Raw genomic sequence first — 144,179 nt, forward strand, 5'->3', positions numbered from 1 at the left:
TTGTTCTAGGAGTGTTCTGCTTTTAGGTCATCATGATTAGGTCTTTAATCCATTTTACTTTTGTGTATTGTGTAAGAAAGTGGTCTAGTTTTCCTAGTACCATTTATTGAAGAAACCTTTTTTTCCATTGTAGTCTTACCTTTGTCATAATTAATTGACCACATAAGTGTGGGTTTATATCTGAACTTTCTATTCTGTTCCATAGATCTATGTGTCTGTTTTTGTGCCAGTGTCATACTGTCTGGGTTACTAGTTTTGTAGTATATTTTGGTATCTGGGAAAGTTTTGTTCTTTCAAGACTGATTTTGCTATTTGGGTTTTAATGTGGTCCCATATATTTCTTAATATTATTGTAGTCCTGTGAAAAATGCTGTTGTCATTTTGATAGAGATTTCATTGATCTGTAGATTGCTTTGGGTAGTATGGACATTTTAGCGATATTATTCCAATCCAGGAGTATGGGATATCTTTCCATTTGTTTGTGTTATCTTCAATTTCTCTCATCAGTGTTTTAGTTTTCAGAATACAGATCTTTCATCTCTTTAGTTTATTCCAAGGTATTTTTTTTAATATGGTTTAAATGGATTGTTTTAATTTCTCTCTTGTCATTAACATATAGAAAGATGACAGATTTCTGTATGTTTGTATCCTGCACCTTTACTGAATTCACATATTTCTAGTAGTTTTTTAGGGGAGCCTGTAGGTTTTCTGTGTTTTGTATCATGTCACCTGTAAATAGTTTTTCTTTCTTAACCAATTTAGATGCCTTTTATTTCTTGTTGATTGTTGTGGCTAGACTCATTTGAATAAATGTGGGAAGAGTGGATGGACATCCTTAAGACAGCCATACTTTTCTTGAGAAATCTGTATCTTACTCTGAGTATGGCACAATATGTAGATGATTAGATTTTATTTTTCATATTGGCTACTCAAAAGCTTAAATTTGTGGTCACCAGTATAGCAGTGTATTTACCATAATATTGTTTTCCTGTTAATGCTGGGTTCAATGTGTATTCCTATTCTTGTTCCACTTCAACTGAGACTTTTTTGTCACGTTATATATTCTAACAGATCACTAATATCCTCTTTGAAACAAAACAGAATCGAAAGGCAGGCAAGTTGAGAGTTAGAAAGAAAGGTTGAATAACAGGCATCAAAAAGGCAGAAAATAGGTTACAAAAATGGGGGCTATAATTAAAGGCAATTATGGTGTTTTCTACTTACTTTCCAGGCTCCAAACATGGATCTATATCGAATAGCAAAAGAATGAAAGCATTGGTCCTTCTCGGTAAATAAAATTAATTCACATCAGCCATTCAAAAAGCCAAATTAGAATAAATAATAAATGAAGTTTGGTCTTGGCATATTGGTCCTGGCTAAGAGACATGCACCTCATTGTTGGGGTGCTTTATTTCTGATCTCCTGTAAGATCAGGGAAAAGTTATCATACAATCAGAACCTTCATGGATTCACTTTCATTGAGTTTCATTATATACTTAGAACTTGTCCAATAATCATCACAATAACTAGTCATATGAAATCCTCTTGAGTGTAATGTTATGAAAAATGTTTTCAATAATTTTATATTCTATCAGAGGTCACAAATTAGTGATCCCTCCAAGCAAATATTTTAAAAGTCTTTTCTGGTATTTGCCAACATGTTATAATTAGAAAAAATTTACACTCATATGGGCATACATACTTCCTCATTTTAGTTTCCCATACCTACAAAATGAATTGAGAGCTGATTAGCAACTACTCCTTTTAGTTGAGAGTGGTCCACAGTTCCTAGGACTCTCTATGGTCTTAAACCTGATGCATTTATTTATAGTACATTACCTGACAGGTTCCTATAGGTTTTTACATTATTTATTTATTTATTTATTTATTTATTTTTAGATTTTATTATTATTATTTTTTAAGATTTTATTTATTTGACAGAGCGAGATCACAAATAGGCGGAGAGGCAAGGAGAGAGAGAGAGAGAGAGGAGCAGGCTCCCTGCCGAGCAGAAAGCCTGATGTGGGACTCGATCCCAGGACCCTGAGATCATGACCTGAGCTGAAGGCAGAGGCTTAACCCACTGAGCCACCCAGGTGCCCCTACATTATTTTTTTTAAACCATAGGTATAATGCCAATTGGAAAAATTTTTTAGTTTTTTTTATATAGTTGATACATGTTACATTATTTTGAGGTGTACAATATAGTGACTCAACAACTCTATATGTTATGTTGTGCTCACCATAAGTATAGCTACCATCTGTCAGCATACAGCATTATACACAGTACCACTGACTATATTCCCTATGCTTTACCTTTTATTTTAAATTGTGATGACAACATAGAGTTTACCTTGTAAAGGAGATGCTCCTTTCCTGGTCAAAAAAACAAAACCATATAACATCTTGTATTAACTACTCAGAAGCTCAATACCAAATATGCAGTCAGCTATATATGCTAGCATGTATATAGATGTATATTCTTCCTAAATTCCCATCTTTCATTGTTCATATACTTTAAAATTCGTTTTATGGAAAAAATACTTTAAATCCTGTTTTCAAAATGAGTATACATTTTAAAAAGAGAAAGCATTACCTACACTCTACGTAAGAATGATTAAAATAAAAAGAAAACAATGAAATATTATACATTAAAAGAATATTTTATTGGGGGATTATATTGTCTTTAGCTAAGAATACATAATACTCATGAGGAAAAACAGAATTTAAGCTCAGCTACTATTCATAAAATGAATGTCAACATTTTTTTTTTACAAGACAGCTAAAAAGTCAAGAGCATAATTTCCAGTAATGTACTTTAATATAACACCAAATTTTCAAGTAAGAATTCAGCAGCCTTGCAGTTAGCTTTTTACATGAAACCAGAGATTAGACTGAGCTATTTTAATATGAATGGCTTAATAGACTGCCACATGGCTAAAGAATCTAAGTAATTAAAAACAATACATAGAATGGCAGCATTAGTAAATACAAACTTACTACATCCAAAAAACATTCTGACATACTACCCTTAGGTGACTGTGTTTAAATATATAAATTTCTAAATTTTATTGCATTTATTACAAGTGAATTTCTTCTAGTTTTCTCTTTTGTATTTGTTTCAAAATCAGGGTAAAGATCATATTACACTAGACATTACCAAATTAATAGTGTTTTCATAATGGCTTTTGTAAAACTGACTCATACTTTTATGCATAAATATAATTAATGTATTTTAAATGTAATTAGCTAAAGTGTCACTTTATTTCATGTTTACAACAATCTTTGCTCAGATTAACCAATTCTTTCAAAAAATCAAAAACAAGGCATGATGATACAAATCATATACCATAGTACACCATTTCCTTATGTCATAAAATATTCATTTCATGGGGTCTTTTCTAAAAGGCTCTTTAACTTTGATTGAATTTATGGTTAATTTTATGTAAATTGAGAAACTTAAAATATGTAAGATGCTTTTAAATGAAGTCTAGAACATCCAAAATAGTGCTACTATGTTTTAACTTCACTAAATTTTAGATCTGTGACCATATACTTCTTTTTTTCTTTTTATATCATAAATTATGTAACAATAACAACAAAAACTAACCACATTGAAAAATGTTCCCCTCGTCATTGATGAAATATAATAGGACTACTATTAAGTTCTTTGATTGGACTACAATGAATCTCTAAAGTAATTAAGCAATGTAGCACTTGAATTCTCAAGAATGGTAATCTTAAAGGAAGCGTACAATAACATTTAGACTTTATGTGGATATATAGCAAAGTCAGTAAAGAATTTTACCTGAATGAATAAACTTTTTTGCTTGTGGTTAGGTCCATTTTTCATTTGGAAATTATAGATATTTATAAAAAAATAACTGCAATTTTGTTGATCATAAATAAAGTATTGCTTCTATACTGTGGGGCATGAGGGTGTTCTACCTTGATTCAAAATTTAGATATAGACTTTTAAGAGCTGTTTCTGTAGACACTATAGAATTCAGGAACCCTCATCTTTAACTGGTCAGTATGAAAAAGTGCATGGTTATAAACTTGATAGATTCTCTCGTGGTTTGTTAGGGTAAGATTTCCCAAAAGAGTTAGAGCTAACAGAGGATCATGCCCAAAGAATAAAAAATAACACCTCTACCCGCTACCCCCAAAACATTTTGTGTGTGTTATATACATTTTAAAATGTATATACAGTTAAAGATACAGACTTTGTAAGTGCTGCATATCTCAAATAGAGAAAATATATTCTTATGAATGAATACTACTTTTCATCTGCTAATCAGAAATTAAATATTTCATAAATAGAAAGGAACACATTTTTATACCTAAGATACACTAATTCATGTATGCTTTTATTAAATGAAAGTTAATTACTCCATATAACAAAAGTCTTTTACTTTTAAAACAGAAAAAAAGTTAACATACAACTTAAACATTAATAACAGCAGTTTTTGACAATATTTGTCTTTAAGGAGAACAATAAAACCAAGATTATGTTCTATACAGTCAAAATAGACTGATTAAACCATAAAAGAATTGTGATTCATGCATTGCACATATTACACTGTTTAAAAGTTATTTTAGTTTAATGAAGTCACACCTAGATAGTTTAAATTAGGCAATCAGTTCTTTGCTTTTATTTGTGATCAAAATGATTTAAACTGTGTTATAAGTCAAATGATAAAGGCAGCTGTAATGAGTACCTGAGGAAGACTTATGAAATTAGAGATAATTCCTCCCGTTTTTTTAAAACAGGCAAAAAGACACAGGGTTTTCATATAATTATAAATTCTTAAACTCTTATGAGGTCAGATTCCAAACATTCTTCCCTTGAGAAAAAAATCTGTTTTACTTTGAAATCTGATCCTCACTGGCTGGTTGGAGTAATGTGTTGGGAACCACAACAAAGCCCAGAGGTAAAGAGTGCTGTAGTAGATGATCTAGGTCTGCAGTGGAAGCAAGACAGAAAGTGGTAGTATTCACACTGAGTATTTGTTGACCTTGTTTTTATACGCTTTCTCTTAATCTTGAACTATTTCATAAAATTTTCTGTCACAGCAGGTTCAAATATACAGTATAAGCAATGACAAAATTCCTCTCTAGTAATTTCTCTAAATTTAATAAAATACGGTGTAAGTGATTATTAGGCATGATACATTTAGAGTTTATTCCTGTGATAACACATAGTAGCTACATGGATATAAGAAAAAAAAAATCCACAGGTCATATCTGTGTGAATGTTCCTATGAAAGCCTTGGTTATATCATTATAGTGATTTATTCTTGTAATTTCCTCTAGAAAGTAAGTTACTACTATTGCGCAAATTCCTCATGGCCTGATCATTCTCTGAGAAACGGCAAATTCTTAATTTATAAATAAGTTTAACATTAGTTATACCTTTTTTCAAAGGAAAGATATTTTCCTTGAAAATCACTGGCTAAAATAAATTTCATCATCTAATGGGCTATGTATGATAAATTCTACAGTTACTTTATTTCCAAATATCTCTAAAACGTGGAGATTTATATCTATTATTGTTCAGTATTGTTTCTCTTTAGCAAATTAAGTATCTAAGAAATAATATTCTTGTAATAGCATATATATATTTTAGAGTTCTGGTTAACTATAAGAACTGAAGGATAACGTATAATCTATTAAAGAGATCCATTTTCAGCATATATGTGGATTAATTTGTCACAATAGGACAATCAACTGATCACAAGTATTGAATCTGGTAGATACCATGAAAGCATGTTTTTACATGGGGATATATTGTCTTTCAAATGAAATTACTGCCATCATTAAGTATTAAACTTACAAGTCAAACTTCAGGAATGAATTTAAGATATAAGAGAATTTTCATTTCCGTGTTCCTAAAATGCTAAGTAAATGTTCCCTATTTTGGTAAAAACAGCTTAAATATTAGGAAGGAAACCCAATGATAGTATCAACTTTTTTCTTTCTTTCTAAAAGTTGGTCTCTGATTAAAAACATGAATAGAATAACAAGTTAAAGATTGACAGGTTATCCAAAAACTGGTATTTTGGGCATTCTATCTCATAATTGTGAACCAACTATGTTTTCTTAATACAGAAGCATGAAAGAACTTACCATAGCTTCTAAAATCTGGAATTTAGCATTGTAAAGCAGGCGTATTAGGCATGCAAAACACCTAGCATGCTATAAGTAATAAAAAAATCCTCAAAGGATGATGCATATTGTGCTATAGAAAGGAGGCCTTCCAAACACAATGTGATTCACAGTAAGGCTTAAGTTGTGTTTTTATTTTCCTTAAGAATTTTTATTGCAGACCTTATTGTGTTAGTGAATACTCTGGATGACTGAATCATTGGGGAAAAAGTCTAAATGAAACATGTGCACGATCTTTTAGGTCCTATTTTCTTCACTAGACATACCCAATATACACAATCTATTTCTTTGGGCCCAGAATACAAGAAGGATTTAACCGTACACTAATTATTTATGTAATACAGTTTTGTGTGAGATAAAAACTTGTAGCAAATTATGCCACAGGGAATGTTATTTGCACAGTTTTTCTCTCAGATATTTTTTCAGTGCAGCATTGTGAGGGGTGGCAATGATGATATCACAATCTTTTTTAAAAAGTGCAAATTCTTTTTATTATGGGGATAACTGCCAATCAGTACACACTTAAAACAAAAGGTACTTAATGCATTAAGAAAGAGGCAGCTTCTGATCTGATGCATAAGTTGCTCTTTCTTTACTGTATTTTTCAGACCACTTGCGAGTCAGTTCTAGATAAAGACTTGGTTTATGAGGCCGGTAATCCAGGTACACGGTATTACTCGTTCTTTTGGGAATGGCTTTTTCAATCTGAGTTCCTTCATGCCACTCATTGAAAGAGGTGATAGAAATCACACTGGGGTGAGCATGGAGTGCAGCCCCCAGAGCAGTTTCATAGTACTTCCCGCTGATTCGGTTTCGAGTGTTTTGAGCATTCCATGGGCGGATGCTGGTATCTATATATCCTGGGCCCACACTTGGGATAAACAGTAGGTTGAACTGATCACAGAAAAATTTTAGCCTCGCCCAGTTCTCATACGATGAGCCATAAGTAAAGCCATTTGTGGCAAAATATGTGTAAATTCCATCAAAACCTCCTTGAAGAATATCATATCTATGTTTGCTTTCTACTAGAAGTGCAATAAACAGTCCATCATAAGGAGAATTGCGGATGCTCCGAGACCCTGTGATGGTTAACAAATTGGCCCATTTTTCAGGCTTTGTGATATAGGAATCATAGATATAAAACATAGGAAGAGCACTGCCAGTCTTAGTCTTGTACCTATAAAAGGCCGGATGATTTCCATATCTAGAATACAAAAATATGTAAAAGTGAAGTGAATATCTGTAACTCATTTTCCACAGACAATAACTGTTTCTATATTGAAGATGAAGGTAATCAGCACAGCATATTGTTCACTTTCTTTGGGGGATCAGTCATATTAAGGATAATCATTAAAAATGCATTTTCAATTTTGTAGATAAGTAATGTCTTGATGTATCCAGTATCTCATTTTTTCTAACAAGAAATTATCTTATATTGAGGTTTACAAATGATGACCAACACCATAAAAAGCCCATTTTCTATATGAATATGTCAACTGCTATTCCTGCTGACAAGTTTCCTTTTATGAGTATTGTATCTGTCACAGGTTCTTATCAGTAAAATCCTTGAACAAAATGAAGCTGTATTAATTTTTTCCTTATAATCAGAATAAATAAAAATGAAAATATTGGATGTGGGTCCATAGATATAAAGCAGTTAACATTTCATAATTTGAACCTTCTTTTAAAAAGATAATCTGTATTCGTGATTTATAGAATACCAATTTAAAATGTCAGACAGCAAATCATAAATAGCTTAATAAACATATAAACAGTAAATAATCTATACAGAAAGTGAATTATAAGGAATTTCAGAAATGTTCCTCAAAATGAGTATTTACTACAAAATTTAATTTTAATATATGAGACCATAAGTCATTCAAATCTCAAATATAATTTAAATGTACTCGCTATCATTGGATCACAAAACAGTAATTATAAACACATAAGAAACTCACTTGTCTATAATATATTTGACATTTTTGTACATGTTTTGATCATCTCGATTGCTGTATGGTTCAATGTGAAAAGTGACCTAAAACAAAACAAAAAAAGAGATTAGAAAAAATTATCTATGATGTAAAAATAAAAATGAAAGTGTACTTCATATTTTTAATAATTTAAGATGAATACTTATTGGATATAAACATTATTAACAGGGAATTCTAGCAGAGAAAGCTCACAGTAACATTGTTACTGTGAAAAAAATATGCCTATTAGTTTATATTCTCACAACCCCCTAACATAGTTACTAAGTGAGGCAGACTGCTGGAGGCAAAATAAGCAATCAGAATTCAGAACTCAAAAGTTTGAAGGCCATGCAATACTTCTTCCTGTATGTTTATTTTTTATAAAATAGGGATATATTCTACATCCAGACATGTTTCTGTGAAAAGAACATGGTCCAGAAAAATCTGGATTCTTTTCCCAGGTGTGACCAATCACAATTTTTTTTTAAAAAGATTTATTTAAGAGAGAATGAGCATGTACCAGTGTGGGGAGGGGCAGAGAAAGAGAATCTCAAACAGACTCCTTGCCAAACCAGGAGGCTGCTTGGGGGCTAGATCCCACCAACCATGATCATGAGATCATGACCTGAGCAGAAACTGAGAGTCGGATAGCAAAGTCCTCTACCATTAAAACACCAGTTCACAAAATAATCTACATTTAATGTGTACTATTACTCGAAGAATTTATCACAAAATTACTGGAAAAATATCCACTAGTACTATGAATGCTTGTTATTGATATGGTTTATACATCTCTACCATGATTGCAGAAAGCAGTAACCAAAGTATTTACTAACTACTGTGCAAAGAAGATTCATTTTTAGTTTAAAAAAAAGTTATCTATAAATCAAGAAAAACTAATTATGGCTAGTAAAACCATTTTGTATGATACTAACTAATAGTGTAGATTGTCAGATGTGTAAATCAAATAGGAGATTTTTCACTTTTATTACTAACTTTAACTGAATTACCAGTAGCTATTAAACGTCTTTATGACAATCTAATAAACAACTTGATGTTACTCTAATTTTAGGGTTTAGTCTCTTTGAAACATGTATGGAATTAGAAACTTCTATGCTACTGCAATATAAAATGCCTTTGTTTTGGGGCCACTGGGTGGCACAGCTGACTCGACTGAACATCCCACTCCTGGTTTTAGCTCAGTTGTGATCTCAACACGGTGGCATCAGGCTTGGGCTGCTGCTCAGCACAGTCTGCTTGGGATTCTCTCTCGCTCTCCCTGTGCCCCTCCCTCTCATGCTCTCTCTCTAAAACAAATCAATCTTTGAAATGCTTTTGTTGTCAATTACCCAATTAAAGTAAAATGAATAAATAACAAGAATACTATGAATAATGAATAATAAAATGGATTTTACTAGCCACAGAATTTTAAAGTCAGAGCATTTAGTGAAAATATTCCCTACTTTGTATATTATTGAAATCTCATTTTATTTTTTTTTAAAGATTTTATTTATTTATTTGACAGAGAGGGAAATCACAAGTAGGCAGAGACGCAGACAGAGAGAGAGGGAAGCAGGCTCCCTGCTGAGCAGAGAGCCCGATGCGGGGCTCAATCCCAGGACTCTGAGATCATGACCTGAGCCGAATATTTTCATTTAGTGAAAATATTCCCTACTTTGTATATTATTGAAATCTCATTTTATTTTTTTTTAAAGATTTTATTTATTTATTTGACAGAGAGGTAAATCACAAGTAGGCAGAGACGCAGACAGAGAGGGGGAAGCAGGCTCCCTGCTGAGCAAAGAGCCCATGCAATGCGGGGCTCAATCCCAGGACTCTGAGATCATGACCTGAGCAGAGGCTTTAACCACCCAGGTGCCCCGAAATCTCATTTTTTTTTTTTTTTAAAGATTTTATTTATTTGACAGAGGAGAGAGATCACAGTAGGAGAGAGGAAGGGAAGAGATCACAGAGAGAGGGGAAGGGAAGCAGGCCCCCTGCCGAGCAGAGAGCCCGATGCGGGACTCGATCCCAGGACCCTGAGATCATGACCTGAGCCGAAGGCAGCGGCTTAACCCACTGAGCCACCCAGGCACCCCCGAAATCTCATTTTTTTAAAAGGGAGTTTTATCAGTAACAAAATAAGGTCAAATTCAATTCTGTATATTTAAGATTGTTAGGACAGTCACCGTTTTCAGTAACTCTAGTATTTGCTTCTTAACATCAAGTGAAAACAGAATGGCAAGGGTATAGGTATTTTCATGCTCTTATATAATGTTACCTTGGGTAATTCTCCCTTTAGAGGGGATGTTTTATTTTCTAAGCTTCCATTTTATATATATAAAGGGTGCCGTATGTCAAAATATAAATGGCATCCTTTCCTTCTTTTGTAAAGTACAGATAAGAAAAAGGCATTTTTTTTTTATTTGTTTATTTGACAGAGAGATCACAAGTAGGCAGAGAGAGAGGGAGAAGCAGGCTCTCCGCCAAGGAGAGAGCCCGATGTGGGGCTTGATCCCAGGATCCTGGGATCATGACCTGGGCCGAAGGCAGAGGCTTAACCCACTGAGCCACCCAGGCACCCCAAGAAAAAGCCATTATTGATAAATATACAATATCTTCATTTTCTCTCCTATTTAAAACTTAATTATATATTTTGTAAGTTTAATTATGATATAGTCTAGTTAATGTTTCTCTTAGACCCACATTAAAGTAACTTCATAAGAGTCATAAATGTTCCCCCATTTCATACTTCTACACTTTTGACCTTTCCAGCTCTTCTCCATCCTGAGTATACTTTCTAAAATGAACATCTGATGATCCTGGAGAGTGGGTTCAGCAACATGCTGGCATAAAATGTTCCTTCTTTAATCCACTCCCAAAATCAAAAGATTAGACATTTAAACATGAACAAAACCATCCCCATGGATGTTTTTAGACCTATCACCTTAATCCAGGGAAATTGGCAGGAGTCTCACCCACCAGAGCAGCCACTAAGGGACCTTGAATGGCCTGGGCAACCAGAGGAACCAGCCAAAATGCCTGTACCTCTCTTAAACAAAAAGGGTGAGTAGAGACTGGAATAGCATTAGAGAGAGAAACTTCCTGAGTCTAGCCTTCCCTAAAGCAGACTCCAGCATACCACTGTAATGGGGAAAAAAATAGGAGTTTGGCCGCCTAAGAGATTGTAAGATAAATTTACCTGGCACTACCCATCTGCAAAATGAAACACTGAAGAGCTCTGATTTATCTGGAACCATGACCATGGTTGGCCAATGGCCATGACCTCTCCTAGGAGCACAGGAAAAGGAAAGCAGTGAGTGCCTAGTTATGGCAACTGAAGAAAACCTTTCTCTCCCTCAGCACATAGAGTACTGTGGTGGGAGATCTATAACTGGAGGTTGGGAGGATACTGGGAAAGCAAGGGGTAAGAATTTCAAACGGTGGAAAAGGAATTGTGCTTAGCAGGGGGTACTACTCCCAGGATCATCCTACTGGGTCTGTGAGCGCACCCACAGTGCTAAACCCATACCTTCCCTCATGCTGTTAGTTCCTTGTGCAGGATGCCATGTGCCACTGTGAGAGCAGTCTCTGGTGGACAGAGAGCATGCTCAGAAACCACGCCATGCTAAAAAACAAAAGAAAGGCTTCTGACTTGGTAAATTATAAGAACCAGAGGAGACACAAAAGCTTTAAAAAACAAAACTACCCCAAAGAAGGGACAAGACTGGAGTAGATGCACCTTCATAAAAACAGAGGAAAAGGTAACAATACTATGGGACATAATACCCTATCTGCTGAAGCAATAAGCAGAATAAAGAGGTATGTACTACTTCCAAAGTACTGGTAAATATCTATAAAGGTTATGAAATATCAAGGAAATATGGCTTCACTAAAAAAGAATTTAAAACAGCTATAATGAGGAAACTCAGTAAGTTACAAGAAAATTCAGAAAGTTCAATCAAATCAGGAATTTAAAATACAAACAAAATGAGTTCTTTCCAAATTCTGGGGCTGAAATTCAGTAAATGAGATCAAGAATATAACAGAGAACATATAAAGACCACATGAAAGAATAATTGACATGGAGGATAAGAACTTTGACATAACATGGTAGAAGAAACTTAGAATTTAAATAATGAAGAAAGCCTACATGAATGGTGATTATCCATAAAAAAACCCAAATATCAGGGGCGCCTGGGTGGCTCAGTGGGTTAAGCCGCTGCCTTCGGCTCAGGTCATGATCTCAGGGTCCTGAGATCGAGTCCCACATCAGGCTCTCTGCTCAGCAGGGAGCCTGCTTCCTCCTCTCTCTCTCTGCCTGCCTCTCTGCCTACTTGTGATCTCTCTCTGTCAAATAAATAAATAAAATATTAAAAAAAAAAACAAATATCAGAATAATCAGGATTTCAGAAGAAGAGAGACAGAAAAGGGGGCAGAGAGTTTATTTTAAAAAGAATAAAACCGGAGTGCCTGGGTGGCTCAGTGGGTTAAAGCCTCTGCTTTCGGCTCAGGTCATGAACCCAGGGTCCTGGGATGGCGCCCCACATCGGGCTGTCTGCTCAGCAGGGAGCCTGCTTCCCCCTCTCTCTCTGCCTGCCTCTCTGCCCTACTTGTGATCTCTCTCTGTCAAATAAATAAATAAAATCTTAAAAAAAAAAAAAAGAATAAAACCAAAAACAAGGCTGAGAATTTCCCTAACCAGAGGAAAGACCTGTCTACTGAACTCATAGAGCACCTGTTGAAAAACAATAAATAAATAAAATAGGGGTGCCTAATTAAGCGTTTGCCTGACTCAGGTCATGATCTCAGGATCCTGGGATCAAGCCCCAGATCAGGATCCCTGCTCAGATAGAAGCCTGCTTCTTCCTCTCCTACTCCCTCTGTGTTTCCTCTCTCACTATGTCTCTCTGTGTCAAATAAATAAATACAGAAAGAATCTTTAAAAAAAAAATTATTAAAGAAAGAAGTGGGGGGCTGGGTGGCTCAGTGGGTTAGGCCTCTGCCTTTGGCTCAGGTCATGGTCTCAGGGTCCTGTGATCAAGCCCCAAATCAGGCTCTCTGCTCAGCAGGGAGCCTGCTTCCCCCCTGTCCCTATGCCTACCTCTCTGCCTACTTGTGATCTCTTTGCATCAAATAAATAATAAATAAAATCTTTAAAAAATTATTTATTAAAGCACAAGCAGAGAGAGCAGGAGAGGGAGAAGCAGGCTCCCAGTTGAGCAAGAAGCCCAACATGGGACTATCCTAGGACCCTGGGATCAGGACCTGAGCTGAAGGCAGATGCTTAACCAGCTGGGCCACCCACGCACCCCATAGATTACCCTTTTATCTCAAAACAAAATGACCTTTTTAAGACATAAATTATCATAAATCCGTAATAAAGAGTTTTAAAGGCATCCAGGTTAAAAAAGAAAAAAAAAAAAATGTAACCTCCCCAGAAATTCCCATTACACTATCAGACTACAAGACAAAAACCTACAGCAGATTGACCAAGAAGGGGGAAACAGAGCATACCACCAGGAAGAATAACAATTTACAAAGTCTCCTGCCTAGAAAGTGAGGGGAAAAAGAAATAATGGAAATACAAAATGAGAAAGCAATTAAGATGGCATTATTAAGTCTTTACATATTAGTAACTACTCTAAATGGAAGTGGAATGAATTCTCCAATCAAAAGGCACACCGCCTGGCTGGGCAAAAAGAAAGACCCAACTACTGGGTGCCAATGGGAGATATACTTCAGTTTTAAAGCTACATATGAGACCTGCAGGGATGGGAAAGATACTCTATGCAAGTGGAAACTGCAATAGGACATCAAATTTCAGAATATAAATTCAAAGAGGGCTGAAAAATTAAGTATTCAAATGAAAATCTTTAATTTTTATGGGAATGTTTTCATGTGCTGTGGCAATGATGCAGTATTTCAGTGTTTCTTCTGGTAACAGTTTCCCCCCAAATATCACCAGATGTAATTTATTATATCAATTAATGCTAAACTTCCTCTCTACAAAATTGTGTCTCTGTGTCAAATATTTTTCTTTGGAGTTTTACTTGATAATTTTGTTGAAATAAATATAACTCTAATATAAAACAAAAGACAAAAACCAACCAACCAACCAACCAAAGAAACAGTTCCAATTCAAAATAGCGACAGAAGAAGATCCTTCAACTTACCTCACACAGCACACTGAATCTATACCTATCTATGGAACGATTTCCTCCGGAAAAAAAACCCTAAAACTTGGCAGAGTGAGCTCTTCACGTCTGGTAAACAAGAGGCAAAGCAGATCAAAGTGGGTAGGAAAGACTGAGACAATCTCACCACAAACCCCCACCAAAGACCCATAATCAGAGGGGGAGTCAGCAGTTGGAGTCTCTCCCTGAGAAACAAATTGCTTGATCCCACACTGGGCACCCTAACATTTAAGACTGGCACCTGAAATATGAGACCCGCAGAACATCTGGCTTTGAAGACCTACAGGGTTTACACCTATTAGATTGACTGGGGATATAGGAAACTGAAAAATGACTCTTAAAAGGCTCATGTGCAGACTCATGTGCATGGAAGCCATCCATTGCAGGTGCCAGGTTTCATGTGAAAGAGACTTACTTGCTAATGTTAGAGCATTGGTCTGAAAGGCAGGGGCCTAGAGGAAGAGTCTCTGGGGAAGAAAGCAGGTGGGTACCATCTTCCTAATCTCTCTCGGTTATGCTCTAGAGCACCAGTATCTCCTAGAGAAGAAATTTTATCTATACCTGGTATCCCGGTTTTTGTGCCAGGTGACCCAGTTTTTGTAGCTGCCTTTCAGAAAACATCCTTGATTAGCTGGCTCTCTCTAGAGAATGAGAGCTTGTGTTCCTGGGTCTCACAGAACTGGAACAATCAAAGAGGTAGTTTGACAGACTAACACTACTATGGCAGAGTACAGCTTACAGACCAAAACCCACTCCCAATCTAAGAGAGAGGCTCCGACCTGAGGCTTCTAGTTTGGCACATTTATAGATATCCACAGAATTGCTCTCACTGAACAGAAGCCAGTGGATGCAATATTTTACATTCTCCATCTACCTTGCTGGAGCTTGCCATTATCTTTAAGAAAGGAACTTATTATATTCTTGGCTGATGCCTTGATTTTTCATAGCTGCTTCTGGAGGATACCTCTATATCACTTGGCTCTGGTATCCAGTGGAGTTTATGCTCATAAATCCCAAAGGTCTGTAACCAACAGAGAAAGAGTTCTTAAATAGCTACCAAGCTACCACCCTAGGGCACAACAAGAGGTAAAGTGAACTAGGAGCTCAGTCTTTTGTGAAAGAGGCCTATTGGTTTATATGAGAGCTGCATTCTGAGGCAGGCTTCTAATTAAATACACATTTGAGATGCTTGGGTGGCTCAGTCAGTTATGCATCTGCCTTTGGCTCAGGCATGATTCCAGAGTCCTGGGATTGAGTCCTGTGTCAGGCTCCTTGCTCAGCAGGGAGCGTGTTTCTCCATCTACCTGCCACTCTCCCTGCTTATGCTCTAACAAATAAATAAAATCTAAAACAAAATAAAACAAAAAACAGTAACCAACCAAACTGGTGCCCTAATTTTCATAACTGCCATGCAGACAACACCTCTGGCTCTCATGGCCAGTGAGTCTTATCTACAGTCTGGTGGGACCACAAACATATCTGCATTCTTAAAGTTACTGCCCAAGGGTCTGGCCTCTAATCAGCCTGAATCTAGGTGCTGATTGAGACCCTCCCCCAGTGTGGGTAACTAACTGGTTATTGGGACACACCAACTACAGGGATCTGTTAGAAATAATATAGGATGCTTGGACAAACACAAAAATTGAGAGATGACCAAAAGCTAGGACAGGGTTGAATGTTAATGTTCTTCTCCTGCACAAAGCTAGCCACTGAAGACTGGTTAGCCACTAAAGACTGGGAGAGGTGGTTGTTGCATCTAATGTGTAGAAACCAATACAGAATCAAGTGACATAGTAAACAGAGATCGTAACTTACCTGATAAGAAGTTGAAAGTAATGATCATGACTATGTCCCTCAAACTCTGAAGAATGGATTTAAAGAGTGAGAACTTCAACAAAGGGGTAGGAAATATAAGAAAGTGCCAAACAGAAGTCAGTAGTAAAGAATAAAATAGCTGAACTGGAAAATACATTAGATGGGTTTGATAGAAAGAAAAGAGAGGCTCAAACACAGGTCATAGAAACTTACCAATCAGAGCAGCAAAAACCAAACCAAACAAACAAACAAAAAAAAAACCCAAACAAAGAAACCAGGAATAAACAGTAAAGCTAGAGTAAGAGACTTATAGAATAACATTAAGCAAACTAACATTTGCATGGTATAGGTCCCAGAAGGAAAAGAGAGAGAGAAGAGGGCAGAAAACTCACCTGAAGAAATAATAACTGAAAATTACCCTAACCTGAGGGAGGAAAACACCTCCAGATCCAGGAAACTCAGAGAATTCCTAAAAAGATGAACCCAGAAAGACTCACAATTAGAGATTATTAAATGTATTAAAATGTAATTAAAGTGTCAAAAGTTAAGGATGAGGAGAGAATCTTAAAAACAGCAAGAGAAAAACACTTGTTTTTCCTCCATACAAGGGAACACCATACAAGGGAACCTCCATAAGACTAACAGCAAATTTTTCAGCAAAAACTAAGCTAACCAGAAGAAAGTGTCACTAGCAAGAACACTGATCCTGGGCAAAGTTATTCAGAATTCAGAAGAGATAAAGAATTTCCACACAAGCAAAAGCCAAAGGAGTTCATCACCACAAACCTGCCTTACAAGAAATGTTAAAGGGGCTGTTTTAATTAGGAAAGAAAGGGTGCTTAATAACAACTTGTAAAAGTAAAAATTTCACTGGTAAATAGGGTAGTGAATTAATCACAAAGCTAGCATGAAGGTTAACAAATAAAAAAGTAAAAATAACTACAATAATTAAAGTATATATACAACAAAAAGATGTAAATTGTGACACCAAAAACATAAAAGAGGTGTAAGGAAAGTAAAATTGTATAGCTTTAGAATGCATTCAAACTTAACGACTTAAAACAAACTATTACAAACATAACTTGTTAAATGTAAACGTCATGGTAATCACAAAGCAAAAACCTACAGTGGATAAGTGCACACACAAAATAATGAGAAATGAACCTAGGCACACCACTAGAAAGCCATCAAACCAAAAAGGAAGAGAACAAAAGAAGACCAAAGAAACAGGAACCCCCAAACAGCCAGAAAACAATAAAACAGCAAGAAATATGTAACTATTAAATTACTTTAAATGTAAATGGACTAAATTCTCTAATCAAAAGGCAGACTAAATGGATTAAAATAAACAAAAACAAGACCCATCCATATGGTACCTATACAAGAGTATTCAGATATAAGAACATGGGTATTAAGGAGGGCATGCATTGCATGCAGTACTGGGTGTGATGCATAAACAATGAATCTTGGAACACTGAAAAAGTAAAGTGAAGGAAAAACTATAGATTCTAAAAAAAAAAAAAAAAAATGCAGTCTGAAAGTTAATGGATGGAAAAAGTTATTCCATACAAATGCAAATAGAAATCAAGAGAAAGCTGGAGTAGCTATATGTATGTCCCACAAAATAGGCCTTGAAAACAAAGATTATCAAAGATAAAAAAGGGGGTTATATAATGATAAAAGGGTCAATCCAATAAGAAAATATAGCATTTGTAAATATTTATGCACTTAAAACTGGAGCATCTAAATATATAAAGCAAATGTTAAAACACCTAAAGGGAGGAAAAGCAATATAATAATAGTAGAGGACTTAAATACCCACATAAGTCAATGGATAAATCATTCAGAGAGTAAAAGGAATTATAGGCCTTAACATGTTAGAACAGATGAACTTAACAGATATTTACAGAAAATTTCATTCAAAGCAACAAACTGCACTTTTTTTTTTTTTTAAGGGTTTTATTTATTCATTTGAGACAGAAACAGAGAGAGAGTATAAGCACGGCGAAAGGCAGAAGCAGAGGGAGAAGCAGACACCCCGGTGAGCAAGAAGCCTGACGTGAGGCTCAATCCCAGGACCTGGAGATTATGACCTGAGCTGAAGGCAGAGGCTCAACCATCTGAGGTACCCAGGCATCCTTCTTAAAGTGCACAGTCATTCTCCACGATAGGTCATATATTAGGCCACAAAACAAGTCTTAACAAATATAGTTAGATTAAAATCATATACCATGTCAGAAAAGATGCTTGGATGAAACCAGAATATAATTATAAGAAAACTGGGAAATTTATGAACATGTGGAGATTAAACAACATGATACTGAACAACCAATATATCAAAGAAGAAATTAAAAGAAATTTAAAAATTTCTCAGCCACAGCAACTTCTTTCAAGTCACATCTCCAAAGGCAAGGGAAACAAAAACAGAAATGAACTTTTGGGACTTCATCAGATAAAAAGCTTCTGTACAACAAAGGGAAGTCAACAAAACTAAGAGGGAACCCATGGCATGGGCAAAGATATTTGCAAATGACATTACAAATAAAGGGCTGATATTTGTAAATCAAATATCTATAGCAGTCTGAGAAATCCAAAATCTATAAAGAACTTCTCAAAGTCAACACCCAAAAAACAAATAATCAAGGGGTGCCAGGGTGGCTCTGTGGGTTAAGCCTCTGCCTTCAGCTCATGTAATGATCTCAGGGTCCTGGGATCGAACCCCCCATCAGGTGCTCTGCTCAGCAGGGAGCTGCTTCCCTCCTGCCCTCTGCCTGCTTCTCTTCCTACTTGTGATCTCTGTCAAATAAATAAATACAATCTTAAAAAAAGAAAATACAAAACAGAACAAAATAATCAACTCAAAAAACGGCCAGAAGACATGAACAGACACTTGTCCAAAGAAGACATACAAATGGCTAACAGACATATAAAAAAATGTTCAACATCACTAGCCATTAGGGAAATACATATCAAAATCACAATGAAATACCACCTCCCATCAGTCAGAATAGCTAAAATGAACAAAACAGGAACAACAATGTAGGCAACGATGTGGGAACCCTCTTACATGTTGGTGGGAATGCAAGCTGGTATAGCCACTCTGGAAAACAGTATGGAGGTTCCTCAAGATGTTAAAAATAGAGCTACCCTATGACCCAGCAATTGTACTATTAGGTATTTACCCTAACGATACAGATGTAGTGAAAAGAAGAGGTCATTCACCCCAATGTTCATAACAGCAACGTCCACAATAGGCAAACTGTGGAAAGAGTTGAGATGCCTTTCAACAGACAGATGTATAAATAAGATGTGGTCCACATATACAATGGAATATTACACAGACATCAGAAAGGATGAATACCCATTATTTGCACTGACATTGATGGAACTGGATGGGGATTATGTTAAGTGAAGTTAAGTCAAGCAGAGAAAAACAATTATCATATGGTTTCACTCATATGTGGAACACAAGCAATAGCATGGAGGACCATAGGGGAAGGGAGGGAAATCTGAAGTGGGTGCAATCAGAGAGGGACACGAACCATGACAGACTATGGAGAAACAAACCAAGGGTTTCAGAGGGGAGGGTGGTGGAGGGATGTGGTAACAGGGTGATGGGTATTAAGGAGGGCAAATATTGTAATGAGTACTGGGAGTTACATGAACCTAATGAGTCACTGAACACTATATCAAAAACTAATAATATATATTATACAGTGGCTAACTGAACATAAAAAAATGAGACAATGAAAATAGAAATAAAAAATACAAAAACTTAAGAGAGGAGTTCATAGTAATAAATGCCTACCTTCAGAAATAAGAACAACCTAACTTTATGTGTAAAGGAACTAGGGGGGAAAAAGTTCAGAGCTATAAATGAAAATATATATATAACAAAGTTTGGAGTTTTATATAGGAAATGACAATAGAAAAAAATAGAAAAAGTGACAATAGAAAAGCAAACAATAGCTGTTTCTTTGAAAATATAAACAAAATTGAGAAACCTTTAAACCTTTAGATTCCCCATGGGGGAAAAAAAATCAGAAATGAAAGAGATGTTACAAATAAACCACAGAAATAAAAAGGATCATAAAAACTACAATGAACAATTATATGCTGACAAACTGAACAACCTAGAAAAATGGATAAGTTTCTAGAAACATACAACCTCCTCAGACTGCATCATGATGAAAGAGAGAATCTGAACAAATCAGTAACTGGAATGAGATTGAGTCAGTAATCGAAAACTTCCAATAAACAAAGTCCAGGACAGAATGCGTCATTGGTGAATTCCACCAAGTATCCAAGGAATTTACAGAAATTTCTACTCTTCCAAAATATAGAAGAAGGGAGAACTCTTCCAAACTAATTTTACAAGGTTAGCATTACCCTGATATCCAAACCAGACAAGGATGCCACAAGAAAAGAAAATTACAGGCCAACATCCATGATGAACACAAATGCAAAAATCATCAACAAAAGATTACTAAGCTGCATTATTTACAAAAGTCAAGATAACAGAACAATCTAAATGTCCAGTGAAGGATGAATAAGTAAAGAAGTAGCAGTATGTAAGTGTGTACACACACACACACACACAAAACGGAATATTATTCAGCCATAATAAAAGAATTAAGAAGTAAAACTTTGCTCTTTGTGACAACATGGATAAACCTTCAGGTAATTATGCTAAGTAAAATAAGTCAGAAAAAGAAAGGCTGTTTGATCTCAAATGTGGAGCAAACCAAGCTCACAGATACAAAGGCGAAGGGTGGGAGTTGAGGGATATGAGCAAAGGTATTCAAAATGTACAAATTTCCAATTATAAAAAAATGTCAGTCATGGGGATGTAATGTACAACATGGTGACTACAGTTCCTAATACTATACTGTACATCTGAAATTTGCTAAGAGAGTAGTTCTTTAAAGTTTTTAATCACAAGAAAACTTTATTATTACATATGGTGGCAGATGTTAACTAAACTTATTGTGGTAATCATTCCACAATATATATAAATTTAAAATCTTTATATTATGCATCTGAAACTAATGCAATGTCACATGTCAATTACACCCAATTTAAAAAAAGAGGAAATCAAAGAATATCTCAAATCAAAATGGAAACACACCATATAAAAACCAATAGAGGGGGGCACCTGGGTGGCTCAGTGGGTTACGCCTCTGCCTTTGGCTCAGATCATGATCTCAGGGTCCTGGGATCAAGTCCCGCATTGGGCTCTCTGCTCGGCAGGGAGCCTGGCTTCCTCCTCTCTCTCTCTCTCTGCCTACTTGTGATCTCTCTGTCAAAAAAATAAATAAATAAAATCTAAAAAAAAAAAAACAATGGAGGGGTACCTGGGTGGCTCAGTAGGTTAAGCCTCTGCCTTCAGCTCAGGTCATGATCTCAAGGTCTTGGGATCAAGCCCTGCATCAGGCTCTCTGTTCAGTGGGGAGCCTGCTTTCCGCCCCCCCTGCCTGCCTCTCTGCCAACTTGTGATCTCTCTCTGTCAAATAAATAAATAAAATATTAAAAAACAACACAAAACAAAACAAACAAAAACCAATGGAATGCTCCAAAACTAGTTCTGACACAAAAGTTTATAGTGATGAATGCACATATTAAGAAATAAGAAAATCATAAACAGCCATAACTTTATACCTCAAGGAACTAGAAAAAGAACAAACTAAGCCCAGAATTAGCATAAGGAGGGAAAGAATAAAGATCAGAGCAAAGGTAAATGGAAACCAGAAAAGCAATAGAAAAGATCAATGAAACTAAGATCCTGCTTTTTTTTTTTAAAGATTAACAAAATTTACAACTCTTAAGTGGGACAGAGTATGAGACAGAAAATTCAAAATGAAATTACAACAGACACTACCAAATAAATAGGATCATAAGATACTACTATGAATAATTAAATGCTAACAAATTAGATAACCTAAAAGAAATGGATAATTTCCTAGAGATATAGAAATAGGAAGTCTGAACAGTAACAAGTAAGGTGATTTGAATCATTATCAAAAACTTCCTGACAACTGAAATCCCATGACCACAGATGTTTCATTTAACTGGGCAATTCTGTCAAATATTTAAAGAAGAATTAGTACGAGTACTTTCCAATTTTTCCTAAAAACAACAAGAGGAGGGAACACTTCTAAACTAATTCTATGAGGCCAGAATTATTCTGATGCCAAAGCTAGATAATGATGCTATAGAGATGAATGGAAAACTATAGATCCTATGAAAAGAGAGGCAAAAGAACATATCTAATGATAATAAAGGCAAAATACAACAGAGCCATAGCTAACATTATACTCAGGGAAACAGGAACAAGACAAGTATGCTCACCTTACCACTCTTATTCAAAATAGCCATGCAAGTCTTAGCTAGAGCAGTCAGGAGAGAAATAAGTAAAATTGTCATTATTTGCAGATGATGGGACCTTATATAATGCTAATCCCAAAGACTCAAAGTATAGGATCTAATCAGTGAATTCAGTAAAGTGCACAAATTAAAACCAATACACAGAAATCAGTTGCATTCTATACACTAACATACATCTGAAAAGGAAAAAAAAAAAAACAAAACCCGTCTCATTCACAAATGTACCAAAACAATATAAATACAGAGGAATAAACTTAACCAAGGGAGTAAAAGATCTGTATAATAAAAACTACAAAATTTTGCTAAAAGAAATTGAAGACAACATAACCAAATGGAAAAACATCTTCTGTTCATAGCTGCAAGAAATAATATTGTTAAAATGTTCATGCTACCCAAAGAAGTCTGTAGATTCAATGCAACCCCTATCCAAATCCAATATAATTTTTCACAGAAACAGAAAAAACAATTCTCAAATTTGTTTGGAACCACGGAAGATCCCTAATAGATAAAACAACATGGGAAAGGACAATAAAACTAGAGGTATCACACTTCCTAATTTCAAACTATACTACAAAGCTATGGTAATTAAACTTCGGTACTGACATAAGATGGACATATGGACCCATGGGACAAATAAAGAGCCCAGAAATAAGCCTCTGTATATAAGGTCAACTAGTATTTGATAAGGGGGTCAGGAACAACCTGTGAGGAAAGGATAGTCTCTTCCAACAAATCATGCTGGGAAAACTGTATAACCACATGTAGAAAAAGAAAATTGGACCACTAACTTATACAGCTTACAAAAATTGCCTTGAGAGAGACGTGAAGACTTAAACCTAAGAGCTGAAATGGCAAAACTCTTAGGAGAAAAACATGGGTAAGAACCTCCTTGACACTGGTCTGACATGATATTTTGTATATGACACCAAAAGTACAAATGACAAAAGAAAAAAAAAAATCAGTAAGCGGGACTAAGTAAAACTTAAAATCTCCTACACTGAAAAAGATAAAAAATAAATGAAAAGAAAGCTACGGAATGGTAGGAAATACTTGCAAACCATGTATTGGATAAGGAGTTAATATGCAAAATTTATAAAGAATTCATACAAGTCAATTAAAAAATATGATTAAAAAATGTAGAGAGGAAGAATAGACATTTTTTCCAAATAAGATATCCAAATGGCTAACAGGTACATGAAAAGGTGTTCAGTATCATTAATCATCAGGGAAATGCAAATAAATATTACATACTATATATGGTATAGTATATATGTAATATATCCTGGCTCCCTGAATATTGAAAAATCTAGGAAGATATTCTTCAGAACTTAACAGTGGATATCTCTATATAGTGGAAACTCCAATGACTTTTACATTATTTTTCATACTTTTCTAAATTTTTTGAAGTTTTTACAAGCGTGTACTACTATTATAATAAAAGAAGAAAGTGAAAAAAAAAATAAGATAGCCATGATAACAGATGTGAAGTGCTAGCATCAAAAAAAAAAAAAGTGTTGGGACGCCTGGCTGGCTCAGTGGGTTAAGCTGCTGCCTTCGGCTCAGGTCATGATCTCAGGGTCCTGGGATCGAGTCCCGCATCGGGCTCTCTGCTCAGCAGGGAGCCTGCTTCCCTCTCTCTCTCTCTCTCTCTGCCTGCCTCTCAATCTACTTGTAATCTCTCTCTGTGAAATAAATTAAAAAAAAAAAAAAGTGTTGATTAGGCTATGGAGAAAAAGAAACCTTCTTATGTACTCTTAGTGGGAATGTAAACTGATGCAGCTACTGTAGAAAGCAGTATGAAGGTTTTCAAACAATTCAAGATAGCAGTATTATAATACAGAACTCTCACTTCAGAGTATTTATACAAAGGAAATGAACTCATTATCCCCAGAAGATACCTTCACTGTCCTGTTCCTTCTAGCATTATTTACAATAGACTATATATGGAAACAATGTAAGTGTCCAATGGGATGAACGGATAAGGAAAATGTGGTATATATACACAATGGAATTCTATTCAGTCATGAGAATAAAAGAAATCCTGCTGTGTGAAAACATGGGTGGACCTTGAGGTCATTAAGATAAGTGAGATAGGTCAGAAACAGACAATTTAGGATATCTCTTATATGTAGAATCTAAAAGAAAATGAGTGCAAAAACAAGACAAAACAGAACAAAACCTGTGATTTTTAGTTGTAACAACCTGAGAATTCAGAATAAATAGTGTCTAAGTGAAAAGATACTCTGATTCCCATTTTCATTAAGATTTGTTAACACACTACCTTAAAAAACAGGAATAAACATGAAGAAAAGTGCACAGTATAAGAGTTATTAGACATGAAAATTTTTGCTTAAGGACAAGAACAGTAGAACAGATAATGCAAAAAGCTAAATCAGTATCATAAAGACAAGGTTATTAATAAACATTCCTTTTACACTTCATTCTAAATGATTCCTGAATTATATAATCGAATCTCATATAAAGTGCTTTATTTTGGGGCTATTATGTTTCATTGATCTCTTTCTGTATACTAATGGTAATACCATACTCTTAATACCTGACATTTGACAGTACATTCATTATTTGGAAAAACAAGTTTTCCCTTCATTAATTAACATTTTTAAAGCCTTTTCTTTTTTTTTTAAGATTTTGTTTTAAATAAATAAAATCTTTAAAAAAAATTTTTAAAAGGGCACCTGGGTGGCTCAGTTGGTTAAGATTCTGTCTTCTGCTCAGGTCATGGTCCTGAGGTCCTGGGATCAGGTCCCATATCAAGACCCTGCTCAGCAAGGAGTCTGTATATCCCTCTCTCTCTGCTACTCTCTCTCTCAAATAAGAAAATATTTTTTTTAAAAAAGTGTTTTTTAGAGAGAGAGTGCCTTGTGGTCAAGCACGAGCAGGGGAGGGGCAAAGGGACAGGAAAAGGGAAAGGCAGACTCCTGCTGAGCCCAGAGTCCAACTGGGGGCTAATCTCAGGATGACCCTGAGATCATGACCTGAGCTGAAGTCAGATGCTTAATGGACTGAGCGACACAGGCACCCCAAAGTCTTATTTTTTTCAATTTATTTATAAACTTTAGAATTAGGTGGTTAAATTCTGTATTTAAAATCCCATCAGAATTTTTCATTGGGATTACATTAGATTTATAAATTATATTAAAATATAAAATACAGGGGAAGCCTGGGTGACTCAGTTGGTTAAACATCTGCTTTCAGTTCAGGTCATGATCTTGCCAGGGAGCCCTAAATCGGGCTTCCTGCTCAGGGGGAGCCTGCTTCTCCCTCTCCCTTTGCCACTCCCCACCACTCATGCTCCTGCACGCTCTCTTTCAAATGAGTGGATAAATAGTAGGAAAAAAAAAAATATATATATATATATATATTTTATATATATATATATATATATATATTATATATATATATATATATATATTTTTTTTTTTTTTAATACAAATGAACAAAAGAATGGCTACTTGGCAATTCTGAATCTTCACGTTAAATTCATGTTTCTCTGTTTATGCAAGTCCTTTATATCCTTTCATAAAATGCCAAAGATTTTTTCATAAGTCCTATTTTCAGTGTATATTTTTTCCATTTTTTCTCCCTGTTAATATAGGAATCCTATTGACTCATATATTCTTTGATTTCAACCACCTTACTGGACTCATTACAAACAAGTTTTTAGATACTTTTCATGAGTTTGATAGGTATTTTCCATTTGCAAAGAATAGTAATTTTACTTAGAACATTTTCTATTTTTGTATTTTTTAGTTAAAATGATTTGTTCAGAAACTCTGAAACAGGAGTACCTGAGTGGCTCAGTCAGTTAAGAGTCTGCCTTTGGCTGGGGTCATGATCCTGGGACCCTTTGGGGATCCAGCCCGGCACTGGGCTCCTTGCTCAGTGGGGAGTCTGCTTCTACCCCTGCCTTTCTCCCTGCTTGTGCTCTGTCAAATAAATATATAAAATTTAAAAAAAAAAAAAAAGAATCTCTGTAACAGTATTAAGTAATACTGATGACAGAAGACATTCTTTACTGATTTTGGTTTAATGAGCATGATACCACTGTTTTTCCATTAAGGATGGTGTTTGAGGGACACCTGGGTGACTCAGTGGGTTTAGCATTTGCCTTTGGCTCAGGTCATGATCTCAGGGTCCTGGGATCTAGCCAGAGGGCTCCCTGATCAGCTTCTCCCTCTGCAACCAATGCCCCGCTTATACTCTCTCTCTCTCGAATAAATAAATCTTAAAAAAAAAAAAAAAGATAGTGTTTGATATAGGTTAGTAAAAGACCTCATCTATCAAGTTAAAGAACTCAAAACAGATTTATTAATGAGTTTTTATTTCCTTGAAATTTCAGTACCTGTTATTTTATCTCCAGCAAATAATTAAATTTAATTTACTTAACAATATAGTGCTAACTGTGTGCCAGACACTGAGTACTTTTCATGTATTACCTCATATAATGTTTATAAACACTTTGTAAAGTATATTTTCTTACTTCTTCCACTTGAGAAATGAGAAAACTGAGGCACAAGAGTCATAAAGTTCTTATAAGTGGTTGAGCCAGGACTGAATACAGAGATTTGTATTCAGATTTTATACTCTTGAAACCATTCTTAGGTTCTTATGAATGAACATTTATCTAAGTTTACTTTAGAAATTTTGTACATATTTTCATTAGTAAGATCAGTCTATAATTTTTTTTTAAAGGATTAATTACTTATTTGAGAGAGAGGGAGTGTGCACAAGTGGGGGATAAGGGTAGACATACCCCCTGCCCCCAGAACAGGGAGCCTGACTTGGGGCTTGATCCCAGGACTCAGAGATCATGAACCGTGCTGACAGCAGATGCTTAACCGACTGAGCCACCCAGGTGCCCAGTCTATAAATCTTCTTCATGCTATACTTGTTTGATTGGTTTATCCAATAGGTAAAACAAGAGAATATGGCAAAAGTGATAGTCACATCTAAGATTAGGTCAAGAAAACACTGCAGCGTCTCCACTGGACTCTCTCGAATCATTCACTATGGGGAAAGTAGCTGCCATGTCTTAAGGAGACTCAGGTAGCTCTATGCAGAGGCTTAAAAGAACCAAAACTCCCATTCCAATAGCTGAAAGGAACTGAGGGCCTATGAACTGGTACATGAGTAAGCTTGGAAGGATCCTACAGCCTTTAGATAACTGTAGTTCCAGTAAACAGATTTGACTATAACCTCTTGGGAAAGTCTGACCAGACCCACCAGGTTAAGACACTTTCAGACAATGGATGAGATAATACAGGTTTGTTGCTTTAAACTGCAGAATTTTAGGATAATTTGTTATACAACAATAAATAATGAATAAACTTGCCATTGTATTTCAGTACCATAAGAATCTGCTGTTTCTTCAAAGGTTGACTAGAAGTGCCAGGTGAAATTTGATGCTCTGGAAAGACATGTTCAATAAACTTAAAAATTTTTTTTCTAGGATACAAGTCAATTCAGATTATTTTGAACTTCTTTCTGTTCATATATTTATTTTTTTGTATTTTTTTGTATTTTCTAAGAAAATGGCCCATTTCTTATAGATTTTAAATATGGTGATATAAAATCTAAACTCTCTTCTGCATGGTATATATCTATTATTTTTTTTTCCTTTTTTAATCTCACCAGTGACTTTGCTATTTTGTAAGTGAAAAAATGATAGATTTACACAGGCTATTGATTTGAAGGTTTTGTATTCTATTTAATAGCTTACTTCATCCTTATTAATTTCTCCTTCCCCTTTTAGCTTATTATCACTATCCCACTATAGTATTAATAATGCAGTAATTTTGTCAGTGATTTTTTTTTAAAGATTTTATTTATTTATTTGACAGAGAGAGATCACAAGTAGGTAGAGAGGCAGGCAGAGAGAGAGAGAGGGAAGCAGGCTCCCTGCTGAGCAGAGAGCCCGATACGGGACTCGATCCCAGGACCCTGAGATCATGACCTGAGCTGAAGGCAGCAGCTTAACCACTGAGCCACCCAGGCTCCCTAGTTTTTATCATCTTAAATTTCACTCTTTATTTTTCTTTTTAAGTGTTATTTTAATTAGAATCCTACAATTTTTTAAAAATTTTTTAAAATTTGATGTCTTTTAGATGTTTCATATGGCCTTAAATATTTAGTTATACTGAATATGGCCAAGGAATGCAGAATCTATGGTTATATTATAGTTCTTGTGAATTTATTATGATTAATGTTGCCACCCTCTACATAACCAGTTTTTGAAAAGTGTGAATAAAAACAATGCTTATTCTCTTGCTATTTAGTATAAAATTTTCCTTTGGAGTGCTACTGCAATCCTTTTAATCATCATTTCTATTTGTTTCCATGATCCATTAATTTCCAAAAGAAATAAAATCTTACTGTGAAAATATTTCCCCCATTTATAACACATTTTAATATATGGGTAGAATATAGTTGGTCTGGAACACCTGGGTGGCTCAGTCAGTTAAGCATCTGCTCAGGTCATGATCCCAGGGTCCTGGGATTAAGTTCTTATATCAGGCTCCTTCCTCAGCAGGAAGCCTACTTCTCCCTCTGCCTGCTGCTCCCCCTGCTTGCATACTCTCTCCCTTTACCTGACAAATAAAGAAAATTTAAAAAAATAAATAAATAAATAAAAGGATATACTTGGTCTTACAGATGTTTTCAGAATTTCACCAGTATCTTTCTTTTATGTACATAAATAGGTGTGTTTTACGTGTATGTGTTGGGGCGGAGGTGTATGTGTTAAATACAGCTTGAGTAAATATCAGATTTTGACAAATTTTTAGAGTGGCAGTTTCTTTTTCAATTACTTTATAGATACTTAAATTCACACGGTTAACAACTCTTGTTTTCAATACATACTTGATATCTAAGGTATTTAAAAATCTAATCACTATATATCTTCATAAAAGAACACTTCAATTATTTTCCACTAAGCAAACAATAAGTAAATGAGTGTAATATATGTATATAAAATAGTAAGAGATCTTTAATAAATTATAATGCACACAAGTTTGGAATTCATGACAGAAATTTTTTATGGAAAAATAGAGTATTAGAAAAGATTCTCATTCACATTTGCAAATATTTTAATAAAAGTATCTATTCCAAAAACTAATATCCTCATGTCCAAAAGAATTAACTTATAAGTAGCTTGATAATGAAATTAAATATCTTCAGAGGGTCCAGTTCAAGATGGTGACATAGGAGTATCCTTAACTCACCTCCTCCCATGGATATACCGAATCTACAACTATGTGCAAAACAATTTCCTCTGTAAGAAATCCAAAAAGTAGCTGAATTACTTCTGTACTTTAGGCTAACAAGGAAAAGAAAAAAAAAAGTTGAAATGGATAGGACAGGCTGAGACACAATCTAACCATAAACCCCACTATCAATGCAGCAGTCCACAATCATGATGGACACAGAAGCAAAAACCTTCAACAAAATATTAATAAACTGAATTCAATACATTAAAAAGATCATACACCATGATTAAATGGGATTTATTCCAGGAACACAAGAATGGTTTAACATCAGCAAATCAGTCAATGTGAAACACAACATTAAGAATAAAAAGCTTATCATCTCAATAGATTAAAAAAAAGCATTCAACAAGATTCAATATCCATTTATGATAAAATTATCAACAAAGTGGGTCTGGAGTAAATGTATCTCAAAATAGTAAAGGCTATATATAACAAGCCTCCAGCTAACATCACAGCCAAAGGAGAAATACTGAATGTATTTTCCTGTAAGATCACAAACAAGACAAGGATGCCTATTCTCACCACTTTTTTTAGCATACTGTTCAAATTCCCAGCCAGAGCAACAACACAAGGAAAAGAAACAAAAGGAATGCAAATTAGAAAGGAAGAACCAAAACTGTCATTATTTGCAGATGATATAAAAAGTCTAAAACTTCATCAAAAAGCCATTAGAATATAGAATTTACTATTTATACAATACAAATGCAAAATTTAGTAAAGTCGCAGAATACAACAAAACCAGTATATAAAAATGTTGGTATTTCTATTCACTAATAATGAGCTAAAAGAGAAATTAAGAAAACCCCACTTATAACTGCATCAAAAACAATAAAATACCAAAGAATAAATTTTACTAAGAAGGGACAGATCTTGGGGCGCCTGGGTTGTTCAGTGGGTTAAGCCTCTACCTTTGGCTCAGGTCATGATCCCAGAGTTCTGGGATGGAGCCCTGCATTGGGCTCTCTGCTCAGCAGGAAGCCTGCTTCCCCAACCTCTCTCTGCCTGCCTCTCTGCCTACTTGTGATCTCTCTCTCTCTCTACTTGTGATCTCTCTCTCTGTCAAATAAATAAAATTGGAAAAAAAAAAAAAGGAACAAATCTTGACACTGACAAGTATAAGACATTAATGAAAACAAAGTGAAGAAAACACAAATGGAAAGATACTCCATGCTCATAAACTAAAAGAACTAATATTGTTAAAATATCCATACTACACAAAGCAACATACAGATTCAATACAATCCCTATGACTATTCCAGTGACATTTTCAACAGAAATGGAAAAAATGTTCCTAAAACTTGTATGGAACCATGAGAACCAAAGGAATCTTGAGAAAGAAAAAAGAAACCTGGAAGTATCAAGGTCCCTAACTTCAAATTGTATAACAAAGGTACAGTAATCAAAACAGTATGGTACTTGCAAAAACACAAAAAAACAAAACCAGAACCAGATCAATGGAACATACAGAATAGAAAGCCTCACTGCCCCCAACCAAAAAAGCAAAACAAAACAAAACAAAAAACAACTCCTGCAGATATCAATTAATCCTCAACGACAGAGCCAAGAATATACACAATGGGGAAAGGCCAGTCTCTTCAACAAATTGTGTTTCGAAAACTGGACAGCTACATGCAAAAAAATGAAACTGAACCACTAAATTATACCATATAAAAAATTAACTTAAATGGATTAAAATCTTAAACATAAGTCTAGAAAGTATAAAACTTTTGGAATACAACATTGGTGATAAACTCCTTGACAAAGGTATTAGTGATGATTTTTTGGATTTGACACCAAAAGGCAAAGTCTACAAAAGCAAAAATAAACAAGTGGGACTACATCAAACTAAAATGATTCTGCACAACAATGTGAAAGGCAACCTAGGAAATAGGAGAAAATATCTGCATATCATATATCTGATATGGAGTTAATATCCAAAATCAATTTTAAAAAGCATACGATCTAATTTAAAAAGGGGCAGAAGTTCAGAATATTTTTTCTAAGAAGATATCTGGATGGCCAACAGGTACCTGAAGATGTGCTCATCCTCACTGATTATCAGGGAAATGCAAATCAAACCACAATGAGATACACCTCACACCTACTAGTAAAGCTATTATCAAAAAGACAAGAAATAACCAGTATTGGGAGCAACCGGGTTGCTCAGTCAGTTGCACATCCAGCTCTTGGTTTCTGTCCAGTCATGATCTCAGGATCAGGGGATCAAGTCCCCCAAAAGGATCTATGCTCCACGTGGAGTTGAGATGCTCCTTCTCGATCTCTGACCCTAGCCCCACCCATGGACACACAGGCCCTCCCTTTCTCCCCCAAATAAAACAATCCTTAAGAAATAACAAGTGTTGGAGAGGATGGGGAGAAAAGAGAACCCTTGTGCACTGTTGGTGGGAATATAAATTGATGCAGCCACTATGGAAAACACTATGGAAGTACTTTAAAGAACTAAAAATAAAACTACATAGGGGGAGACAAACCATGAGACTGTGGACTCTGAAAAACAAACTGAAGGTTTTGGAGGAGACAGGCGTGGGAGTTTGGGTGAGCCTCATGGTGGGTATTACAGAGGGCACGTATTGCATGGATCACTGGGTGTGGTGCATAAGCAATGATTTTTGGAACACTGAAAAACAAAACAAAACAAAAACAAACAAAAAACTACAAATAATCCAGCAGTTCCCCTTTGGTTATTTAACCAAAGGAAATAAAACAAGTTAAAAAAAATACTGATGTTTACTTCACAATTACAAGCATACCTCAGACATTACAGGTTTGGTTCCAGACCACACAATAAAGTGAATATTGCAAAAAAGTGAGTCAAATGAATTTTTTGGCTTCCCAGTGCATAACAAAGTTCATCTTACACTATGCTATAGTCTGTTAAGTTTGTAATAGCATTATGTCTAAAACACTATGTATCGTAATTAAAAGACACTTTATTTCTAAAAAATGCTAGCCATCATTGATCTTTCAGCAAGTCATAATCACTCATCACAGATCGCCTTAACATACATAACGAAAATGTTTGAAATATTTTAAGAATTACTAAAATGTGACACAGAACATGAAGCAAATGCTGTTGGAAAAATGCTGGTATATTTGCTATATGAAGGTTTGTCACAAAACTTCAATTTTTTAAAAATGTAGTATCTGCAAAGCACAAAATCTAAATGCAACAAAATGAGGTGTGCCTCATTCACAATAGCCAAGAACTGGAAATAACCTAAAATGTCCATTAATGGATGGAAAAATAAAATGGGGCCTATACACAAGGCAAATATTATTGTGCCACAAAAAGAAGGAAATCTCGCCATTTGCTACAACATAGATGGACCTTGAGGACCATCTATGGTCCTATACTATGTGAAATAAGCCAGGCAAAGACAAATATCCTATGACCTCACTTACATGTGGGATTGAAAAAAAAAAAATACAAAACCTCATGGTTGTCTGAGGTAGGAGTGGGTAGGGGGTGAAATGCGTGAAGATGGTTAAAAGGTACAACTTCCAGTCATAAAATTAAAAAATAAAAACCAAAAACTAGGTATATAATGTACAGCATAGTAACTACAGTTAATATTGTATGATGCATTTGAAAGCCACTAAGAGAACAGATCTTAAAAATTCTTAACATAGGAAAATATTTGTAATTGTATAATGAATATTAACTAGGCTTATTGTATGATCACTTCACAAAATAAACACACCAAATCATTATGTTGAACACCTGAAACTAATGTAATATGTCTATGATATCTCAAAAAAATAAAATGAAATACCTTCAAATTATATTTATGAGCTTTATCCAAAATAGTTGGTACCAAGTCATCAGTATTTTCTCCATTCTCATCATTTGTACCAGGTGGGTACCAAGACAGGGCTAGTACACCTAAAAGAAAACACCAAAAAGAAAAATAAATACAGAAGTGGGAGTAATTGGAGATATTCTTAAAAAAAGAAAAAAAAAATTAAGGAGGCAGAATAAAGACCAAATTGTTAACAGCAAAAAAAGAAAGACATCCTCATAAGTTGTTGTTTAGTTACTTTACTAGATAGGATCTATGGTTATTTGATTACTTTATATTGTTATATTTATGAATTCTTTATCAAGTATGAATATATTTAAGTTAATAGATTTTACTTTCCAGATTAGGTTTATAGAAAAATTGCACAGAAAGTACAGTTTCCATATATGCTCCTCTTACATACCTGCTCCCCACATACAGTTCTTGTTATTAATATCTTGCATTTATACAAGATACACACACACGTGTATATATATATACACACACACACACATAATTTGTTACATGTGATGAACAAATACTGGCACATCAATATTATGTATATACATATATGCATACATATATATATACATTTATACATATATATATATATATATATATATATATATGTATTTGTTACATGTGATGAACCAATATTGATGCATCATTATTAACCAAAGCCCACAATTTAGATGAGGGCTTACTCTTTCTGATGTACAGCTCTATGGCTTCTGACAAAAGCATATGTGCCCACCATTAAGTATCATGCAGAATAGTTTTACAGACCTCAGAACCCACTGAAATCCACCTATTTATCCCTCTCCTCTCTTACTCCTCCCACAACCCCCTGGATAATAATTGATCTTTTCAGTATCTCTATTGTTTTGTCTTTCCACAATGCTACATAGGTGGAATCCTACCACTAACTTTTTCAGACTGGCTTGTTACACTTAGCAATACATAATAAAGGTTCATTTATACCTTTTTGTATATTTATAGATCATTCTTTTTTACTGCTGCATGAGAACTCATTGCATAGATGTATGACAATTTATCCATTCACTTACTGGAACATACCATGGATGCTCCTAATTTGGGGCAATTATGAAGATTCAAGAAAAAAAAAATAGTTTCTCCTTGTAGTACTTACTTTTGAAATGATACATCACAAAATAAGTTTTAGAAACATAAGCCCCACAGGGGGGAAAAAATTACTTTGAAGGAATATTTGAAATCAACCATCAAAGCCTCACTTATATATGAAGAAATGAGAGACCATTAGAAAAAGCTGCTTATTTCTATATCAACCAACACACTTTTTAAGGCACGGACAAAATACAATGGTACAAAAACAGAAGCATGTGGAAATATAGGAACTGCAAGGTTAGAAACTGGCAGAGAACTAAATTATAATATTTAAACTTTATAGTCAACCTGCCATATACAGAATAGCCCAATCTAGAGAAACAAAGCAGAACTTTCATTAAAGTTTACAGGAAAAAAGATGTCCATGTCCTCTATCCACTCTGAAAATAAGATAGCAATAAGAACATAAGAAGTAGAAAAATCATCTATAATGCATAAAGTGCTTTAGAGAAGCTTATGATTAGCCATGAAGGGAGTCTATTATATAGAGAAAAATGCCGGTAAGAAAAGTAGAAACAGTTGATCAAACATCTAAGCTGCCTAAGAGTCTAGCTTGTAAAAAGAACAGTACCAATGGAGAGTCACAGTAAAAAACAAAACAAAAAACAAAAAACAAAACAAAACAAAAAAAAACCCTCAATATAACTTATGTAAAAATCCTACAAAAAAAATAAATTGAGACAAAATAGTAAAGAAAGGACATATAAAAGAAAGATTATGCCATGAAGCCTAGTAAAATTGTAAGCATAGCATTCTTCCATGAAATTCAAAACAAAAGATTCCTGTTCCTAGCAATAGATTAGGTTACACACACCAACATTTCCATGAAAAAAAATATTAAATAAAATATGGGTTACAAAAAACTTCTTAGCCAAAGAGCTGAAAAGTAAGGGATTACCTGTCCAAACTGAGGCAAAAACATGAAATGAGCAAGGAATTCAGTCTTCCCAAAACATAATTGGCAGAAGTAAACCAAATATCAAAACCAGTGGATAAAGCCCCAGGTTAACAGCACTTGGGAAATTCTCTGGCTTTAAAGTGAGTAGTGTTTTCTACTGTATTGAACAACACAGATAAAGAACATTTTTATTATCACACTAAGTTCTACTGGACAGTATTGCTAAACTGCTGATTCTCATAATACCCTAATCATTTCATTTTTATCTACTGATTTTCTTCCTCCTTATTCTCACTGAAGTTATACTCTAAGCCTTGAGGAAAATGCTCTTTGTTCTTCATTATTACTTTCAGCTTTTTATTATATCAAATTATCATTTCCAAATGTCTAATTCTATCTCCATACTGTGCTCCACAATCTAATTTTTCCTTGTACAGTATCTTTTGGACTATATCACTCCTGAGTTCTGAATAAGTAATGGTCTGGGAAATAAGTCAGTGATGGTCCTCCTCAGGAAGAGGACTGGACCACTTACAATGGTTATGAATCATCACAACAACCAGAGGTTTCTCTAACACAAACTAAGTATCATTTATAAATAAGATTACTGCATATTGCTACTATCTCACTTGTGTAGTGAAAAGGGATATTCTTTGAGGTCTTTTCTCAGAATATTAGCATTTCATTTTATTATTTTTAAAAATATTTATTTATTTACTTTAGAGAGCACAAGACAGTGTGCAAAAGTTAGAGGGAAGGGCAGAGGGAGTGAATCTTCAAGTAGACTCCTCACTAAGCTCAGAGCCCAACAAGGGACTCGATCTCATGACTCATGAGAGTACTACCTGAACTGAAACCAAGATCAAGCATGTAAATGACTGAGCCATCTAGGCATCCCTAACATTTTATTAAATGCAGATGTCGCATCAATCATGTTGTTTCTCCACAGCACACATCATAGGGCCTTCAATATAAGTGATACTCACTTTTGTGTGTGTGTGTGTGTGTGTGTGTGTGTGGTTACATGATAAATCTAAACAGGACAATAGTTAAGAACATAAGATATGAAATCAGACAGACCTAGAGACTCAAGTTTCCATTTTATTATTTGATAGTTGGTTATCTTTAATTTAAATTTCCATTTGTAAATTGGGCATAAGTTCAGTTCATTCCCTAAAAGTGTGTTTTAAAAAGTATAGAGAATGACTTACATAGAATAAGACCCCCAAAAGTAATTACAAAGATGATAATAAAAAGATAATGGCAAATAAATTAGGATACATTTAACTCCACAGAACTTATGATAGCTTCCCCTATATTCAGGTACGTAACTTACTGTTTCCTTTAAACATACCAAACATTACTTCAAACTAAAGATTTAGCAGAAAGGCAAGCCCAGTTCCAGATATAAACAATATTATCACTACACAAGATAACCCATGTTCAACAAAAAATATAAGGCATATAAAAAAGCAAGAAAAAAAGTAAAAAAAAAAACTGTCAAGAGGCAAAACAGGCAACAGAAGCAGACTCTGATATGAATCAGATGCTGAAATAATTATACAAGGAATATAAAATCACTGTGCTTAAAACACTAAAGGATCTAATGGTAAAAGATAGCCATTATATGTCGATCATCAGGTGGGATATTTCAGCAGAGATGAAAACTCTAAGAATCAAAGAGTTCAGGGAAGATAAAGTAGGGTGACCACAAGCTCACCTCCTCTCATGGACACACCTGTGAGATAATAGCTACATTTATGTAACTAGCTCTGAAAATGATCTGAAGACTGACAGAAAAGACCTTCTGCAGTTAATCATACCCAGGGAGTCACATCAAAAAGGTAGGAGTGGTGGAATCACAGTTGGGAATCAAAACACTGGGTAAGATTAACCACAACCAGTACTCAGACTAGCAAAGAGAAGGAGAGGATTAAACCTCACACCAGGCAAACAGAACACGGAAATGCCCTGGGAAGATGAGTCGTCATAACATCTGGCCTTGAAAATCAATGGGGCTTAACTTCAGGAGCTTTTAGTATCAGCAAAATTTAACTCCACTTATTTTGAAAATCAGCTAGGCTTAACTTCAGGAGAGTCAGACAATGATAGGAAACAGTCCTGCCTTTAAAAAGACAGAATAATAAAAAAAACTCAACCAGAACCGAAGCATAATAGTAGCAGTTTGAAAAGTGCCTGGGGTATACATGAAGGAGAGTTACTTAATAATCTCAGAACATATGTTTGAGGGGTAGGCATCATCAAAAGTACTGGTGGGTGCCATTTCTTTTCCCCTCCCCAGTGCTAGATAGCCAGACACTTGCAGGAGCCAGCAAAACACTACCTATCTTGCTATCACTATTTACCTGTAGACCTGCTGATCCAACCCTCCTGCATTGGAAAGCATCCCACCAAAGTGGTTCCTACCCCCCCACCAAGAACCTGCAAGTAGCTCCACTAGGAACTAGCACCACTCAAAAATGGTGCCTACCCTGGGGAGAGGGAAGATAATCCCATACACCAGAATGCCCACAGTTCCTGCATCAAAGACTCTTCACTGGCTGAGCAAAAAGTAAGGTTTGCTATTTGGTATACCACAGCTATGGCAGGCTAAGTTCAGAGAGCCTGACTGCTGATTCCACCCACCTATGAGACTGCTGAGGCCTCAAACAGACTTCTCAATTGTACAAATTCTGCCTTGTTTGCCCAAAGTAGGCAAAGCAGGCCACTGCAGTTGGCTGGGCTGAAGGCAAACGCAGTTCAGTCACAACATTAGGGCACACGTAGCATGCAGAGGAGACACCCCAGGAGTACCTGTTTCTGGTGACCAAGGGGGTACTGACAGGGTACCACAGGACTTCTACAGAAAGCACAATTTTAAAGACCAAGAGACATAGCTGACCTCCCTAATATATGGACACAGAGAGTTAGACAAAACGAGAAGATGGAGAAATATGTTCCAAGTGAAAGAATAAGACAAATCACATCAAAAGAGCTCAATGAAACTAAGATAAGCAAATATGCCTGACAGAGAATTCAATTCAAAGTAATGGGCATAAGGATAATAACTGGATTTTACAATAGAGCAGATGAACTCAGAACTTCCAACAAAGAAATGTGTAAAAAAGAACCAGTAAGGGATGTTAGCTGGGCATCTGCCTTTGGCTCAGGTCAGGATCACAGGGTCCTAGGATTGAGTCCCACATCAGGCTTCTTGCTTCGTGGGGAGCCTGCTTCTTCCTTCCCACTCTCTCTGCTTGTGTGCACTCTTTCTCTGTCAAGTAAGTAAGTAAATAAATAAAATCTTAAAAAAAAAAAAAACAGAGATAAAGAACTCAACAGCAGAGATTAAAAAAAAAATACATTAGAGGGAATCAACAGATTAGAGGATGCAGAATAGATCAGTAATCTGGAAGACAGGACAATGGAAAGCAAACTAAGCTGAACAAAAAAGAGAAAAGAGATTAATAAAACAGTAAGAATAGGTTAAGGAAACTCATTACCAAGTGAAATAACATTCACTTTGTAGAAGTAATAGTAACAGGAAAGAGAGAAGGGAGGAGAATATTTGAGAAAAATAAAGCTGAACACTTCCATAATGTGGGGAAGGAAACAGATACCACATCCAAAAAGTCCACACAGCCCCCAAGAAGATAAACCCAAGGTCCACACCAAGACACATAAGTAAAAGGCAAAGAGTAATGACAGATAATTTTAACATCAACAAAAGAAAACAGTTACATACAAAGGAAACTTCATAAGGCTATCAGTTGATTGCTCAGCAGAAACTGTGCTGGCCAGAAACAAGTGGCATGATATATTTAAATGGATGAAAGGGAAAAACATACTCGCAACCAAGAAGATCCAAAAAGGTTATTCAGAATAGAACAAGAGGTAGTTTTCCAAACGAAAGTTAAAGGAGTACATCACCACTAAACCAGACTTACATGATAAATAGAATTATTCAAATCAGAAGAAGAGAACATAATTTCATGTAGGATAATTATAAAGAAAAACATTTTACAGGTAAAAGCACACATACAGTAAAGGTATTAGATGGGGACGCCTGGGTGGCTCAGTGGGTTAAGCCTCTATCTTCGGCTCAGGTCATGATCTCAGGGTCCTGGCCCTGCATCGGGCTCTCTGCTCAGTGGGGAGCCTGCTTTTCCCTCTCTCTCTGCCTGCCTCTCTGCCTACTTGTAATCTCTGTCAAATAAATAAATAAAATCTTAAAAAAAAAAAAGGTAATAGATGGATCACTTATAAAGCCAGTATGGAGGTTAAGACACAGAACAGGGGCACCTGGGTGGCTCAGTTGGTTAAGCGACTGCCTTCGGCTCAGGTCATGATCCCGGAGTCCCAGGATCGAGTCCCGCATCGGGCTCCCAGCTCCATGGGGAGTCTGCTTGTCCCTCTGACCTTCTCCGCTCTCATGCTCACTCTCTCTCTCACTCTCTCTCTCAAATAAATAAATAAAAATCTTTAAAAAATATAAAAAAAAAGACACAGAAGCAGTAAAGTCAATGATATTTATAAAAATCATTCAATACATATACAAAATAAAAATATATATGACAAAATATATATAAAACAAAGGGGGAGTAAAACTTTAGTGCTTTCAGTGTGTTTGAATTTAACCAACCATTAATATAGACTGATATGCATGTTATATACAAACTAATGGAAACCAAATCAAAAACCTGTAACATACACACACACAATCCAAGACTAACACTATGAAGGGCCATCAAACTAAATTAAGAAAGGATACAGAGAAAAACTAAAACAACAACAAAATATTAACAAAATGGTAATAATTATATGCCTATCAATAATTTAAATGTCAACTGGACTAAATAAAAAACAGGGCTACTGAATGGATAACAGAACAAGACCCATCGATATTCTGCCCACAACAGATTCACTTCAGACCTAAATATATGCACACACTGAAAGTGAAGGAGAGCGGGAAAAACATACATCATGAAAAAAAAAAAAAAAGAGAGAGAGAGAGAAGAATAAAAGAAAGCTGTGGTAGCAATATTACTGTAAGACAAAAAATCCTTAAAACAAAGACTGTAGCAAGAGACAAAGAAGGGAATTATATAATGATAAAGAGATCAACTTAACAAGAAGATATAATGACTATAAATATCTATGCATCCAAAATAGAAGCACCTAAATATATAAGGCAAACATTAATAGACAGAAATGGAGAAACTGACAGCCTTACAATAATAGTAGAGATCTTTAACATTTCACTTATATCAATGGATAGATAATCAAGACAGAAAATCAATGAGGAAAAAGTAGCTCTGAATGACACATTATAGCAGATGGGAATTAACAGATATAAAGAACATGCATTCTATACAAAACAAGAATATGTTCTTTTCAAATGCACATGAAACATTCTCCAAGACATATCACACAAAACAAGTCTCAATAAATTTAAAACATTAAAATCACATACAGCATCTTTTGATCATAATAGTATGAAACTAGAAATCAATTACCAGAGAAAAATCTGGAAAAAACATAAACACATGGAAGCTAAACAACATGCTACAAAACAGTGAATGAGTCAACAATGAAATCAAAGGGGAAATCAAAAAGTACACAGAGAAAAGTGAAAATGAAAATATACCAGTACAAAATATTCGGGATACAACAAAAGCAGTTCTGAGAAGTTTATGACAATACAGGCCTATCTCAAGAAACAAACAAAAAAATCTCAAATAAATAACCAAACACACACCTAACAGAGCTAGAAAAAGAACAAACATAGGCAAAAAAACAGCAGAAGGAAGGAAATTATAAGTTTAGAGCAGAAATAGGTAAAATAGAGACTAAAGGAAAAACTGAAAAAAGAACAAAGAAACCAGAAACTTGTTCTTTTAACAGACAAACAAAATTGATAAACTTTTAGCCAGACTCACCAAGAAAGAGAGGACTCAAAGAAATGAAATCAGAAATGAGGGAGAAATAACCACCAACCCCACAGAGCTGTGAAGATTTATAAGAGAATATAATGAAAAATTACATACCAACAAACTGGGACAAGGAGTGCATAGGTGGCTCAGTCAGTTAAGCACCCAACTTGATTTTGGCAGAAGTCATGATCTCAGGATCAAGAGATCAAACCTACATTGGGTTCTTCTCTGGGCATGGAGCCTGCTTAACCTTCTTCCTCTATCTCTGCCCCTCCCACCATTAGCACTCTACTTTAAAAAAAAAAAAAAAAAAAAAAAAATGTCCATACCCAATGGATTCACATGTGAATTCTACCAAACATTTAAAGAAGAGTTAATACTTATTTTTCTCAAAGTATTCCCCAAAACAGAAGATGTAAAACTTCCAGATTCATTCTATGAGGCCAGCATTATCTTGATACCAAAACTGGAAAAAGACAATACACAGAAATAAAACTGGAGGCCAATATCTCTGATGACCATAGATGCAAAATCCTCAACAAAATACCAGCAAACAGAATTCAGCAATGTATTAAAAGGATCATTCACCACAATCAAGTAGGATTTATTCTAGGGATGCAAGGGTGTTTCAATATGCACAAAACAATCAATGTGATACATCACACTAAGAGAAAGGATTAAAATCATATGGTCAGCTCAATGCATGCAGAAATAGCAACTGACAATAATATACTCATTCACGATAAACTCTCAACAAAGTGGGTTTAGAGGTAATATAACCTAATAATGGCTACATATTAAAACCCGCAGTTAATATCCCCACTGAATGGTGAAAAACTGAAGTCTTTCCTTTATCAAGAATGAAATAGGGGGCGCCTGGGTGGCTCAGTGAGTTAAGCCGCTGCTTTCAGTTCAGGTCATGATCTCAGGGTCCTGGGATCGAGTCCCACATCGGGCTCTCTGCTCAGCAGGGAGCCTGCTTCCTCCTCTCTCTGCCTGCCTCTCTGCCTACTTGTGATCTCTCTGTCAAATAAATAAATAAAATCTTTAAAAAAAAAAGAATGAAATAGGGACGCCTGGGTGGCTCAGTTGGTTAAGCGGCTGCCTTCAGCTCAGGTCATGATCCCAGAGTCCTGGGATCGAGTCCCACATCGGGCTCTTTGCTCGGCAGGGAGTCTGCTTCTCCCTCTGCCTCTAGCCTGCCACTCTGTCTGCCTGTGCTTGCACTCTGTATCTCTCTCTCTCTAACAAAAAAGAATGAAATAAAGATGTCCACCCTCACAATTTTTATTCAGAATACTACTGAAGTCCTAGGTGCAATAACCAGAGAAGAAATAAAAGGTATTAAAATTGGCAAGGAAGAAGTAAAACAGTCACTATTTGCGTATGATGCAAAAATATGCATAAATAAAATATGAATTTGCATATGATTATATGATGTGATTACTAAGAATAAATAATTCAGTAAAGTTGCAAGATAGAAGAATAATATATAGAAACCCGTTGCATTATCTATATATTGATGACAATGTAGCAGAAAGAGAAATTAAGAAAATAATTTTGTTTCCAATAACACCAAAAATAATTTAAAAATCTAAGAATAAACTTAACTAAGGAGGTGAAACACCTGTACTCTGAAACTATAAAATACGGATGAAAAAAATTAAAGAGGACACAAATAAATGGACAGGTATTCCATGTTCATGGTTTGGAAGAATTAATATTGTTGAAATGTCCAGGATCATCTAGGTGGCTCAGTCAGTTAAGTGTCTGTCTTCAGCTTGGGTCATGATCTCAGGGTCCTGGGATCGAGCCATGCATCAGGCTCCCTATTCAGTGGGGAGCCTGCTTCTCCCTCTCCCCTCCCTTGCTTGTGTTTTCTCTCTTGCTACATCTCTCTCTGTCAAATAAATAAAATCTTTTAAAAAAAAAGAAAAAGAAAGTGAAAAGTCCATATTAACTAAAGCAATCTACAGACTTAATGCAAACTATTATCAAAATACCAACAGCATTTTCACAGAACTGAACCAAGTAATCCTAAAATTTGTATAGAACCATAAGGCCTCAAAGAGCCAAAGCAATCTTGTGAAAGTAGAATTAAGTTGAAGGTATCACAATCCCAGATTTCAAAGTATACTACACAAAGCTGTGGTAATCGAAACAGTATGGTATTGGCCAAAAATGGACACATAAATCAATGGAATTGAATAGAGAGCCCAGAACTAAACCCCTGTTTATATGGTCAATTAGTCTATAACAAAGGTGGCAAGGACATATAATTGTAAAAATAAAGACTCTTCAATAAATGGTGCTGGTAAAGCTAGACAGCTACATGTAAAGTAATGAAATTGGACACTTTCTCACATTATACAAAAAAATAAACTCAAAAGGATTAAAGACCTATATGTGAGACCTGCAACTATATCTCTCCCTAAAAGAAAATAGCAATCTCTTTGACATTGTCCCTAGCAAAATTTTTCTAGTAACGTTTCCCTTTGCAAGAGAAACAAAAGCAAAAATAAACTACTGGGACTATATCAAAATAAAAAGCTTTTGCACAGCCTAGGAAACCATAAACAAAACGAAAAGGCAACCTACTGAACAGAAGGTATCTGTAAATCACAAACACAACACCAGCACCACCAAAAACAAAACAAAACCTGAAAAAATAATTTTTTTTAAAACTGCACAGAAGACTTGAATATTTTTTCCAAAGAAGACACACAGATGACCATTAGACACATGAAAAGATGTTCAACTCACTAATCATCAGGGAAATGCCAGTCAAGACACCTTACATCTGACAGTATGGCTAGAATCAAAACAACAAGATATAAGTCTTGGCAAGGATGTGGGAAAAAAGGAACCCTTGTGCACACTGATGAGACTGTAAATTGGTACAGACACTGTGGAAAAAAGTATGGAGGTTCCTTAAAAAATTAAAAATAGAGATACCATATGGTCAGGGTGCCTGGGTGGTTCAGTCTGTTAAGCCTCTGCCTTCAGCTCAGGTCACAATCTCAGGGTCCTTAGACTGATCCCCACATTAGGCTCCCTACTCAGTCAGGAGTCTGTTCTTCCTTCTAAATCTTAAAAAATATCCAGAAATGACCCAGAAATCCTACTACTGGGTATTTATGCACAGAAAACAAAAACACTAATTTAAGAAGATATATGCACCCCTATGTTTATTGCAGCATTATTTACAATAGCCAAAATACAGAGGCAGACCAAGTGTCCATGAGCAGATAAACTGCTAAAAAGATATGGTGTGTGTATATATGTATAACACAAAATGGAATATTACCCAGTCATAAAAAGAATGAGATCTCATCATTTGCAACCATATGGATGGACCTAGAGCATATAAAGTAAAATAAGTCAGGCAGTCAAATACCATGGGACTTCAGTTATATGTGGAACCTAAAAAAATAAAAGAACAACAAACAAAGCAGAAACAGACCCATAAATACAGGTGGTTGCCTGATGGGAGGAAGGTAGGGGAATAGGTGAAATGGATGAGAGGTATTAAGAAGTGCAAACTTAAAGGAGTAAGTCATAGAGATAGAAGATATAGCATAGGGAATGTCAATAATATTCTAATAACATTTCATAGTGACAGATGGTGACCACACTCATGCTAGCACTAAGTAATATATAGGATACACTGAACCAATGTTTTGTACATCTTAAACAAATACAACACTGTATATTAATTATACCTCAATACAAAGAATCAAGTAGAAATACTGGAAATGAAAAATGTTAAAAGATGAAGAATACCTTCAACAGACTCATGAACAGACTGAACAGAGCTGAGGAAAAGAGGTATCTTCAAGCAAGTCACAAAAAATTACAAAAATTAAAATAGAATAAGATTAAAACAAAGTATTCAACATCCAACAGCTCTAGGATAAACATCAATATTCTATCATACATGTAATTAAAAACTCAGAAGAGATAGAAGGAATATGTGTCAAAATAATTGCAGGAGGGAGGAGTCAAGATGGCAGAGAAGTAGCAGGCTGAGACAACATCAGGTAGCAGGAGATCTGCTAGACAGCTTATCAAACCATTCCAAACACCTACAAATCCAACAGGAGATCAAAGAGAAGAAGAGCAACAATTCTAGAAACAGAAAATCAACCACTTTCTGAAAGGTAGGACTGGCAGAGAAGTGAATCCAAAGTGACAGGAAGATAGATGTCAGGGGAGGGGCCGGCTCCCCGCAAGCAGCAGAGAAACGGAGCACAAAATCAGGACTTTTAAAAGTCTGCTCCACTGAGGGACAACGCTCGAGAGGCTAAACCAGGGGGAAGCCCAGGCGAGAACAATGTGGCCCCTGGTACTGTGGGTTCACAGGAGGATTGGGGGTATCTGAGTGTCACAGAGCTCGCAGGTATTAGATCAGAGAAGCCAGCTACAGAGACAGAGCCAAGGAGTGAGCTCTCAAGTCGGGGTTACCTTGAACCCTAATCCATGGCACAGGACACTGCTCTGTGAGGGGAGTCCCCACAATGAGGGGAGACCCTACCTGTAAGAGCTCAGGCATCTGCAGGGTTTGGAGACTCTAGGCATAGCTATGTGCCAGAGACAGAGATGCTTGGTCACAGGCTGGGTGAGCTCGGAGTACAGCCAGAGGCCAGGGAGATGGGAGTGATTGAGCACTTTTCTCTGAGCACGGCCAGGGTCAGGGAGACAAGAGTGACAGAATGCTTTTCTCTGAGGATGAACTGAGGAGTGTGGCCCCGAGCTCTCGGCTCCTCTGGGCCAGAGACTGACTGGGAGGCTGCCATTTTCATTCCCGTCCTCCAGAACTCTACGGAAAGTATTCAGGCAACAAAAGCTCCAGAAAGCGAACCTGAGCAGATTACTTAGCCTGGTGCCTGGTAAGGGCAATGCAATTCCACCTGGGGCAAAGACACTTGAGATTCACTACAACAGGCTCCTTCCCCAGAAGATCAACAAGAAATCCAGCCAAGACCAAGTTCACTTACGAAGGATAACAGTGAAATTCCAGAGGAGGAGAAAGCAAAGCATGGAATTCATGGCTTTCTCCACATGAATCGTTAGTCTTGCAAAGTAAATTAATTTTATTTATTTATTTATTTTCTTCTGCTAATTTTTTTAACTTCTACCCTTTCCTCTTTTAGCATTTTTTAACTAGTTTATCTTAATACCTTTCATTAAAAAAATCTTTTTTGAACTTTCATTATTATAGTCACATTTTATCATTCATTGTATCTAGCTTTATTTTTGTATACACATAGGGTTTTTTCCTATAAAAAATTTGGGGTACAACTTCTTCTAATAGATCAAAATACACCCTAAATCTAGCACCAGGCTTGTTCAAGTCTCCAGCCCGGGCAAATTCTCTCTACTTCCTTTTTCTTTATTCTCCCAACCAACTTACTTTATCAACTCCTTTTTTAGAAATTTAAAACAAAACAAACAAAAAACACTTTTCATCTTTATACTGATATTCCATCCCTCCATTGTGTTTACCCTTATATATGTTTTTCATTCTTTAAAAATTTGGGAGGTAGTTTCTCCTAAGAGACGAAAATACTCCCCAAATTAAGTGGGTGACCCTGTTCTAGTCACCAGTCTGATATATATATATATTTTTTCTTTTTTTGTATTTTTTCTTTATTTTGTTTTCTTTTTAAAATTTTTTTTCCTGAAATTTTAACCCCTTTCTCCCCACCCCACGATTTGGGATCTCTTCTGATTTGGTTAAAGCACATTTCTCTGGGGTCTTTGCCATCCTTTTAGTATTTTATTTGCTCCTTCATATATTCTTAGCTGGACAAAATGACAAGGCAGAAAAATTTGCCACACAAAAAAGAACAAGAGGAAGTACCGAAGGCTAAGGACCTAATCAATATAGACATTGGTAATATGTCAGATATAGAGTTGAAAATAACGATTCTCAAGGTTCTAGCCAGGCTCGAAAAAGCATGGAAGAAACTAGAGAAACCTTGCTCAGAGAAATAAAAGTCCTTTCTGGAGAAATAAAATAACTAAAATCTAACCAAGTTGAAATAAAAAAAGCTATTAATGAATTGCAATAAAAAATGGAGATTCTTACTGCTGGAATAAATGAGGCAGATGAAAGAATTAGTGATAGGGAATACCAAATGACAGAGAATAAAGAAGGTGAGCAAAAGAGAGACAAACAACTACTGCACCACGAGGGGAGAATTTGAGAGATAAGTGATACCGTAAGATGAAACAACATTAGAATAATTGGGATTCTAGAAAAAGAAGAAAGAGAGAGGGGAGCAGAAGATATATTGGAGCAAATTATTGTAGAGAATTTCCCTAATATGGCAAAGGGAACAAGCATCAAAATCCAGGAGGGGCAGAGTACCCCCCCTCATAATCAATAGGAATAGTTCCATACCCCGACATCTAATAGTAAAATTTACAAGTCTTAGCAACAAAGAGAAAATCCTGAAAGCAGCCCAGGACAAAAAGTCTATAACATACAATGGTAAAAATATTAGATGGGCAGCAGACTTATCTACAGAGACCCGGCAGGCCAGAAAGAACGGGCATGATATATTCAGAGCACTAAACGAGAAGAACATGCAGCCAAGAATACTATATCCAGCCAGGCTATCATTGAAAATAGAAGGAGAGATTAAAAGCTTCCAGGACAAACAAAACCTGAAAGAATTTGCAAACACCAAACGAGCTCTACAGGACATATTGAAAGGGGTCCTCCAAGCAAAGAGAGAGCCTAAAAGTAGTAGATCAGAACAGAGGCAATATACAGTAACAGTCACCTTACAGGCAATACAATGGCACTAAATTAATATCTCTCAATAGTTACCCTGATGCAAATGGGCTAAATACCCCAATCAAACGACACAGGGTATCAGAATGGATGAAAAAAACAAAACCCATCAATATGCTGCCAGTAAGAAACTCATTTTAGACCCAAAGACACCTCCAGTTTTAAGTGAGGGGGTGGAAAACAATTTACCATGCTAATGGACATCAAAAGAAAGCTGGGATGGCAATCCTTATATCAGATCAATTAGATTTTAAGCCAAAGACTATAATAAGAGATGAGAAAGGACACTATATCATACTCAAAGAATCTGCCCAACAAGAAGATCTAACAATTTTAAATGTCTATGCTCCTAACATGGGAGCAGCCAACTATATAAACCAATTAATAACAAAATCAAAGAAACACATCAACAATAATACAATAATAGTAGGGGACTTTAACACTCCCCTCACTGAGATGGACATATCATCCAAGCAAAAGATCAACAAGGAAATAAAGGCCTTAAATGACACACTGGACCAGATGGACATCACAGATATATTCAGAACACTCCATCCCAAAGCAACAGAATACACATTCTTCTCTAGTGCACATGGAACATTCTCCAGAATAGATCACATCCTGCGTCCTAAATGAGGTCTCAACCGGTATCAAAAGACTAGGTCCATTCCCTGCATATTTTCAGACCACAATGCTCTGAAGCTAGACTCAATCACAAGAGGAAATTTGGAAAGAACCCAAATACATGGAGACTAAACAGCAGCCTTTTCAAGAATGAATGGGTCAACCAGGACATTAGAGAAGAATTAAAAAAATTGATGGAAGCAAATGATAATGAAAACACAATGGTTCAAAATCTGTGGGACAAAGCAAAGGCAGTCCGAAAGGAAAATATATAGCGATACAAGCCTTTCTCAAGAAACAAGAAAGGTCTCAAATACACAACCTAACCCTACACCTAAAGGAGTTGCAGAAAGAACGACAAAGAAAGCCTAAGCCCAGCAGAAGAAGAGAAATCATAAAGATCAGAGCAGAAATCAATGAAATAGAAGCCAAAGAAACAATAGAACAAATCAACGAAATTAGGAGATGGTTCTTTGAAAGAATTAATAAGATTGATAAATCCCTGGCCAGACTTATCAAAAAGAAAAGAGAAAGGACCCAAATAAATAAAGTCATGAATGAAAGAAGAGAGACCACAAGCAACACCAAAGAAATACAAACAATTATAAGAACATTTTATGAGCAACTCTATGACAACAAATTTGACAATCTGAAAGAAATGGATGCATTCCTAGAGACATGTAAACGACCACAACTGAACCAGGAAGAAATAGAAAAGACCCATAGCCAGTAAGGAGATTGAAACAGTCATCAAAAATCTCCAAACAAACAAAAGCCCAGGGCCAGACAGCTTCCGAGGAGAATTCTACCAAACATTTAAAGAAGAACTAATTCCTATTCTCCTGAAACTGTTCCAAAAAATAAAAATAGAAGGAAAACTTCCAAACTCATTTTATGAGGCTAGCATTACTTGATCCCAAAACCAGACAAGGATCCCATCAAAAAAGAGAATTACAGACCAATATCCTTGATGAACACAGATGCAAAAATTCTCACCAAAATACTAGCCAATAGGATCCAAAAGGATTATTCACCATGACCAAGTGGGATTTATTCCAGGGCTGCAAGGTTGGTTCAACATCCACAAATCAATCAATGTGATACAATACATTAATAAAAGAAAAAACAAGAACCATATGATACTCTCAATAGATGCTGAAAAAGCATTTGACAAAGTACAGCATCCTTTCTTGATCAAAACTCTTCAAAGTGTAGGGACAGAGCATACATACCTCAATATTATCAAAACCATCTATGAAAAACCCACTGCAAATATCATTCTCAATGGAGAAAAACTGAAATCTTTCCCGCTAAGGTCGGGAACATGGCATGGATGTCCATTATCACCACTGCTATTCAACATAGTACTAGAAGTCCTAGCCTCAGCAATCAGACAACAAAAAGAAATTAAAGGCATCTAAATTGGCAAAGAAGAAGTCAAACTATCACTCTTGGCAGATGATATAATACTATATGTGGAAAACACAAAAGACACCACTCCAAATCTGCTAGAACTTGTAGAGGAAATCAGTAAAATGTCAGGATATAAAATCAATGCAATAAAATCAGTTGCATTTCTTTACACCAACAACAAGACAGAAGAAAGAGAAATTAAGGAGTCAATCCCATTTATAATTGCACCCCAAACCATAAGATACCCAGGAATAAACCTAACCAAAGAGGCAAAGAATCAATACTCAGAAAACTATAAAGTAGTCATGAAAGAAATTGAGGAAGACATAAAGAAATGGAAAAATGGGGGCACCTGGGTAACTCAGTGGGTTAAAGCCTCTGCCTCCTCTCAGGTCAGGATGCCAGAATCCTGGGATCGAGGTCCGCATTGGGCTCTCTGCTAAGCAGGGAGCCTGCTTTCCCTTCTCTCTCTGCCTGCCTCTCTGCCTACTTGTGATCTCTATCTGTCAAAATAAATAAATAACATCTTTAAAAAAAATAAAAAATAAAAGGAAATGGAAAAATGTTCCATGCTCATGGCTTGCAAGAACAAATACTATGAAAATGTCTATGCTACCTAGAGCAATCTACACATTTAATGCAATCCTTATCAAAATTCCATTCATTTTTTTCAAAGAAATGGAACAAATAATCCTAAAAATGTATATGGAACCAGAAAAGACCTTGGATAGCCATAGGAATATTGAAAAAGAAAGCCAAAGTTGGTGGTATCATAATTCTGGACTTTAAGCTCTATTACAAAGCTGTCATCATCAAGACAGCAGGTACTGGCACAAAAACAGACACATAGATCAATGGAACAGAATAGAGAGCCCAGAAATAGACCCTCAACTCTATGATCAACTAATCTTCGACCAAGCAGGAAAGAATGTCCAATGGAAAAAAGACAGCCTCTTCAACAAATGGTGTTGGGAAAATTGGACAGCCACTTGCAGAAAAATGAAATTGGACCATTTCCTTATACCACACACGAAAATAGACTCAAAATGGATGAAGGACCTCAATGTGAGAAAGGAACCCATCAAAATCCTTGAGGAGAACACCTCTTCGACCTTAGCTGCAGTAACTTCTTCCTAGGAACATGGCCAAAGACAAGGGAAGCAAGGGCAAAATTGATGCTTTTGCACAGCAAAGGAAACAGTTAACAAACCAAAAGACAACTGACAGAATGGGAGAATATATTTGCAAATGACATATCAGATAAAGGGCTAGTATCCAAAATCTATAAAGAACTTATCAAACTCAACACCCAAAGAACAAATAATCCAATCAAGAAAAGGGCAGAGGACATGAACAGACATTTCTGCAAAGAAGACATCCAGGTGGCCAACAGACACATGAAAAAGTGCTCCACATCACTCGGCATCAGGGAAATACAAATCAAAACCACAATGAGATATCACCCTACACCAGTCAGAATGGCTAAAATTAACAAGTCAGGAAATGACAGATGCTGGCGAGGATGTGGAGAAAGGGGAACCCTCCTACACTGTTGGTGGGAATGCAAGCTGGTGCAACTACTCTGGAAAACAGCATGGAGGTTCCTCAAAAAGTTGAAAATAGAGCTACCCTATGGTGCAGCAACTGCACTACTGGGTATTTACCCTAAAGATACAAACGTAGTGATCTGAAGGGGTATGTGCACCTGAATGTTTATAGCAGCAATGTCCACAATAGCCAAAAGATGGAAAGAGCCTAGATGAATGGATAAAGAAGATGTGGTATATATATACCTTGGAATACTATTCAGCCTTCAAAAGAAATGAAATCTTGCCATTTGTGATGCCATGGATGGAACTAGAGGGTATTATGCTTAGTGAAATAAGTCAATTGGAGAAAGACAACTATCATATGATCTCCCTGATATGAGGAAGTGGAGATGCAATGTGGGGAGTTTGGGGGGTAGGAAAAGAATAAATGAAACAAGATATGATTGGGAGTGAGACAAACCATAAGAGACTCTCAATCTCACAAAACACCTGAGGGGGGCCAGAGGGAGGGGAGGAAGGGAGAGGGTGGTGTGGTTATGGTCATTGGGGAGAGTATGCGCTTTCGTGAGTGCTGTTAAGTGTGTAAACCTGGCGATTCACAGACCTGTACCCCTGGGGCTAATAATACATTATATGTTAAAAAAAAAATTTTTCTAAGAATTATCTAAAGTTGATGACAGATACAAAACAACAAATTCAAGAAGCTCAGAGCATGCCAAGAAAGATAAATACCAAAATTAACACATACACATGTTTAAACTGATAAAAATCAAAAACAGAGAAAACAGTTTAAAATCAGTGCAAAATGACAGAAACATACAGGAAAGTAAAGTTATGGGATGCCTGGGTGGCTCAGTGGGTTAAATCCTCTGCCTTCGGCTCAGGTCATGATCCCAGGGTCCTGGGATCAAGTCCCGCATTGGGATCTCTGCTCAGCAGGGAGCCTGCTTCCTCCTCTCTCTCTGCCTGCCTCTTTGCCTACTTGTGATCTCTGTCTGTAAAATAAATAAATAAATAAAATCTTTAAAACAAAAATGTAAAGTTATGAAAAGATTTGTAAAAGTTACAGTACACTTCCCATCATAAACCATGATAGAAGATAATGGGGTAACATTTTTAAATTCCCAAAAGGAAACTAAAACCTCCAAAATCTGCCCACTGAGAATTCTACTATAGCAGAGGAAGCATCATTTAAAACAAAGAATATAAAGAATATTTGAAAGAATTCATTGCAAGCAGACCAGCATTACGGAACATTGAAAATGTAATAAAAAGAAAATTAATTTTTGTCTTTTCAATACTTTATAAGACGAATGATTGTTTAAAGCTGTCATCAACAAACTATGGCCCATAAGTCAAACCTTTCCTTTTATGTCTTCTATACATTTGTTTATATATAGCTACTTTTACACTATAATGGCCTGAACAATACTATCAAGAACTTTAACCCACATTTATAAGATAATCCCAGAGCAGCATAAAAAACCACCTTTTTCCAGATTATGAAACCAAGTGTTGATTTCTTGAAAGGGTAAAAAATTTTAATTAAATATATTGACCAAGAAAAAAAAATCTATCATAAAAAGAAACTATCAAAAGCATGGATAAAGAGGTAAAACATACAGAATATACAGACCCAATTTCTTTCAAAGCTTAATAAAGGGATAACACAAACAACTCTTCATACATAAAACTGAAAAATATGATATTGATCAGTTCTTTAAAAAATAGAAAAGGACCAAACTCATTCAAGAAGAAATAGATAACCTGAATAGTCCTATTAATGAGCTTGAATTTATAATTAAACAATGAAAGCACCAGGCCAAGATGGTTTAAATGGTGATTTCTATCAAATGCGTAATAGGTAATACTACCATCTCTACCCAACCTTTTCCAGAAAAAAAGTAGTAAGTTTTCTTAGCTAGTTTTATGAGGACAAACAGCTCCACTTTATTTTTATATTTTTAATTTTTAAGATTTTATTTATTTATTAGGAGAAGAGAGAAAAGAGAGCACTTGTACACATGAGCAAGGAAAAGGGCCTTGATAAATGGAGAATCTCAAGCAGACTCTGCACTAACCATGGACCCTACTGTGGGGCTTGACCTCACAACCCCATGATCAGGACCTGAACTGAAATCAAGAGTTGAATGCCTAACTAACTGAGTTACCTACTGCCCTGCCACACTACTTTAATAACAGAAAAACAAATATATTTCACGGAAAAATAAACTATAGAATGATGCACCAGCTGAACATGAACACAATCTTTTTAAAAAATTAGCAAACAGGATTTTATACTATATAAACAAGTCAGCAACAAATGGAGTTTATTCCAAGAATGAATAAAATTCAACACTTGAAAATAAATCCTCCTAAGTCACTATATTAAGGCCAAAAGGATTAAATAACCAATAGATTAAAGAAGAAATCATAAGCTAAGTGTTTTCTAAATGCTTAGAAATGAATAAAACAAAAACATGACATATAAAATCTGGGATATGAACAAGGTGGTGCTATGGGGATAAACTGACAGCTATAAATACTTATATTTAAAAGATGAGAATGGGGCTCCTGGGTGGCTCAGTGGTTAAGCCTCTACATCGGCTAGGGTCATGATCTCAGGGTCCTGGGATCGAGTCCCACATCAGACTCTGCTCCGTGAGGAGCCTGCTTCCCCCTTCTCTCTGCCTGCCTCTCTGCCTACTTGTGATCCCTCTCTGTCAAATAAATAAATAAAATCTTAAAAAATAAATAAATAAAAGATGAGAATGATCTCAAAACCACCACATACCTTTACAACTTAAAGAACTAGAATTATAAACAAAACAAAACAAAAACCAAAAACCAAAAACCAAAACCCAAAAAACTAATCCTAAGACTTGTAGAAGGAAGGAAACAAAGATTAGAGGTGAGATAAATGAAGGAGGAAATTAAAATACAGAAAAGCAGTGTAAACAAAAGTTGGTTCTTTGATGAAATCATCAAAATAAACAAACCTTTAGCAAGATGAGCTGAGAAAACAGGAGAAAAGATACAAATTACTAAAATCAGAAACAAAAATCTAAAAACAGAAATAACAATTATCAGAGAGTACTATGAACAAATATATGGCAAAAAAAATTGGATAGCCACATTACAATGTACAAATTTCTAGAAGCCCAAAAGCTACCAAGACTCAACCATCAAGAAATAAACAGCATACACTTATATCTTATACTTATATATATTAGTAAGGAAAGTGAATCAATAATCAAAAATCTCCCAACAAAGAAAAAAGCCCTGGACCCAGTGGCTTCATAGGTGAATTCTATGAAATACCTAAAGAAGAAGTAAATTCCTCTCAAACTATTCCAAAAAATTAAAGAGGAGGGAGTACTTTCTAATTCATTTTATGAGGTCAGCATTACCTTACTACAAAAGCAAAGACAAAAGAAAACTAGACTACTATCCCAAATGAACACTGATGTAAAAATTCCTCAACAAAATACAGATACCAGATGTAATATGGTTCAACTTGAGATTTTTCAACTTTATGACAGTGTGAAAGTGACAGGTATTCAGTAGAAACCATATTTTGTATTTTTATCTTTTCCTGGCCTAGCAATCCATGGTACAATGCGTCCTCTTGATGATGGGCAGCAGCAGGAAACACAGCTCCTGGTCAACCATGAGATCATGAAGGTGAACAACCAAAACACTTAGAATCATTTTGTACCCATACAACTACTTTGTTTTTCACTTTCAATATAGTATTCAGTAAATTACATGAGGTTTTTAACACTTAAATATAAAAGAGGCTTCATTTTAGATGGTTTTACCCAGCTGCTGGCAGTAGGGTCCTAAACAGGCTAGATAAAGCTATGATATCTGTTAAGTTAGGCACATCAAATGTATTTTTGACTTCTGATATTTTTAACTAACTATGGGTTAGTCAGGACACCAACCCATAACATAAGAAAGAACTGTTATTACTAAAACAAATTCAGCAGTATAATAAAAGGATTATACCAGGAATGCAAGGATTCATTGCATTTCACAATATGTGGAAATCAATAAATGTAATGTAACACATTAACAGCATGAAGGGGGAAAAATTGTCTCAATTGATGCAGAAAAAGCATATGACAAAATTCAACTCTTCCATGATAAAAATACTCAAACACAAAGAATAGAAGGGCACTACCACAACAAAAGCTATATATTAAAAACACCACCATCACCAACAACAAAAAACCACAGTGAATAGCCAACAACAACAACAACAAAACCCACAGTGAATAGCCAACAGTGAGATTCAAAGTTTTTCCTAGAGAATCAAGACCAAGACAGGATGGCTACTTTTACCACTTCCATTTAACATAGCACTGAAACTACTGAGCTATCAAAAAAGGGGGGAGGAGGGGGAACCTTGCCATTTGCAATGATGTAGATGAAGCTAGACTGTATTAAGCTAAGTGAAATAAATGTGTCAGAAAAAGACAAATACCATATAATTTCACTCCCATGTGGAATTTTAAGAAACGAAACAGATGAACATATGGGAAGGGGGGAAAACTTAATTTTAGAGAATTATAGAGATTCATTTTTTTTTTAAAGATTTTATTTATTTATCAGAGAGAGAGGGAGAGAGAGCGAGCACAGGCAGACAGAATGGCAGGCAGAGGCAGAGGGAGAAGCAGGCTCCCCGCCGAGCAAGGAGCCCGATGCGGGACTCGATCCCAGGACGCTGGGATCATGACCTGAGCTGAAGGCAGCTGCTTAACCAACTGAGCCACCCAGGCGTCCCTAGAGATTCTTAATTATAGAGAAAAAATAGGGTTGATGGAGGAAGCGAGGCAGGGGATGGACTAAATGGTTGATATGTATTAAGGTCGTCACATGTTGTGATGAACATGGGATGTTGTATGTAAGTGATAAATTGCGAAATTCTTCTCCTGAATACAATATTACAGTATATGTCAAATAACTAGAACTTAAACAAAAATTTGGAGGAAAAGAAAAGCATAACATAAAAACAAAAACAAAAAACAAAACACATAGTGCTGAAGGATCTAGCCAGAACAATAAGGAAGGGAAAAGACACCCAAGGTGTAAAGAAAGTAGTAAAATTATCTGTGTGCAAGTGAAATGATTTTATATATGGAAGACTCTCAAGCCCCCCCTCAAAATAAATAAATAAATAAATAGATAAATAAATAAATGAATAAATAAAATGAATAAATAACTTCAGTAAAGTAGCAGGATACAAAGAGAACATGGAAAAATCAGTTGCATTTCTATACTACCAATGAATGTTCTGAAAAGGATATTGCAAAAATAATTCCAATATGATAGCATCAAAAGGAATAAAATACTTGGGAATTAACCAAGGATTTGACAGGCTTGTACAATGGAAAGTACAAAACACTGCTAAAAGAAATTAAGGTCAAAAAGAAAAGACACAGAAAAAAAAACCATTAGGGTATCAGTGGATTTCTTTGAAGAATTCTACATGCCAGTGGAGTGGAATGACATATTCAAAGAACTGAAGGACAAAAATGGCCAGCTAAGAATACTTTATCCAAGAGTTAACCCTCAGATAGGAAGGACAAGTAAAAGCCTTCTCAAACACACAAAATGTGAAAGAGCTCACTATTACTAGATCTGTCTTGCAAGAAATACTGAAAGAAGTTCTTTAAGCTGAAATGAAAACAGGCTTATCAGACTCATAAAAACATATGAAAGTACACAACACAGTGGTAAAAGTGAAAATAATACAGTCACACATAGAAAACTCTAACTCTATATTAGTAATGATGTATTTATTAACTAAACTATAGTACAAAGGTTAACAGAAAGTTGGGAAAATAACTACAGCTATTATAAATTATACAACAAAATGTAGATAAACTCTAATGTCAGTTGTATAAAAAGAAGAAGTAAAATGGTGAAGACTTTATAGGCAATCAAAGATAAGCTGTTCTCAGCCTAAAATGGATGTTTTTATACAGTGTTTTACGTAAGCCCAATAGTAGCCACAAGACCAAAACCTAGAGCAGATCTACAAAAGACCAAAAAAAAAAAAAAAGGTTGGGGGTGGGGGGTTGCTGACTGACATACCATCATGGAAAATAACAAATTTATAAAGGTTGCAGAAACAGGGTAAAATAAAACCAGAAAGCAATTAATAAGATGACATTAGTAAGTCCTTACATATTAATAATTGCCCTAAATATAAATGAATTGAATTCACCAATCAAAAAACACACAGTGGCAAAGTGAATAAAGAACAAGATCCAGCTATGTGGTACCAATAAAAGATCCATTTCAGGTTTAAGAATGCACAGAACACTCAAAGTGAAGGAATAAAAACAAAATATATGCAAATAGAAACCAAAAGGAAGTAGGGATAGCTATCCTTACATCAAAAAAATAGCTAGAAAATCTACAAATACATAACTCTTTAACAGCTAATAAGTGAAACAACAGATTAAAAAGGGAATCAGTATCTTCAAATGAAAACGGAAACACAACATACCAAAACAAATGGGATGCTACACAACATTTCTAGAAGTTTATAGCAATAAATGCATATATTAAGAAATGAGAAAGACTACAAATAAACATAACTTTAAACATAATTTACACCTCAAAGAAGTAAAAGAACAAAGAAAGCTCAGAGTTAGCAGAAGGAGGGAAATAATAAATATCAGAGTTGGGGGGGGAAAATGTGTAAGAGACCAGAAAAACAATAGAAAAAGTCAACGCAAAGTTGGTTTTTTTGAAAGATAAATTTGATAACACTTTATCAAGAGTACTAAGTAAGAGAGAAAACTCAAACAAATAAAATCAAATGGATGAGAGGAAATTATAATTGGCTATAGAAATAGGCTAAGAGACTACTATAAACAAGTATATGTGAGCAAATTACAGAACATAGAAGAAATGAATAATTTCCTACAATCCTATAATCTTCTGAGACTGAACCAAGAATAAATACAGAATCTGAACAAAATGATAACATGTAAAGAGAATAAGTCAATAATCAAAAACCTCCCAACACTGAAGTATGCAGACCAGATCCCTTCCCTGGTGAAGTATATCAATGTTAAAGGAAGAATTAGAGCCAATTATCAAATTTTTCCAAAAAGATGGAGAGAAGGAAACACTTCCAAAGTTTCTATATGAAGTAAGCAATACTCTGCTACCAAAACAAGATAACGACCCTACAAGAATAGAAACCTAGAGACCAATATCCTTGATGGATACAGATGTAATAATTCTAAACAAAACATTAGCAAACCAAATTCAAGAATTCACTGAAAGGATTATACACCAAGTGGGACTTATTCCTATTCCTAGGGTTCAAGGATGGTTCAACATATATAAATCAATAATTGTGATACGCCAGCTTAGTAGAATGAAAAATAAAAAATGTATCATCTCAAAAGATGTTAAAAAAAAAGACATTTGATAAAATACAACATTCTTTCATGATAAAATCCCTCGACAGATTGAGTATAGAAAGAACATACCTCAACATAATGAAAGTAATATATAACAAACCCACAGTAACATCATATTCAATGAAGAGAAACAGAAAGCTCTTCCTCTAAGATCAAATATAATACAAAGGTACCCACTGTCACCAGTCTTATTCAACATAGTACTGGAAGTCCTAGCTAATACAATCAGGCAGGACAAAGAAAAATCAACCAAATAGGAAAGGAAGAATTAAAACTGTTGTTCTTTACAGATGATATGATCTTATATGTTGAAAATCCCAAAGACTGAAATAAAAAACTATTGGGTCTAGTCAATGAATCCAATAAAGTTGCAGGGTATAAAATCAAAACACAGAAATCAGTTGTTTTCTATACATTAACCATAAAGCATCTGGAAAAAAAAAAAAACTAAAGAAAACTACCATTCACAATAGCATCAAAAATAATAAGATACCTAATAATAAATTTAACCAAGTTAAAGACCTATGAAAACTATAAGACTGCTAAAAGAAACTGAAGATGACATAAATAAATGGAAAGACATCCCATGTCAAGGATGTGAAGAGTTAATATTGTTAAAATGTCCATGTTATCAGAGTGCCTGGTGGCTCAGTTAGTAAAGCATCTGCCTTCATCTCAGGTCATGATCTCAGGGTCCTGGGGTTGAGCCCTGAGTCAGGCTCCCCACTCAGGAGGGAGTCTGCTTCTCCCTCTCCCCTCTTGTTCTCACTCTCTCTCATATAAATTTTTTAAATGTCCATGTTATCAAAGCCATTTATATATTCAACACAATCAGTATGAAAATTCCTATAGCAGATGGTGGGGAACTAGGGAAGACAGCAAAGGAGTAAGGGACCCTCATTTCATCTGGTCCCTGGAATTCAGCTAGAGAGCTATCAAATCATTCTGAACACTGGCAAATTCAACCGTAGGCCCAAGAAAAGAATTGCTGCAATTCTACAAATAGAAATGTGTTCAATTTTGGCAAGGTAGGAGGTGTGGAGAAGTGACTCTTGAGGCGATATGTTGGAAGATAAACCATGGGGGAGGGACACTCTGAAAGCCGACTACCAGAAAGTGATATAGCAGCAGAGTGCAAAACTGGAACTTTCAGAAGTCTTCTGAAAGTGAGGAACGTCCCCGCCTGAAAGGCGCTTAGGTGGCAAAGCAGACAGAATCCTAGCTGGGATAGTATGGTCTCAGAATCTCCAAGGTCACAGAAAGAAGGAGTGTGCATGAATGTATGAATGTAGCAGAGCTCACAGGCATTTGAGCAGGGATGCCAGCTGCAATCAGTGAGCCCAGGAGTGGGCTTTCAGCTGGGTGTTCCCATAAGCCACAGCACAGTTGATAAGGCAACCACTCTCCAATCAAGGCCCAGCAAGTGGCAGAAGCAAGACCCTTTTGCATCCCCTGGGAGAAGCAGCACAGGTGCGAACTGTACTGCAGGGTTTGGAGACTCCACACCAGGAGGCAGTGTGCCTGAGATCAAAGCACTTGGTTACAGGCTGGGCTGCTGAGAGAAAACAGTGAGATCAAAGTGACTAACTGCTTTTTCCAGAGAATGCACTGAGGAGTGGGGGTCCAGGATCTTTCAACTCCAGAGATCAGGACACTGCCACTTCTATTTTTATCCTCTAAAGGCAGAAAGCCTTCAGGGAACAAAAGCTACATAGAGAAATCCAAAGCCACCTACAGTGAGCCCAGCCCCCTGGCAACAGCAATGCAGTTACACCAGGGGCAAAGACACCTGAGAATCAGTGTAAGAGGCCCCTCCCCCAGAAGATCAGCAAGAATATCTGGCTAAGAGCAAGTTTACTGATCACGCAGAAATGCAAAATTCCAACACTAGGAGAAAATAGTATGTAAAAATTGGGGTATTTTTCTCATGATTCTTTAGTCTTTCAATTTTAATTCATTTTCCTTTTCAACTAATTTCTTTTATCAAGTCTTTTAAGTCTTTTTTAAATTTTTGTTTTTAGTTCCATTTTATTCTTTCATTATATTTTGTTTTTGTATGTATGTTTTTCTTGCTCTACAATTTTGAGATGTAATTTCTTCTAAAAAAGAGACCAAAATACACCCAGAATCAAGTGTATTGCTCTGTTCTGTTCACCTGATTATATTTTTAACTCTCTTTTAATTTTTATTTTTGCAGTTACATTCTATCTTTCCAATAGTATTCATTTTTGTATATATACATAGGTTTTTCTTTCCATACAGTTTTGGTACCTAGTTTTCTAAAAGACCAAAATACAATCAGGATTTAGTGTATCTAGAGTATTGCTTGGTTTTGTTCAAGTGTCTGATTACATATATATATATTTTTTCCTTGTTGGTTTCTGGTCTCTGGGTTTAGTATAATTCTCTGAGGTCATTGTTGCTTTTTTATGATTTTGTTCTCTCACCTATTCTTCTCTGGACAAAATGACAGGATGGAAAAACCCCTGAAAAAAGAGATTAAGAGGCAATACTGACTTCCAAGGACCTAATCAGTTTGAATGTAAATGATGGAATTATCAGAATCATTATTCTGATTATAAAGATACAATATGGACTTTAAAAAGCATAGGAAACACTAGAGAATCCCTTTCTGGAGAAATAAAAGAAATAAAATCTAATGAGGTTGAAATTAAAAAAAAAAAAAAGGCTACTAATGAGATATGATTAAAAAAAAAAATGAGACTGCATGCCTGGGTGGCTCAGTTGGTTAACTATCTGCCTTCAGCTCAGGTCATGATCCCAGTGTCCTAGGATCGAGTGCTGCCTGTGGCTCCCTGATCAGTAGGGAGCCTGATTCTCATTCTCCCTCTGCCCCTCCCCATGCTTGTGTTTTCTCTCTCAAATAAATAAAATCTTCAGAAAAAAAATTGAGGCTCTAACTTCTGGGAGAAATGAGGAAGAAGAGAAAATTAGTGATATAGAACACCAAATGATGGAAAATAAAGAAGCTGAGAAAAAGATAAACTACCAGATCATGAAGGGGAGAATTCAAGATAGAAGTGATACCATAAGACAAAACACTTAGAATAATTGGGATTCCAGAAGAAGAGGAAAGAGGGAGGGGTGGAAGAAGCAAATTATAGCTGAGAACATCCCTAATCTGAGGAAGGAAACAGGCATTCAAGTCTAGGAGGCACAGAGGAGTCCCCCATCCCCGCCCCCAAAAAAATAGGTCAACACCCTGACATATAATAGTGAAACTTGTACAACTCAGAGACAAAGAGAAAATGCTGAAAGCAGCTCAGGACAAGAGGTCAGTAATGTTCGAGGATAGAAACATTAGACAGGCAGCAGACCTACCCACATAAACCTGGAAGGCAAGAAAGGTATGGTGTAATACTATTAAGGGTGCTAAATGAGAAAAAAAAAAAAATACAGTCAAGAATACTTTATCCAGAAAGGTTGTCATTCAGAATAGGAGGAGACATAAAGAGCTTCCAGGACAAACAGAAACAGAGTTTGTGATCACTAAACCAGCCCTGCAGGAAATATTAAAGGGGATCCTTAAGCAAACAGAGAACTCAAAGGTAACACAGACCAGAAAGAAACAGAGATTATACACAAAACTGAATTCACAGGTACTACGATGGCATTAAATTCATATCTTTCAATAGTTACTCTGAATTAAAATGACCTAAATACCCCAATCAAAAGACACTGGGCATCAGACTGGATAAAAAAGCAAGACCCATCAATATGCTGTCTGCAAACGACTCATTTTGAACCCAAAGACAACACCAGATTGAAATAAAGGGGATGAAAAATCATTTATTGTGCTAATGGATATCAAAATAAAGGTGGGGTGGCAATCCTTATAGCAGACAAATTAGATTTTAAGCTAAACACTCTAATAAGAGATGAGGAAGAATACTATATCATGATTAAAGGGTCTATTCAACAAGATCTAACAAATGTAAATATTTATGCCCCTAACTGGGGAACAGCCAATTACATAAACAAATAGCAACAATAACAACAACAAAAAACCCAACTAATAACAAAATTACATAAATGAATTAGTAACAAAAACAAAAATGACAAGAGATGTCTTTAACACCCCACTCAATGCAATGGACAGATCACCTAAGCAGAAGATCAACAAGGAAACAAGGGTTTTGAATGACACACGGGACAAGATAGACTTCACAGATGTATTCGGAATATTCCACCTTAAAGGAACAGAATACATATTTTTCACAAGTGTATATGGAACATTTTCCAGAATAGATCACATACTAGGCCACAAATCAGGTCTCAACTGGTACTAAATTACTGGGATCATTAACTGCATATTCTCAGACTACAATGCTTTCAAAGTTGATGTCAAATTACAAGAGGAAATTTGGAAAGAGCTCAAATACATGGAGGGCTAAAGAGCATCCTACTAAAGAATGAATGGGTAAACCAGAAAATTAAAGTAGTTAAAAAAAAAAAATCATGGATACAAATGAGAATAAAAACACAACTGTTCAAAATCTTTGGGATGCAGCAAAACCAGTCCTAAGAGCGAAGTACATAGCAATATAAGCCTTTCAACTACACAACCTAACCTTACACCTGAAGGAACTGGAGAAAGAGCAGCAAATAAAGCCTAAACCCAGTAGAAGTGAATTAAGAGTAGAGCAGAAATCAATGAAATAAAAAACAAAAGAACAGTACAGATCGACAAAACTAGGAGCTGGTTTTTTTTTAAGAATAAGATTGATAAATCCCTGGCCAGACTTATCAAAAAGAAAAGAGAAAAGACCCAAATAAATAAAGGATCCAAATAAAAATCATGAATGAAAGAAAAGAGGATCACAACCAACATCAAAGAAATACTAGGAATTATAAAAACATTCTGGGCAACTATACACAAACGAATTAGGCAATCTGAAAGAAACGGATGCATGCTTAGAGACATACAAACTACCAAAACTGAACCAGGAAGAAACAGAAAACCTGAGCAGACCCATAACCAGCAAGGAAATTGAAGAAGTAATCAAAAATCTCCCAATAAAAAAGAGCCCAGGGCCAGATGGCTTTCCTAGGGAATTCTACCAAACATTTAAAGAATAACTATAATTCTGAAAATGTTTCAAAAAACAGAAATGGAAGGAAACTTTCCAATCTCATTCTATGAGGCTAGCATTATCTTGATCCCAAAACCAGACAAAGACCCCATCAAAAAAAGAGAATTACAGACCAATAACCCTAATGAACATGTATGCAAAAATTCTCAAGAAGATACTAGCCAATAGGATCCAACAGTACATTAAAGAGAGTATTCACCACAACCAAGTGGGATTTATTTCTGAGCAGCAAAGGTGGTTCAACATCCTTAAATCAACAAATAAAGTACATTAATAAAAGGCCAAGAACCACATGATCCCCTCAATAGATGCAGAAGAAGCATTGGACAAAGTACAGCTTTTTTTTTTTTTTTTTTTTTTTTAAGATTTTATTTGAAAGAGAGAAGAGGGAGAACAAGCAGGGGCAGAGGGAAAGGGAGAAGCATACTCCCTGCTAGGCAGAGAGTGACACCAGGCTTAATTCTAGGAACGTGAGATCATGAACTGAGCCCCAGGCAGATGCTTAACTGATTGAACCACATAGGTGCCCAAGCATCCTTTTTTGATTAAAACTCTTTGTAGTGTATAGATAGGGGTAATATACCTCAATATCATAAAAGCAGTATACAAAAAGCCCACTGTAAATATTCTCAATGGGGAAAAACTGTGAGGTTCTCCCCAAAGTCAGGAACACAACAGGTATGCACTCTCACCACTGTTGCCCAACATATTACCAGACAGACAACAATCAGACAACAAAAAGAAATAAAAGGCATCCACACTAGCAAAGAAGTCAAACTCTCACTCTTCTCAGATGACATGATACTCTATGTGGCAAGCCCAAGAGACTCTGTCCCAAAATTGTTAGAACACATACAAGAATTCCGTAAAGTGGCAGACATAAAATCAATGCACCGAAATCAGTTGCGTTTTTATACACCAAAAGCAAGACAGAAGAAACAGAAATTAAAGAACTGATCCCATTTACAATTGCACCCAAAACCATAAGATACCTAGAAATGAGCCGAACCAAAGAGGCAAAGAATCTGTACTCAGAACACTATAGAACAGAACACTATATATAAACAAAACCGAGGAAGACATAAATGGAAAAACGTTCATGCTCCTGGATTGGAAGAACAAATATTGTTAAAAAAGTCTACGCTACCTAGAGCAATCTGCACGTTTAATGCAATCCCTATCAAAATACTATCAACTTTTTTTCAGAGAGCTGGAACAAATAATCCTAAAATTTGTATGGAAACAGAAAAGCCAAAGGAATGTTCAAAAAGGAAACCAAAGCTGGTGGCATCACAATTCCAGGCTTCAAGTTCTATTACAAAACTGTAATCATCAAGTTGATAGGGTACTGGCACAAAAACAGACACATAGATCCATGGAACAGAACACGGAAACCAGAAATGGACCATCAACTTTATGATCAACTAATTTTCAACAAAGCAGGAAATAATTTCCAATGGAAAAAAGACAGTCTTTTCAACAAATGGTGTTGGGAAAATTGGACAGCTACATGGAAGAATGAAATTGGACCATTTCCTTATCTCGTTCACAAAAACAGACTCAAAATAGATGAAAGACCTCAATGTGAGAGAGGAATCCATCAACATCCTAGAAGAGAACACAGGAACCAACCACTCTGACCTTGGCCACAGCAACTTCTTGCCAGATGCGTCTCCAAAGTCAAGGGAAACAAAGGCAAAAATGAACTATTGGGACTTCACCTAAATAAAAAGCTTTTGCACAGCAAAGAAAACAGTCAACAAAGCCAAAAGACAACTGACAGAATAAAAGATATTTGCAAATGCCTTATGAAAGGGTTAGTATCCAAAATCTATAAAGAACTTCTCAATCTCAACACCCAAAGAATAATTAATCCAATCAAGAAATGGGCAGAAGACATGAACAGACATTTCTGCAAAGAAGACATCCAAATGGCCACAGACACGTGGAAAAATGCTCAACATCACTTGGCAACAGGGAAATACAAATCAAGACCACAATGGTGTGAAGTGAGATACCACCTCACACCATTCAGAATGACTAAAATTAACATGTCAGGAAATGACGGGCATTGGCAAGGATATGGAGAAAGGGGATCCCTTGCATACTTTTGGTGAAAATACAAGCTGCTATAGTCATTCTGGAAAACAGTATGGAGGTTCCTCAAAAAGTTGAAAATAGAGCTACCGTATGGACCCATCAATTGCACTACTAGGTATTTACCCCAACAATACAAATGTATTGATCCAAAGGGACACCCACACCCCACAGTTTATAGCAGCAATATCCACAACAGGCAAACTGTAGAACGAGGTGAGATGTCCATAGACAGATGAATGGATAAAGATAGTGAGTGTGTGTGTGTGTATTTTAAGGTTTTGTTTATTTGACAGAGAGAAACACAGTGATAGAGGGAACATAGCAGGAGGGAGTGGGAGAAAAAGAAGGAGGCCTCCCACCAAGCAGGGTGCCTGATGCAGGGCTCGATCCCAGGACCCTGGGATCATGATCTGAGCCGAAGGCAGATGCTTAACGACTAAGCCACCCAGGTGTCCCAGGAAGATTGGTATATATTTTTATACAATGGAATATTAGTCATCAGAAAGGATGAATACTTATCATTTACATCGACATGGATGGAACTGGAGGGTATTATGCTGAGTGAAATAAGTGAATCAGAGAAAGACAATTACTATATGATTTCACTCATATGTGGTATTTAAAAAAGCAAAATAGAGGAACATAAGTGAAGGAAGGGTAAAATAAAACAAGATGATCTCACAGAGCGTGGGATACCTGGGTGGCTCAGTTGGTTCAGTGTCTTCCTTTGGCTTAGGTCATGATTCTAGAGTCCTGGGATCAAAGCCCATGTCAGGCTGCACGCTCAGTGAGAAGCCTGCTTCTCTGCCTGCTGCTCCCCCTGCTTGTGCGTGTGCTCGCTGACAAATAAATAAAATGAAAGAGAGAAAGAGAGACAGAGAGAGAGAAAGAAAGAAAGAAAGAAAGAACGAAAGAATGAACTCCACAGAGCAAGGTAATCTATAAGAGACTCTTAATCATAGGAGAAAAACTGAAGATTGCTGGAGGGGAGAGGGCTGGGGGGATGGGGTAACTCAGTGATGGACATTAAGGAGGTGACAGGATGTAATGAACACCAGGTGCTATATAAGACTCATGAATCACTGAACTCCACCTCTGAAACTAATAATACCCTCCATTATTTAAGAAATTCCCATAGCATTTTTCATAGTAATATAAAGAAAAAAAATCCTCAAATTTGTATGGAGCCACAAAAAAATCCTGTATAGACAAAGCAATGATAACAAAGAAAAACAAAACTGGAGCCATATTTACTGATTTCAAATTATACTATGATGCCATACTAATTATACAGTAGTATGAAAATAGGTATAAAATAGGCATTTAGATCAACAGAATAAAATAGAGTACTTAGAATTAAACCCCCACATATATAGTCAACTAATAAAGAATAAGGAAGCAAAGAATATTAATATTCAATGGAGAAAGAATATCTCTTCAACAAATGATGCCAGAAACACAGGATAACCAAATGCAGGAAAAGAAAATTGGACTATCTTACACCACACACAAAAATCACCTAGAAATGGATCAGACTTAAACATTTGGATAGGACAGCCAAAGCCCAAGTAAGAAAAAATTAACAAGTGGGACTACATCAAACTTGAAAGCTTATACAATGTGAAAGGAACAATTAAGAAACTAAAAGGCAAATAAATTATTTGTAAATCATTTAACAGATAATGGGTTAATACCCAAAATATACATAGAATTCCTGTAACTCAATAATGAACAAATTCCCACAAATTATCCACTTAAAAAATGAGCAGAAGAACTTAAGAGGCACTTTTCCAAAGACTTGCCACTGTTGGCATGAAAGGTGTTCAACATCATTAGCCATCAAGGAAATACAAATCAAAACTATAGTGAAATAGCCCTTCATACATGTTATAACAGATATTATCAAGAAAACAAGATAGTAAGTGTTGGCAAGGATGTATAGAAAAAGTAACTCTTGTGCACTGTTGGTGGGAATGTAAATTGGTTCAGCCACTATGGAGAAGAGTATAGAGGTCCCCCCCGCAAATTAAAAATAGAACTACTTTATAATCTGGCAGTCGCAACTCTGGGTATAAATCCAAAAGAAATTAACACTTTATCAAAGAGATATGTGTATGCCTGTGTAACTGCAGCATTACACGACAGCCAAAATGTGTCCATCAATGAGTAAATGGATGAAGACATGGTGATAAAAACAGATAGATGGACAGATAAAGATAGATGCATACATGCACATGTGTGCACACACACGCACATATATATATAAGTGTGTATAAAGTGTGAACATATACATATATAAAATGGAATACTCTTCGACCAGAAAAAGTAGTGAAATCCTGCCAGTTGCAACAACATGGATGTATCTTGAGAACATTATGCTAAGTTAGACATAGACAAATACTGTCCGATAGCTTGTATGAAATGCAAACAAAACAAAGAGTGAAATGGTGGTTACCACAGGCTCAGTAGTGGGGAAATGGGAGAGAGGTTGTTTAAGGTACACATATGATACTAATACATAAATAAGATGTGGAAATCTCATACATAGTACAGTGATTATAGACAACAAAACTGTATTAAAAACATTCACTTGCTAGGAGACTAGATCTTCATTTTTTCCACCACTATTAGAAAATAATAATTAGGAGATGTGATAGAAGGACTCACTAATGGCTACAATGGTAATCAAATGGAACAATATATATCAAATTACTATACTATATACCTTTAACTTACAGAATATTAAATGTCAATATTTCAATAAAAATTAGTATAATTCAATACTTCACTGATAAGGAAATAACATACAGATTGATTAAAATGTCACTTTTATTTCTATCAAAGGGTTTATTTTTCCCATGACACCTACCAAAAGAAATATTTGATCAATAGTGAAACAGTCAACATTTAAAATTAAAATAATTATGCTGTTGACAATGTTTTCAAATAATTCATGTTCACACATATTATGTCATAGTAAAATAATATAAGGGGAAAAGGTCTTCATAAACATAAGATAGGCATAAAACTACATATGAACTGGAAGTTTTCTTCCTAATCACAAGTAATAACATACCAAAGATGTCATTTTCATATTATTTCTTCAGATAAACCATACCTGGGGGCCAGGGGGTTGGGGTGGGATGAATACTCATTGCATAAAGCTCAGTTTGTTTTAAAAAAAAAAAAAATCTGAAACTACCATGGATATCCATTTTTTGTCAAGCACAGCAGTCACAAACAAGCCAACCTTGTAATAAAAAAGCCTTAAATGTGATAGAAATTCTTTGTACAAAATAGTAAAGTCATTTGAAAGGTCCTCTACCCAAAAGTAAATTGTAAACTGAGACTGTAGTCAATGCTCTCTGAATTTAGCAATCCTATTTCATGTCATATTTTATATCATAGAACATAGAAACTGGAGCTATAAGTATATACTATAAATTAAATTTTCTTAAATAATTGGAAAAAATAATTACAGAAGAAAAACAAGTCATCTTGCATACCTGATGTAGATTCACAGAATTCTACATTGTTTTGTTCATGAAATGCCTTGCATACCTCTATATACCTATCAGCTCAATAATGAGTTTGGCCCTTTTTACAGCTATAAAAATATGAGAACACCCAATTTATTTTTGTGGCCCTAGTATTAGGGACACTAATAAGAGAGGAAACACAGCAGAGACATTTTTTATTTTAAAGCGTAGGTTAATTTGAAGAATTCTCAGGCACCCAATTATATATTTTTTTATTAATTACCTGTGGGATAATGTATGTAAATCTATGTAAATGTGTGCAGCTGGAGTGCCAGAAGTTAGAGAGAAGACAAAGTTGAGAGAAAAAGGGAACAAAAATAGCCAGAGATTTGTGACCAGTTAAGTTAAAGTGCATACTGTAAAGTTTAGAGCAATCATAAAATAAAATAAAATAAAAGTCAGAAGAAAAAAAATGGGATAAACATATCCTATAAAAAAAGGCAGAAAAGAAGAAAAGAGAATAGGATAGTATAAATAGAAAACAGCAAACAAAACATTTAAAATAAACCATATCATTATTCTATTACATATAAATAAGCATAGATTTTAAAAGCAGAGATTAGACAAGTTTTAAAAAACAGAAAAACAAGACCAAATGATATACTACATGCCAAAAATTTGAAACAGTCCAAATATTCATCAGATGAATGCAGAAACAAATGGCTATAATCATACAATGGGGGATTACTACCCAGCAATAATTATAACTCAATTACTGACACAGTTAACAACATGGGTAAACTTAAGAATGATGTGCCGAGCAAAAGGACCCCCCTGCCCACCTACACACACACTAGATGATTCTACTTTCACACAGTATTAGAACATTAACAGCTATTCTACTACAGTGAGAGAAATTAGATTCACAGTTTCCTGGGGAAGAATATGAAGGTGCAAGAGGGAAGCACGACGAAAGTTTCTGGGCTATAGAATATTTTACTTCATGTTGGGCTAATGATTAAACAGGTGTATACTTTACAGAAACATCACTGAGCTGTATACTTGAAGTGGGAGAATCCAATGTATCTTATGTAGGTAACAATTCAATTCTAAGTCTATTTCTATTTCAATTCTACTCTAATTGAATTTCTAATTCCATTCTATTTCTAATTTCTAATTCAATTCTTAAATTTCTAATGTTAAATTAGAAATCAATAAAAATATATCTAGAAATGTTCCAAAAATTATAAATTATACAATGCATTTTAAAGTGCTATTAAAAAGTGGTTTCCTGGATGTTTAAGAACATACATGCAGCTTAATTTAGAGTTTATAAGTTTAAGATTATAATTAATAACAATGTGAAGAGTAATTAGTAACTTAAATGTTCTACATTTACACACAGACACACACACACAGATCACATATCTAAACACACACACATAAAAATAATTACCAATTGAAGCTGAGTACATTTGTTTCATGTGAGTTTCAATGACAGAAGGATCCCGAGAGCTGTAAATTCCCAACTCAGGGTAAAAGCTGGAGCCAATGTCATCCGGGGGACTGTGCTTCCCTTGTGGATAATTCTTGGTTAATCTAGGGTCCCAATGCTTCAGGACTGGATGGTTCCAATGTATATATTTACCATCAAATTGTGGATTTCCATACCAACTGTAATAAAATACATGTAAATAATAATTCAGAGGTTGCAGCTCTTCCAGGTAAGGTTCAGAGGCTTTGGAAGGTTTCATAGTGATTTCAACACTTTTTAAATTCTTGTTACTTGTTTCACGGTTGATTTTGTCATTGTTTTGGGAATCGAAGCTTTTCCCTAAGCGAGTTTGTTGATGAAGTAGTGGAAGAAGTTCAAGTCCAAAAGGATCTCCAAAAGTAGCTTTATTTGGTCTCAGCATTTTTAAACCCATCATCAGGGAGAAAATAAATAGAATAAAAAGTGACAAAATGATGCAAGTCCTTCTTCGAAACTTTGCCATGATGACATACTTTAAACTCCAAAATGGTAAATATTTAGCTGTAATTTATTGAAAAATGGTAATTAGTAAATGGTATTGACAATGTTTCCCAATGTATTTGAATGAAAACTAAAATCCCTAAAGTTCATTACATTGAAAAGTTTTAAAAGCGCAATACATTAGTTGTATCATCAAATACTGATGTCTACAAATCTATACACGGCTAGACTAAATGGTGGTATTTATTTGGAAGTATCACAATTATATTTTGTCAGATAAACATCTTAGAAATTTTATTTAAGAAAGTATTTTGCATCACTTGAACAGATTTTGTATATGTTGAATATAGGGAAGAATATTCTATGCAAGTGGACTAAAATTTTCCAAATATAAAATTAAAGGCTCATAGTTTAAAAAAGGAAATACTTATGAATAGATTAAAAGCCTAGTCATTAAATGGATTTTCAACAAACTTTTAACTAAAATAATGACTGCACAAGAAGAGAGTAATCACATTTTATGACATTTCTGAAATGAAAAGAAAGATAAAGACTGATCACAAGTAAGGGATTCCTAATTTAAAAATACACTGCTTTGGGCACCTGAGTGGCTCAGTGGGTTAAGCTGCTGCCTTCGGCTCAGGTCATGATCTCCTGGGATCAAGTCCCGAATCAGGCTAGCTGCTCAGCAGGGGACCTGCTTCCCTTCCCCTCTCTCTGCCTGCCTCTCTCTGCCTACTTGTGACCTCTGTCAAATAAATAAATAAAATCTTTTAAAAATAAATAAATAAATAAATAATAAAAATGCACTGCTTTATAACTATGAACACCTTACTGATCAAAAGTTATAAACATGGACTTAAAACTTTTAAAATGGTATGGTGTTTCTATTTCTATGTTTCAATAACTATATATACACATGTATGTGTAATGTGTGTATATGTACATAGGTATATACATATAAAAATGTCTTTATGTACAAATTTCTTACTAGAAAAGTATTTGGGGAAAAACTGACATTAACTTTATTTATAAAATATGACTTTTTATAATAAACCATGCTGTTGTTATTCTAGAGAATTGTTACAATAAACTAGTCCTAATAGAAAAGACAGAAAAACACTTAATCTAACCAGTAAGTAATTCTGTCTCACACTCACACACACACACACACACACACACACACACACACAGACTTTCTACAAATTGCTACATCATGCATACAAGCAAGAAATACTAAGATGAGCAAGCATATTTCTTTTTAAGACTAAAATCATAGATTCCTCTCAAAGTTAACCGTGTTTAATTGCAAAAGACATTACACCTAAAGATTAATATGAAAGACATGTCTAGGTTGAAACACATAAATATTCAAAAAGGAAATTGCCAGAGTAAATGCCCATTTCCATCTCTTGTGCCCCTTGCCAATCACCAGCCCTGTCCCTTTACCTTAAGGAGAACTTGACTTTTGTATTTACCATCCTCTTACCTTTCTTCATAGTTTTTCCAAAACATAAACAATCTAACCAATTTTAATTTTGTTTTGCCAGTTTCAACATTTTATTTAATTAGATATGGTACATCCATATAAACATACATATATATATATATGCATAGGTACACACACATTATTAAAATGCATATTAGCCTTCTACATGATTATATAAGTTTTACATATAGATATGCTATAAATATGTATAATTAGATATACATAAAATATATAAAAATATTGTGGAACAACATTAAACCTTCTCTGACACTTACTTGATGTCTCACCTCTTTCCCATCCCTGCATTCCAAAACATCAGTTCTTTCACTCTCATTAAAAAAACCATGAAAATGGAAAGGGATAGGTAGATAGGTCTGGAGAATTTTGTCTTAAAACTGTATTAATCCACTGATTTGATGAAAATGTTTTCATGCCAAGTATTCTCCTTACGCTTTGGAAATACAAAGTGACCCTTTCTCTATTGCTCCTAAGACTCTAGTTTAGGGAGTCCCTCCAAAAGTTATTATATTTTATTATTAAATGGATACATTGTGACCACACCAACAAACTAAATTCATTTAAGTATCTCATGCAACCAATCAATAACATTACACATAAACTAAAGCAAGCATTATGAAAATAGACATAGCTGACTCTAAGATGAGAAACAGTTAAGTCCTTACTGTTGTTTTTGAACAAAAATTTCATTTGGTTGAAATATCAACAAAAGTCTAGAAAACTAAAAAGATGTATAACTCAACTTAACTGAGAAACTCAACTGTGGAAAAACTAGTATGCTAAGCGGCACATGAAACAGACTGATTAGATAGATTTAGTTAGACATAGTTCTTATGTTCAAGGTACTTAGAGTCCATAAGGAAAGCAGAAGACACATGCAAGTAACTGTAATTCAAAGAAAGGTGCCAGCAGAGAAGTGAAAGGCATATATAAAGCAATAAAATGCCTTACATAAGTTGAAGAAGATGCTTTAGGAAAAAAATAGTAAGATCTTAAAAGAATGAGTATAATATGCAAAAGGCTGATGGAAAAGGAAAGGAAAAAGATGGCCATAGTGTTAGAGAAAGTGTGCCCAAAGATATATTTACTGGACGTGAAAGACACATCATGAAACAAAAAAAAACCTCTCTAGGCTGCAGCTAAGAAAACAAGATGAGGAGGAAAAATAAAGCTATCATGCCGTGCTAGAATCATCCTATACCAGAGAAAGAGGAGTTTTCTGCTAAATAGGGGACCACTGAAGACTTGTTACAAAATACTGCCATAATGAGAGCACTTATAAAAAATATTCAGGACATCAAACTTTACCATTTTCTCAATCTAATAATCTCCTATTCATAATATTTTTAACATACTCTCTTCCTACAACACTATTTCTAATGACTCTACAAACATGGATGACCCATCCGGCAGTTTAGCCTCCCAATTCTTTGCCTCATTTCTAGAGATTGTTCTTCCACCCCCACTTCACCAACTCAGGTATCATACTCCTCTCTGGATCCAGTGTTTTATACCACTCCAAAATCTTTACTTCTCCCCCTCATTTTCCAAACATAACCTTTTGTGCTTTGAACCCCTCTAGTTTAATAGAATCCATTCTGGCAACTTCTTGACCTTATTGAGATGTCTTATCCACTGAGTCCACTGTTTCTGCTATTTCTCCTGTTCTTCATGTTTTGTCTCTAGTGACACAATTTATCATCCAACATTTTAATGCCTCACTTCTCTCCTTTCTTGATACATACCTGGTAAAACTTCAAATAAATACGTGTGTCTTGACTTTGATTCAGAACTACAGAACTATACATTGGACAAAAACATGCAACCATGCTGACTTTTCACACTGAATTCATGACCACAAATTTCAAGTAAACACTCAAGACCACTTAACTTCCTGTTACCATACTCTAATATGTTCACTTTTCTAACCTCAGAATTTCATTTTCATTTTTCATCATACCCACTGAATTTCCTTTATTATCTTCAAATAGCTGGGTCTTACACAGTTGACCCTTCAACAATGTGGGTTTGAACCATGCAGATTCATTTATATGTGGATTTTTTTTCCCTGATTAACATGATACAGTACTAAAAATGTATTTTCTCTTTCTTATTATTTTAATACCATTTCTTTTCTTTATGTATGTAGGACATACAAAGCATATGTTAATGAACTGTTTGTTACCAGTAAGGCTTCCAGTCAACAGTGGGTAATTGATTGTTAAATTTTTCCAGAGTCAAAAGTTATATGCAGATTTCTAACTGCACAGGAGTCAGCACCCCTAACCTCCAGCACTCAAGAGTCAATAGTACTTCATAGAGAAAAAAAAAAACAATCATACAGGAACTCCCTTATGTTCCCAATAAGAAATTAACTAACCTACTGGCATCAACTTTAGTTAGCAAATGTTTGCAATTATAATATTTGTTCTGTTTCACTCCTTTTTCTTCTATAGAAAATCTTAATTTTTTGAATTTTGCTCAATTTTTTAAACTGCATTTTCTAAGTTTCTTTACCCTCTTATAAGGCCTGATCTGTTGTGTTTATCTTGTAGTCATTTATGAAATAATTAGGTCATTTCTGATCTTTCTTAGTTGTAATGTGCTTATTCATATCTTGTAACTATTTTATTTCTATCTAAATACTAGTTTACAGTTGTCATATTTTATAAACATGCCTCTCTGGCATGCCTTCAGTGTTTACAAGTATGTTCAAACTTTTTGCCTATAAGGACTTTGTATGAGATTTGATTGATCTTTTTCTGTTACTGAATATTACATGAAATAATTTTCTCTCAATTTTTAGGAGTGTTTTATCATGGTAGTTTTCCCAACCCAACGCTCTAGAGAACTTACTGTTTTTGTGAAATCTTTCTATGGCCTTGAGTTTTATCTGAGATCAGCTGGGTTTTCTTCCATTCCCACATTTTTCTGGATTTTTTTTTTCTTGGCTTCTATTTTGTTATTCTGCTCAATTTGAAAGTTATTTCCGGAAGTTACTCTTGCATGTGGGGGTTTTGTCCTGAATACCAAGATGCTCTAGCCTCTTTAGATAGAAGATTTCAAAGTTCCCCTCCCCCCCTTGCAGCTATTATTCAGACTGGGCTATTGTCCTTTCAAATTAATATCTATATTATATTTAATATCCCCCTTGCAGCTTTTATTCTCAGACTGGGCTATCCTCCTTTCAAATTAATATCTATATATTTAATATATTCCATAAATAGAACATCTGTATTTATCCGTGTTATCAATTGAAGCAGATGCACTATTGCTTTCTTCTCCTTCTTCCAGCACAAACCGAGTTAGAAGTCTTATAGCTGTGAGTGAGCTGTCCCCTTCCACTCTTACCTTGGGGTCTATGGGGATAATCTGTTATTTCAGTTTTGTTACAGGTATTTGTTTTGGTTTTACTATTTAATGGTCTGTTTAAGGATCTCAGAATGATTCAAACACTATACCACTGCTGTTGCCATCGCATCTTCAGCAGTATCTTTTGAGTTTTGTACCCTGTATTTTTATGACCACTTAGCTCAAAATATATTGAAATTTCCATTATTGTTCATCTCATGACTATAAGTGTGTTATATCTGGGAGACTTTCTAGATTTTTTTCTTGCTGATTTATAGTGTGAATCCACTGAAAACATCCCCTATATGATTTCAGTCCTTTGAAATCTGTTGAGACTTGCTTTAAGGCTTAATCAATGACTACTTCTATTAAGTGTCCCATATACACTTCAAAAGGATACATATTCCATAGATAGTGGTTACAGGCATCTACTTGTGTCTACCAAACCAAATATGCTAACCATTTTTTTTTTAAGATTTAAGAGAGAGAGAGAGAGATCACAAGTAGGCAGAGAGGCAGGCAGAGAGGCAGGCAGAGAGAGAGAGAAGGGGAAGCAGGCTCCTTGCTGAGCAGAGAGCCTGATGTGGGTCTCCATCCTAGAACCCTGAGATCATGACCTGAGCTGAAGGCAGAGGCTTAACCCACTGAGCCACCCAGGCACCCCAAATATGCTAACCGTTTTGTTTGTATTTTTGATATCCTCACTCATCTTCTGTGTTAAAAATCCCCCATGACTGTATTTATATCTATAGTTTACATAATTTTAATGTCATGTAGATACAAATTTGCAGACTGTTTTCCTAAAGTATTGAATCTTATTTTACAATGAAATGTCCTTTCCTTCTCCACTGATGGGTTTTGTCTTACATTCGACTCCAATATTAATTTAGCTACAATGGATTTCATTTGGTTCATGCTGGACCAGAGTATCATTTTCATCATTTTTTGTCACCTTAGTTAGCTTTTTTTCAAATAGGACATCACTTTATTATTGTTGCTGTTTTTAATCTAACCTGACAGACTCTGTCCAGTTATTTGTAGTATGCAGTACATTTACAATTCTGCAAATACAGATATTTAAATCTACTTCTTACACCCTTGCTTTTTCTTTTGGCCTCCTTTCAAGTTCCATTTTTTTCTCTTACCTTTTTATTTCTCCCTATTTGCTAATTTTACATTTACATTCTTTGCTTTTATTTTTATCTTTAATTACAGCATACATTCTCGTCAAAATCCAGGATGAATTAGAACTCAACTATGCCTCAACAATAAAAGCGCACTTAGAAGACTTTATTTCCTTTATCCCTCCCCCAATTTTATGCTCCTGTTTGGTGTACTTTACTTTTCACACACATCTTAAACCCCACCAGATGGAATATTGTTTTACACAGTCAACGTTCATTACATTTACTCTTCCCTTTGCTCTTCACTTCCTCCTGCATCCCCCTACTTCCATTCAAAACAATCTTCCTTATCATGAAGAAATTACTCACTTTAATAAGGCTTTTAGTATCAGCCCGCTGCTAATAAATTCCATGTTAATTTGTTTGAAAATATATTTTGCCTTCATTGTAATATGCATCTATAGACTTCTATATTGGCAATTTTCTTTCAGCACAACCCATTATCTTCTGCCTTTGTTTCTGTTGAAAACAACTATTGTTTTCTGGTTCTTTCCCTTAATTTTTTAAAGACTTTAAGGATAATTTCTTTTTCACTGGCTCCTTTTATTATTTTTCTCATTTTTGGCTTTTAGCAGTTTTGCTATGGAATATGGTTTTCTTAGTATTTATCCTGCTTATGGGCCCAACATGCTTCTTCAATCTGTGGGTTGATATCTTTCCTTAGCTTTGTAAAATTCTTGACCACCATCTCTTCAAATACTGCTTTTGCCCATTATTGCTTTCTAATTCATTTCTCATGTTAGAATACATTACTCCTGTTAGAATGTTACAGTTTTTTAAACATTTTAAAATTTCCCTCATCTCTCCATGTCTCAGTCTGAGTACTTCTGAACTCTTCCAGTTTCCTAATTCTCTTTAGCTGTGATCTAATGTTATTTTACTCTTAGAATTTTCATTTAACTCTTTTAAAGCCATCAGTTATCTGCTAAAATTTTCCAATTTCTAATTCTCTGAACATGTTAATTCCACTTATTTAAAGTCCACCTCTATTAACCTGAACTGGATTCTGCTTCTATTGCCTGTTTTTGTTCTCTCTCAACATCTGGTCACTTTTTTTGCAAGCTGGGCATTTTTTTTTAATTGAATGTCAGCCATTGTAATGAACATTTTTAGAGACAATTTTTCTCCAGAGAAAACCTGTGTTTGCTTCTTGAGGACTGTTAGGGTAGAGGAAGATTATCTTAATCCAATCAGTAAAATCTTCAAACCTGGTTTTAGGTCCTTGTAAATATCTGAACTATTTCTGATTAATCTTAACTCACTTACATGCATGGATACTGAATTTAAAGTCATGAGTTTTAACAAGATCCTGCCACTTTCTATTTTCTACTTATGTTCTTAGCTTCTCTGCTCCTTTTAAATCAGGAGGTTTTATTTTTTCTTTTAAAGATTTTATTTATTTGTCAGAGAGAGAGAGAGAGAGAGAGAGCGCGCACACAAGCAGGCATTGTGGTAGGCAGAGGCAGAGAGAGAAGCAGGCTCCCCCCTGAGCAAGGAGCCCGATGTGGGACTGGATCCCAGGACCCTGGGATCATGACCTGAGCTGAGGCAGTGGCTTAACCAACTGAGCCACCCAGGCGTCCCTAAATCAGGAGTTTTAAACAATCCTCCCCTATTTCCTCCAGTCTCCCAAAAAATAATGCATGTTGTAGGGCTCAAAGCCATTGAAATGACTAAGAAATTCCATCTGAATTCCCTTATAACCTGAGTGTAATGGAAGACTATAACAATGACTCAAAATTCATATGCAATAAAGGAAAAGGCAAATTAACTACATAAATTTAAAGATAGGCATATCTGAAAACACTATTAACAAAACATTATTAACAGTGAAAATACTGGCAAGTTCTTCTACCTCACTCAGAATTTTTAAAAACGCAAATTAAAGCTGTTCCTGGGTGGCTCAGTCAGCTAAGTATTCAACTCTTGATTTTGGCTCCAGTGGACAGCCTCAGGGTTGTGAGATGGAGCTTATTTGAGATTCTCTCTGCCCCTTCCCCCTCTAAAATAAATCTTTAAAATAATGCAGAATAAAACTACATAAAGATATCATTCCTTATCCAGGAGACTAAGAAAACAAAAACAAAAATACATCTTGTTGGTAAGAAGACAAGAAAAAAAGCACTTCCAAACATCGCTAGCTGAATGTAAATTGGTAGTCTTTTTGTGAATCTGGCAATAGCTAACAAAATTACACATCCATTTATCTTTGGACTCAGAAGTCCTACTTCATGGAAATTACCTTAAAAGTAAAAAGCACATAAATAGCACATAAATCCATATATAGCACTTTAATTATAAAATACTGGGATGTTAAGCTAAATAAAAGGAGGAACAGCTCTTTGAAATGACATAAATTGATTTTCTGGATATACTGATATGTGATGTGAAAAAAGGCAAGTGCAAATAAAATATACATTGTCTCAAAAAAATATTTTCTCAAGTGCACAAAAGAAACACAGGAAGAATAAACAAGAATCTTAAGGAGGTTGATTATGTATGGGGGTAAAAACAAAGAGGACAGAGAATGTAGGAGGAGAAGTATGGGTAGAAGGGTTGGAGAATAGAAGGGAGTCTACTTTTTTGTACAGCTTTGGCTTTTTGAGCCATGTCATATTTCACATACTCAAAAAACAAGCATTAAATGCTAAATTCCAGTCAGTAAACTGTTTTTGCAATGGTACATGTTAGCAGATTTTTTTAAGATTTTATTTGTCAGAGAGAGAGAGCACAAGCAGGGAGAGTGGCTGGCTGAAGGAGAAGCAGACTCGCCGCTGAGCAAGGAGACCAATGTGGGACTAGATCACAGGACCCTAGGATCATGACCTGGGCCAAAGGCAAATGACGCTTAACTGACTGAGCCACCCAGGAGTCCTGTAATTCTTTAATGTGTATTCTACACGTAAGCAAATGTATGCTGGAAACTGGGGCTCACGATTTTCACAGACAAAAAGCTATGTAAAAAGTGGGAGGTTAGAATGAAACTCGTGTTGTCAGATTCTTAATTAGTATCTGCATGAATGTGTGGCTTTTATTAGTAAAAAGGGGTGTGTTTGTGTGTATATACACATTAATATATTCATATTATTTCCTAGTTCTGTACACTAAGAGTATAGAATCAAAGAAACTAAGAGTATAGAATCAAAGGAACACATCTGGTCCAAGATGCTGTTTTTTAAATATCCTTTGCTGCTTAGAAGAACCAAGTTCCTTGGAGAAATGTTGATTCCCAGACTGTGACTGGGAAAGTACAAAATGAGCCTTGATTATCTTATCAGAAAGTAAGAAGTATTCAGAAAGTGTCAGGGGCATGTCTACTGGATATAAGAGCCAGGCTGAAGGGGCAACCACTGGCTAAATCCTGAACAATTTCAGCAATAACATAGGAGTCATAAATAACAGGTATTAAAATAAGAATTAATGAATCCATACAGTTATTTTTTCATACTTTTTTTTAATGCAAAAATAAAAGGAATAAAGAAGACTCATATTAGAATGCCAACTAATAAATTTAGATGGACTAATGGAATATCACTATTCGGAAACTACCATAACAACCATAGTAGGCAAAAATCACCTACGGATATTAAATGAGGAAATAAAAGTTTGATGAGAAACAGGATAACCATATATTACCAAACAATCTCCCCAAAAGACACCTAATTAATACAAAGGAAACAATAGTAACTCAGTGCAAAACCTAGCAGACAACACTTTAAACAAGTGATCAAAATGAACTTTGAAGATGACCCAAGAAGGAAACAGAATCACTGCTATAGTATGTCAAAATTTAACTTGGATCTAAACATGAGGAAACATCAGACAATGTATTAGACACTCACACATATGCACATACATATTACATGTAATGTATATAACTATATATAATGTAAAAGGTGTGTACATGTGTACAATGATAAAGCAAATATAGTAAAATATTACCATTTGATGAATATACAAGAAAAATAAACAGTAACTGAGTTGTTTGCACTGTTTTTGGAACATTTCTAGAAGTACCAATTTGAAAATTTAAGAAAGAAAGAAAGAAAAAATCCCAATCCCACCAGCAAATTGGAGGACATAAGCAGGTAACCTAATGTTCATTTCCAGGAAGCGCCAATTAATACCATCCTTCAAGCTCTGCAATACAGGACTTCAGGGAGTAAAATTCTAAGAGTGTGGCAGCCCTACAGAGAAGAATAAAGAGATGATACAACAATTTTGGCCTGCCTCTATCATTTCTTGTCCTGAAAATTCCAAAATATCAAGATGAAAACAAATCCTTCCCTTAAGGACTGTAAGAAATTTGACAAGCCATGAAGTTAAAAAAAAAAAAAAGGAATCCTGGATATAACAAGATCTCAACTACATTAAAAATACACAAAGAAAAGCACTAACACATGTAAAATGATTACCTCTGGGTGATAAAATATAGTGATTATTTTCCTACTTTACCTTCTAAAATTAGAACATAACATTTCATAAGGAAAGATTAGGAAATAACAGTAATGAACATTTGCAAGACAGAGAACAGGAGCAATGATTATAGGATATAAAAAGTAGAAAGACCTTGCTTTTTGAGAGCCTGAGTGCTAAAATGTGTGGAAGTCAGATTGGCCTTGCAATCTAAAAACCAAAGTCCCAAATCAGCCATGTCTACCTCTTAAAAAACAAAACAAAACAAAACAAAAGAACATATCACCTACTGTGTTTTCTGACAAAGCTGTTCTGTGAATCATGCAAGATAATGTACATGAAAGTGTAAAAGGATAGTATTTTAATCATACGGTAAATATCAATTAGATTTAAAAATAAAGGTGAAGAAATATAAAAGACAAATAGCTCTGAAACTTTTTTATATTTTTTAGATTCATTTCTCAGATCTACACAAGAACACAAAATGTCCATTTATGGAAGAAGCTGCCTTGCTCCGCCACCCCACCTTTGTTTTTGTTTTTTTTTTTTTAAAGATTTTAATTTATTTATTTGAGAGAGGGACAGTAAGAGAGAGCATGAGAGGGGGGAAGGTCAGAGGGAGAAGCAGACTCCCCGTGGGGCTAGGAGCCTGATAAGGGACTCATCCAAAATCCCAGGATCATGACCTGAGCCAAAGGCAGTTGCTTAACCAATTGAGTCACCCAAGTGCCCCACCACCCTACTCTTACCTATAAATGTAGTTTAAGTTGGTCCCTCTTTTTAAATTACTTAATTCACTCACTTAGAATGTTCATTTATTACATCATTATAGATGATTCACTGGTTCTATCCCAACCTCCACATCTCTATTAACAGTAAGTCACAGCAACTTAAAGCCTGAGCACTGTGGTTAAAGGTGGATAACCTCCACCTGTGCCTTTTAAAGCTATTTTGCCTATTCAAATGACCTCATCTTTCTCTGCTTTTCTCATCTATACAATGAGTTATTACCTGATTCACAGATATTTGAGCATAAATTATAATAAAACTTTTAGAATCATTTCCTGTTTAGAGTAACACTGAGTATTATGATGATTATTAAAGATGGGCATTTGGCAAGCAATTAATAACATAGTTAATTCTATCTAAAAATCTATTCTCTACATGGCTAACTTTTAAAATGCTACTCATCCCTCAAGACAAAGCTGGAATGTTGCTTCTTTTTGATAACCTTCCCTAATGTTCCAGGGTGAAAAGTACTCATTTTCTCATACATTCTATTGTTACAGCTTTGCCTACTTACTAAAGTGGCATTTCTTTACATACTGCATTTTGCTATTTAATTACATGCATTAGATCCACTACTGGATTGCTCCTTGGGGTCAAAAAATGGAGTTCTCGTATCTACACTGCAGAAGTGCTCCATACATCTTATACATAGTGGCCATTACGTGTTCGGCTTGAACAATTTAATTTCAGGCCCTTTTGTTTTTGACATTAGTATATATTTGGGCAGTAGGTGTATGTATAGATTCTACTGACTATACAGATGGTTGACCTTTTTACAATCTATACTGAACATATTATATAGCAAGAGACATCCAATAATTTTAAAAATTCATTTTAATAAAAATTATCTTCAAGATAGCAAAACCATAATGATTGTTGAGAAGCTAGCAATTCTAATGATCTAAGAAGAAAGGAATGGAGGAACTATTTGTCTTCGACAAAAGATGATTCAGAAATTACCTGAGAAAATAAAATTACAAGTTAACTGCAGATGTATGGATTCCCAAAATAGGAATCTACTCAAGGTATTGGCTATTGAAGACCTGTTTTCTTCAAAGGGCAGCTGACATTACATAATACACAGAAGTTATACCTAATAGGTTCTCTTGAAACTCTACGGTTTCCACTTTTGTGTTTTATGCTTTTAATCTTCGAAATGCTAGTTTTTGACTTAAGAGGTCTGAAAGATCCAGAGCATTGTGACATCAACTTATTTCAGAAAGTATCTGCTGTCAATCCAGTTAGAAACATCAAAAGATTTCACCTTTTAATGACCTATTGTGACCTATTGCTAAATTATACAGACTTGCAGTGTTTTTTAGTATTGTTCTCTAATTTTATTTCCTAAGAAGCCATTTTAGATAAACAACCCTTAATAGAAGATACACCTGGAACTTTCAAAATCAGTTTCTATACCAAGGTTTCCTTGCCCAGGTGGTTTTAGTGTAAACACGTACACGCTCTGGCTAATGGAAATTCAGTTCCCATAACCTTATCCGACCGTTTTAGTCTTCATAACAACTTAATAAGTAAAACTTCTTTTTAACACCATTTTACAGATGACAGATGTAACAGAGGTACAGTTTTCAGAGGGCTTAGTGAAAGGCTAAGTAACACTCTGAGGTTAAGCACCAGCAAGCAGCAAAGCAAGTTTGGCTCTAAAACTCAAGCTCTTGCCTTCTATTCCACCATCTTACAACCTACCACACAAATTAGGTTTAGAGACTTTTTTTTTTAAGCAGATAACACTGCTAACAGGTGTCATGTTTTCATTTAAATAGAATGGGCTTAGAAAACAATCTGTTACCTACTCATAAACTGCAACTTAACTTTACTCTGCGGACAGTTTGTTTTCTGATCTTACACATAGTATTTAATCATGTGACTAGCAGAAATGAATCTGTTTATGTTTTATGCACAGAGCCTGAAAGTCTACGAGAGTGACTGCGTCCCATTGTTTTTTCTAAGTTTACACATATCCCCAAAATTAGAAAAATCACACATTGTCATGAAAATACTCTGTAATGCGACAGTATTAACCAACCTGGATTTTATTTTCTATTTTTCTCTCAAACTACTATTGAAAATTCTTTAACATAAACAACTCATTCCAGTCCTATTTGTCTTTTTTGAAGTCCTATATCATCCTCCCTTGTTTTACTCCTCTTTAAATAGTTCCACGTTTTCTCTTAACATTCATCCATAGGGTCTTAACAATACATAAAACGCAAACCATCACCAATGTCTGAATTTCAGTCTGCTCCTGTGGAATGGGAAAAAGAAATTCGTCCGGCACAGCTGCATCCTGAAACTTAGCAAAAGATAAATGCCGATGCTGATAGAGCCAAACACGCTGACAAATGAATGGGAAAAACCACCTCTGGGGTGGCTTCGCCAACCCTACTCTCCTCGCCCGAGGCCCAAAGGCGCCAGGAGGCAGGCGGCCGCGACTCTCCTGCGACGACCCAAGCGCGGGCGGCCTCGATCCTCCCGCCTCTCCCCGCAGACTCCAGGCGCAGCTACAGTTTGGAATCGAAAAGGATGGGGCACTGAGCGTCTTCCGTCACTCCCGGAATTCCCAACTTGACCCGGAGAGGAGGGAAAACGGAGCAGACGACGCAGGCTCCGCTGCGAAGAAGCGGCCCACACAAAGCCCGCAGTCTCTCTAAAAGCTAGCAGTAAAACTAACCCGGAGAGCTAACAGTGATGGGGGTGGGGGGGTATCCCGGGTCCCCAAAACGCAGCTCGCCGCCTCTCGCCCGCCCAAGGGGCGCGGGGTCAAAGGCCATCTGCAGAAGCTGCAAGCACATTGGCTAGGGGACGGGCGCGCAGGCGCTGGGAGGTGGGTCCCGAATTCGCCGCGGCCGCGTCTGCGGTGCCCTGACTTCTCCGGCTACTCACCAGGGTCTGGGAATCCGGCCACAGGCGGACGCTTCAGCCAGAGCCGTGGGGGTTGAAAGCAGAGGGAGAGCGGAAGCCGACACCCCGCGGCCTCTCCGCGGCGAACCCATCCAGCCCCGCCTCCCAAAAGGCGCGCGCAGAGCGTTCCGGCAGCCCCCCGGTGGGCGGGGCCTGACGCCGGGCTCTGGAAGGGGGCAGGGCGCTGGCTTTACTACGGGCACGGGCTCCCCTTCTCTGCGAGCGTGAAGAGGGGCGTGAATGAAGGAGGGGAGCGCTTTTCCGGGTGTCCCGCGCAGAGAAAAGGGGCGGAGCCGACTCTGGCGGGACTCCCAGGCTCGCTCTCCGATTAGAGGTGACCCACCCCTCTCTTAAAAACTGTTCTGAAGTTGCTCTGGGAAGCTCTCACTAAGAAGGACCCCTGGTTTTGATGGGAGGCTTTCCAAAGTTGCTTTAACTCGAGTACGCAGGTTGTTTTCAAACTAAGGGCGAGTTTTATCGTTTTTGAAAAAACTGGAACTTTTTGTGAAGGCCCTAATAGATAAAGATGACGTTGAATTAGCAAATCTATAAAATCACCTTTGTAGTGGATTATAGAAATAATTGAGAACAAGGAGACAGGTATAAAGAACAAGAACTTTCGAAATAGGGGTTTCGGCTGAAGGGTTCCATTTTACATCAGCCGGAGAAGCCAAGAGAATTCTCTGTTTTGTTTGGTTACATAGTAACAAGGAAATCCTGGCTCACAGTCTAGAACTTGCTGACGTGAACAATTTGGTAAGGGCGTCCTTAAAATCACACTAGATTTTTAGTAGAAATTTTAGTTGTGAAATATGCATATATGAATGTATCCTGTATGTGCACATTTTAAATAATAATAAAAGAATACCCTCGTACTCACTACGGAGCTGAAGATGCAGAATACCAGTATTTTTGAAGCCTTCTCAAAAGTCGTCTCCATCCCCCCTCCCAGACAGAAATAACCATTATGCTAAATTTTGTATTACTTATTTTGCATTTTGAACATAGTTATATATGTATGATTCCCTAAGAATATGTTATCCTTATTTTTTATAATGAATCACACAGCATTTTCCCCTCCAATTTCTTTTTTTCACTACACATTTGTGTTTTGAGATTCATCTATACACGGATACATTTCACATAGGCTGGCACATCACCATAACACCTGTTATTGTTAGATTTTAAAATTTTTGTCTGCCAATAGCATCTCTTAATTTGCGCCTTTAATTTACATTAATCCCCTTGCCAATGAGCTTGTGTATATTTATAAATGCTTAGTGGCTATTTGGTTTTCTGTGCAATGCCTGTTCTCAATTTTAACTCACTTTTTATAGGCTTGTTGCTTTTGGGAATTAATTTGTAGATGATCTTTATATATTTTTAAAGCTTAAATACTTCTCTTCTTGTTGGTTATGTGTTTCAAATAGCTTTTCTCAGTTTATGGATTGTCCTTTAACTTTCTATGGTATCTTTTGATAACCAAAAGCTGTATATTTTAAGTACTGCTAGTTGTAACAAATTTTTACATTATAATTTCATCCATTTTGCTTTCTTATTTGTAACAGTCTTCAAACCTGAAACTATAGGATATTCTCGTTTATTTTCTAAAAGTTTTAAAGTTTAATTGTGAAATATTTTTAGACAGAAAAGTATAAATAAAATAATGAGTATGTTATAGGCTTTGTTGTTTTTGGATATTAATTTATAGGTAATCTTTATATATTTTTAAAGTTTAAGTACTTCTCTCTTGTTGGTTATATGCACTCAACTCTGCATATTGAAAAATTCAGCAAGACCTTCTTTCTTATGATTCTTTTTTTTTTAAGATTTTATTTATTTATTTGACAGAGAGTGAGATCACAAGTAGGCAGAGAGGCAGGCAGAGAGAGAGGGGGAAGCAGGCTCCCTGCTGACCAGAGAGCCCAATTCGGGGCTCAATCCCAGGACCCTGAGATCATGACCTGAGCCAAAGGCAGAGGCTTAACCTACTGAGCCACCCAGGCGCCCCTCTTCTGATTCTTCTCTAAAATTACCTTAATTAGAAGCGCCTGGGTGGCTCAGTGGGTTAAAGCTTCTGCCTTTCCGCTGGGATCAAGCCCCAAATAGGGCTCTCTGCTCAGCGGGAAGCCTTCCCCCTCTTTCTCCCTGCCTGCCTCTCTGCCTACTTGTGATCTCTGTCTGTCAAATAAACAAATAAAAATCTTTATTTAAAAAATTGCCTTAATTAGTCCTGGCTGTTTGTTCTTTCATATAAACTTTAGGATGATTCAGCCAAGATCTATAAAAAACCCTATTTGGATATTGAGTGGAATGAGTTTGACTTTATTGATTATTTTACCCACAGGCCTGGGAAATAAGGAGAAGGATCTTTATTGCTAATGCCAAAAAAGAAGTGGAAACGGTTTTGCTAGTAGCAAGACAAAATCAACCCCAAGGATCTTGTGGGGTAGAGACTATTATAATAATAATAATAAGTAAATAGGAGAAGACAAAGGCACCTATTAGTTTAATACATTAGAACAGTTCTCAACAAGAATTCGATGAACAAAATTTGTATTTTTCCCCCATTTTTCCCTGTTTGGATATTTTTTTCTCTCCCCTTTGGGAGCTCAGTGACCACCCTGATGTAACATATTTGAAATGTCCATTTACTACATAAAATCAATTTATATGCAGCTCCCACTTTTTCCCTTCTGGGAATCCCTCTATTGGATGAATGGCATATTCCTTCAATGCTAGTTTTTAGTTGAAATACATGTAAAAAATAGCCAATTGAATTTGCCACAAATTATAGCCATCCTATATTTGAAAAATGTCAGGATTTAGTATGTAAAAATATTTGTGATCATTACAACAAAACATTGTCCCCATACCTTCCAATAATCAAGAAATCCACACGAAAACACTTTGAACAATGATGACATTGTCTCTATTTGATATTTCAACATTTCTTGCCATTAGGAAGGGACCAACAGAACAGTCAGAGTTTTAGGATGGGGCATTAGATGCAATCCCAATCCAATTTATAAATACCATTTTGCATTGAATCTGATAAAAATCATTCAATGAGAATCTATTTACCCTAATTTATTTATGCTGTCAGGCATAATCAAACAGTTTGTAAGAAGTAGGCATACACTGATATAAAATAAAACATGCTTTCTTTCATTCAACATCAGAATATTTATTAATATAATAACTTCCATAAACATATTAGAGTCAGGAATAATGATTATTTCAAAAAATGCAGGAAAAAAACTAGGCCCTCAGGACTGGTACTCTTTTACTTTGATTTATTAGGATTCTATACTACTGAAATCTTACTTTAGAATTTCTATTTCTGTCAATTTTAAAATTGGTAAATTGGTGACAATAATTGTCACGAGAGAGAAAGTTATCTAAATGTTTAAATTAAAGCAAAAAATGAATTTGCATCCTGAAATTCCCTACTGCACTGTAAAAGATTAGTGTCTCCTTGATGGCATGGATTTTGCCCTTTTTATATGTTCAGAGTCAGCAAAAGTTGTTGACATAACAAGAATGCAACAAATAATTTATTCAGGGGATAAAAGAATTAAAGACTAAGAGGTTACTTACTCATTATTATTTAATCCTACTTTCTGATATGTATTGTTTGCTCTAGTCCTAGAACTGTCCTCACTGTCATCTGAATACTTCGTCTTTTCTTCCATCCAGTCCCTGCAGTTTCATTAGAATCTTCTAGACATATTATGTCATCTCATATCTTTGTTCATCACTCCACTTACCTGACATGTCTTCTCACTTCCTGTCTATTTCCTCTCCATTCAAGTTAGAGTTCTTTTTTGCAAGATATAGAAACTGAGTTTGGCACATGAAGCATAAATAGAACTTATGTGAAAGGTTACAGAGAAGAGCAGAAAGGTGAAGTCTAGTAAATAAATCAATGGGCGGGAACACAGAAGGGCAGGACAACTGGGATGACAGCTTCCTGCAATGGTACGGATTAAGACACTGATAATTTCAAGTGTGCACTGAGCTCTCAATGTTTGTGACACCACCATGAAGAATCTCTCCATTCTGCCTGTATTGTTTGCCTTAGTTCTTCAAGATTCAAATCTTTGGTTGGAAAAATTTGATGAGCTAAGCCTAAGTTATATGTCTGTATCTCCTTAGCATCCTTAAAATGGAAGTCAGTCCTTTTGGCTCCCTTAATGAGAAGTCACATGAAAGACACACACTATGGTTTTCCTCCAAAACCAGGATTTTTGGATTCTAGAGCCAACAAACAAACAAATACAGTAAATCTCAAAAGTTCAATTATCTACTACATTATGCTTCAATGTCCATGTCAAGTCTGCCTTCTTTAATGCTATTGTACTATGTACAATGTAATTATTACTACATACCTACATTAATAACTATTACATTATAGGCAGTATTATAGAACAGCAATAATTTCTTCATTAATTAAATTGTCATACCATTCTTTATATTTTCCTATATAATGATGTAACTAGGCTATCTCTTGACATCACTTGGGATGCAAAGACTATAACTCCCAAGAAATCCCCTGAATATAACGCCAAAGCCTCTACCAGCTGATAGCAGCAGATAATTCAGAAATACAAACTCTTACCCATCACCCTACTGCTCTAATTTTTCACCATGTGTACCCAGATTTCTTGAGTATCTACCAGTCTTGACAACAAAGAATCCAGTCTAACTCTACCTTACATAAATTCATGACTTGTGATATGAGTCAAAGAAGAAACTGGTGTTGGCAGTTCATGTCTCTAACTTAGAGCTGTGTAAATTCTCTGACCTTGTAGTGACCATAGGGGCTAAGGTGCCTTCTTTACTAATTAGTAGAGACTGATTTAGGATTTACTCACACCCTAGTATTAAACTCAATGTAGGTAATTCTCAACTGCTACAGTCTCAATGTTTGCATCCCTTCAAAATATGTTGAAATAAAACTACTCGGGTGATGGTACCAGGAGGTGGAGACTTTTAGAGGTGGGGACTTTTGAGGTGATTAGGTCATGAAAGCAGAACCTTCATGAATGGTATAGTGCCTTTAGAAAAGAGGTGCCAGAGAGACCCTGTTTCTCTTCTAACATCTGAGGATAAAATAAGAAACCTATAACCCAAAAGAGGGCTTTCACCTGACCATGCTAGCACCCTAATCTTGAACTTCCAGCCTTCAGAACTGGGAGAAATAAATGCTTCATGTTTATAAATCATCTGGTTGACATATTTTGTTAAAATATTTTGTTATAGTCCTTAAGCAGACTGAGAAACCAACTAAACAGGCCAAGTCCCTTTGACCAAAGCTCTTTTCATTTCTGATTGAAGCACTGGGCCAGGTCATGGCACTGCAAGTGATGGAGATGGGGGAGAACTCCAGTGTCATTACTGTTCCACATAGAGGTGGCAGAGCATTAAACTCTGGCTGATTGGTGCTGGTAGACTAAATGCACTGTTGACTAGATATGGGCCATCTCTCCTGGCAAGACCCTGTTCCATGGGGCCGTGAGACAGATGCTTGTCTTTAATTGAAACCTGGGCCAGCAGAAAGATATGGGACTTCCTGCGTGGGGCAACTACTCCACAGGTTGATACATAGCCTATCAGTGTTTTGAGGGAAGGAAGTTTCATGTACTAGGATCAAGTACATTAATTTTATGCCGAATTAGCCAACCCCCAAATTTTGTACTACCTGAAGTCCAGATTTTATAGTTATCTTCTAAGGCATTGGATTTTGTTTTATTTTGTTTTTTCCTTTCCTGAACGAAACATAGATTCCTTAACCAAACTGACCTAACCTTTCTTCTGCCACAAAACCATCATCTCCTAACATTTAAAAAAAAAAAAAAAAGAGCAGTTTGCAAAGTTACTAAAAAAACAAAAACAAAAAAAGTCTGTTATTGCTTAAGATAGATGAGCCTACTCATCCTCTATTTATGTAAGACAGAACACAAGTAATTTTTCTCAACAGCATGCTGCAAGGTGATTTTCTGTGCCTGCTTATTCTAAGAAGTAGCTGGCAATTTCTCTTGCTAAAAGTGTAAAGGAAAGAACATGTACTTATTCTCTGATAAAATATCCCTCTATTAGAGAACCCAATTAAAAAGGAGGTCTGTGCCTTGTACATCTTTTTTACCTCACATAATGTCAAGATCCATGAGCACAGACACAAAGATGTCTAATTCACTGCTGGGTCTCCTATATCCAGCATGAAGTAGGTGCATGTGGTAGGATGAGCGATGGTCCCCTAAGAGAACTAACTCCAAATCTTCTGAAAATGTGAATGTTACTTTACATGGCAAAAGAGACTTTGCAGATATGATTAAGTATCTTGAGATGAAGACTGTCTGCATGGGCCCTAACTATCATCACAAATGTCCTGATCAAAGGCAGGGAAAGGGAAATTTGAAAGAGAAGGAAACGTGGCAGCTGAAACAAAATGCTATGTTGCCAACTTTAAAGATTGGGGAAGGGGCTGCAAGAAAAGGAAGGAAAGGAATGCAGCTCTAGAAGCTAGAAAAGGCAAAACAGATTCTCCCGTAAGCCTCAAAAGGGAGAGCTACCAACAAAGCTAACACCTTGATTTCAGCCCAGTGAAATTAACTTCAGCCTTCGGAATTCCGGAACTGCAAGAAAATAAATGAATGCTTTTTTAACCAACCAAGTCTATACTAATTGCTTCCAGCAACTAAAGGAAACTAACATGGCGCTCAAAAAATGTGTTGAATAAATAAAGCAATGAACAGCAGGGCTTCAGTAAATGTTACATTAATTACGAGACAGCAGGTTGGTCTAAAAATAGTGTGTGAAAAGAAAAACGGTAGATGTACCATTTACTCTTCTTTTTATTGTGGACATTAAAATGTTTTTTTGGATGTGAGAGAATCGTCACTAATTGTCACTAACCTGAACTGGGGTTTTCATTCATCAAATATTATTCTGGTTGTTTTGGAAGTTTTGTTTTGTTGAGATTGCTCAATACGTTAATTTTATAATTGGTTTTGATTATGCATTTATAAACAATTTTGGGGGGCTGCCTACTGTCAGAATACATCATCTCAGAAGAAACATCTGCCTTCTAGGAGCTTGGTATCTAGAAAATACAGAGACACACGTTGTGTGGTTTATATTAATTATCCATTTACCACTGAATGGGCTACTTCAATTATATTTGTAGATGTCTATATTTTCAAGAGTTTGTGTTCCCGTAAGATGGGCTTTCCTTCATTCATCCTTATATTTTTATAGCACCTGGCCCAATGACTTTCGCATAGCAAGTCTTCAAATATGTTTCTTTAACTGAATGTGTCTAATGGCCAGAAATTCATTCTTTATTGACTAAATAAGGAATAAAGTACTATGCATCTATGTGTGTATGCATGTTCACTCCTGTATGTGATACTTGGTGGTCTGCTTCTTTCAAAATAAATTCTTTGAGTAGGATGCTTAATCATCTTTTAGAATAACAAAATGCAACAATAAAAGCAGAACTTACCAAATTACCATTTTTTATTTCATAGCAAAGAAATACACATATATTTTCTAAATACTCTCTTAACATTTTATGATTCATTAGAAAAATATAATGTGCTCCCAGAAAGATTAGAAATAGTTTTACGCATATATTTTAACTGCTTTTATATGTTTAGAACTTGTTCTAGGTATGGAATATCTTTATTTTGCAATATTAATTTTTCTATTTTATACAACTTGTTCAGGAAAAGTATAAAAGAAAATATCAAAAGAATGAGAAAATATTGACTTTAAAAAATATTTTCCAGATGAGTGTCAATGATACTTAGTCCATTTAAGAAAACAAGATAAGGAGATTTTAGATTGGGTTTACCAAGAAACAGAATATATTGGCCTCTCCCAAATTTTTCTCCAACATTTCTGGTTCAATTTTGATTCTCTCCTATATGTGTCCAAGCTCCCTAGATGATTGTTATCTTCCTCATTCTCCCTGGGGGTATTTTTGTCTCCAAGTCTGAGATTTCTTTTCCCTTGAGCTCTTACTGTAGGCAGGTTTGTAATTCTGAAAATTCTGACTGGAGGTACCTGTTTGGGTTCATTGGCTCCCCTTAGATTAATTCAGGCTTGCATCTACTGGGGCTTTGTTGGAGTTATGGCAACTCATAGAATTTTAGAGTGTGACAGGATATTAATGTTCAGCAGGACAGCATTTCTCTTTGTAGAACAATCTCTTCTACAACACTCCAAACACATGGTTACTATAGTTTGCTTGGCAACAACCAAAAATAGGCAACTGATGCCCACAAAGTCAGAATAACTTGCTGCAAAGTTTCCCTCAAACTAAGCCAAAACTAAGCTTATCCCTTCCATAAATTGATCCTAGCTCTTAGGAGCTACAGAAAATACTACAATCCTTCTTCTACAAGAAAGCCCTAAAAATATACAAATATACTTCTAATTTTCTTTGCAAGTTTTTTTTAGAGAGAAGTATTTGACTTCTTTAAAAATTCTCTGTGACTTTGTAGCCAGTGCAGAATATACTCTATTTTTCTGTCAATTTAGTCTGAGAAGTCAGTATCAAGAGGAAAAGGAAAGCTTTAATTTCTCATATGAGCTTACTTTAAATATCAAGTTTCTGATTAACACAATACTGGGTAAACCAACCAATGTTCATAGCCCCCTTCCCAAATACATAAAAATGCTGAGCAAAATGTAATTCCGAACTATTTGGTTTTAATATATAACAGAGTAGAGAAAGAGAGAGAGAGAGAGAGAGTACTTTCAAGTGTCTAAAACAGAGAATTTGGGGCACCTGGGTGGCTCAATGGGTTAAAGCCTCTGCTTTCGGCTCAGGTCATGATCCCAGGGTCCTGGGATCGAGTCCCACATCGGGCTCTCTGCTCAGCAGGAAGCCTGCTTCCTCCTCTCTCTGCCTGACTCTCTGCCTACTTGTGACCTCTGTCTGTCAAATAAATAAAATCTTAAAAAAAAAAAAAAATAAATAAAACAGAGAATTTGAAGCCAAACAACAAAGGCAACAATACAATTAATAATAGCAACAACCCATTAGACACAGGCAGTTTTAGAAGAACCACTGAAAACTGTTCAAAGAAACAAGATTTTTACAACCTTCTTGAGGATAGTTGCTGGATATGTGCTGAGCAACCTGAACCAGTTCAAGATGTAGAGCAGCTGTAATGTGCCACAAGCTTTCAGAAAAAGTGAAATGAACAAAAGTGCTTAGTTGAGTTAATGACACAACCATTGTGGGTACTGAGTTTCATGACCATATGTTTATGGTAAACATTTTGTACTTTTTTAGTACTGTACATTATACAAAAGTGAGTTTATATAGTCATTTGAAATGTTAAAGTTGAAACACTCCAAAACACAAAAAAATCTAAGGAGAACTCCACACTTAATTTTGGGGCACCTGGGTGGCTCAATCGGTTAAGCATCTGCCTTTGGCTCAGGTCATGATCCCAGAGTCCCAGGATCCAGCCCTCTGTGGCTAGGCTCCCTGCTCAGCCAGGAGTCTGCTTCTACCCCTCCCCCTGCCCTCTCTCTTTCTTCCTCACTCACTCTCTCAAATAAATAAACAAAATCTTAAAAAATAATAATACAAGGAGAATCTTGGAGGAATCTGGGGAAACTTGGTAAGCAGCTGAAGCAGGTGTAATTTTGGCTTTTTAGATATTTTATTAAGTTTTTATTTTAAAATCTGTTATAGTTAATAGTGTTATATTAGTTTCAGATGTACATATAGTAAGTCAACAATTCTATACATTACTCAGCACTCATCATGATAAATATACTCTTAATCTACACCTTAAATATATATATATATATATATATATCTTAAAATATACTCTTAATTTATACTTTAATTATACCTTCACCTAGTTTACCCATCCTCCTACCCATCCCTACTCTGGTAACCATCAGTTCTGTAGTTAAGTCTATCTCCTGATTTCTCTTCTTTTCTTTTTTTTTTTTTTTAAGATTATTTATTTATTTATTTGACAGAGAGAGAGATCACAAGTAGGCAGAGAGGCAGGCAGAGAGAGAGGAGGAAGCAGGCTCCCTGCCGAGCAGAGAGCCCGATGCGGGACTCGATCCCAGGACCCCGAGATCATGACCTGAGCCGAAGGCAGCGGCTTAACCCACTGAGCCACCCAGGTGCCCCTTCTCTTCTTTTCTTTTATTCTCTTTTGCTCATTTGTTTCTTAAATCCCACATATTAGTGAAATTATGTGGTATATGTTTTTCTTTAACTTATTTCACTTAGCATTACACTCTTTAGCTCCAAGTATGTTGTTGCAGGTGGCAAGATTTCATTTTTTATGACCGAATAATATTCTATTGTACACACACACACACACACACACACACACACACACACACAGTTTCTTTATCCATCCCTCTATCAATGAACACTTGGGCTGCTTCCATCAGTTAAATGGGATTGTTTTCTTAATTTTTTCCTTCTGATCCATTATTAATATACTGAAATGTGATAGATTTCTGCACATTATTTTTATATCCTGAAACATTACTGAATTCATTTATTAGTTGCAGTAGTCTTTTGGTGTTTAGGGCTTTCTATACATAGTAAAATGTCATGTGCAGATAGTTACAGTTTTACTACTACCTTACTAATTTGAATGCCTTTTTATTTCTTTTTGTCTGAATGCTGTGGCTTGGACTTCCAGTACTATGTTAAATAAAAGTTGTAAGAGTGAGCATCCTTGCCTTGTTCCCACCTTAGGGGAAAACTGCAAGTTGGGAAAAGCTGAGGATATCCACTGAGGATAATGCTAGCTATGGGTTTTTTGTATATGGCCTTTATTATTTGAGATCTGTTCCCTGTAAACCTACTTTGTTGAGGGTTTTTTGTCAAATGCTTTTTCTGCATCTATTGAAATAATGATATGGTTTTTATCCTTTTTCCTATTGATGTGACACATTATATTGATTGATTTATGAAGATTAAATCACCTTTGCATCACAGGAATAAATCCCACTTGATTGTAGTGAATGATTTTTTTAAATGTATTGTTGGATTTTTCGGCTAGACTTCTATTGAGGATTTTCACATCTATGTTTATCAAACATATTGACATGTATTTCTCTCTTTTTCTCTCTCTCTCTCTCTTTTTTTATTTATTTTTTTTTTTTTTTGGTGGTGTCTTTAACTGGCTTTGTTATCAGGGTAATACTGACCTCAAAGAATGAATTTGGAAGTTTTCCTTTTATTTTCTTACAATAGTATGAGAAGAATAGGTAGTAACTCTTTAAATGTTTGGTAGAATTCACGTGTGAAGTCCTCTGGCCCTGGACTTTTGTTTGTTGGGAGTTTTTTGATTATTGATTCAATTTCATTGCTGTTAATCGTTCTTTTCAAATTTTCTATTTCTTCAGTTTTGGTAGATGATATGCTAGGAATTTTGGTAGATGATATGCTAGGAATTTATGCATTTCTTCTAGGTTGTCCAATTTGTTGGCATATAATTTTTTTACAATATTCTCTTACAATTGTTTGTATTTCTGTGGTGGAGTAGTCATTTCTCCTCTTTCATTTGTGACTTTGTTTGAATCCTGTCTCTCTCTCTCTCTCTCTCTCTCTCTCTGTCTCATGTGTCTGGCTAGACGTTTATCAATTTTGTTGATCTTTTCAAAGAACAAGCTCCTGGTTTCATTGATCTGTTCTTTTTGTTTGTTTGTTTCTATATCATTTATTTCTGCTTTAATCTTTATTATCTCCTCCCTTTTGCTGCATTTTGGTTTGTTTGCTCTTTTTTTAGCTCCTACAGGTGTAAGGTTAGGTTTTTTATTTGAGATTTTTCTTGCTTTCTGAGGTAGGCCTACATTGCTATAAACTCTCCTCTTACAAATGCTTTTGTAATTTCAAAGATTTTGGATTGTTGTGTTTTCATTTTCATTTGTTTTCATGTATTTTATTTTATTTCTTCTTTGATTTCTTGTTTGACCCATTCATTGTTTGATAGCATGTTATTTAACCTCCTTATATTTATGCTCTTTCCAGATTTTTCTCTCGGTGGATGATGTCTAGTTTCATGTCACTGTGGTCAAAAAAGATGTATGGAATGAGTTATATCTTTCTTAATTTGTTGAGACTTGTTTTGTGGCCTAATATGTTGTCTATTCTGGAGAATGCACCATGTGCAGTTGAAAAGAACGTGTATTCTACTGTTTAAGGATGGAATGTTCTGAATATATACCTGTTAAGTGTATCTGATCCAGTATGTCATTCAAAGTCACCGATACTTTGTTGATCTTCTGTTTGGATGATTTTTCCATTGATATAATTTGGGTGTTAAAGTCCCCTACTATTATTCTATTACTATAGATTACCTCCATTTATATTTGTTATTAACCATTTTATATATTTGGTGCTTCCATGTTGGGTGCATAAATATTTGCAGTTGTTATAACCTCTTGTTGCATTGTCCCCTAAATGACTAGTGTACTTCTTTGTCTTTAATTACAAACTTTGTTTTAAAGTCTATTTTCCCTGATATAAGTATTGCCACTCTAGCTTTCTTTTGCAATTCATTTGCATGATAAATGTCTCTCTATTCCCTCATTTTCAATCTGCACACGGTTTTAGGTCTGAAATGAGTCTCTTGTAGGCAACATATAGATGAGTCTTGTTTTTTTATTCACTCTGTCACCCTATGATTTTTGATTGGCGCATTTAGTCCATTTATATTCATAGTAATTATTGATAAATACGTATTTATTGCCATTTTTTACTTGTTTTATGGTTGTTTTTAGTTTTCCTCTGATTCTTTCTTCTCTTTCTCTCTTTCATGGTTTGTTGGCTTTCTTTAGTGGTAGGCCTGAATACCTTTCTCTTTATTCTTTGCGTATGTGTTACTGGTTTTTGTTTTGAGGTTACAATTAGGTTTGTATATAACATCTTCTAAATATAGCAGTCTATATGAAGTTGATGGTCACTTAAATTTGAATTCATTCTTAACTCCTCCACCTCCCACGTTTTAGGTACATGGTGTCATATTTTACATTTTTTTAAAAATTTTCTGAATCCCTTGACTAATTTTTACAGATACACTTACTTTTACTGATTTTGTGCTTCCAAATTTTTATACTCTCACTTATGATCTTTCCTTTCCACTTAAAGAGTCCCCTTTAACATTTCTTATAGGGCTGCATTAGTGGTCATGAACTCCTTTTGTTTTTGTTTGAAAAACTCTTTGTTTCTCTTTTTATTTTAAATAATACTCTTGATGTATAGAGTATTCTTGGATACAGTTTTTTTCCTTTCAGCACTTCAATCATATCATACCATTCTCTTCTTGCCTGTAAAGTTCCTGCCAAAACTCTCTGATAGGTTTATGGGATTTTCTTATATATAACTATCTTCTTTTCTCTTGTTGCTTTATAGGTTTTTTTTTTCCTTTATCACTACTTTTTGCCATTTTAATTACTATGTGTTTTGGTGTGGATCTCCTTGGGTTGATTGTGTTGGTGGATTTCTCTGCCTCCTGAATCTTGATGTCTGTTTCCTTTTCCAGATTAGGGAATTTTTCAGCTATTTTTCTTTAAATAAATTATCCCCTTTTTTCTCTTTTCATCTTCATGGATCCCTATAATGCAAATGTAATTATGCTTGGTGGAGTTGCTGAGTTCTGTAAGTCCATTCTCATTTTGCATAATTCTTTCTTCTCCTTATGCTCAGCTTGATTACTTCCCATTATTCTGTCTTCCAGGTCACAAATCCATTCTTCTGCTTCATCTTACCTATTTATTCTATCAAGTGTATTTCTAAATTAATTTATTTTGTCTCATCTCTGATTGGCTCTTTTTTTTATCTCATTGTTAAGGGTCTCATTGATGTCTTCCACTCTTTTCTCAAGCCCAGTGAGTATCCTCATGATCATAACTTTAAATTCTCTATCTGGCATATTATCTCTGTTTCCTGTAGTTCTCTTCCTGTGGTTGTTTCTGTTCTTTCACTTGCAAGACATTCCTCTTTCTCCTCATTTTGTCTAACTCTATGTATCTGTTTATGCATGTTAGGAAACTCAATTACATCTCCTGCTCTTAAAAATAATAACCTTATGAAGAAGAGTTCCCCTAGTGCCCTGAAGCACAGTGTCGCCTGTTCACCAGAGCCTGTGCTTCCAGAAGTGTCTCCTCTGTATGTTACATGTGCCCTACTATTGAGTTCTGGCCACTTTTTCCTTCAGTCCGATTGTCCAATTGTCTGCAGAGGCTGTCTCTGCCTGTTATGGGCAGTGCTTGGTCCCTGGCTGGGTAGGGTGCATTTTAAGAAGGTGTGCACTGGCCAGCTTACAAAATGAGACCTGCCCTGCTGCCTCTACTGTTACTGGAACTGAGGTCCCATGAACCGCACAGGTTGGGAGATGAGGTATTGGTGAGGGTGCACCAGTCTTCTAGGGAAGGGGGAACCATATCGCCACAACTGAGGCAAGCATGGCTTGGAAGGATGGACCCCCTGAAGCAAGATTTGGGTGGGGGTTAGTATAAGCAAGTTATGTAAAAAGTGTGGAATCTACACTGGTTCTCGCAGGTAGCTATGTATTCATGATGGGTGGCTGGGGTAGGAAAAGACATCTGCCAGCTCCTTTGTTCCTGCAAGGTCTTCCCATGATCCCTGCCTCTCTAGGCCAAGCTCTAGGATGGGTACTTCCCTCCCCTCTGGCCCTGGCATTTTTCCAAGTGCTGTTTCCAGGCTATATCCCTGCAGGCTATTTGTCATGCTGTCTCTTTAAAGTTGAGGACTCCGCTTTTTAAAAAAATTAATTAATTAACTTTCATTTTTTAGATTTAAATTCAATTAGCCAAGGTATAGTACATCATTAGTTTTTGATATAATGTTCAATGATTTATAAGTTGAGTATAACACCTAATGCTTATCATTCTAATACCCTCGGGACTTTCTCAGAGCCAGAACCCCTGATTTTTAAAATTCTAGACTTTAAGTCCCATTAGTTGTAAGAACTCACAAGATTAGGTCCCCTCGATTTCAAAGCCAAATATTACAGGGATTTGTTTTCCCTATGTGGACTCCTGAGTATGATAGTCTGTTTTCCTGCTCTTCTCCTAATCCTTTGGGGTAGCTCCCTACCCTTCACAGACAGCCATGTTTCTTTTTACTCCCAAACAGTGTCTGCAACTTTCCTACTTTCTCTGATATGGCTTCTTCTCTTCCTTCAGTTGTATAGTTTGTTCTGCCTTTGTTGGATCATTTTCTGATTACTTACACTGATGTGAGAGTTATTTAGTTGTATCCATGGGACAAGGTGAACTTAGGGTCCTCCTACTCTGTCATCTTCCCAACCTCCCAAAGCAAGTATAATTTGAAATAGGTTTCTTATGAAACTCTTCTCTGATAAAGCATGTCTACTCCTTGTCTGAGCTATTCTATTTTCTTATGAATCCCCACTGATTAAATATTTACCTTAATATCACTGCATATAAGCTGTTGTGCCTTCAGAAAATATCCCAAGACACCTCCTATGTTTATATTTAAGTTATTTAGGAACTAATACTCTCAGAAGTTGGGGTGAAAAGGGTTGTGGTGGTAAGAAGAGATTGGAGAGTGACATTGGAATCTGGTAAGTGCTGATAACATCATGAACTGAGGTACAAAAAGTATCTGATTGAATGTAGACAATTAGGTACCTTTCAGTTAAGTCCAAACACAAAGCTTTGGGAGTCAGGGGGTATAGACATTTTATTCAAAGTTGCCTAAATATTTTCTGAGTTAATAATGAATTTTATACTGCTAATCCCTCATAGACACTAAGAAAATATATTAGGTGAAGAGGCTAGTCTTATAAAATCATGTGTGGCCTTCTAATATGTCACACTAGAATCCATGTGAGATTCAGACAAAGAAAAAATAATAGCACTCAATGGTCACAAAAGCAATTTTCATTTCTGCAAAGGACAAAGGACATGGCATTAAAATGACTGATAATATCCAGTTCAGGCAAGGACATAGAATATGGACACTCTTAAATATTATTGGTGAAAATATTAGTTGAGAGAAGCTTTCCAAAAGACAATTTGGGTACACCTGGTAAAAATTATTCTTTGTGTGAGCTATTTGTAGCAGTCTCTCCTACAAATTACACCTATATTGGGCGAGCTATACATGTAAGTAAATGACAGGAAAGATATCCACGTATATTTTTTAAGAAAAATGATGTTGCCAAGCTATGTAGATGGCTATAGAAATAACATTTATGTCTGTATAGTTTTCTATCACTATCCTATGAAATTACCACAAATTAGTGGTTTAAACAACACAGCTTTATTATTTCACAGTTCTTTAGGTGAGAAGTCAGACTTGGGTCTCCTTAGGGTAAAGTGAAGGTGTCAGCAAGGCTGCCTTCCTTACTGAAGGTTCTAGGGGTGATTTCATTTCTTTGATTATTCAATCGTTGGCAGAATACAGTGTCTCACCATTAAATGAGTTGAGGTCTGCAGTTTTCTGCTGGCTGTAAACTGAAGACAGATTCCGGTTTCTCATTCCATTGCATTTTTTGGCTCGACCCCTTTTCTTTATTTTCAAAGCCAGCAAAGACATGTCAAGTCCTTCTCATGTCATAGTCATCTGACTCACTCTTCTGCTTTTCTCCTCCACTTTTAAGGACTCATGAGATTGTTGTAGGCCCAAGTTAAGAATCAGGATAATCTCCCCACCTCAAGATCCTTAACCTTAATCACATATACACTTTTGTCACAAAAGGTAACATAGTCATAATATGCATATATATATATATATATATATATATATATATATACACACACACACATATACATACACACACACACACACACACACACAGAGGTGAGGAAAGGGAGAGACAGACAGAAGGAGAACAACATTGACAAAAACAAAAAATAAATATGTATTCATATAGAACAAGTTTCTAAAAATAAATATACCAAACACTTTCAACTGGTTATTTCTGGGAATTGGCTTTTCAGTTTCTATATATACATTTTTAAAATTTTTTAAAAAATTTCAGTGTTCCAGAATTCTTTGTTTATGCACCACACCCAGTGCTCCATGCCCTCCATAATGTGCCCTCCATAATACCCACTACCAGGCTCAAGAGTAGTTTGCTTATATACAAAAAGCATACATTAATTTTTGCACTGAAAAAAGTAAAAAAGTAATAAATTGACCAATTGGCCTCAAGACCCTTGATATAAATCACTTACTACATCTCCTAATATAAACACCTAGGGAAAGAAACAGTCTCTAAGTAAAATCAATGCTCCTTGAATTATTCATCAAAGTAAATTGGCAGACACTTCACCACAGGTGTTATAAGCTCTGAACTGAAGAAATTAACCTTTAAACTAGTAATTGGCTGATTTGTGGCATATCTAAATATGCTTAGTATAAAATGACTATATTAGTATTACTACTAATAACACTAAATACTCCTGCAATGGTAGTTACAAGGAAAATATTAAATTGTTTTATATTATAGTGACTTATAAAGCTATAGTTTCAAATACTTTTAAAATTCAGAAAACTATTTTATAATGTGAAGTAGGGAGAACAGATAATATTATCATCATTTTTTGGCAGGGAAAATATTCAAAAGGCCTAGGTAAAACTTCATGAAGTTCTAATAACTCAAAATTATGCAGAACAAAAATAAGTTCTTGGGTGTTCTATTTTGGGAACTATGTATAATGTAAAAATAAATACAATTTCTTCCTTAATGAAATTAACAGTGTAGAAAGGTGTTAAGACATGCATGTGGGTGGTCACACTTAATGCAGAAAGTTATTAGCATTATAAAAAGAGTATCAGTGAAGTATTAGAAGAGTTCGAGATAAGTAGATTGCTTGAGTATGAGATCATTAGGGAAATGTAATCAAACAAGCAATATTTGGATTGGGCCTGAAGTAATACATATTGTGTGATTTTCCATAAACAGGAACTGAAGCAGGGTGTGAGAATATAAGCCAAGGACTGAACGAGAATGGTCTTATTAAAAGCAGTGACAAGGAGAAGCAAGAAAGAAGCGAGTCATTATGTTTAGAATTAACAACAGAAGACACATGAGAGAAAAGAATCCAAGATGACTCCAATTTTCTATTCTGGATACATAGAATAGTGGAACTGTTAGCAATACTCACCGGAAACATTTCCTCTCCTTCCATTACTTCCTGAACCTTCTGTGAGATGGTTACTACTCCAAACACTCCTTAGGAATTGCTTTTTCGAGGTCTCTAGTGATCTCCTTGCACCTCCAGTGATCTCCTTGCACCTCCAGTGATCTCCTTGCACTAAATATAATAAAAATAAAAGTCACTATCATATTTGATTTCTTGGCCGCATTCAGCTCTAGAGTCACCTCCATCTGTCTTGAACACTTTCTTCTTCCTTCTTAACTCCACAGTCTGCCGCTTTACAAAAGACAATTCATGCAAAGGGCACCGCCCTTAACACTCATGCACACATGTGCTCAAAATATATTAGCTTAGTCCTGTGATTATTCCTATTACTTAAAAAAAATACTTTATTTATTTGACAGAGAGAAATCACAACTAGCAGAAAGGCAGGAGGAAGCAGGCTCCCCGCAGAGCAGAGAGCCTGACGCAGGGCTCGATCCTGGGACCCTGAGCTGAAGGCAGAGGCCCCAACCCAGTGAGCCACCCAGGCGCCCCTCCTATTACTTTTTTTATGACCCCACAATCTCCCTTGTATGCTTCTTTTTCTTGGTTGTGCCCTTTAGTAGACTCTCTTCTGCGTGGGTCTTCTCTCTTCTCATGCGATGTACTCACTGTTGGCAACCTCCATTTAGTTTCCTGGCTCTCATAATCATCAGTATCCTAAGAATCCCAAAGTCAACTTTCTAGTTCAGATTTTTCTTCTAAACTCCAGACCCATTAACTTCTTTTTGACTATTTATGCTTATAAATACTTTGGGAAGCTCAAATGTAAGATGTTCAAGATTGAACAAGTTTTCCTGCTTAACCTGCTCCTCTCTTTCTGCTTCATTTCTCCATAGAAGTTTGCAGTATAATAAAAAAAAAAATTTTGGTATTTATTCCCAGTCCCCAGCATACATCTCCCAGAACCTTAGAAATTGTCTCAGTGATAAGAGTTATAAGAGCATCATTTGTTCTATGAGATAACTTGGATGAGACCCTCATAAAAACCTCTAATCCCCTGTTTGGGAGCTACTGGGTTGTGGTGCTGAGAGGAAGGTCCACTCAAAGAGGGCATGGCAGCTCTATGTCCCCTCCTCTATCCCTTGTTTTATGCATCTCTTCCATTTGCTGTTCTGAGTTGTATCCATTATAATAAAACAGTAATAGCAAGTAAGGTATTTTTCTGAGCCTTGTGAGTTATTCTAATTATCAGAAGTGAACAATGGTGGGGGTGGGGATTGTAGGAACACTACTAGCTTAGCAGGACTTTTTAGCTTAGTGGAACTGAACTGAAGATAACCTTGTGACTCCAAACTTGCAACTGGCATCTGAAATGACAGAAGTCTTGTCGACTGAGAACCTTTAAAACTGGAGGCTGATGCTACCTGCAGGGTAGTTAGTGTCAGCATTTAACTGAATTGTAAGACACCCTATTAGTGTCAGAATTGATTAGTGTCATGACAAAAAAAAAAAAAAAAAAAAAAAAAAAAAAAAAAACTACCTGTAAAGATATCTTTATCCAACCTATTACTCAAACCAGAAATCTTTGTCTTTTTTTTTTCCCCCCTCTTGGTCGCAAATAAATAAATCACCAAGTCTTTCAAAATATATTTTAAACTTCTCAGCTTTCTTCAACTCTAATGTCACTACTTTATTTTTTTTTTTTTTTAAAGATTTTATTTATTTATCAGAGAGAGAGAGGGGGAGAGAGCGAGCACAGGCAGACAGAATGGCAGGCAGAGGCAGAGGGAGAAGCAGGCTCCCTGCTGAGCAAGGAGCCCGATGTGGGACTCGATCCCAGGACGCTGGGATCATGACCTGAGCCGAAGGCAGCTGCTTAACCAACTGAGCCACCCAGGCGTCCCCCTAATGTCACTACTTTAATCAAAAATTTCATCACCTTTCATTTGATTCTAATTGATCTTTCCCCTGGTTTTGACCTTTCAATGCACCTCCACACTGTAGTCAAAATGTTTTTTCTAAAACTCAAATTTGATCATGTAACTCCCTTCCTTATAAACTTCAATATTTTCTTTGTTTCTCAAGAAATAACACAGCTTAAAGGGCCCTAAAGAATTTGGCTGTTGATTGCCTTTCCTGTCTCAAAACTTACTACTCTATACCACCTGTACTCTAGCTATAATAAATTATTTTCTATTCCTAGGCTTGATGTGTGTCATGACCTTTCTTATTTTCATACTTACTGTTATTTCTACCTATAATATTCTCTTCTTCTCCCCTTTACAGGGATAAATTGCTACTCAAGCTCTAGCATTCAGCTTAGATGTTATTTCCTTTAAAAAAGCTTTTTCTGATACCAAGTCAAGATTAGGTGACCTCTTTGTTTTTTTCATCTTATCACAAGCTCATCATAACTTGGCACTTATCATGCCATCTCATACTTTTCTGCTAACTTGTGTGCATGCATGTCCCTTAATTCTGTGTAAATATCCTCATAGAAGAGACCTTATCTACCATCTTCTTCAATATACACTCAGCAATAGAACCTGAAAAGAAAACATTCAATAAGTACAATGATGAACGTATATAAATAAGCAGATGAATGAACAGGTAGCAAAACAGATTTGGGAGGTAGAAAATGATGCACTCAGATTTGGACATGTTGCTTTGACTTGAAGTCATCATCATAATATCTAAGGCCTTTATCATCTGCATGGTTAAACCAGAGTTTATAGAAAATGCAAATGTAGGTAGTAAGATCTGGGAGTGATCCACAAAGTAGAGATCACTAAAGCCACAAAACTTGATGGAATTGTATATAGAAAATATAGAGAAAAAGAAGCATTCAGAAATATCTATATTTATTTTTAGCTAAAATCTCCATACACCTGAGATCAGGTGAGTAAAAGCTCCATTAATGATTCTAGACCAACACAATTTGATGAGGATTTAAGTTTGTGAATGAGAAGCTATTGATGATGACTTCTAGACAAGTAATTGTCTTGTGAATAGGTATATCTAGCATCTTTGCCAACCCAACATTCTCAGTTACCTAGTAATCAATAACAAAATGCCCAAAGAAACATAAAAAATGGTGAAAATCCTGTATAGTCTTAGGAACCATGACTAATCAATATACCTCAAACTGAGTTAATTTATCTGGAAACACATCAATGACTCATTGCTTCTTCTTCCTGAGATTGTAAGCCATACATTAACATTACAGAAAATAAATTTAGGAGATTCTGGCACTCATAATTTCGAGAAAAAAAAAAAGGATAAAGGCAATGTCACAACATATAATATGCAGGGAACACCTTTCTAACATCCATTCACTTGCTCTCATCAGCAGGGTTCTGAATTACCTGCAGTGGGAGACACATGAGAACGTAAGTTACTCAAGGAGGAAGCCAGTAGGTGGTGGTTTCTCCCTGATCTACTATGATTCTTCCCAATGATTGGGCAGTAACACAGGAGAGGCAACAAGATACACCATATCTGTAAATTTAAAACTGAGGCAAATGGAAAGTGAGACACAGAAAGCTGGTCCCTGGAATAGCAGGCTCATAAATTGTAGAAAGGAAATTATGCACAGATTAAATTATTTCACTCAGCTTGCCCATGTCTTAGCATCCTTCCAATTCTTTTTAGAATGCAGGATTACTAAATTTTTGCTGTCTTTCTAGTTTAAAATGGTAAAAAATATATTCTGAAAAATACGTTAAGTGTACAATAAAGATATCAAAATGTGTCCTCCCATGTGCTACTTAGACAAATCCAGGCCATAAAAGACCTCTCTACATTAAAGAATAAGAAAACAGAGTGAAGAAAATGGAAAATAATAGTTTGTTTTCATAAAAGGAGTAAAATCCAACACTAAAAATTATTCTTGAAAAAAAAAAAAGCCTTCCCTAAGAAAAAAAATTTGTTTTAAAAGTGCCTATCTCAGAAAAAGATATATACCATACGATCTCACTTATATGTGGAATCTAAACAAACAAAAAATAAAAACAAAAACCAAAACACAAAACCTGAGCTTATGGAAACAGAACAAAGAGTGGTAGTTGCCTGAGGTGGGTGGGGAAAAGGGGTTCAAGGGGTCGAAAGGTACAAATTTAAGTTATAAAATGAGTAAGTCATAGGGATATAATGTAGAGCATGGTGACTATAGTTAGTAATACTGTACTGCATATTTTAAAGTAGCTAGGAGAATTGATCTTGAACAGTCTCATCACAACACAAAAATGAATAATTAAGTATGGTGATGGATGTTAACTGGACTTTCTGTGGTGATCATTTTGGAATATACACAAACATCAAACTATTATGTTGTGCACCTGACAGTAATATATGTCAATTATACTTTATATAAATAAATTACTTTTCAAAAAGAAATTAGTATTGCATTAAGAAATAATATATCACAACACATTTAATTTATCTCCACAGTAAAATTATAGTTCAACATCTGGAAATTCACTAAAATAGCACGTCTTAATAATTGGTCAAATGATATTAAAAAAATACAAGTGTTTGTCATATACTATCGAAAGAATTCACATGGGTTCTTGAAGCAAGAAAATAGATGAAATAATAATCAAAATACTAAGTTCAAATCTTGTAACAATCATTAATATTACTTTCAAGGAATTTGGACTGAAGATGTGTGCTGTAATTGAGGCCTCACTTCCTGCCACATGTCAATTATAAGAGACTGTTGACCTCTGACAGTTAAAGGTAGCTAGACAAAAAAGTACCCAGAGGGAAAATTTTTGTCATGTTTTTCTATTCTGAAAGTTAGCAAGGTATTTCATTAGATGATAGATATGTAAAGCCTTGATGTGAGGATACATATAAATTGCTTAAAATACCAAATTCTATTAACGGAGGCCTACGGGTGAAAAAGTGCAGAGAAAATATGCATCCAGTCAATAAAGACAAAGCTTTTAGAGAAGTTTTTGTTTTTGTTTTTGTTTTTTTATCTCTTCTAAATTCATACCAGTGCGGTAGTTTCATATCACAGTAGAAGAACAATCTGTATTACACATTCTTGCAATAGGTGGTGGATACAGTACCTGATTTAAAAAACAAAAAAAAGAATAAAAATTCTTTAGTGATCCGAGGGTTTAGCTCTTACTCTCTTCCGGCAGCTAAATGTTTGAATATGTAATAAAACCTTATACTTTGCCAATCCCTTAAATCTAAGTTCTGTGTAGCTCTGCACCAGATCTGACCCAGCAGGTTCAGGACCTGGATTGTCAATGGGAGTGTGAGTGTGAGCAGGGGTGAGTGTGGCAGGAGTGCAGCTTCTCCTCCACACCCAGACCGCAATGCTTCCAATAAAGCCCAGCTGGTATCCACGAAAAAAAAAAAATTAAGTTCTGTGTAAATGATCAAATGAGGCCCAGTAAGTGGAAGAAGCGTAAGAAGAATTCAACCGAATTCTTGTAGCACATCAAGTTACTTATCTGCAAATTATAAATGCTATTCTCTCTAGGCTAACAAAATATTAAAAGATATCCTTTCCTTATGTTTTCAACTGAAAGCCAGAATAGAATTCAAGGAACCTAAATCATTTAGTACACAGTGGACTTTGTCCTCTGACATACCACAGTGTAGGGGAAAAGATAGGTCATAAGAAGCAAACAGCATGGTGACCACTAGCAAAATTAATATACAAAAATAACATAAAAATAAATATAAAAGCAGAATAAATAAGAATGTGTGAGACCTATATGAGGAAAGCTATATTTTACTGAGATACATAAACAAAGACAGATAAATGGAGGTTCATACTTTATTTTTAGGTGTGAAAGTTAATATTTAGAGACATCAGTTTTTCCAGCTGGATCAAGCGATTCATTGTTTTGGCAAACAAAATCTCAAGAATTTTCTCAACTTGATGAAATAATTCAAAAACATAGGTTAGAAAATTAACCAGTATGTAAATCACCAGGAAAATTCTGAAGGAAGAAGAATGAATAGAATCATAAAACTGTAGTAATTAAAATAGAGTAGATATGGGGAAAGATTACTCAGATCAATGAACTAAAGAATCTAGAAGAATCAAAGAATAAAGAATCTAGAAACTGGCCCTACATTCTTACTGACACATGAAAAATGTGGCATTTCTAATCACTGGGGGGAATATAGATTACAAGAAAAATGATATTAGGTCAACAGAATAACCAGTTTGGTTAAAAGAAAATGCACTTAAGATCTGATCTCGAGTAAAAGACATTATAAGATTAAATACATAAACATAATATAAAAATAAAAAAAACTCATAATACATAAGAAAAAATAGATAATGTTTTAGTAATTCCAGTATAAGGTATATAAAAAGTTTATACAAATCAATAAAAAGATATAGTAGAGTTTTTAAAACAGGGTGAAAACCACTCATAAACAAAAGTCACAAATTAAATAAAAAGGGTTAATGTGCATTTGAAAAGCTAAACCTCGGGTTAGTTTCCTGAGTGTAAAATTTTTAGAGTCAGTAGAGCCCCAAGCTTCTAAAGGCCCAATGCTCAGTGTAATACTGTGTTGTCATACTCTTGAAATTTTAGTAATTTGGAAAAAGAGCCTGGACTTTCATTTTGTATGGGATCCTGAAATTTATGTAGCCAGTCCTGATTTATCTTCACATAAAATCCATGAAATACAAATTAACCCTCAATTTAAAAAATTGTTTTCAGTTTTAAAAAGATGAAAATGTTGATGATATCATATAATAGTAAGAACTTAGATAAGGGGGTGTGGGTGCCTGGATGGCTCTGTCCGTTAAGCTTCCAGCTCTTGATTTCAGCTCTGGTCATAATCTCAGGGTCCAGGGATTGAGCCCTGTGTCCAGCTCCATTTTCAACAGGGAGTCTCCTTGAGGATTCTCTTCTCTCTCTCCCTCTCTCTCTGCCCATCTTCCTGCTAATTCTCTCTCTCAAATAAATAAGTTTTTAAAAAGAAAAGGGTATAGATAATGCAGAACTCCTACTTTTAGTACAGCCAGTTGCAAACACTCTAGAATCATATGACAAAACTTAAAGTGATCCAGCCTTTTTTTTCCTCCAGAAAAAGATCTACAGAAACTAACTGAACCAATATGTAAAAAGGATATTCATCACAGTATTGTTTATAATAGCAATCTAAATGTCCACAAAATCATTGATTATAAATTGAAAGATACATTTATATAGCTGTACATTATACTTTAACCTGAAATGTTATACAATTTTTATATTCACATAAACACATCCATATGACATATAAAGACATACAGTGATATGGAAAGATATCCATGATCTACTGTCAAGTGAAAAGCAGGCTGTGTAACAAGGAGAGTGAAATGCTATAGGAACTTATAGAAAACTTTTGGTGTATATGTATAAAAAAATGTCTGAAAAGAAGAACACAAAGATATTTTTGCCTGGATTACAGAAAATTTTCATCTTGTTGTTACAGTTTTTGGTAATCTTCTTTTAAACAATGACCTTTTTATTACTATTAAAATTAAGAAAAACATTTCATTTTAAATGAATAACAATCAGCCTATTTAATTGTGTCTGTGATTATTAAAATACTGAAATACAGGTCTTCCTTGACTTAAGATGGGGTTGCATTCCAATAAACACATCCTAAGATGAAAGCGTCATGAATTGAAAATGCATAATATACTTAACCTACCAAACATCATTGCTTAGCCGAGCCTAATTTAACTGTTCTCAGAACATTTACGTTAGTTTATAGTTGGGTAAAATCATCAAACACAGCCTGTTTTATAAAGTGTTGAATATCTCATGTAACTTACTGAATACAGTACTGAAAGGGAGAAACAGAATGGTTGTATGGGTACAAAATGGCTGTAAGTGTATTGGCTGTTTACCCTCATGATCATGTGGCTGACTGGGTTCTGTGACTTGTGGCTACCATCCAGCATCAGGAGAGAGTCATACAGTGCTAGCCTGGAAAAAGATCAAGATTCAAAATTCAAAATACAGTTTCTACTGAATGCATATCATTTTTGCACCACCGTAAATTTGAAAAATTGTAGGTTGAATCATTGTAACTTGGGGGTCGCCTGTATGTAGTTGCAAAAATAACATTAATTTGATATCAAATAGGGCATATGACATAAAAAAGTTCTGAAAGAAAAAAATCAACAATATTTAAAAGTTATGGTAAATCATTTCAAACATGCAGATTATACGACAAAAATTGCAGATTATACGAAGGTAGAAGGACAAGTATACCGATTTCTTCACCTTAAAAGGAAGCAAATATATATGCACTAGTTCAGTTCTGACATAGACAATTAAAGAAGTATAGGTTTAATTTTGTTTTTGCAAGGCATAATTGTAGTAGAATTTATAAGGATTTTTAGAAGCATGAAAAATTATACCAGACAGCACAGGATCATGAGGTAGAACACAAGTCAGTATATCTTGAGTTGGAGTGAAGAATAGTACTTAATGTGAAAAATAATAATGGATTTGGATTCAAATTTAATTAAAAAGAGAGGAAACCATACCGCACTTAATGAACCAAAGAAAATTTCAGTCTTTCATCTAAAAAAGAAAGCACACAGAGTATAGTTGAATCCAGATGATGTATTACAGCGATTGAGTTAATTCTCTCTGTTGATTAAAATAAATACATAATCTCCAATAAATTGCTTCCTGATATTCCTTTAAGTTGTTTTATTTGAAAGAGACTTCAAATGGAGGAAAATAGCAGACATCTAAAATAAATTCAGGACCACCTGCAGTTTGACTCTTAGAAGTCTGATGAGTAGAGATATTTTAGTCAAGTGTCTGATGTAAAACATCACATTTCTATCATCATTTTTGATTGGAAAGGGGATACTTGGAAGTAATCCAGCACAGTGTGGTAGTCAAACTGAAGGTAACATAATGCTAATTTTATCTGTATAGCTGGGCTGTTAAGACTTAATTTTAAAGAACTCAATTAATGGATGTTTAATTTTCTTGCCAAATTCACTTAAAGTTTATTAAGTCGTTTCTCTTTTCACTTTTTAAAAAAACACTGAAACCTATGCTATCAAAATGGCAGAATAAGAAAAATTACATAGATTTAAAAATTTGAATCCATATTGCCTATATTCATTATATTCAGAGCTGGATAAAATAGAAGAATTGAAGAGTTTAAGCCTTTTGAAACATTAACTAAAAAAATGCATATGTCATGAGTTGCCAAAAGTAATACTAAATTAAGGAATGCCAATTTACAAACTTCTTTTTTTTTTTTTTTAACTTAGGCAGAAGAAATTTATTTTCTCAGAGTGCCAGCACAGAAAACACTTTTTAAATAAGTCTGACCCTACACAAAGGTTAATGCGTTAGTGGCAAAATTTGGCCACCTTAAACAACAGAATGTCGGTTCCCACTTCAGAAAATAGGTAACCAGATAAAAATCTATGAAATAGCCACTTGTTGTTTTTCAACTTATTCTCTGTAGACTATCAGCATAAGGATTATCTGCTATGCTTTTAAAGAATTCAGATACTTGGCCCTGGTTTAAAATGACTAAATCCACATTTCTGAGATAAAACTCAGGAATATTCCTTTTTTGCCAAAATCATACTAACATAAAAACATGCTAACATATATTAATTTCTCTTAAGTCCCTGCTTATAGGGAAAATTCAAGAATCTGGAAAGGAGAAGCATGGGATGCTGCACAAGGGCCACTGGTTGGTTCTCTGAGACCAGCTGACTTCATAGTTCTTATGTGCTGCTAAGCAAAATTCTCCAGGTTCTTTGGAGTCTGCATTAGGACGACAGATGTCAGGAGAGTTACGTGCAGAGAACAGATGATTGTGGAGGGTACAGGAACCTGCTGTATCAGCAGTTCTGCAGATAAAACTTAGGAATGAAAGTTAAGAAATGTGTACTTATCTTCCAACCTGCTGTATGAATTTTGGGAAAAAACATATATTTTTACAACTCTTTTGCCATCAGGTATAAAAAAATAAAAATAATGTATGACCCCTTCCAGCCTCAGATAAATATTTCTGTGAACAATTAAATGTTTCCAAGAGCTTTGCCCTGTCCATAGAACTGGTGCTCTCTCAGCCAGGCTCACTACTTGTCACTAAATCATTTTATTCTTCCCTCTCACTGAACTATATTCCCCTCCCTCTCATCCCCTCTTTTTTTCTGTATATGAAGAAAATATTGATAGACTTCCTTGTAGACTAACATTTTAATAAAATACCTAGCATTGTCACCAGGCATATGGAATAGTTAGTATTGTTGGTAAATTGCTAATGTTTAATTTTTGTTTCACATTCACTTTTGTTTTTTTAATTCACTGATCAAATATTTTTGCGTCTCTACTTGCACAAGTCACTGCTAGGTCCTATTCAAGAAGTGATATAGCCACTAGACACCATTATAAAGTCCGCAGGGTAACAGAGAAAACAATATCAGACAAGTATTCAAATGAATAAAAAGTTGGAAATACTACCGACAAAAAGTATAGGGTACTCTCAGAGAAAATAATACAGTAATGAACACAGTAATTTAATTAATTAATGCAGCGATCTAATAGGGAGGTCAGTAAGTGCCTCTTGGAGGGTGTCCTATATGAGGAGGTGCTGGGGCCTGAAAGAAAAAATTGTTAGCATTTGTTCACAAGAGTGAGGGTGAAAGGGTTTCAGACAGCAGAGAGGATAAATAGTATCTTCAAAATTCACAAACGAGTGTAGTGTGGCTAGAGCACAGTGAAAGGGGAAGGAGCTGGATAAGAAGCTAAAGGTGGAGGATGAGTCAAAGTAAAAACTTAAAAGCTTGTGTTAAAGCAATTGAAGCATTTGGAGAAAGGGAGTGACTGGATCCTCTTGGCTGCCTCCATGGAAAAGAGACGTAAATATTAAACACGGGAAGAACAGTAGAGGCTAGTTTATTCTGGGTTAAAAGATAACAGTAACTTATTTAAAGTCACCTAGTGAAGTTGGTGAGAATTGTCTAATTCATCCCTCACTTTGTTACAGGAGTAAGCAAACCCAGAGCATCTAAAGTACTGGCTAGGTAACCAAAAGAGGGATTTGGACTCACAGAGGAAAAGGCAGAGCTCAGTCTTCAAAACTCATATATAAGAATGAAACCAAGGCAAAATTTTCAAAACTATAGCAAGACCAGTGGCACAGGTGACAATGCTTTGTGTCAGAAGGTTGGGCTAGGAGACAATAGGCCAGGTTTGGCCTAGAACCTACAGTGCCGTGGATGAAGCTTAGGAAATTCCAGCTACGGTAGATCAGGAAACAGAGGCTGGTAGATACCACCAGGTAAAAAATACTTTGTGTTTTAAATCACTGGATGATATTCTGCAATGCGCATTATGGAATAAATGTGACTACAGAAAGCTAAAATGTACTAAGGATGTGTGTTGCACATTTAAAGTGATGAGAACAAGCATCAGAATCACCTCGGTTAGCAGTGCTTGATCAAGTCTTTCCCAACTTCCAGCTATAATATTTATTAAAAGATATTAAAACATAAACATTCATAACTCTTCAAATCAATACAGCCAATATTATGTACACAAATTACAAGTTTCTTTGCATGGAATGAAAAATTATAATTAATGTCTGATGCTGACACGTACTTTGATTTTTTGAGGAATATATTCCCCAGGGAAACAGAACCAATAGCTTAGATAGAAGCACATGGGTAAGTTATAGCTGATATATAGATATGGATTTATTGTGAGGAATTGGCCTATGTGGTGATGGAGTCTGAGAAATCTCACAATCTGCTATCTGCAAGGTGGAGACCCAGAAATGTTGGTGGTATAATTCAGTCTAAGTCTGACCGCCTGAGAGCCAGGGGGCTAATGCTATTAAATCCCAGTCCAGGAGTAGAAGAAGATGAGAAGACATGTTCCAGCTCCAGCAGTGAAGCAGAAAAAGGTGCATATTTCTCTTTCCTCTTTTTGTACCACTCAGGCCTCCAATAGATTGGATAATGCACGCTTGGGAAAGGCCATCCACTTGACTGAGTTTGCAGATTCAAATGCTAATCACATCTGGAAACAACTTGACAAACATATCCAGAAGTAATGTTGGTAACCAGAAATCTGGATATCTCCTGTTGGGTTGACACATAAAATTTACTATCATAAGAGATAACAAATGTGTAAACCTAAAGATCATCTTCACCGTTTTGCCACAGGTACTCTACTCTTGGCCTCAGAGCTCAATGTCTGGATCAATCACAGCATGAAACTTGTATTCCACTAATATGGAGGAAAGACCTGCTTTCTAAAACATACAAGACCATGCAATCTTCCAGTTTCTCCATTTGTAGTTCTCTCTGTTCATTCTGGAAATAAAATGACTATTCTATTTTAGCCAGAGGCAGGCATGAGTGTTGGTGCTCTTCAGGGATGTGGAAATACCAGTAGGGAGGGACTGTGATGGAGAGCGATGAAGCAGTGTGTACTGTGCCTTGTTATCATCACTGTCCAGCAAGAGAAGATCGAAATAATATTTTCAATCATTAAGACACAAATGATGCTTTTCAAAAGACAGCCAGATAGCTACAAAAGATAAATGTTTTCTGAACATAAGAAATTTTGATGGAGGTTCTACACATAAACTCTGTGACTCAAAATCCATCTGAGGGAGGTTAGAATAGAGTAAGATGGCCCATGAATTCACCCACAATGTTTATGAACAATACCATGTTTGGATATACATTCTTCTTTACCATAAAAAGCAGATATAAAAGATAGGTAGGTATTTTAACAAATCGACATAAAAGAAGTATAATGGTATATAAACTGCGAAGACATATTTTTGGGAAATGTTCACTATTAGAAATATAAAACACTTTTTCTTAAAGCATCTGCTTTAGGTCCTTAATACAATTTAAGAAAACATGGACTCAGATTTAAAAGATACAAATATGATGTGAAATGCAATAGATTGACAAGAAAAGGACATTAATTGAGGGGAAGGTAGAAATTAAAAACAAAATTGCCATAACACAGACTCTCCATGGAAAAATAAATAAATATTGTGCATAAAGGGGTACCTGGGTGGCTCAGTTTGTTAAGTGTCTGCCTTCAGCTCAGGTGATGATCCTAGGGTCCTGGGACTGAGGACCGGGTCAGGCTCACTGCCTGGAACAAAATAAAACAATTCTAGTATCCGAACTACATCAGGCAGTATCAAAGCACTATTTTATTTGTTAAACTGATTATTATAATGCATTTTTAACATGTATGTATCTATTACATTTTTAAAAAAGATATATGCTTTACAAAGCCTAGCAAAAATTATAGTAAAATCACAGTCCATGGAGAATTAGACAAGAAAAATAAAGATATATTTTTAAAAGCTCAAAATTGAGAGGGCAAATAAATGAGATTTTCAGGGGTATAACAAACATGCTTATAGGAGGAGTCAAATTCTTCTACTAAAGACAAAGTCCAATCATATGTTATTCCCAAGAGACATAGCTATGGGGGGAATATGACATAGAAAAGTGAAAAAAAAAAAAGAACTGCCAGAGATGTTGGGTAAAGCAAACAAAAGAAAGAATATAATATTAAAACCAGTTATATTAGATTTTGTGGCAAATAAGTCATCAATCAGAAAAAATGGCTCTCATTTTATAATAAAAATTAAAGATTTTAAATCTATAATTATAGGAGATATTAAAAAAATACATTTGTATGACAAATAACATAGCTACAAAATATTTAAGGTAAATCTACCCTATGAAATTTTACAAGGAAAACTTGAAAAAGAAGAAAAATGGTAGATTTGAAGACACATCTCCCAAGTTTTAAAGAGCCATGTAGAAAAAAGTAAAAATATAAAAGTTATGTAATACTTTAATTTATAATTTATTTAAAAGAGAGTCCAAATATGTTTCAAATATGCAGGACATACACTTTCTTCTAAAAGCCAGTGGATCATTTATAAAAACTGAACATCTAATAGGCCACAAAGAAAAGTATTTTAAATTAATTACAGGAAAGCTGAAATTGTGTATGTCATGATATTAGATCAGAAAGTAATAATAGCCACTAATAAAAAAGTTGAAAATTAATTATTTGGAAATAAACAACGCATGGCTCATTAACATGGATCAAGTGAGATGGATTACTGATTGTTTATAAAGCAATACAAATGAGAATGCTTTAATAAATATTTGATAGAAATTTTGTGTCCGCAAACCCTTTGGCTTAAAATCAGAAGATGGAATGAATTAGCAACTAGGTAGATAGTGATTAACGCTAGGGCAATTCACCTATGTCTATGATCAACTACCATATATAAATATTCTTTTATCATGGAAAATAAGCCTATTTTTTTTTTAAAGACTTTACTCATTTACTTGAGAAAGAGAGAGAACACACACAAGTGGAAGGGGGGTAGCGGAGGGAGAGGGAGAAGTAGACTCTTCACTGAAAATGGAGCCCTACAAGGGGCTTGATCCCAGGACCCTATGGCTCTATTTAAGGACTGTGGGATTGGGATCTGAGCTGAAGGCAGAGGCTTAACAAGCTGAGACACCAAGGCGCTCCAAAAATAAGCAGATTTTTTAAAAAGGAAAAATATGCATGGGTGTAGTTAAAAATGTAGCAATCATCCTGCAGCCAAAACCAAGTTATTTTTAAATTATTTTAGTTTAAAATAAACAGAGCCAAATTACTTTTAAAGGCTTTCAATACAAAAAAACAACAAACAAAACCCCAAAACCAAAACCAAAAACCTAAAAAAAGCAAAAAACAAAAAACAAAAAATAAAAAGAAAAGAAATAAGAAATTAAATTGAACATAAAATCATTCAAATCAACGGCTTGTTTTAAAAGGTTGGTTTTATTATTCAGTATCATGAGCCAAACAGAAAGAGATGAGCACCATGGAAAAGATAGGTTTTTACAGTTCCCAGGATAGGGGTACGCCATGCCATACTGAACCACACAGGAAAGTACCAGGGTTGGTCAGGAAACAAAGGTTACAAGGGAAAAACATAGGTAAGGTAAGAGACTTTTGCGTGATTTCCCCGGGAAGGAACAGACATGGCAGGATAAGCAGGTTTAGGATTGACTGGTCTGAATAATTTCAGTAGGCTATGGGGTGCAGGGGCTCTCCCAAACTGTCTAGCACCTTACTCTGGGGTGGTTAGAGCAGGGAGATAATGGCCCTGAGAGTGAAAGAAGGGGGTGGGGTGGGAGGATTTGGGATTGCTTGGTTTACACAGGAAAAGTGTTCTCCTGGCCTAATTATTTACTAGCTCTAGGAACTGGCTAGGATTTGCAGGGTCAGTAAGCCTTCAAGATGTCAAAACACTGAAATTAAATAAAATAAAAAGGTGTGACTGATAAACTGTGGATCCCAGCAGGTGGTCAAAAGCAGGCTTCCTTATCTCCCTTCGCAGCCAGGGCAGATGCTGTGATGCATTGCCTCATTGCATTCTTAGGTAGAGAGATGAATGACTAATCCCAGCTGCTGGAAGTGCCATCAGCAAAAACCTCTCTGCCCCATCACTCTCCTTTCCTAGATGGGCTCACATCCAGTGACTGGTGCAGAACAGAGCTTCTTAACTTTGGTATTATTGGTACTTTAGACAGAATAATTCTTTGTTTTGGGGGTCTGTTCTGTTTACTGTGGAATGTTTAGTGGCATCTCTGGCCTCTACCCACTTAGATACCAGTAGTACCCGCACTCAGAATGTCCCCAGACATGGCCAAACATCCCCTAGGGAGCAAAATCACTTCCAACCGAGAACCACTGATGTAAGGGTATAAAAGCCCACCCACTTCTAATTCTGGACAGCTGTAATGTGTCATTCTTTCCTCCTCACATCCCACGGAGTTCCATATGAAGCTCATGACTCTGGTCACACTACCCACTCCTTCAGGGCTAATTCATCCATTTCAGTGCATCCATTGTCATGTATATACTGACAGCTTTTAGATCCACATTTCCAGCCCAGACCTCTTGCCTAACCATCAAATCTGTTTGTCTATTGGCTGTGTCTTTTTATCAAAAGACATTATATTTTTGTGCTTAAGAACGTGAGCTCTAAAGTAAGAAGAAAGGAGAAAGAAAAAAACCAAAAAAAAAGGAACACAAGCTTTAGAAGCAGTTGCTCATGTAAGGTACCTTGACACACCTACTGGTTTTATAACTTTAAGATACCTCTGAGCCTCTCTTTGCTGCTTCTTCATCTATAAAATGGACCCAAGAATATGATGTACCTTATAGGCTTGTGGGGGAATCAAATGAGTTAACATAGAGAATTTAAAACAATTTCTGGTAAATTGTAAGTTTTTAGTAAATATTAGCTCTTACTATTAATCACTAAATTGTCTTGCCAGTATCAAAGGGAGTATGTACAAGTCCAAACTATATCCTCCATTTCCCAACTTGGTCTTCTGTATTTCTTCCCATACGTGACATCACCAACTATCCATTCAAGCCAGATGCTCGCTCAGTGATGTTATTATTGATTGTTCCATCTCCTACAGTGACTACTTCAAGTTAATCACCAAATCATAGTGAACCTACATTCTTAGAATTGGTTGAATCTGAGCATTTTTTTCATCTCAATTGCCACTATCTTAGTGTAATCCCATATCTCTTATTGGAAGAGCCTAGTGAAGAAGTCATAGCTGGGTTAAAGCCCAGTTCTAACAGTTAAACGATATTGGGTAAATTATATTTCCTCTCTCTATCCATCTTTTTCTTTGTCTGAAAAACAAAGACAATCATGCTTACCTTTAGAGGATTGTAAAAATATTACAAGGGAAGTATTGTTTGTATTACCCTCAACTTAAAATAACACAAATGACCATTAATAAAAGACTGGATTAAATAAATTATAATATTTTCATAGAATACATAGCAATAAAACTAAGGAAAGTACCATTGCACAGGACAACATGGTTAAATCTTAGAAATGTAATATTGATTTCCCTTACCCCCAAAAAAAGACAAGACACAAAATAATACATACAGAATTTGTATAAAATTTAAAACAGAAAATCATAACTGCATGGTTTAGTGATATATACCTAGTGGTAAGACTTGGTAAAACTGTAGCAGAACACATGGTTGTAATTACCATAAAAGTCAAACACATGAATGGGGCAAGGAAATACTGAGGAGGGTTGATTAGGGAAATTACAGTCTAGACTGGTGGCTTTTGTGGTGGTTAGATAATGTTCATTTTCTCAACCCAGGAGGTGGTTGCTTGAATATTTATATATATATTATTTATTATATTGTGGCTTAAGATATTATGTTCTTTTTTGTATGATAGTTATATTTCACAAATTAGAAGAGGTTAAATAAAAGGAATATAATAAATGAAAATTAAGTATAAGCACAGAAATATAAAAATGTAACACCTTGACACACACATACATACATATATATGTATATGTATATATATGTACAAATATATGTGTGTGTATGCATATATATGTATATGTATATATAATTTTGAAAATAAAGGGTTACTATCAGGTCTGAATTTCAGACCTGTTTCAGGAAGATCTCCAGTTCTTATAACACTGTTTCCCAGGAAACAGTAAAGATAAATGAAGAATATTTTATTTGCCTCATTGGTGTGTGGAACAGTCATCTGCCTTGGGTTAGGGAGCTGTGAGCTGGCCTATGTGGTAAGTATGGTATAAAATCTTGGTATAAAAGCTTGATGTGAAATAAAGGCTGAGGGTTCCATATGTCCACATGACCCACATGCACCCAGGCTCTCATCTGTGGCAGTCATAGGTGTCTATGTAGGTGAGGTTGCAAATGAAGCCTCTCCTTTTGTGTATTTAAGTAGCTGCTGAGAAGAGATGAGGAGATGAAGATGCCTAACCTACCTCATGTATGGTTTTCTTTTCTTCTATAATGCCAAGTAAACAGAGCTTTATGTTAAATCCTGCCTATGTCTCTTGAATGTGATTGCCAATTCACACCCATTACCTCAGTCATGGGTGCCAGACATTGGTGTCAGAAATAGGCTTGGTTTTCAGACCTTTGAGTCAAAACACTATGATGCAGGAAGCAGAACTAAGTAGGGGTAGGGAGGAGACTCTGATGAGGATTTGATGCCAGGGTGGCTGGCTACATCCTATAGATTTATCTCCTGGGTTACTGATAAAACAGATAGTAAGGAAAGGCAAAGTGAGGTGGGGGTCAACTGAAGAAATAAGGAGATGGTGAATCAGTTAGACTCATTATCAGATTGCAGTTAAGACAAGAGATGAAAAAAGAAGAAATTTGATGGATTATTTCAAAAGATTTACTAGAACATTATCAGTAGTTGGAAAATCTGTTCCATATCAGGCAGAGTCTTCCCTTATTGAATCCTGTGAGACATGCTCCCTTTAACCCAGCCTGGATGAATTTAAATCCAAAGATGCTGTTAAGGAACAATAATAACAGGTGATAACTAAGGCTACTAAATGTACTTGGTACGTTGAGATAGTAGAAGCCAAAGAGGATTAACCTAAAGTTTGGAATATTTTGCCCTACCCCTTGTGGAAGCTGTAAGGTCATGTGCTTTGGTTAAAGTAGAATATCCTATGGTTGGTGAAACTTTTGGGTTAAGTGGATACTGGTACATAATGCACTATAAATGTTCAGGAAGCAAGATAATATTAAGAAGCCAAAAAGGAAGCTAAAGGGAATGGAGATATGTGATAGGATGTGTCATGGTCCCAATAAAACTCTAGCTAGAAACATGATAAAGGAGGAGCTATCCAGTCGTGGTATTCCCTTTGCTTGAATATATAACTGGAAAGGATGTGATACATGAATGGAAGGTCTTGCCCTTCCCAGTCTGTAGCTGAATGTTAGGGACATCTGTGCTTTGTCAGGGCTCAACTGGATCAGCTAAGTGGGAGCCCTAACAATTGACCTAAGCTTCTTCTATAGGAAAGACTAAACTGTATTACCTTCCAGGAATGCAACAGGCAATCTTAGTTCTGAGTAAAGAATTCATGGAACAAGTTGTCCTTCTCAAATACCTATTCTTTCCACCTTTGCTCTGTCTGGTCTGGAAGAAAGTCCAAAGCTTCTACTGCTTCAGACATGGTAAAAACTATCAGAAAGTTCAGATGACAATGTTGATGGTATGCTGTCATAGACTCAGAATCTTGAAAATGTCAAGCACAGGAGAGACTCCATTAAAAATACTTCTACTGTTGTCCTTCAAGGTTACTCATGTTCTCCAGGATTCAGTTTACTGCCCTGTGTGTTGATTCATGAAGTTGATAACATAATGATACGTCCCCTCTTGGATAGGAAGCTGGGACTGGAGGGAGGACAAATTTAAAAAGATGTAGTTGCAGTAGGACTAGCCAAGGATGCCTAGATAATGTGGCTAAGGAGTCAGGACCCAGTTCAGTCGGACCTTTTTCCAGGAATAATCTAGGCTAGGGCCAATAGAGGATTTTATGAACAACAAAGAGAAAACTGTCTCTCTTCAGGTCTTTATTAATAATATGAAGGAACAAAGCCTCAAAAGGCTGTTTGGATTCTAGAGGACACCACATTCAGGAATCCTGTTAGCTCTAATATACAAAAAGACTAGAAAAAGAAATGGGTTTGAATGCAGTCCAGAGCAGAGGATAACCCAAGCTGTCCCTCTGAGATTTTATAATTCTGACATAACCAGTGTATTTAGAGAAGTCTACTGCTAAAACACATAGACTCAGTCCCTGGCAAAAACCTTCCAATGCTACTTATAGGCAACTGTTAGGTTTCTGGACTAAAATTTCCCTGATACTTTTTCTAAGAACAGTCCACATGAAAAACAAGCGCTGGCACATACTCTGGCTCTATTAAAAATAACATTCATACTTAAGAGTATCAGATTATATTGAGGCTTATCTATAACATCATGGGTGATATCTGAAGGAGACTCCAGTAAAGAAGAAGCTATACAAGTTCCCTGATAAAATATAAATAGTATATTTTAGAGCACGGAGATCAGCTCTGAGGGAATGCACTGTGTCCTTAAGAAGATAGCATCTCTGCCTCTATAGTGGAACTCCTGAGCTACCCATTCTTATTGCCCAAAGATCTGAAATCTGTTGAGGCAAAACATCTCCCTGATTTGCTGATGGGAGTTCTTACAGTGAATGGTAGGACTCTATGGGAAGGCTGCTGCATCATACAGTGGTCTGTAGAAAGCAATAGGTATACACAGTGAGCTAAATTGAGAACAATATATTTGGCAGTGTATGAAGAACTTGGCTCTTAGCATCAGGGAAATTACTGAATATATAGAGACTCCTTGGCTGTGTTGCATGGATAGGTAGACAAATGGTTCCTTAATGAATAGATACAGAAGAAAAGGGTAAAATTGTGGATGTTCCTACAGAAACTCCTAGGGAGAACTGCATTCATGGATATGCACTAGGAGAACATTTTTCTAGCTCAGAGGAACAGGGACTAGCCAAGGCCATTTCCCTGGTCTGCCCCTGGGTAAAAACAGTTAGGTGTATGAGATGAGCTGGCAAAGTGATGCACAAATAATGTCATAGTGGTTGAAAGATCGGCATATACTAGTATCACTCTGAACAGCCAATAATATGGTGAAAAACTGTACTGAATGTTATCAAGAGAAAAAAATGTCCAAAAATGGCATTAAGGGAATTACATGAGGTCAAGAATCAGCATATCATAGACAAGTGGATTACATAGAAAACTGCTCATGGCTCCTGGAGTATTCCAGTGGGTCTTTTCAGGAATAGACAAGTGTTTGGGGTCTCCTTTATATGGCTTGTAGGAAACACATTTCACCATAGCCAGTTCACCAAATGGGACAAAAAGTACAACCCGGAATAGACATATGTTCCTACCAGAGAGAAGGGAGGGACTTCACTGAAAATTGGAATGGGCAATTAAAACATTCATTATTGAGTGACAGGATGCTAAGGATGATAAGTATGAGAGAGTCTGGATAGTAAGTTAAGTGAGTGTATGTTTCATTTGAATATGATCAATATTGAGAGAAGAATAGCCTTAGGGAAGTTTTCTGTGTACCAGGAATAAGAGGGTCATAAATGATGCTGTGGCACTAATCTTTGTCTTCTGCAATTCACAAGCTTTTCTTTGGGGTGTTCTGATATAATGGTTTAGATTAAGATAAAATTTGTCCTCTTTCCAGCTGAAGGGAACATTACTGCTTAAAATACTGTATTCCTTTGATGTTGACATTTATTCCTAAGGTAATCCTAGAGCAGATGGTCACCTTGAGAGAAAAATCTCCTCCTACCTTTTCTCTTTGCAAACCTACCATCTATTTTTAAGAATGGAGAAAGGAGGACTTGCTGATGTTCTATTGTTACCTGAAGGGGAAAAAAAAAAAGTCATTTGAGATGGTATGCCCTGCAACACCTCTGTATCTTCACCCAAGAAGGGTTCTCTATTGCAGATGATTGCTACTGTGTTTAAGAAACACAACATCCCTGGGTATTTTAGAAGCCCAAGCCAGGGAGACAAGCCTATTGAAATGCTAAGAACCATCTAAATTATAGCAGAATGTCAATGGAACATGTGGCCCTTATCATCATTTTCCTTATTGCATATGTGTCAGGAATTTAAAAGGAGGTGTCATTTTTTGCTATATAGTTAGTGGGTACTGAGCAGAAAAGACCAACAATATATTCTCTTTATAGGGTAAATGGGTTATACTCTACATTAATTGTGGGAATCAGTATCAATAAAAAGCTATTTTTTCCTAGCTGGGTATGATTAGACAAGCCAGAAGGAATCCTGATTTACTGAACATTCATTCTAGTGACTACCCCTGTCACTGAAAATACATTATAAAGGTAAGAGATGATTCTGTTGGGAAGGATGGAGAAATTACACTGTAATAAAAACAAATATTTGGTATGCTAAGTATTACTGTAATAGTTACTGTTATATGGTATAATATTAGCAAGTAATTTATATGCTAAGTATTATTTTAATGTCTCATTTACTGTTATTTGATATATTTTATAGGCTTATATATAAATATTAAAGACAAATAAATATATACTGATGGTGACCACCCAGGATGAAAAGATATTTGGGGAAATTGGTTTAAAATCCCCACTTGTTATTAACCCCATGGAAACTGATTGTCCAGACAAAATGGTAAATTTGGTCTTAGAGAAACTAAACACAAATATAAATGTCTCTAATAACTTTTAAAATATACAAGTGATATTGAGTGAGAGGGAGACCTGAACAACTGATAAGAAAGTAAGAAAAAATTTACAAGTCAAGATGAACATGTTTTAGGAAGAGGATACCAATACTTTTTGTTAAATAGTACAAACCTTGGTGGTTGCAGGCGCATTCCCTTGTTTTTTCCTCTATATAAAATTTTAGAGATATGCTTCTCAGAAAAAATGTCACAGAACATTTAAAGAATTTGTTTCATGAAAATATTGACTCAAGGGCGCCTGGGTGGCTCAGTGGGTTAAGCCGCTGCCTTCGGCTCAGGTCATGATCTCAGGGTCCTGGGATCGAGTCCCGCATCGGGCTCTCTGCTCAGCAGGGAATCTGCTTCCTCCTCTCTCTCTCTCTGCTTGCCTCTCTGCCTACTTGTGATCTTTCTCTGTCAAATAAATAAATAAAATCTTTAAAAAAAAAAAAAAAAGAAAAGAAAATATTGACTCAAGATCATGGGGGTGAAACTGTGAGAAAGAATCAGTCTGGTCCAGTTCAGCCTCTCAGAGGATGACCTTAGTTTCCCTCAGCACTTTTTCCTTGGAAGGAGTGGAGCTAAGAAAAATGAGAAATAGTGTTTCTATTTGTTGGATGAAATCAGCACTAGGTTGGGAGAGCTACAAGTTGGCAAGTTTATTTGGGGCCTATGGGCTTAAGCGGTATAAAAGATTGGTAGAAAATAGAGCTCATAGTTTTTATGTGTCAAAATGGCCCTCTCACAATTGCTCATGGAATCCTAACATCCAACCGGTGGGATAGACAAAAGAACCTATGTAATTGGGAGCTGCTGAGGGAGTGGAGGATGCTGCAGCTGTTGTGTTTACTGATTTGTATCCTGTCATAAAACTAAATAAATGTAAAACCTATTGATATCTTCAGGAAAACATCCAGACTCTTTAGTGCAGTTTCCATCCACTAGATGACCACTTCAGCCTCTCTTGTTCTCATTCATAATGTCTGCATACCTATCTTGTCATCTATATGTAGATAATTTAAAATACTTGTATTTCCAAAAAATAATTTTCTCTTATCTCTGATTATTTGCAAATTTTCTCCTTTGTTTACAATCACCAATGCAGACTGTAAACCATATCCCATTCCTACTCACTTCAGTCTCAAAGGGTATACTTTGATACAAGACAATAGTAATTATTCAGGCTTTATCATGGCATAAATGAATGACACCCCATGACCCACTACTTCTCTTAGATCTGATTTCATGGTCATGGGGAAATCTTCTAATTATCTTTGATTAAATTTTCTTTTCTTTTTTTTTTTTTTCTAAGCAGCTTGATGTAATATAGGAAGAACCCAGGAAGTGGGCACTATAACTGTGGTGACTAGGCTGGTACTTCAGTTTCCATGTATTAACATTCCAAGTTAACCATCAGTGTTTCAGGACTTTATTAATGTCAATCAGTGCCTGAGGAATTTCTAAATATAAAAGCACGCAGAAATGTAAGGTTCTTTCATCCACAAACCTAAGTACTATGCTACTGACACTGAAGCTCTTAGGCTAGAGAGACTGCCTATTTACTGCTCTCTCTGTCTCACTGTAATAATGAATCTTATGTTTAGATTAATGTATCACTCCATAATCACAATAATAGTTTTTGCTTAAATAAAATTAATAATATTTTTTATCCAGTTAACATAGGTCAAATAGAGCTTTGCAAATAGGTATACATAACTTGATGATAAAAATAAATAATTACTCAAGAAAATGAGAAGATAAATCACAGACGAGGAGAAAACACGTGCAAAAGACGTATCTTACAAAGGAGTATAAATTTTTAAAACTCAAGAATTTTTAAAACTCAACAGTAAGAATACAAAAAAGCACCATTTAAAGTGGGTAGAAGAAGAATAAATGAAACAAGATGGGATTGGGAGGGAGACTAACCATAAGTGACTCTTAATCTCACAAAACAAACTGAGGGTTGCTGGGGGGAGGGGGTTTGGGAGAAGGGGGTGGGATTATGGACATTGGGGAGGGTATGTGCTTTGGTGAGTGCTGTGAAGTGTGTAAACCTGGTGATTCACAGACCTGTACCCCTGGGGATAAAAATATATGTTTATAAAAAATAAAAAGTTAAAAAATTAAAAAAAAAAAAAATGGTTCCAAAGACCTTAACATACATCTCACCAAAGAAAATACACAGATGCGAAGTAAGCAAATGAAAAGATTCTCCTCTTCACATGTCATTAGGGAAATGCAAAGTAAAACAAAAATGAGATATCATTACACATCTATTAGAGTTGTCAAACCGGAACACTGACAACTCCAAATGTTGATGAGGATGTGAAACAACAGAACTCTTATACGTTGCTGGTGAATATGAAAAATGGTACAGCTTTGGAAGATGGTTTAATAGTTTTTTTACAAAACTAAAGATACTCTAACTATACAATCCAGCAATTGTGCTCCTTGGTATTTACCCAAAGGTACTAAAAATTTATGTCCACACAAAAACCCACACACAGATATTTATGTTTTCTTTATTCATAATTGCTACAACTTGGAATTAACTAGGATGTCCTTCAGGAGGGAAGGATAAATAAACCGTGGTGTACCCAGACAATGGAATATTATTCAGCATTAAAAAGAAATGAAAAGACATGGAAGAACCTTAAATACATGTTATTAAGTGAAAAAAATGCCAATTTGAAAAAGCTACATACTGTATACTGTATAATTCCAACTATATGACATTCTGGAAAAGGCAAAACTATGGACACAGTAAGTCAGTGGTTGTCAGAGCCTAATGGTTGTCAGGACCTACAGGAATTATGATAATTTCATAATTCCAAGAGTGTTGTCAAAGACTTCAAGCATTTCATAAAAAAAGTAAGCAACTTAAGAGCCACTTGTCTAAGTAATAGCAGTATTCCTTCAGTTGCAGAGTCCATCATTCACGACATCTCTTGTCTAATTAAAGTAATATCTAAATCATTTCTGTGCCTCCAAAATGGCAACTCTCTAACAATTTCTCCCCACTGCTGTCAGAATGAGCTTTCCCAAATACAAGTTTGCCCATTTTGTATTCTTCCTTCAACTTCTGGTTTACCCTGTTTCTCACACAATAAAGTTAAAACTTGTTTTGGCTGTCACCGAAAACTTCTTGGCTTTTGGAACCTTTCATGTCTAAGTTATTTTCTTCCAAAACACTCCTCCGGTAAAATAGTATCCAATAGTTTAATTTCTTAAATAGGTAAGTTCCAACAACTCAATAGCAGTAAACTGCATGGTATTCCACAGATGTTGCTGTACTTCCTCCTGAAATTTAAGGTGTCCCGAGGCACTCCAGTGAATGTTTTGTGCCTCATGGGATGCTCTGCTGTACAGTTTGGGTATGATTACATGATGATATATTTTTCCTCCATCTATTTATTTCTTTCTTCCCTTCCATTCCTTTGAATGTCCAACCCATTCATAGACTCTGCTCTTCTACATCCATTTCTCAGATATGCTGGATAATTTTATATATCTGAAGTCTTGTTCATTCGAATTCTTCTCCCTGCACTGCATTTTTCTGTCCTTGTTTAACTAAAAACAAAAACAAAACAAAACAAACAAACAAACAAAAACCAAAAAACTACCTCATCATTGAAGTTCACCTCCAATATCGCCTCCTTTATTAATATTCATCATTCTCTTTCTCTGCCAAGGAGAGTTTAACTTCTCATCCTTTGTGCTTTACTGTACCTTTATTGACTTCTACCATGGCAGCTATGGTATTTTGTTTTAAATATTTTTTTTTTGGTAGGCTATTTTTTTTTATTTTAATTAAATTTATTTATTTTCAGCATAACAGTATTCATTATTCTTGCACCACACCCAGTGCTCCATGCAATCTGTGCTCTCTATAATACCCACCACCTGGTACCCCAACCTCCCACCCCCCCACCACTTCATTCCCCTCAGATTGTTTTTCAGAGTCCATAGTCTCTCATGGTTCACCTCCCCTTCCAATTTCCCCCAACTCCCTTCTCCTCTCCAACTCCCCATGTCCTCCATGATATTTGTTATGCTCCACAAGTAAGTGAAACCATATGATAATTGACTCTCTCTGCTTGACTTATTTCACTCAGCATAATCTTTTCCAGTCCCATCCATGTTGCTACAAAAGTTGGATATTCATCCTTTCTGATGGAGGCATAATACTCCATAGTGTATATGGACCACATTTTCCTTATCCATTCGTCTGTTGAAGGACAGAAAGATTCCCTTCTTCTTTTTTTTTTTTTTTATAAACATATATTTTATCCCCAGGGGTACAGGTCTGTGAATCACCAGGTTTACACACTTCACAGCACTCACCAAAGCACATGAAACAAGATGGGATGGGAGGGAGACAAACCATAAGTGACTCTTAATCTCACAAAACAAACTGAGGGTTGCTGGGGGGAGGGGCTTTGGGAGAAGGGGGTGGGATTATGGACATTGGGGAGGATATGTTTTAAATATTTTTTATGACTTTTATTCTTATCTAGACTGTCAGACCCTTGATCAAGAGGCAAAATCACCTCAAATCTACCTTTATATTTTATGGAGGACTTAATTACTTAATAAATACCTGATAAAAGAATGAAGGAACTTATGCCATTCTATGCCAAATCATCATCTGTTAGAAGAGTTTAGAGATGGACAGCATATGGCTATAATTCCAATTTAAGGTTTTCCATTGACAAAGATTCTCTCCTTGAAACTTTAGCCAGGCTCCTATAAGCCCACTTCTCATCTAGGCCTCAACCTTGGCCCTCAACCTTCAACAAACACTAACATAGTTTATAAAAGCTCAACATTGTATCCCTAGGATGACTCTCACGCCCCTTAAAGTGTCTGCCTGAGGAAACTCAAGGTTACCAAAAGAATTTAACTATTTTTTTTCCAGCCAGCATCTGAAGATAGGGCCCCGTCTCCCAATTTCTGTGGAGAATAGGAGCCTAACTTTGATAAATGTCAGTTTGCAAACCCAGATAGGTTTCAAATGGGCCAATCCCCCTTCCTATTTTTGGTAATTTTTCACTTACCTAAGTTTATTGAGTTTCTGTTTAGCCCCCTCTTTATTCCCTCTTTATTCCTTCTCCAGTAAGTAAAACTGGAGATTTTCTAATTTTCTAAAGATGTTTCTAAGTTTCTAAAGTTGTTTTTATAATTTTCTAATTAAAGTTGTTCCATATCAGACAAAAAATTCATCCCTCTCAAGATAACAAAGGTAGCCCTGTAAATGTTAGGAGACTTTTACTCAATATTAATTTGATAATTTGTTTATTTTAAGACATATTTTAAAGATTTATTTATTCATTTGAGAGAGAGTGTGTGTGTGTGCTTAAGCAGGGGGGATGGCTAAGGAAGAGAGCGAATTCCAAGCAGACTCCCAGCTGAGTGCAGAGCCCCAGTGCAAGGCTTGATTCCATGACCAATGAGATCATAACCAGAGCTGAAACCAAGAATTGGACACTTAACTAATTGAGCCACCCAGGCACCCCCTATATTTTAAAACATTTATTGGTTGCCTAAGTTATCAATATATACAATATGCATGTGATGAATTAATTCGTATGTGTTAATTTCTTACTGTGGGTAAAGCTCTTTACTTTCTAAACACTATTTTTTTTAATATATATACTTTGCTAATGTGCTGCTCTATAAAAGGACATATCTTGGCTATGTCCCTGTGAAACACTTGGCTTTTATAGATATAACCAAGAAATTAGACCATACCAAACTTCCCTTCCAGTGTTATAGATATTTCACTGAAGTGTAGCATAATAACTTCTTCTTTTTCCATAGGGGTACTGACTTTTCTCAATGATTCTTTTCAACTTAACAGGTAAATCAACTGCCATTACACAGTTTCTTCTGGCCAGCACTCTCAGGAGAGTCTTTGCTTCCAAAAGCTACTGACTCTTACAACATCACAGACTATGTATTATAAACAATTCATCACATATTTAATGACAACAGTACTTTCATCTTGTGTACTTTAAAATTATTCTTTTTTCTTCAGTAATGTTAAAAGAACCCTTGTGTGAGAGAGATGTTTTTCCTTATTTTATCTATTTAACAAATGGAAAATCTCTGGCCCAGAGGTTCAATTAAGGTCACAGAAGTCCTTGGTGCACTAAGACATGGAATTCCCAAACTGATGACTTCAAGGCTCTTGCTCTAAACATTCAGTCATAAAGGATATAATTATATGTGCTTGAGCGTAAAAAGAGGGGAGAATACTGCTGTTTTCCCTCTATCAGAAAACTGTTACATTTTCGGGGTGCCTGGGTGGCTCAGTGGGTTAAGCCACTGTCTTCGGCTCAGGTCATGATCCCAGGGTCCTGGGATTGAGTCCCACCTCGGGCTCTCTGCTCAGCTTCCCTCTCTCTCTCTCTCTCTCTCTCATTCTCGCCTGCCTCTCTGTCTACTTGTGATCTCTCTCTGTCAAGTAAATAAATACAATATTTAAAAAAAAAAAGAAAACTGTTACATTTTCTAATCGAAGTTTTATTTACAACAGTTTATGGGCATTAAAAGAAGGGGACCAGTATCTGATGGCAGTGTTCTATGTGCTCATGACTGTGTTGGGCATTTTACAATAGCAACTTGTCAGATCTAGCTAAAGACTGTGCAAGGTGACTATTTTTTATCTCTATTTTATAAGAAAGAGCTAAGTTATTCACTTAAAGTCACACAGCTATTAAATGTCAGATTTAAGTTACAAACAGGCTGAGCTTTGAAGCTCATTCATCCCTTATTAGCAGATACTTCCTTCTGAATATAACTATATAAGAACTGAGAAGTATATAGAATTATGAGATACATCTAATTTTAAGTAAAGTATGTGCCAAAACCTAACATTATACAGCTATAATATATTAAATATAAAATATTTTCAAATCATAACTTTAATTAAGGTGCTTAATCTGATTCATGTTACAGTCGACAAAGACAGTCTTAATGTTCCCCTCAGTTTCTCTAAACTTTAGACAGGTTTCTCTCTGACTATAAGCCCTACACTTCAATCTTCCTTAAAGAATTGACTTCATAAATTTGGCAACTGTAAACTCCTTCTTTCACTCTTAAAAGTATATAAAACTACTGGCTGCTTGTTGCCAGTGTTATTACTCAGGAATATCTTCCTCAAGGACCTAGGAGCCATTCCTTTGAAATGTAATAATCAAGGAGGAGAGTCCCTACCTTCTAGCTTCTGTGAGAGAGGAAGAAGTATAATTTCCATTAGTACCAATTACCAAACACAGATGGACTAATCCCAAAGAAAAATATTTGCAAACTCAAGAATAACTCAAAGTACTCCTTAACATATCCTATTGATCTACCCCCACTCCTCCATCTGACTTCCTCTGTTCACTAGTACTTTTCTCCTGGCTCACCTTAGTGCTTAAAAACCCTCCAGCCCCTTGTTTTGGGGGGACAAAGCTAGTTTTCCACATTTGACTGTGTCCTCTCTCCTATTGATGTCAATGTATTGAAATAAAATCAATTTTGGTCTGCCCACTTTGTCCATTGTGATTTTATTTTCTTTAAAAGATTAATTTCAATTACATGCAATTTTTGAGAAATTTGCCTACTGATGAAAGCTCATATTAAAAAAAAATCAATTTGTATTTTGCATTTCTTCATACCTATTAAATATGTTTGTAAACAAACTATTTCCATAGAAATGGTATTAAAAAGTTTAGATGAAATAACCTTTTTAAAAAATTGTCCATATTTGGAGGGGCAAGATGGCAGAGAAGTAGGAGACCCTGTCCCCTATAGTGAGCTAATTATCTACCAGAACACTCTAAACACCCATGAAATCAGCCTGAGATGTAGGATTATACACTTCTGGATCTCTATGGGGACAAATACACCAGTGGAGAGGTAAAGCAGAATAGAATGATTGGACTGATATTGGAGGATAAACAGAAGGGGGAGGGAGCCACCAGAATTGACTCACTGGAAAGTAATACCCCAAAACAAAATTGCCCTGTGATTGGGGACTAGCATTAACTTGGAGTCTGGTTAAAAACACTCAAAAAGAGCAAAAGATCTTACGGGGCAATGGGTGGAATCAGGCAGGTATGGACACAGGCCCAAGCCCAGGGACCCAGGACAGGCATCACCAGTGACCCGTGCCAGAAAGAATGCAGCAAAGATCCAAGCAGTGGTCCCTGATCCCCCGGATTTCTGCTGCTAACACCACTGCTCAGCTAGATGTACTCCTGTCAGCACATGTGAGGGAGTCTGCTATGTGAGCCAGCCGGTGCTCTCTAGAACCACAGCCATTTGCACACTGCATACACTGCATGACAGGGGTCTGAACCATGCTCCCCACCAGTGCCTGAGAGAGCACCTGAGAGAGCTCCATATGGGCACTAGCCCGTGGTCTCTAGGACCAGCTGAGAGTCTGAACACTCCAGCCCAGACTTGAAAAACTGCGTGCTATCTCTGGTTCAGATCTCTCAGACAGGCAGTGACATGTGAAACCTTGAGGTATGGACCCCAGACAGCAGTCCCAGCAAAGGCAACCACTGGAGGTAGGCTCCCTGGACAAATATCGCTCACAGATTAAGTGGCACGACAGTGCAGAGACAATCGGGAGCTTTGGGTGACCCCTGAGACGGTGGCTGGGGACATGCACTGCTTGTGGGAGGTTGCATAGCTCAGCAGAGTGTGCAGAGGTGGAGTCTATGGGTTCTGGACCACCCAGAGGGGAGCAGACCAAGGCTTCTCTCTGAGACAGAGATCTGGGTGCAGTTTACTTTCCACTAAACCAGAAAAAGCCTCAAAAAGCCACCAAAGAACAAAAACCTCCAGGAAAAAGAGCCTGAAAAATTGGTTTCCACAGAGCCCAGCCCCCGATAGGGATCAGGAGGACTCAACCCAAACAAGGCTGCCTAAAAAACAACAAGGCAGGCCCCTCCCTCAGAAAGCCCGACAAAAGACAAAAGAGTGAGAGGACAGCCACCACAGGGTCCCCATAAAACTGTAAGACCCCAATATCAGGGGAAAACAAGATATTAAGCTCCCAGTATTACCCTAAAACCTACATATTTCACAGATACAACTTTTGTTTTTAACTCATTCTCACTATTCTTGCTCTTTTTAATTTTTTAAACCTACTTACTATTACAACTAGAGGTTCAGTACTACATAATCCATAAGAACCTTTTAACTTGATCTTTTTTTATACATATTCCTGTGTTTTTCTTTTACTTTTCTATTTTTTAAAATATATATATAGATATAAGCTTCAAGGTAATCCTCTTTCCCTAATCATTTCCCTAATATTACCCCTATATATAAACCAGTTTAAATCTCTTTTTATCTCTGGAAAGTTGAGTCCTTTAATAAAGATATTAAGATACACCCAGGGAGAACCAAAATAACCTTCCTCACCCACATCGAGAATTTATAAGCATCCTCTCATCTTTTTCTTCTGTCAATGTTTCTGTGTATTTGTTTTCATTCTGGTATTATATAAATCTTATCCTTGGGGTTCATTTTGGCTGAGTTCTTTTGTTTTCTTGTCATTTATTTTTGTTGGTCATTTTTTTGTCCATTTTTGTTTGTGTACCTTATAAATCTTACTTTTGGGGCCCGTTATGGCTGGGTCTTCTCTCTCTCTCTCTCTCTCTCTCTTCTCTCTCTCTCTCTCTCTTTCTTTTTAGTGGTGTCTTGATTGCTCAGAACATTTCAGGGTGCACCTTTCCTGGATTACTGTTGATATATTCAGCTTTTACATCCCCTCAACCACCTCTCACCAAAATGATTAGGTGGAGGAACACCCAACAGAGGAAAAATTCAGAGACTGTGCCCATTCCATCAGAACTATTGGATATGGGCATAAACAGAATGTTGGAAAGGGAATTCAGAGTAACAATTATCCAGGCAATGGCTGGGTTGGAGAAAACTATTAGTGACAACATGGAATCTCTAAGGGCAGAAGTGAAAGCTGCTGAGGAAGAAGTTAAAAATGCTATCAGTGAGATCAAATCTAATCTAAATGTTCTAACAGCTAGGGTAACAGAGGCAGAAGATAGAATTAGTGATCTAGAGTACAAACTGATAGAGAAAAAGGATCAGGAGGAGGCATGGAAGAAACAGCTTAGAAGCCATGAAAACAGAACTAGGGAAATAAATGATGCCAAGAAATGTTCCAATGTCAGAATTATTGGTATCCCTGAAAGGGAGGAGAAGGAAAGAAGCCTAGAAGATAGTGTTGAAAAAATTCTTTATGAAAATTTTCCCAATCTGGGGAATAGAACCAGTGTTCATGTCCTAAAAGCAGAAAGATCAGCCCCCAAGATCAGCAAATCTAGAAAGACCTTAAGACACTTAATTGTGAGACTGATGAATCATAGTTTTAGACAAGAGCTCCTGGGGTCAGTTAGGAGGAAGAGATTCCTTACGTACAGAGGGAAGTCCATCAGAGTAACATTAGACCTGTCCACAAAAACCTGGCAAGCCAGAAAGAGCTGGCAACATATTTTCAGGGCACTAAATGAGAAGAACATGCAGCCAAGAACATTTTATCCAGCAAGGTTGACATTCAAAATGGATGGTGCAATAAAGAGCTTTCAAGACTGGCAAGGTTTAAAAGAGTATGTGACCATAAAGCTGGCACTACAGGAAATATTAAGGGGGGTTGTATAAAGGAAAATGACCCAAGAGTGACATAGAACAGATATTTAAGAGGCAATCTATAGAAACAAGGACTTCACAGGCAACATGATGTCAATAAAAACATATCTTTCAATAATTACTCTCAACGTGAAAGGCCTAAATGCTCCCATAAAATGACACAGGGTTTCAGATTGGATAAAATGACAGGACCCATCCATATGCGATCTACAAGACCCATTTGGAACCTAAAGATACATCCAGACTAAAAGTGAAGGGATGAAGAACCATCTTTCATGACAATGGGCCTCAAAAGAAATGAGGGTGGTGATTCTAATATCACATAAATTAGATTTTGAACTAAAGACTTAGTCAGAGATAAAGAATATTATATCATCTTAAAGGGTCTATCCACAAAGAATATCTAAAGATTGTAAATATTTACACCCCCAATATGAGAGGAGCCAACTGTATAAGACAAATGTTAATCAAGATAAAGTCATATTGATATGAATACATCAATAGTCGGGGTTCCTAACAGGCCACAGATCATTCAAGCAGAAAATCAATTAAAAAAAAAAAAAAAGAAAAAGAGCACTGAATAACACATTGGACAAATTGGACCTAATAGATATATACAGAACATTCCACCCTAAAACAACAGAATACTCATTCTTGCCAAGGATACATGGAACTTTCTCCAGAATAGACCTCATACTGGGTCACAAATCAGGGTTCAACTGACACCTAAAGACTGAGATTATTCCATACATATTCTCAGACCACAATGCTTTGAAACTGAAACTCAACCACAAGAAAAAGTATGGAAGGAATTTAAATACTTGGAAGCTAAAGATCACCCTGCTTAAGAATGTTTGGATCAACCAGGAAATAAAAGAACTTAAACATCTCATAGAAACCAATGAGAATGAAGACACATTTTCCAAAACCTTTGGGATATGGCAAAGGCAGTCCTAAAGGTGAAATACATAGCCATCCAGGCTCACTCAAAAAAATTGAACAATCCAGAATACACCAGCTCTCTTTACACATTAAAGAACTGGAGTATCAACAACAAATTAAGTCAACCTCACACACAAGAAAGGAAATAATCAAGATTAGAGCAGAGATCAATGAGATAGAAACTAGAGATACAGTAGAATACATCAACGGAACTAGAAGCTGGTTGTTGTTGTTGTTGTTGAAAGAATCAATAAGATCAATAAACCACTGGCCAAACTAATCTAAAAGAAATGACAGAGGACCCAAATTAATACAATTATGAATGAAAAGGTAGAGATCACCTCTAACACCAAGGAAATAGAAACGGTCATCAGAAACTATTATCAACAGTTATGTGCCAATAAGTTAAGTAAATTAGATGAAATGTATGCATTCCTGCAAACCTATGAACTTCCAGAACTGAATCAGGAAGAAATTGGCAACCTGAATAGACCAATATCTAGGAACGAGATTGAAGCAGTGATCAAAAACCTTCCAAAAAACAAGAGCCCAGGACCTGCCAGATTCCCTGGAGAATTCTACCAAACGTTCAAAGAAGAAATAACACCTATTCTCCTGAAGCCATTTCAAAAAGTAGAAACAGAAGGAAAGCTTCCAAACTCTTTTTATGAAGCCAGCATTACCCTGACCCCCAAACCAGGGGATCCTGATTTGGGGATCAGACCCCACCAAAAAGGAGAATTTCAGACCAATATCCCTAATGAATATGGATGCTAAGATTCTCAACAAGATCCTAGCTAATAGTATTCAACAGTACATTAAAAGGATTATCCACCATGACCAGGTGGGGTGGTTCAACATTTGCAAATCAATCATTGTGATAGAATCAGTAAGAGAAGAGAGAAAAACTGCAGGGTCCTTTCAATTGATACAGAAAAAGCATTTGACAAGATACAGCATCCGTTACTGACTTAAGCTCTTCAAAGTATAGGGGTAGAGGAAACATACCTCGACTTCATAAAATCTATCTATGAAAAGCCCACAGCAAACATCATCCTCCTTGGGGTAAAGCTGACAGCCTTCCCTTTGAGATCAGGAACACGACAAGGATGCCCACTCTCGCCACTCTTGTTCAACATAGTACTAGAAGTGCCAGCAACAGCAATCAGACAACAAAAAGAAATAAAAAGTGTTCAAATTGGCAAGGAAGAAGTCAAACTCTCTCTATTTGCAGACGACGTGATACTTTGCATGGAAAACCCAAAAGGCTCTACTCCCAAACTACTAGAACTCATACAGCAATTCAGTAATGTGGCAGGATACAAAATCAATGTACAGAAATCAGTTTCTTTCTTACACACTAACAATGAACATATAGAAAGGGAAATGAGAGAATCAATTCCACTTACTATCGCACCAAGAACCATAAGATACCTGGGAATAAACCTAACCAAAGAGGTAAAGGATCTGTACTCAAGGAACTATAGAACACTCATGAAAGAAGCTGAAGAAGATGGGAAAGATGGAAGAGCATCCCATGCTCATGAATCAGAAGAATAAACATTGTTAAAATGTCTATACTGCCTAGAGCAATTTATACTTTCAATGCCATCCCAATCAAAATTCCACTGGCATTTTTCAAAGAGTTGGAACAAATAATCCTAAAATTAGTGTGGATTCCTGTCTCACGTTGAGGTCTTTTATCCATTTTGAGTTTATCTTTGTGTACGGTGTAAGAGAATGGCCGAGTTTCATTCTTCTACATATAGCTGTCCAGTTTTCCCAGCACCATTTATTGAAGAGATTATCTTTTTTCCACTGTGTATTTTTTCCTGTTTTGTCAAAGATTAATTGACCATAGAGTTGAGGATCCATATCTGGGCTCTCTACTGTCTTCCACTGCTCTATGTGTCTGTTTTTTTGCCAGTACCATGCTGTCTTAGTGATCACAGCTTTGTAATAAAGCTTGAAATCAGGTAACGTGATGCCCCCAGTTTTATTTTTGTTTTTCAATATTTCCTTAGCGATTCGGGGTCTTTTCTGATTCCATACAAATTTTTGGATTATTTGCTCCAGCTCTTTGAAGAATACCGGTGGAATTTTGATCAGAATGGCATTAAAAGTATAGAGTGCTTTAGGCAGTATAGACATTTTAACAATGTTTATTCTTCCAATCCAAAAGCATGGAATGGTCTTCCATCTTTTTGTGTCTTCTTCAATTTCTTTCATGAGTGTTCTATAGTTCCTCGAGTACAGATCCTTTACATCTTTGGTTAGGTTTATTCCCAGGTATCTTGGTTCTTGGTGCTATAGTAAATGGAATCAATTCTCTAATTTCCCTTTCTGTATTTTCATTGTTAGCGTATAACCCAAATTGCAGAGTTTTCTTAAAGCCCAAACTGCAGGACTCAGACAACTGTCACTTCTACCTTATTCTATATGTAAAATCAATTTCCTAAGTCCAACTGCATTTCAGTGAGTAAGAGAATAGACTCCACCTCTTGATGGGACAAATGACAAAATATTCTGACCATGCTGTAGTCTACCACAAGGACCATCCTATTGTTGGCAACTGATAGGATACACAAAACCTTTTTCAAAAATAGTTTTCGGGAGACTAGAGAGGAAAATCATTAGTCACATTTTAGGAAAATTAAGAAAAATTTAGGGGTACACTTCTTTCTTCTAAATGCAAATTTAATTTTAGGATTCATGTCTTATTTCCCTCTTCGACCAGTACAAGAGCATCTGTCATATAGTGGGTGGAAGTAAATATTTGTTGAGTTAATAATAAATGAATTTGAAATGTATAGCTTTGGTTATGAGATTTTTAAAAGCAGTTTCCTATTATTTTCTGTGCCTCTTAGTCTAAAATACAACTTTACTATTAAATGCTAGGGCATACATTTGAGTTGAGCAATTTGGGACTGGAATATGATGATGTTTAATCAGACGAGCCAGGGAGACTTATGTACATTCAATGTGTTATCAGTGTTAAAGGCAGTGAACTACAAATTAGATAAAAATTGTTATAGTATACTTTCCATTTTTATAGTAGCTATCTCGATCAAAATTCCACTGGTATTTTTCAAAGAGCTTGCACAAACAATCCTAAAATTTGTATGGAACCAGAAGAGACCTCGAATTGCTAAGGAAATATTGAAAAAGAAAAAGAAAACTGGAAGCATCACATTGCCTGATTTCAAGCTTTATGATAAGCTGTGATCACCAAGAAAGCATGTACTGGCACAAAAACGGGCACATAGACCAGTGGAACAGGAGAGCCCAGATGTGGACCCTCACCTCTATGATCGAGTAATATTCAACAAAGCAGGAAAAAATACACAGTGGAAAAAAGATAGTCTCTTCAATAAGTGGTGCTGGGAAGATTGGATAGCTATGTAGAGAAGAATTAAACTTGACCACTGTTTTACACTATACACAAAGATAAACTAAAAAATGGATAAAAGACCTCAATGAGAGGCAGGAATCTATCAAAATCCTAGAGGAGAACATAGGTAATAGCCTCTTCAACATCAGCCACAGCAACTTGTCTCCAAAGCAAAGGAAACAAAAGAGAAAATGAACTTTTGGGACATCATCAAGATCAAAAGTTTCTGCACAGCAAAGGAAACAGTCAACAAAACAAAGAATACCCCACGGAATGGGAGAAGATATTCGCAAATGACCCTACAGACAAAGGTCTGATGTCCAAGATTTATAAAGAACTCAAATTCAACACACACAAAACAGATAATCACATCAAAAAATGGGCAGAAGACATGTACAGATGCTTCTCCATGAAAGACATACAAATGTCTAATAGACACATGAAAAAAACGTTCATCATCCTCAGACATCAGGGAGATTCAAATCAAAACCACATTGAGATATCACTTTACACCGGTTAGAATGGCCAAAATCAACAAGACTGTAACCTACAAGTGTTGGAGAGGATGTGGAGAAAAGGAAACCCTCTTAACACTGTTGGTGGGAATGCAAGTTGGTGCAGCCACTTTGGAAAACAGAGTGGAGATTACTTAAGAAATTAAAAATAGATTAACAGTATGACCCTGTAATTTCACTACTGGGTATTTACCCCAAAGATACAGATGTAGTGAAAAGAAGGGCCATCTGTATCCCGATGTTCATAGCAGCAATGGCCACAGTCGCCAAACCGTGAAAGAGCTGAGATGCCCTTCAACAGGTGAATGGATAAAGAAGATGTGGTTCATATATATAATGGAATATTATGCCTCCATCAGAAAGGATGAATACCCAACTTTTTTATCAACATGGATGGGACTGGAGGAGATTATGCCGAGTCACTGAGAGTCAATTATCATATGGTTTCACTTACTTGCGGAGCATAAGGAATAACACAGAGGACATTGGGAATTGGAGAGAAGTGAGTTGTGGAAAATCAGAGGGGGAGAGAAACCATGAGAAACTGTGAACTCTGAGAAATAGCCTGAGAGTTTTGAGGAGGGTGGGTTGGTAGGAGGTTGGGTGAGCCTGGTGGGGGCTATGAATTCCATGTATTGCATGGAGCATTGAGTGTGGTGCATAAACACTGAATTTTGGAACACACACACACACACACACACAAATTAAATTTTAAAAATTGCAAAGAAGAATTAAATGTACCACATATTATATTAAGAATTTTTTCCATATTTAATCGGAATTTAAAATGATTGATATCTGCTGAGTAAAAGATGATTATCCAGTTTAGGGTCAGTTAAAATTAAATGTACATGTCTTAAAAATATACATAGAAAATATGTGTGAAGGCAATCTTTTAATGGCTTTGCCCATTCTTTTTTCTTTTTTTTTTCCTTCCTCATTTTAACTTAATTGCCATTTTAAGACTATACTGACAAAAACAGTTACATTTTGAAGTACTGGATGTTAGAACTTCAACATATAGATTTTGGGGTGTGGAGATATTCAGCCCATAACACTCCTCATTCCCTAAACTCTCTGTCTGGCCTGCTATGTTCTGGCTGACTGTAGTTCCTTATTCTGAAGAATGAAATCTCAAGGCTTTTGCTGTTTCTTACCTTCTCTAGAATGTCCTTCTTTCAGACTTACCCAATTTAAACTTTTAATTCATTCAGAGATGCCTTCCCTGACATTGTAGCTGAAATAACACTCCTCATCTGAACACAAACCCTTTTATTACACGTACTTTCTCGAGTTTTTTGTAAAGCACTTATCACTACCTTACACACTGTTGTATATATGTTAGTTGTCTGTCGACCTTGCCCCACCACCTTAGAATGTAAGATTCATGTTGCACTATTAGTCATGTTAATTGCTAGCATGTCTTATACTTATTAGGTGCTGTATTTATCAGAGTTCTCTAGGGAAATAGAGCTGATGGTTGAGAGAGTGATAGTGATAGAGATAGAGAAGCTTATTAATATGAGGGCTTGGCTCACACAATTACATAAGGCTGAGATTACGTGGGCTGTGTAATCTACAAATGATGTCTGCAAACTGGAGGTCCAGGAAATTTGGTGGTTTCGTTCCAGTCCAAAATAGCGTTGTAGTTTCAGTCTATACTTGATCTTAACCAGAAGTCCAAGAAGCAATTGTAATTTCAGTCTGAAGGCCAGGGAACCTGGTGAGCCAATAGTGCAAGTCCCAGTCTGAGTCTGAAAGCACAAGAGTCAAGAGTGCTAATGTCTGAGGGTAGGAGATGAATGTCCCAATCAAGCGCAGAAAGCAAATTTGTCCCTCCTCCATATTTTTGTTTTATTCAGGCCCTTAGTGGATTGGATGATACCCAATCACATTGGTAAGCTTGATCTTTTTGTTATTTAGTCTATGCATCCAAATGCTGATCTCTTCATGGACATGTGCAGAAATAATGTTTTACCAGCTATCTGGGCATTTATTAGTGAGTTGACACATAAAACAAACCATCACAGTATTTAATGCATTTTTTATGAAAGAATGGATCT

At 35.9% G+C, this 144,179-nt stretch overlaps 1 protein-coding gene and 1 long non-coding RNA gene across 13 annotated transcripts; one reads left to right on the forward strand and one right to left on the reverse strand.

Moving 5' to 3' along the window:
* Positions 1–2,647: 2,647 nt before the first annotated feature.
* On the reverse strand, positions 2,648–86,567 carry MANEA (mannosidase endo-alpha). Of its 12 annotated transcripts, none has more exons than XR_014311430.1 (7): positions 86,251–86,503; positions 71,584–72,162; positions 33,615–33,724; positions 16,543–16,619; positions 11,671–11,766; positions 8,127–8,203; positions 2,648–7,372 (listed from the first exon to the last, which is right to left on the reverse strand). XR_014311430.1 is itself a non-coding variant. In XM_082729614.1 (6 exons), exons 2-5 carry the CDS (start codon positions 72,122–72,124, stop codon positions 8,131–8,133), a joined length of 801 nt encoding a protein of 266 aa, XP_082585740.1. In that variant the 5' UTR covers positions 72,125–72,162; positions 86,251–86,503; the 3' UTR covers positions 2,648–7,372; positions 8,127–8,130. The 12 variants fall into 12 exon arrangements, 8 of the variants coding, with proteins under 8 accessions (XP_082585740.1, XP_082585739.1, XP_082585735.1 ...); XR_014311431.1 differs by lacking the exon at positions 16,543–16,619 and adding an exon at positions 27,888–27,962; XR_014311429.1 differs by lacking the exon at positions 16,543–16,619.
* Positions 86,568–86,627: 60 nt separating this feature from the next.
* Positions 86,628–104,609, forward strand: LOC309864286. The gene is made up of 2 exons (XR_014311433.1): positions 86,628–87,024; positions 104,229–104,609. It is a non-coding gene; the product is annotated as an uncharacterized lncRNA (long non-coding RNA).
* Positions 104,610–144,179: the final 39,570 nt, after the last annotated feature.

The sequence above is a fragment of the Mustela nivalis genome (assembly GCF_964662115.1).
Source record: "Mustela nivalis genome assembly, chromosome: 5".
NCBI classification, from domain to species: domain Eukaryota; kingdom Metazoa; phylum Chordata; class Mammalia; order Carnivora; family Mustelidae; genus Mustela; species Mustela nivalis.

Coding starts and splice junctions, on each gene's coding strand:
- MANEA (XM_082729609.1), bottom strand. CDS start 72,124: ATGGCAAAGTTTCGAAGAAGGACTTGCATCATTTTGTCACTTTTTATT. Junction 33,725..71,583: donor AATGTACTCAGCTTCAATTG/GTAATTATTTTT, acceptor GTTTTCTTTTAG/GTGTACTAGCCCTGTCTTGG. Junction 8,204..33,614: donor CTCATAAATATAATTTGAAG/GTATTTCATTTT, acceptor GTTTTGTTTTAG/GTCACTTTTCACATTGAACC.